Source organism: Bos grunniens, chromosome 15 (genome assembly GCF_055505025.1).
Source record: "Bos grunniens cultivar Pamir isolate PY7600 chromosome 15, Bosgru_T2T1.0, whole genome shotgun sequence".
Classification (NCBI taxonomy): Eukaryota; Metazoa; Chordata; class Mammalia; order Artiodactyla; family Bovidae; genus Bos; species Bos grunniens.
This window is the reverse complement of record NC_141179.1, coordinates 21,965,037-22,086,932: the sequence shown is the minus strand read 5'-3', so window position 1 is coordinate 22,086,932 and position 121,896 is coordinate 21,965,037. Positions and strand designations below refer to the sequence as shown.

At 41.4% G+C, this 121,896-nt stretch overlaps 2 protein-coding genes and 2 long non-coding RNA genes across 5 annotated transcripts; 2 read left to right on the top strand and 2 right to left on the bottom strand.

The window, feature by feature from the left end:
- The first annotated feature begins 730 nt into the window (after positions 1-730).
- On the top strand, positions 731-4,714 carry LOC147357413 (uncharacterized). Its single transcript, XR_015142475.1, has 3 exons — positions 731-850; positions 934-1,109; positions 4,390-4,714. It is a non-coding gene; the product is annotated as an uncharacterized LOC147357413 (long non-coding RNA).
- Positions 4,715-6,062: 1,348 nt separating this feature from the next.
- Positions 6,063-16,008, bottom strand: POU2AF3 (POU class 2 homeobox associating factor 3). Of its 2 annotated transcripts, none has more exons than XM_086338287.1 (5): positions 15,839-16,008; positions 13,941-14,035; positions 9,749-9,803; positions 8,119-8,348; positions 6,063-6,742 (listed from the first exon to the last, which is right to left on the bottom strand). In XM_086338287.1, the coding sequence occupies exons 1-5, from the start codon at positions 15,843-15,845 to the stop codon at positions 6,377-6,379; spliced, it is 753 nt and encodes a 250-aa protein (XP_086194413.1). In that variant the 5' UTR covers positions 15,846-16,008; the 3' UTR covers positions 6,063-6,376. The 2 variants fall into 2 exon arrangements, with proteins under 2 accessions (XP_086194413.1, XP_086194414.1); XM_086338288.1 differs by having other exon boundaries at positions 9,749-9,800; positions 15,839-15,912.
- Positions 16,009-19,486: 3,478 nt separating this feature from the next.
- LOC147357411 (uncharacterized) lies at positions 19,487-25,726 on the top strand. The gene is made up of 3 exons (XR_015141433.1): positions 19,487-20,657; positions 24,357-24,518; positions 25,589-25,726. It is a non-coding gene; the product is annotated as an uncharacterized LOC147357411 (long non-coding RNA).
- Positions 25,370-63,608, bottom strand: POU2AF2 (POU class 2 homeobox associating factor 2). The gene is made up of 5 exons (XM_086338286.1): positions 63,486-63,608; positions 53,254-53,363; positions 30,149-30,191; positions 27,210-27,508; positions 25,370-26,093 (listed from the first exon to the last, which is right to left on the bottom strand). The coding sequence occupies exons 1-5, from the start codon at positions 63,493-63,495 to the stop codon at positions 25,692-25,694; spliced, it is 864 nt and encodes a 287-aa protein (XP_086194412.1). The 5' UTR covers positions 63,496-63,608; the 3' UTR covers positions 25,370-25,691.
- Between the last annotated feature and the right edge of the window lie 58,288 nt (positions 63,609-121,896).

Below are 121,896 nucleotides of genomic sequence, written 5' to 3'. Positions count from 1 at the left end.
CAAAGTTAAATCTCTCACAGGGAGTCCACTTGAGGATTTGCCCCTGTTCTAATGCTAAATCCCCTGTCCTCTGATGAACAGTCTTTTCAGAGAACACACATTTTTTGCACAACCACAGTGAAATTGTTACCCTGTCCACCTTTAGGGAAGGTGTCATCCACGTACAAATTTATCTCTTTCAGTTATAGGGCAATCCTAGTAATTGAGTAACGCCCAGAAGAGCTCTTCTCAAAATCTGGCTTATTCAACCTCGAGTTACACAGCATGGGAGAGATGTGGGCTTCGCTAGGACAGATCTCTGTGGGCTTTGACAGGTCTAGTCCTGACAGGCTAAAGGCGAATGTTTTCTCTTTGCTCCTGATCACCCAGGTGTAAATAAACAGATGTCTCTCTCTCTCTCTCACATACACATATTTTCCAGGGACCAAGTGCACGATCTCTATCCATACTAAGCAAGAGAAACTGTTTTCTGAATGGACACAGATTCCTGCCCTCAATGAGTTTAGAACTTTATTACTGTGCGAACCTATCTCCTCTCAGATTTGTTCATCTTCCAGCTCCTACATCTTGCCCAGAGGCCTACCGGGAGTAAGAAATGGGTTACGTTCCCTGCCTTTTAAAGCACAGAGCCGCCTAGCCCTGAATACCCTGCACCCCTGTCTTGCTGCACTAAACTCTAGTCTTTAGGGCTTTGTGATACCACCCCCCTGACCAACTCTTGTTTCTCCAGCAGGGCATCTGTATTCTTCATCCATATGAAGAAGCGAGGAAGTGTGAAGGTTAATTTTCTTGAGCAGCCATGCCAACGTTGTGCAGGCATCACAGAGGGTTTGAGGATTTAGAAATCGTTGTAAGTCCATGTTTATTTTAATCTATAATAGTCAGAGTTTTCATTGGCTTTGATTCTAATTTATTTAACCTTCATCTTTCTAGAATGAATAATCACTTTAAAAACCATTTTCTACTGAAAAGAGGCACTGCATGGCCCCTCTCCTCAGCTCTGCCTGGCTCCATCATTCCAGTTATCTTTAATTGTACCTTGCTCTCTGATGTCTACTTGCAGTCTTAGGCCAGCTAACAAATGTCACTGCTCTGGGCCATTGATCGAGGTAATGGTTTCCAAATGTTTACTCCTTTAAACTTTATCTCATCTCTCTCAGGCTTTAAGGTTTGACCCTAATATAAATTTCCTAAGAATTTGAAAATCAGTTCATGCCCATCCTCCCAGTTTTAAATTTTAAAAATCACATCCTTATTTCTTGTGTGTTTTTAAATTTAATTAAAAATTTTTATTAGAGGATAATTGCTTTACAATGTTGTGGAGGTCTCTGATGTACATCAGTGCAAATCAATTATCATCATATTTATATGCCCTTCCCTCTTAAGCCTTCACCACGATTCCGCACCTCTAGATCATTACAGAGTGCCAAACTGGGCTCCCTGTGTTACATAGCGGTTTCCAACTAGCTATCTATTTTACACATCAGAGTGTATACATGTCAATGCTTCTGCCTCTCTGTGCCCACTAGTCCATTCTCTACGTCTCTCTTTTAAATTTTTGACTGAATTTTGAAGGCATGTAATCAGTCTTGCACATGATAAGCACTTAATCAATATTTTGCTTTATTAATGTTCCTAATGGTTCTGAATGGACTTTCCTGGTGGCTCAGACGGTAAAGCATCTGCCTACAATATGGGAGACTCGGGTTCAACCCCTGGGTTGGGAAGATCTCCTGCAGTAGGAAATGGCAACCCACTCCAGTATTCTTGCCTGGAAAATCTCATGGACGGAGGAACCTGGTAGGCTATAGTCCATGGGGTCGCAAAGGGTCGGACACAGCTGAGTGACTTCATTTTCACTTTCAAGGGTTCTGAATAACAAAATTATTCATTCATTTGAACTTATATTTGTAACCTTATTAAATGTCTCTGTGGTATGAGGAACTGGCTACAAATATTCGTGTCCAGATACACATGCAACTTTTAGGGCAAAGATCAAATTCCAAATAGATTATTCCTCCACGTCTAATGCATGGAATGCATGCTGAGACTATTAGAAGGTCTGACTGTGGCATCAGATAAACAGAATTTGAGGACTCTGTCTTGATTTATAGGTTGTGTGACCATGGGCAAGTTATTTCATCTCTCAAAACAGCAATTTTATCATTGAGAAAAATGAGACCATTATAGTGTCTATCTTGTGTGGTTGTTTGAAGATTAATCGAGATAGGGCCCACTGCATTGGCCCACAGAAAGAACTCAGTCCATATAAGCTATTATTAAAGCTTCTGAATTCTTCCAAGTTACAAGGGAACAATCCAGACACGGAACATCAGTGTTATTTCGTTTTATTTTTAATTGGAGGATAATTACTTTACAACATTGGTTTCTGCCATACATCTATATCAGTGTTTTAAGTGTAGACAGAGGACCACCTAAATCAGAATCAACCAACGACTTACTGAATGAAAAAAAAAGAATCAACTTAGATACATTTAAACAGGCAGATGCCTGGGCCCTACCACTGACTTACTGATCATGCTTTCTCACACCGAGGTGCTATTGTTCAGTCACTCAGTCCTGCCCAAACCTTTTCGACACCATGGACTGTAGCACGCCAAACTTCCCTGTCCTTCATTATCTCCTTGAGCTTGCTCAAATTTATTTCCATTGAGTCAGTGATGCCATCCAACCATCTCATTCTCTGTTGCCCTCTTCTCCTCTTGTCCTCAATCTTTCTCAGTATCAGGGCCTCTTCCAAAGAGTCTTCACATCAGGTGACCAAAGTATTGGAGCTTTAGCTTCAACATCAGTCTTTCCATTGAATATTCAGAGTTGATTTCCTTTAGGACTGACTGGTTTAATCTTGCTGTCTCAAGGGGCTTGCAACAGTTTTCTCTAGCACCACATTTTGAAAGCATCAATTCTTCGGTGCTCAGCCTTCTTTATTGTCCAACTCTCACAACTGTATGTGAGTGACTATTGGAAAAACCATAGCTTTGACCACGTGGACCTTTGTTGGCAAGATGATGTCTCTGTTTTTTAATACCCCGTCTAGGTGTGTCATAGCAAGGAGCAGGCGTCCTTTAATTTCGTGGCTGCAATCACATCCATAGTGATTTTGGAGCCCCCCAAAATAGAGTCTGTCACTGTTTCCACTTTTTCCCCATCAATTTGCCATGAAGTGATGGGGGTGGATGCCAGATCTTCGTTTTTTGAATGTTGAGTTTCAAGCCAGCTTTTTCACTCTCCTCTTTCACCTTCATCAAGAGGCTCTTTAGTTCCTCTTTGTTTTCTGCCATAAGGGTGGTGTCATCTGCATATCTGAGGTTATTGATATTTCTCCTGGCAATCTTGATTCCAGTTTGTGCTTCATCCAGCCTGAACTCTGCACAGAAGTTAAACAAGCAGGGTGACAGGTTAAACAAGCCTTGACGTACTCCTTTCCCAATTTTGAACCAATCTGTTGTTCCATGTCCGGTTCTAACTGTTGCTTCTTAACCTGCATACAGACTTTTCAGGAGACAGGTAATATGGTCTGGTACTTCCATTTCTGTAAGAATTTTCCACAGTTTGTTGTGATCCACACAGTCAAAAGCTTTAGCATAATCAATGAAGCAGAAGTAGATGTTTTTCTGGAATTCTCTTGATTTTTTTTTATGATCCAACAGATGTGGGCAATTTGATCTCTGGTTCTCTGCCTTTTCTAAATCCTGCTTGAACATCTAGAATTTCTCAGTTCAAATACTGCTGAAGCCTAGCTTTAAGGGTTTTGAACATAATTTTGATAACAATTGTGAAATGAGTGCAATTGTACAGTAATTTGAGCATTCATTGGTATTGTCTTTGGGATTGGAATGAAAACTGACCTTTTCCTGGGCACCTGTATTTTATCCAGCTTCTTAGGCATCTATTGATGAGAAGCGTTCTGGGCTGTCTCAGAGCTGCTGTGCAGCTCCCATGTCACTGTGTGAGCTGCAGTGGGTAAGAGGCTAGGTGGACTGTGTCCATTGACTTTGTAGCGTGTCAGGTGTTCTGTGGCCCCAAATTTTTGCAAAGATCTTAAGGACCATTTTATATGCTTTGTGCTCAGTCATGTCTGACTCTTTGCAAACCCATGGACTGTATATAGTCTGCCAGGCTCCTCTGCCCGTGGGATTTTCCAGGTAAGAATACTGGAGTGGGGTGCCATTTTCTATTCCAGGGGATCTTCCCAACCCAGGGGATTGAACCTGCATCTCTTGCATCTCCTGCATTGGCAGGCGGATATTTATCCACTAGCACCACCTGTGAAGTCCATTTTAAAGTTGGAGTTATTCATCATAATACACAGTAGAGATTTTAGCTCTTGTCTCACATTTTTAAAAAATGAATCTTTTTCCATGTCAGATTTAGGGGAAAAATTAAAGGACATGTGAAGAAAGAACCAGATACAAGGAAGCAGGAAGTGCTCTCAACGCTGCAAGGTCACCGATTCAGAAAGCAGAGGATAGAAGTGGGGAATGAAAAAAAGAATGGCATCCAGGAAAGAGATTTTGGTGCCAACCACTGGACATCTGTGTGTTCTTTGCTCTTTGTCTCTTTGGGGCAGCTGCTGGGGGTGGGTACAAGGTGTGCAGGGGCTTTGGGCTGTGTACACAGACATTTGTTGACAATAGACCAGTTTCAGTTTGGTTTGAAACTATTAAAATTTTATTTTTATTGGTGTCTCAGAAAGGCAGTGATTGTTCTGTTCCCCTGGCACATCTATCCCAGAGGCAGGTTGTAACTCGTCCTGTTTGCCCAAGCCTTAGTAGAGTCCCCAGGGAAGGGACAGTCAGATGGTGTCAATTTGAAAGCAAATGTGTCTCCTGATCAAAAGAAACCCACTGAGGTGGAGGCTTGTCACCTTCTTCCCCTCCATCTTCCAGCTCTTGTGCTTGGCACCTTTTTTCCTGTGGACAGTCCGACCCAGCTGGAAAGCTCTGACTATTTGTAGGCAGCTGGGAACACAGTTTTGTGTCAACAGGGAGGTTGGGGTTTAATGGAGAATGATTCCTCAGGCTCCTGAGCAGTCTTTCACAAATGGCAGCTCAAACGTTTCACCAGTGGAGAGTAGGGAGCACTTCTTGGTATTTTTCAGACCCAAGCGCAGCCACTTATTGGCTGCGTGACAGTGGGCAGGTGGCTTAACTTCTCTGAACCTCAGACTTCTCATTTTGCTATCAATGTTATTGTGAAGATTGAGATGATGTGTGAGAAGATCAATAGACAATTCTGGCACATAGGAAGGGCTCGGAAAATGGTAGCTGTGGCCAGTACCAGTGGTACCAGTATTGCTTCCATTGTGCTGAACCTCAGGACATGGAAAATGCCCCCAGACCTCACTGTGAAGATGAAGTCCTGTGCCTTCATGCCCTCAACAAACAGGATTCAACAGTATAGTTTAGGACAGATAGCTTTAGTAGCTCCTCTTCACCTTGAAAGGCAGTTGGCCTTGTTCAAACAGATTAATCAGAGGAAGTTCAATTGTAAATAACATGGTCAATCCTATAAATCAATCTGTAAATAAGTGATGCATATTTAAAGACCTAAAGCAGAAATTCAGAAATAGAAAGTAACAAAGAATTCTAACCTTTGTGGTACATCAACTGCATGGCAGCTCTCAAGAGAAAGATTAAGTATTTGCCCTGGAAGTTTACAAAACAGGATTTGGGGTATGAAAAGAATTATCTACAGTTTAACCCTGCTGTAGGTATGATGTGCTTTTGAGGCATCTTAACCTTCCATTGACCACTGATACACGTGAGGAACTAATGATTCATACACGTCTTTCTCTGATGTTACCCCAAGATGTATACACTCGTCTAGCAGTGGAGGCTGAATGTCCCGCTTCAGCCATCACAGCTGTGTCTACCCTCCATGCCCACGGGAGCCAAGGCACCTCACCACATTAAAATAATTTTCAATCTGTGAACAAGTGGGATTAAATACTAAAGAGTAATTCTTGATTTCCAGAATAACTTGATATTATTCATATCAGTTGGGGAATGACTAGTGGAAAATTTAAAAAACAAGCCAACTTTTAGTAATACAAAATTATTTATTAGTTAAAAAATTATCATTTGTTCGTTACACACAAAAAAGTAAAACAACCGAATGTTCCCTACAAAAATTTTAACCGTTAAGCATACAAAGTAGGAGTGGCAGTATGACTGAGCCTAAGGACTCTGTCTTGATGCCTCAATTAGTGTCAGAAAACCAAAAACGGTGACGTGTAAACTGCACCTGTGATATTTTGTTAGCAGGTTGTATATTTTGAGTTGTCATCTAGAGGTGGTCAAAAAAGAAAAAAAAAAAGATGTACACGTCATGTTCCAAATAGGCGTCATTTCTATTAACTGTAGCAAATGTCCCAATTTGTTTCCCTCTTATAGAAATCACTGCTTGCTGCTGCGGAGGGAGCGAAATTCACATAGTCTGTGCTGGGGTAGGAAAAGCAGTCTGAGGCTCTGAAGGCGTCCAAGCGTTCGGCCTCACAGGAGGCACAGCAGCAGATGGAGGCGGGGGAGAAGCTGTCATACTGGGCGTGCGCGGGCGGGTGAGAGTAGGTGTAATCTTCCGACGGGTGGCCGCAGTTCCTGGTGTCCAGCTGCGGGAGAGCGGTGTGGCTCTCCGCGGTGTATGAAGGCAGCTGAGCAGGACAGTAATTGTAGTCTAAGGAGCCAGAGAGAGTGGAGGAATCCGAAGGCGATTCTGGCGTCTAAAGAGATGAAAACCAAGGACCAAAAAGCGTGATAAATTAGACAGGATTAAAAGAACTGAATAGAGCGGATTTATTAACTCAGAGTAAAAGAACATTAGGGGTGAAAAAAAAAAAGCATAACAAAACCATCCGACCCAACCCAAATCTGCAGAAGTAATTTTATTTGCTGGCTGTGTGATTTCATGACACCACATTCTCTATTTACCTATTTCTTTCCCAACAATAAACTGCCCTGCTTCACTGGCTTTCTTTGTTATAAGCATACTTTACAGGATGCTTTGTTCTTGAAACCACAAAATCCCATTGTGCGTGGTCACCTGCACATCAAATATTGCTTGTGCCTTGATGTAAGGGGCAGGTGGCACCCTGGATGTTTCTCCACACCCTTGACTGTGGAGAAGAAGGTGAATACACAGGGAGAGCTGGGATCCTCACAGAGCCATTGTCTGGGAGGCTCCAAGACTCCAAACTCCTGTTATAGGCACTAAAGTCTTGTCCTCTGTGGAAAAAGGTACTTTCTGCTCCCTCTTAAGCAGGTCCACGATTGTTACTGAGAAAGCCTAACTTGGGAGCTGGAAGAGAAGTGGATATTTGGGGGGCCCTGTGTGTATATCCTGTAGAGTTAATTTCTTATCCCCTTAAAATTCACTTATTTACATGGACTTTTGACAAACCAAAAGCAAGAAAGAATTTACATTAAAAAAAACCTGTTTTTAAGGTTTTTAACAGTATCTAAAAGACATCTTCAACAACTGGTAACTACCAATGGAAGCCTCACTCCGTTTAAACTGATAACACATTTTCAATAATTTAAGGTCTGATATGAACAGACAATGTAAATGTTTTCAACTATTAGGGCTTCATTTTTTACCAACCATCTCAGACTAAAATGGGCTCTTATGCCTGTACCAGACCAATATGACCAGTTAGGAGAGCCAATTAAGTGTCAAAATAAAACAGAAATAGCTCCTTATCAGATGACAGTTTGCCTTGTTGACACAGCCTTAATTCCATTTTCTAGAACTCAAAAATCCAAGGGCCATTGTTTAAATCAGTAATTTCCAACAGAGAGAAGTCTGAATTTTACAGTTTAAAAACATTAAATGAATATTGCCAGGAAACCTTTTTATGGCCACACACCAATGTACTCTGGGCATAGCTGACTCAGGAAATCATGATTACACGTGTTTCCAGAGGTTTTTGCCCTTCAATATGTGGCTATTTCTACCTCTGTTGGGTTTTACATTAGTCTTTGCTGGCTTCCTGGATGATTTCCTTGTTGATAGCGTTTGTATGATTTCTCACGAGATGATACAAACTCTCTGCCCCATAGTAGGCAATAACAGGTTTTGTAAAGAACAGAGATAAATTACCAGGCTCTGGTTAAAGCAGAAAGGGGCAGCTTGGAAGCTGTCTGGGAAATAGTGTGGAGTACTTTGCATGGAACTGAGCGAAGGATCCGGGTGTGTCTCTGGCTGAAGGTAGGAATCAAATATCTGGTCCAGAAAGCCTGGGTTTTCTTCACAAGAAACACAACTGGAAAATTCTCGGGGTTGGAAATAATTGGGTGTGGAAGGAATTGGTTCAGGCTCAAAATACAGTCCTAGAAGAAAAAGGAACAGGAGAGGTTTTGGTTTAAAAACCGCACTTACATATTTGAATGGAGTTCTAGTCTATATTCTGAATATTTCCTACATCTAGAGGGAAAAGGGGAAAGTTTGAGAAAAGTAAATAGGCAGGCAATTTGGATTTTTAAAGTTGCCTTAGTTAATTCAAGCCCAGTGGAATGAATCTGATTAATAACTTGGAGATTTATTCAGAAGGTGAAAAGAAAAGAACGGTGATCCAATTTTTGTCCAACTGTCACAGCCAAGCTCAAACTTTCACTGTCCACTTTCTTGGACTATAAGCACCAACATCCAGCCCCTATCTGCAGTCCACATGAACCTCATCTCTCAAAAGTAAACTGTAGAGTTGCTTCAGGCTTTAAGAAAACTGATGCCATGGCAAATAATCCTCTTGATCTAGGGTTAATTGTTTTCTAAAAGTTTTCACACTGAGTGACGAACTGAACTGAACTTATATTTTGAGGAGTATTATAAATGGCAACACAAATCATAAAAGGGAGAAACCAGGAATACAGAATACAAACTAGTATTGTTTTATATTACAAAAGGCAAAAATGTTTCCTTAGTGAACACATTACGTTACACGTGATCAAGGAATTAATCTAAGTGCTTAAATACAAAACAAGAATAGCTCCAAAAACATGACTCCTTTTCCATTTTAGTATTAATAGGCCCCAATTCTGATTATTATCCTGAAATGCTCAAAGAAGATAGGCTTAGAGGAATGACGGAACACTGGAGGTTTTGAAGTCTCAAGGCTCCTTTAAGGTTAAGTTAAAGTGGCACATTCAGTGGGGAGTTCCCATAGCGCAGGTTTCCTTATAGATGACCTCCCTCAACTCTGAGCTGCGAGTGGCATGGGTAAGAGTGTTTATGCAATAGCGTTATTCGTAATGGGCTGAGAAAACACACTTGTTTGAACTGCTTTCTGGGAAGAGAGTAAAGGAGGGGAGGGAAGCCCCTGTCGGCTAGAAACTAAGTGAAACAAGAGCAAAGGCATTATTCTAGGACCTCGGGATGTCCGGTTTTCCACCTAATAGTACACTTAAAAGATAACAGGTTTCAGAAAGCAATTCTGATCTTTTAATCAAGATTAGTTACTTGGAAATGAGGACCTGGAACTAATGTGAGGAACAAGCTCTTGGGACAGAGTAGATAGCAGAGAATACAGTTCAGAAATGAGGACAAAATGTTGCACCTGTTTCCTTGCTGGGCTTATATTTGGAGTCACCATGCCTTTTTTTTCACCTTCTGATTGGTTGGATTCCAATTAAATGGTGGTGCCTATCTTAACCCCTGAATCAAGTACTAAAAGCCTTTCGAGATGGACTTTTGCAAGTGTTTTTGAGGGAATTGTAAGGCTGGCTGTACTGACCTGCAGAAGATGGTGGGACTGGGTCTGAAAGGTGGACACTGTTGCCTCCGGACTGCTGCCAAAGCAAGATGACCACAAAGCAAAGTGAAATAAGAGTTCTTTAAAGGGAAAGCTAAAACATTTTGACATGAACTATGTTGCCTTCTACTTTAAGGTAAGCCAGATCCTTTCTTCTAAAAAAACTTGCCGTTGTGAAATACAACCGATGTTATATCGTATTCATATTCAACTTTTATTTTTGCTTGGGGATTTTTTCCTAATGTCTCCCACTTAAATTTTTATTAATTTTGATAAAAATTAATTTAAATTATTTTTATATTACATAAATGAACAATTCAAGAAAACTCAGTAGAGAGTCTATTAAACTATTTAATTTAAAATTAATAAGGACTAACATTTATTTAATCCCAACTAGCTATAACTCAGTCAATCATTTTCCTCAAAATTTTCTTACACTATCTGTTGGCTTAATCTTGGATAGCTTAAAGTAGTCACATATTCTTCCTAGCTATGATATAACAGAAAATATTTTCTTAAAGTTGTAGTCAGTAACCTGTAGCTTATCTACATTGTAGTTAATGGTTGGGAAATATTTTACTTCTCTGGACTTTTTATGCTATCTTCTATAAAATTTGCTTTTTTTCACTACAATAGATACCTGAAGTTTACGGGTCTGTTCCTTTTAACTATTCAAAGTAAAGCAGCCTGTGTCTTCTGGTTAAATTAATAACTGTACTAATCGAGTAATTTAGGACTTTTTTATTTTAGGTTTCAGGTGGTGGCTTTAAAGTTTAAAGGGACCAGCCAGCCTTGCTCCGAGAGTCTGTGCCAGGAAGCAGAGCTCCGCATGCCTGTCTCCTGTCTCGCGGGGTACACTCACAGCTGTACACTGAGCCCCTGGGAGCCTGCACACTCAGTCGCTGCTGAAATAGGAGGTGGTGTTAATTTTGAAAACGATCCATGCTGTAATGTCATGAACCAGGAAGCTGGAATCCTTCACCAGCTCTTTATGCAAATATTTGGCTGGAGCTTGAGCTCAAGCACTTGGAAGGAGTGGGTTTTAAAAACTCGGCTTCATTGTAGAGCTCTCGTTAACCCCATTCCTCCCCCGGAATGGTCCCTTTGTAGACCTCCCCAGGTTATCTCCCTCAGGTATGTTTACAATATCCTACGTGATATTATCTCGCTAGTCATGGGTTCACTTTCTACTCTGCTCCAAGAAAACAAAGACAGTCTCCTTTCCCTAGATTTCAAACAGCGCAAAAATCCACAATCTATGATTTATAAAAACACATCATCTGTTTAAAAAAATTAATAGTAGAAAAGGGTAAATTATGTTTTTTGGTAAGTACTAATTCAAGTTTCTCTTTATCCTGTAGGTGAGAGAGTTATGTGTGTGTGTGTGTGTATGTGTGTGTGTGTATATGTGTGTAGGGCTGTTTGTAAACGGATTCTGCTGAAGTAAGTTTTTGAAATTGACAAATCTGACATGCATGTGTGTCTCCTGGCACTACTGGATACCTTAACATTTGTCTCAATCTATAACTTCCATCCAGGATTGCCTTCTTAAAATTTCAAATTGTGGATACTACTCTGTTTTTACAACAAATTATGATAAATTTCTTCCTGCTTTACATATTTGATAAAAAAATCAATTCTTTCCTTGGCTTTATGCTTCCCAAAGGTCTCCTTCAACCACTGAACAAATTGGAGATGATCTCTGTTAAACCAGAAGCAGGCATATATACACTATCCCCTTCTATGTGCCATCCATGTCTACTGACTATACCTCCTAGGCTTCCTAGAATCCCAGATCCTTCTGCTGGTTCCCAGTGAGGAATTTTACATCTGACTCTCATAGTTAAATCATCTCTGTGTTACTCCTCCATGCCTGTGAGGACCTGGGTGGATATCATCTTCCAGAAAGCAAAGTTGGGGCCAGCTTTGCCCTGCATGTTCCTGCAAGGCACTGGTTTAGAAGTACTGCTTGATTATTTTTCAGAGAGGAATTCAGAAAAATTTAGATAAGTCAAACTGCTCTAGGGAATAGATACTGGTCAGATACACAAATGAAATGTTTCAGCCTTGCTTTCATTCCAGCAGCTAGCTAACAGGGAAACAGTGGCCAAACCAACCCCGAAGTGGCCAAGAATAATACAGTAGCCATGTGCAAGTGGTGCTTCTCCAGGTTGCAGCTGGAGCAGAACTGTACAAGGTCCCAAAGCCCCCTAATGAAAGATTACATTTTGTTAGGAACATCCTGATGATTTTTTTTTTCTTTTTTGGCATCACTAGTATATCCTAGTTCCTTTGTTCCTGGTTTTATTAATTTTAAAATAATCTCTGAAATAAAGGAGTTGGTAGTTAAGGCTACAAGACTCCTGCTCAGTACAGCTGGATCTGCAGGAAGATGAATTTAGGGAGCCAACAGGTGGGAAAGTTTTTTTTTTTTTTCCAAAGAATAAGCAGGTCTTGGTCCCACTTTTTGCTCTACCATTAGCAACTGTAAGGCTTTGAACTTTAGCTGTAATAGAGGCATACAGATCCCTGATCCACTCACCTCTCCTGGTTATTATAAGAACTAAAAGAAATAGTGAGCGTGCAAAAGTGCTTTAAAAGAACCACTGGAAAGCCCTCTACAAATGGAAGAAAGTTTAAAACTTTAGCATGAGCTGAAGTTCTACATATGGAGGTACTGACTTCGCATGCATGCTCACTGGCTCAGAAGTGTCCGACTCTTTGCAACCCCACGGACTTCGCAACCCGCAGGCTCCTCTGTCCATGGGATTATCCAGGCAAGAATACTGGAGTGGGTTGCTATTTCCTCCTCCAGGGGATCTTCTTGATCCAGGGATTGAACCTACATCTCCCGTGTCTCTTACATTGGCAGGTGGATTTTTTTTTTTTTTTTACCACTGAGCTACCTGGGAAGCCCACTGACTTGACATCCAGCAAATATAAAATTTGTGCTGCCCATGCCATATCACAGCAACCTCTAAACTCTGAGCAAAGGGTGTGAGTGAACACTAGTGAATATCTGGCTTTTAACTTCTGATTCTAATTTTATTTTTGCTACTTTTCACAAATAATAATAATGACAGCTAACATGTATTGAGCACTTTCTAAGTGGAAAGTGTTCTTCTAAGTGTTTATGTGTAATAACCCATTTACTCCTCACAAAATCCCATTATCTCCAGCTTAAAGATGAGGAAACCGAGACATGAGAGACTGAGTAACTTGCTCAAGCCTTCACACAATGGAGGAACTGAGGTCTGAACCCAGTTCACTGGTTTCAGAACCTGTGTTCACCACCGCTACAGCATCTGCATCTTCCCTAAAAGGCCCATTTTATGAACTCAGGCATTGCACACAAACAGCACTGGACACAAACACTGTTGTGGGACAGATGCCAATAAGCTGAAGACAGGACCAGTCTTAACACTGGCAATATGGGCCTATCCTTCGTATCTGAATCTACACCCAAACCAACCCAAAGGCAACTGTGTGATCAAGGGCTCTAATTGCCCTCTCTTGGGGGAACCACCCTATTTATTTGGTTCTGCTGCTGAACATTCTTGCTAGTATCTTCTGCTTTAGGATGCACATAAAGTGGTAGGTACCCTTATGACTGCCCAGGTCTATCTCATAACCCGGAACTGCTTAAGGCTTCATCACATATAAGGAGGTGGTTCTATATCCCAAGCTGTCTCCTCTGAGGCTACACAGCCCCTTTCAGCTAGGTAATTTCAGTGCTTGGGATCAGAAAAATGAGGACAGAGAGTGTGGTGGCGGGGGGGTGGGGGGTGGGTAGGTTCCATGGAGAATCGCCGCATGAAGGGCTTCCTAAAAGGACATTTCTGGGAGAGATTTCCTTTGCCTATGTGAGGGCACATACACTATCTTCCTACAGAATAAGAACCTACTTACCTACTGGCTGCTTCTCTCCCTGCATTGGACCAACACGATTGACTATGATCAGTGAGGGCTGGACTCCCCCAGGTCCTGAGCCCTACAACATGTCTGTTCTCTGTGGTGAAGTGGGATGAAGGTGGGCACAGATGTTGTAAGATCAGCTAAAGAAGGCCAGGTCTGGGGATGGTGATGGGCCCAGGGAGGCCTCCTACACTTTCCCAGACACAGGGCAGAATGAAGCAGAACACCATTTGGGAACAAGTGAAGGGTTTATGCTTACGGTTCCCCCTGAGGCTGCCTGGTGTGCCCTTCTCTGCTGCAGCAGCTCCTTCACTGTGATCTTCACCCGGACACCTTGATACACCTTAGGTTTTTCTGGGGAAAGGCAACTGAGTCAGTGGTCAAGGGTAAGGTCTGCAGTGTCAGGCAAGGGTGTAGGGGTCTTTATAAACTATGGCATCTAACGCCAGATCTCTAGGACTGGGTAACACAAAGAGAATGCTAAAAGGCAGATGGGAAAGAAACTCAAATTCCTCAAACTTGAAAGGATGAAGAGATTACCATGGGCAGGTTTCAGGGCCCCAGTGGAAACAGAACCTATGGAAATCTGTGGGCCCACCCGCCCCAGGCTGGGCACAGGTTTTTCTGCTCAGGAACGTGGAGACCAGTCTAGGGAAGCTCTCCTCCTTGGCTCAGTTAGGGAAACCCAGGGTTCTGGTCTGAAAGAGAGACCGGGGGAGGGGCTGGATGCATCAGCACTGACCTAGCCCACCCGACTCCCACTCCAGTGGAAGTTCCGAGTCCCTTCCTTTCCCACGGGACCAGTCGTGGCTTCTGGGGAGCCTCTGACTTCAGTGTGCCCCTGGTCTGGAAGCCAGCCCTGGGGCAAGCAGCGAGCGGGTGGGGTTTGGCCGACCCTGGGCCCTTGGATCGGCGAGGAGCTCATTAGGCTGAGCCCAGTAAAGGCACCAGGCTTGAGAACTGCCCCCCTCCCTCCCGTCTTTTTCTCCTGCCTCCTCTCTCCTTGCCCCCTTTCTGCGCCTTCGCCTCTTTCCCGCCTCCCTCCTTAGGCCCCGCTCCTGCTCGCCCCTTTTCCCGTCTCTCCCCACCCCCTCCCTTTCTGAGGCTGGCATTTCCCTGCGGCGCCCAGACTCCAAGTCGAGTCCGCGCAGCGCGAGCCCTGGGGAAGCGTGCGGGGCGGCCCAGGACCGCGCGCTCTCGGCAGGGAAGCCGCCCTCTAGAAGGGGCCGCCCGGGGCTGCCCGGCTGCCGGGAGAGGCCGAGCGCCCGAGGGGTCGGCGGGGAGGGCGTCCTGCGCGCCGGGAGCTCGGGGCAGCCGCGGCCCCGAGTGGCGGGTGGGGGGACTCGGAGCCGCGGTGAGTTGGTCGGGCCGGGCGAGCGTTCGCGGGGAGGTGGGCGAGGGAGTCCGGGCGCGACCCCGGCCCTGACCTCGACCCCGGAGTGCGCGAGCGCGGGACAGGCGCGCGGGGAGGGGGCGGGCCGCGCAATCGGCGGGAGCGCCCGCGACCGTGTCGGGCCGCCAGCGCCTCGCCTGGTCACTGCTGAGACCGCCGCAGGACTGGTGGGAGCCCCCGGGACCCGGCCCCGGGGGCTAGACGTCTCCCCCCGGAAAAGGAGGTCCTGAGTTCGTCGCCCAGACCCAGGGGATCCGCATCTGGCCCGCGGGGCTGGGTGCCGCACCCTTGCCGCCATCCACCGTCTCCCGGAGACTTCCTCCCCGGGTCCGCGGCCCCAGGAGCAGCGAGTGCGGCCCGGGGTCCGCGCAGGAACCGCCACGGCCCGGCTCTGGGCGGCCGGCGCGCGTCCCGGGCTCATCGCGAGCCTCTAGCTCCCCCCGCCGCCGCTGCTGCGCGCGCAGAGTTCGCTCAGCCGACAAGTCCCAGGGTCACATCTGTGGCCAAGTGAGAGGGCCGGTGGTGGACCGCGGGACGCGGACCGCCACGGCGGCCAACTCGGTCTCTGGGCCTCTGCCCTGGGGACCAGGCGCCGAGTGGGAGCGGCCACAGCGTGGCCCGTGCCCTCTCCAGATCCCGGGCTCCTACTTGCATGCCCTGACTTTGTGCCTCTCTGTTCCATGCAGGAAAAGTCGTGGAAATACACCCGTATCAAAACGCCCCTCGCCCTCGTGACCCTACCCCAGAAGAAGCAGTCGAGTTACCCGACATCGTGGTCAGCAGAAGCTGAGGCGGTGGCTGGATGCTGCAGCTGCAGGGACTCAGCGTGGAGGAGGGCTCCTGTGCAGGGGGAGAAGCAGAGATGCAACATTTTTAAAGTTTCACAAAGCATCCAGCTGCACCCAGGTTCCTGGAGCAGGAGACAAACAGAATTAATGTTTTATACCTTCGGGTATAGGTTTGAGTTTTTTCCCCCTCATGCCAAGTATTTAAAACCTCTAGAAACCCATGATTTGACAATCAATGATTGCGCGATACTTTCAATTTGAATATTCAAAGGCTTAACAAAATGGACTATCTTCTGCAGAAATCCTGCACACAGGCACCCCAGGGAGAGTCCAGAGAAACAGGGAGTGAGACCCCTTTGGGTCCTGACCCTTGCTTTTACTGTATTTTGAGCATTTTGCCCACCTCCCCACAGAGAGAGCAGGAATCCTCAAAGATGCTCTGTGTTTCTGCCTCAAAGGGAGCTCTGGGATCCATGAGTGACCTAGGCTGCCCTTCATGTCCACCTGAGCCAGACTGACTGGGCTGACTGGTTTCCATCTCCTCAGTCTCTGTTTTAAGGGAAAATCTCAGGTTTTGGGGAGTGAACATGGCAGCCAGTAGGTATGGCCTGGCAAGGAGTCACTCTGTGCCCAGGTTGCAGGCTGGAGGCCTGCAGAGGCCTTCGCTCTGTGCCTCATCTCCTTCTGGCCCCGCCTGGCCACATGCCGGCTTCCCTCCCCTTTTCCCCCGCTCTCTGTCTGTGCCCCAGACACTGGGGTTTCAGTTCAGAATACCTGCACATTAAGACCCTTTGCTCCTCCCCACAGAGCTGGGGATGCCTCTGGGGCCTCACCCTCTGGAGAGTGTCTGAGTCTGGTGGTTTTTCACTATGAAGTTCCCTTTTTGTTTTTTTTCCTCTCCTTTTTCCCCTCTGGAACCACCCCTGCCTTTTGGCCACAGGAGCGTGTGTTGAGAAAGGATGATAAGCTTGGCTTCTGCTCACTTTAGCTGAAAGGATATGGATTTGGGTTCAGGCCTTCACACTTTGGGTGAGAGGTGGGAGGGCTTTGAGGTCAGCTGCCCCTTCGGTCCCAGCCTAATCCCCTTACAAATGACCTGAGATTGCGCTGGGTTATGTTCTCCAACCACCTGCTGTACCTTTTCTCTGTGATTTGGAAGCTTGAGAAGATATGAGTGGCCCAGAGAGCGAGTGGGTGCCAGGCCAGATCCTCTCCTAGCCCCCAAGGGGAGGCAGAGTGGAATTCACTTTCCGGGTAAGCCAAGACATTTCCATGTTGCCAGGACAGGCAACACTTATAGGCTCCTGTTCTTTATTCTCTGAAATGCATAAAGTGGATTTGAGCATAAAAATACCCAGATGCTCTGGGATGTGTTGGTTGCAGGGTGGAGCACACAGAGTGGAGAAAGGAGTTCTCTAAGAGTGACAAGACACCAAGAGTGTGATGGGTAAGTTGCCTGACAAGTGGAGCCATGTCTCCGGGAGGAGATCAGGGCTGGGGACCCTTGAGGTGGCCCCTGGCAGTACATTTGTCACGAGTCCACCCGGAATCTGTCAGCTCTGGAGCTTCTTTCTCCAAAGGCACTGAGCCTGTGTTTTCCTGATGGACCTCAGGACCAGCCTGGTGAGGAGGGGAAAGCCACCGGGAGTTTAGAGAGGAGAGCCCCTGTTTCCTTTCTCCATGCCCTGTTGTGCATGGGCATAGCCCTTCTCAGGAAACAGTGAGTCAAGCAGCGTAGAATTAGGGACAGTCTCTTGTCCATCTAGCTTCTTCCATGACTTCTTTTTTGCCCTCCTTTTTATTTTATACTTATTTTCTTTTGGCTTGCTTTAAATAAAATCTTCTCTTGCACCTTTGTGTTATTATTTTTTTTCTGGGTTTCTTTTTTTTCCATCTCTCTTTTTGTCATCACTTTCCTCCATTCCTTATCTGCACTGCTGTTTTTCTCCTGGGCTTTGTGTGTGTGTCTGTTTTCCCGTGTTCTGGGGCACTGTCTCAGTTTTTCAGGCTTAGTCGCCTTCCTAATTTCTCCTTTTATGTGGAGATGGGCGGGGATGGCAGGAGCCATAGAGTGCCCTTAGCGACATCATGGAAACTGATGGTGGTGACTGGTTGCCCTTTGGAGAAGGCAGGCAGGGCTGGGTGAGAGGTGAGTGGTGTGGAGGCCACAGGCTCTGTAGGGACAGCAGAGACTTCTCTGTCCCTTCCTCCAGAAGCCTCTGCGCAAACCAGAGCAGCAATTCTGGGGGCTTCTGCGTTGGCCCCTAGCTGAAGTGATGGATGTTCCAGTGCTGTGGCTGGCTAGCAGCTTTGGAAAACTGATTTCCTTAGGCTGGAGCCTTGATTTGAGAAACAAGGCCCCCCTCCCGCCTCAGTTTGTAGCCTAACATTAAGGAGTTTGGTTTCCACTGTTTCTATAATTGCAAAACCCTAGCACAGATACTTAAGAGCCAGATACCACGCCTGTAGAGGTGAGGGAGCGTTCTTTCTAACTTGCGTTCGTAAATTCTCCTTGTGGGGCCATGTGAGTCTTGTGGCCTGGAGCAGTGAGCTCGGTTCTGAGACCCCATAGCCTTCAATGTTCCTCATGGACTTTTTAGAGTTTGTTCTTCACTGAGTGTTTGTTGCATGTTATGCACTAAATGGTAGAACCTCCCCAGATCCAAGACGAGGAAACGGGGTCAGAGGGATGAGCAACACGGTCAAGATTACTGAGCAGGTACATGTAGGATTAGGAATCAAAGTTTCATAAATCCCTTACTCTTAACTATTATAGTTATCTCCCTGATCTTTTATAGCAGATGCTTTCAAACTTTTTAGACTTCAACCTACGACTAAGAAATTCATCTTACACGTTCACAAACTATAACCGTATTTATATGTTTATAGAATAAATTTTCGTGGAACAATGTACACCTATGCGTGTAAGATGTTCTGAAATTTTCTGTTTCATCTTTTCCATCTCATATTATTTAGGAAAAATCTATGTTGATTGGGAGTCGCTGAGATAATATAATGATCCGCTGATGAGTTGTGACTAACATTGGAAAATACTGGCTGTGAGACATGCAGACCCACTGGTCAGAGCTTTGAACAGCACATGCTGTTGCGTGTGGACAGTGTGTGTGCTGTCTGCTGTGCTGTTGGCATGTGTGGGGAGGCTGGGGCAGTGCAGATACTGACTGGAGAGTGGTCTGTAAACACTGGGGTCACCGGAACCCGAGAAGAGGCTGCCTGGAGGGGAGGAGGAGCTGCTAATTATGCTAATGACAGCTTGTGTGCCTCGGACTGGGAACTCTTCTTTCTTGCTGGGGGCATGTGCTGTGCTTAGTCATTCAGTCGTGTCCAACTGTGTGTGACCCCATGGACTGTAGCCCTCCAGGCTCCTCTGTCCATGGGGATTCTCTAGGCAAGAATACTGGAATAAGTTGCCATGCCCTCCTCCAGGGGATCTTCCCAACCCAGGGATCAAACTCAGGTGTCCCACACTGCAGGTGGATTCTTTACCATCTGAGCCACCAGGGAAGCCCAAGAATACTGGAGTGGGTAGACTATTGCTTCTCCAGGGGAACTTACCAACCCAGGAATTGAACTGGGGTCTCCTTCATTGCAGATGGATTCTTTACCCACTGAGCTACCCTCATGGTTACCTGCTAAGTGTCTGCCCTGAGGTCCTGATCATCCCTTTGGAGTTTTTAGTAAAAGACTGAAAAATAAAATGTTGTGGACTTTAACAGTTTCTCTTGCCTCAAAATGTAACACAGGGTCCTGATGTTTTGATGTTTAAAGGGATCTCTGAGGTACTGAGACAGACTTGGCGTGTTTTTCAAACATCCCTGCTGGTGGTCGTCTGGCCTAGCTCTTGGGGTCAGCTGTAGGCCTGTAAATGAGTCTTAAGGAAATGGGAGCTCACTGCATGTCAGGCAGCCTGTTCCACTGCTGTAAATATAATGATCACTGGCTGAGCAAAATCCAATGTGTTGTGTTAGTCGAGCACCATCTACATGCTTGGCCTGGTATCAAGCACCAGGAATACAAAGACAGATAGTCCTGCTTTCTGCCATCAACTGCTTGGTGAGTAATGTGGATTACCTGTTCTCCCACTTCCACACTGCTGCTCCTTCATTATGGGTCTGTCCAGTACATTCATTGGTTCATTCATTCATTCAACAAGTGTATAATGATGACCTGCTTTGACCAGGCCCAGAGCTAAGCCTGAAGAAGTTATCACACTTCTTCCACTCCTACTGCAAACCTTTTCTTTTTGAGGTTCACCATCCATAGTTTCTCTAAGTCTTCATGTATTGCAATATTTCAGATCTCTGAGCCACTGATCTTAGAAACTCTTAGTTGGTCCTTGACTGTCTTGAAGTCCTGTAGCACCAAAATAATGGGAATAGCATACATTTCTTTTTAAAGTTTTAAGCTGAATATTTTAACTGAAAAGTTTTGCAGGCTTTTGTATGCAAATGACACTGTAAAGCATTATATTTTCCCCCCAAAGTAGGAGATTTTATTAAATTACACACATTTGACACATGGATATGGAAAGACTTTCAGTATAAGAAAAAGAAGGAGTTTATTCCCTCTAAATTTGACTATGGCTGTAAATTCTCTTTATTAATGCAAAGTTCTTTTGTCATTCTTACTGAGGAACACTGTTACCAAACCTGTGGGTAATATCAAGTTCCAGAAATATGGAGGAAACAAGTACTTACTGGGACCAGTGTGAATGCTTGGTCTGTATGAAAATGACCAGGAAAACTATTATACGAAGGTTATTTAATGATCTGTGGTAAGTCAAACTCTTTCCATAAAAGAGATTCAAAGTTTTTACTTTAAGAGACTTCCATGGGGATGAGCATTGGATAGTTTATCATTTAGGAAGATACCATCAAATTCTTCTTGAAAAGCTCATCTTTTACTTAAAACATTTTTATTACGCAACATTTAAGACATACAAAAGCATTGAGATTACCACGATAAAAGCCTATGAATATATTATCAAGGTTAAGAAATATTATCAAGGCTAAGAAATAAGTAATCACTCATTTATGTTTAATTTTTTGGATTTTTCCACCTAAGATATTTGATTGAGAGAAGGCTATCGATTTTCCTAAGGTGAAGAGCTAATTCTTAGATATTATTTGTTTTATCCACATTTTTTCCTTTCAGAACTTGGACATTTTTTACCTCTTTTCCTTGTAATATACTGACAATTGCATATTGCAAACCCACATATCTTATTTATCAGAAATTATGAATAAAGGACACTTTAATATCAAAGATCAAATAAGTCTCATCATTTACAAATAAGTATAAAAGATTTTCTTATTTATTTAATCTGATCTTTAGGGATTCTAATTCTTAATCTATTTATCATATTTGTTTTAATCACACCAGATATAATACCAAACATTGAGTAACTTTTATTTCTAAGAATTCTCAGTAATATTTACAGTCTACATAGATCCTAAATGAATTCATAAAACATTATCTGTGCTACTTCAAAGGTTCAGTAATTTTCCTTGTTAAAGACATTTAAAAATACAAAATCAATCATCTTAAATATATTACCAGTAAAACTCAATATCCAGTACTGCCTGGATTTGCAAAGAGTATGACTAAGTTAAACATTAAACCTGGTGAGGATTTTCTTATACATCAGAACTGTCATCCACGGTGTTGGGATCTAAGTTGTTATTCATCTTTGTGGTATCATTTTTGCTCAATTTAACAAAGACTAACGGAACACCTACAGCCCGTTGGACGCTAAGTCAGCTTCTGAGGACACAGAATTGAAACAATTAGGAGTCTTTTCCTTGATGAGTCTAGTTAGAGAAGCCTCTTTAGCCAGAGGGTACAGTTTTGCACTTAACCCCTCAAGAGTCAGCATTTATCAAGTATGGTATATAAGAGGAACAGGGTAATATTGTTTTCAACAGAAGGGCTACCTGATAAAGAACTTAGTGACAGAATATAAAGCATGAGTATAGGGACTTCCTTGGCAGTCCAATGGTTAAGAATTCACTTTGCCATGCAAGGGACATGTGTTTGATCCCTGGCCAGGGAACTAAGATCCCACATGCTGCTGGGCAACTAAGCCAGGGTGCCACAACTGAGCCCGCACGCCTAGAGCCCAGGCTCCGCAACAAGAAAAGCCTTTGCAATGGGAAGCCCATGCGACACAGCTAGAGCAGCCCCACTTGCTGCACCTAGAGAAAGCCCACACGCAGCTAGGAAGACTCAGTGGAGCCAAAATAAAGTGAAGGAGTAAATAAAAAAATTTTTAAAAGAGGATAATTTTAGTAATTTTTTTTTGTGTAGAATGACTATAATGTAATGTGACTTAAACCCTGGACACCAATTGTTATTTCAGTTCTTTAAATATAACTAATGTTTTATTTTTATGAATGTATTATTTAGATTTACATAGTAAAAATGGATCACAGAGAAACTACTAATAGCTTTATACACACACACACACATATAAATATACATGCAAATATTTATTTTACTATTGGGGTTAGTAATTCTTTTCCCTTTGTGGAATTTTCTTACAGTACTCTAGTACTAAAATCTCCGCCTTTTCCACTATAGTGCCATCATATTGTATTAAATATTAACTGAGCTGTAGCAAGTCATAATGCTCATTTACAAGAAGTTATTAAATAAATGAGGTAAAGCTATTGTTTTCTTCTCTCATTCTTCGGGATTTGTATAGTATTATAAGAGAAATACAAACACTTTGAACTACATACTATAATATCTGTATTTAGTGATTTATAGGCAATCGCCTCTATTTTAGTTTTTAATGGGCAAAGTTTGCTTTCCATTTTTTGCGGACATTATCCTTCTAGGGAGATTTCTTAGCTTGAACTTGATATCACCATCTCTGCTTACTTTGTTTATTTTAAAATTGTTATTGGGGTATAATTTATTTACATCATTGTGTTAGTTTCAGGTGTACAGCAAAGTGAACCAGTTATACATATACATATATGTACTCTTTTTTAGATTATTTTCCCAATAGGTCATTACAGAGTATGGAGTAGAGTTTCCTCTGCTATACAGCAAGTTCCTATTAGTTATTTATTTTATATATAGTAGGGTGTATATGTCAATCCCTCTAATCTCTGCTTATTTCACATCTTAAGGGACCTAAAAGGGATGGTGTTTTGAACCTAAGCTCTTAAATTTTCTCTCACTTCCCCAGGAAAGCTGTGAGTCTGAGAAGAGCAGGTCTAATAAGGAGAGGAAAAGGAGAAGGTGTATTTTTTTTTTTTTGACATTGTGCATTATTACAGAAAGCACAGTTAGTCTCTGGAGTGCTCTAGGAAACAGAGAGTACTTGAATGGGAAATGGAATAGGGCAATAGAATTAACTTCCCTGACATAAGTTTATATCTTGGTTTCACTTTTTAACAAGTATTGTAAATTCCCAGAGCAATAAAACAGAATTAAATGAAAATATATGCAGTATAGCAATGCACTGTCAAGCTAAATAGGATTCTTAAAAATTATTTACTGTTTGGAATTATTACTGCCATTCCCCACTCCACTTGGCCTTTTAGACTGGGGAACTGAAAAGGACACTAACCAGCCTATGGGCTGGTGCGTGTCTCCTTTTTTATAAATTAAATTTCCCAAACACTATGAAAGGACTTGTGTGCTCTAAGAAGGATGTAGACACCACTGGTCACTGAGCTCTACTTATCTGAGAGCCAGGTTGTGAGAAGAAGAAGATGACAGGTGAGCAGAAAGCAGCAAACCAAAAGAAATAAGCATGCCTAATATTTAGTGTTATAATCAAATCAAAATTAAAGTTACAGGAACATATATTTATGATGTACACATACATGTATAATATCTGTGTTGCGTGATACTTGGTAACACACATAAGCAGTAGATGACTGTAATTATTATCAATTTTATACAGTCGATCTAGAAAAGTGACTTTAAGACCCTTCCTTGTGAAGGCTCCTGTACCTCCAGGGATGGCCAGATCTTCTCCTGATGAGGGGCTTGTCGTCCAGGTATGAGTGAGGCTGGATGACAGATGGCTCTGCCAAAGATACTGGTAATCAGGACTAAGTTCTCCAGTTTGATCAGACTGCAGAAGGGCAGCTCCCTCTCCCATTGTAGAAGCTACCCCCTTCCACAGTGGCTCAAAGTGAATACTGAGCGAAGTAAAGATTAGGCTGTGGGAAGGAGTGTGGGAGGAAAGAGTAGCCAGGGGACCTGGGAGAGTGCAGTCCAGCAGCTAATGACCACCAGTGCTCCTTCCATCAGTGCCTGGTCCTCTGAGGATGCTCTCCCAGGAGTGGGGTGAAGAGTGTGAATAAAAGAGGCTCCTATTCAAGCATTTCTGTGGGGACGCCGCAAATTAATTGTGTGTTTGCTCAACCAGAATATACTCTTGAATGCCCAGAGAAGGAGGAACATCAATTATTCACTTCTAAGTGTGCACTAATATCTGTTTTTGACTTTCTAGACTTCTAAACAGAGCATGGGACCCTGTCACAGAGGATGCAATGGAAACTGTTTTGAGTGGCTTTGGGCCCCTAGGAGATGGAGATGCAGGGAAAAAACATTGGAATAGGATAAACCAGAAGGGTTAGAAAAATGTGATGAAGGGAATAAAGAAAGGAAGATGGTAAGAAGACAAAAGGAAGATTCTGGGTGTAACCTGCGGAGCTTGAGACAGGCTTTGCCAAGTTAAAGTGTGTGCAGGGTGTTTATGATGGGCTTGGCCTGCAGACAGGCATGGTACATGGTGGGAATTACTGTGAGAGCTTAACTGGCAAAGGAATCCAAACCAATCAGACTTATATGAGACAGATTGAGGCTTCAAATGTCCGTTTCTTCATTTATACAAAGTAAGACCTATATATTTCTGACCAATGAGCCACCAGCAAGGTCTCTCTTTAAATAGGAGGTGTGTGTATACCTGACACTGTCCTTCTTCAGAGCCCCTTTGCTTCTGGTGTTCTTGCCGACAGTCCAGGCCTGCTGTCTGTGTTTTCCTTATAATGCATGCATTCTTATTTGATTATAGAATGTCCATTTTACTAATCCACTCTGAGAACTGTTGGTGTATTCCATCAGAGAAACAATATCTAGCTTAATTGCTCAAAGAGGGCATTGGTCAAAGACAGTTTTTGGCCTTTATTGTTTTTTGGATTAGCCTAATTTTTGGACATCTTGGGCTTTAGTGCAGAGTCAAAACCATGTAGTTATGAAGCCAATAGTGTCCTGGCTTCATCCTACTTTAATGACAATAAAGCATTTTTTTTAATGGCATCACATTTGTTACTTGCAAGTTATTATTTGTAAGTCCCTGTAAGGTGAGAAATGTATGTAATACTTCACACTTTATAAAGTCACATGCTATAAAGTGCATTTTGTTTTTTGTGCCCTAATTGATTTTATACCCTATACATTCTCTTTTATTGAGGAACACACATAGTACATAACTAAGAAAAATTAGACAGGAAAATTAGTATGTTTTATGAGCTGCATAAAGTTTTTAATGTAATTTAAGCAAAACTACCAGTCTTAAAATGATACTTCAAAGATAACAAAAGATTCAAAACATAATGGGTTATTAGGCCCCAAAACCTGTCAGGCTGTCTATCCCTGGCACACTGAATTCACATTGTGGTGTGTTTCAGTGGGGTTATGGTGGGTGGATCACAAATAAATGCCGTCGTCTTGTCTTTTCAGGACGACGACTTGTCCTGAAAACCCACTTCTGAAAGAACTGCCACACCACAAGAGTCTGTGAATACAGAGAACTGACTTAAAGCACAGAAGTCCTCCGGTGCCCTCAGTAGGCTCTGCGGCATTCGTATGTCCCCCACGCCAGGCTCCCGTCTTCTTTGGTCCATGGAGAAGTGTCCTGGAGGGCAGAGGTGTCTGCCCCCTCGTCCTGGGAGAAGGGCCCCACCTTGGGCGGTGGGTCATTGGACATCGTCATGAAAGAGGTGAAAGGGTAGGGGGCCGGGGTGGGGTACCCCTGTGTGTGGTACAAATCCTCCAGCGCATGCAGTGAGTAGGACTGAACCCCGGTGAGGGGGCCCCCCCAGCCGGCGCTCCTGTGCTGGGCCGCACCGCCCGACTCCAGCTGCGAGAGGGAGCCGGTGCTGGGTGCCAAGCTCTGCAGGGTGTCCGCCGGCACGGGGTCTGGCTGGCTGAGGCCTTCGGGCACCGTCTGCTCCCACGAGTCCCTCTGAGGAGGATGGAAAGGTCACTGGGGTTAGTCACTAGGTGATGGTCTGACGGGGACACATTTCCTTCCCGACACAGGGGCCCATGTCTTCCAAAGCAGGCTTGGGGTCCTCCCTGTGCTGTCCAGCGCCTCCTTACAGGCGGCTCTCTCCTCTGCTGTTGGACACTGAACGTTTTAGTGCCTTTCTCAGTCTAGAATTGGGTGTGTGTGTGTGCGTGTGTGTGTGCGTGCGTGTGTGTAAATAGAGTCCTTTCCCCAGAAAACTTTAAATGAGTAAATGTGAAAATGATAAAATGAACATTTAGGCAGCGTTTCATCTAATCCTGGAAGGAGAAGCCTCTAAATGACAGGGTGGGCTTCTAAGGGGGCTGGGACGGCTACCCTGCCCCCCAGGGAGCAAAGACCTGGAGCCTCATAGGTTGGGGGCTGGAAAGGTTTAGGTATGATTCAATGCTAGGCCACTTACTAGCTTCCTAACTCTGAGTGCCTCACTTTGTTCTTCTGTCAAATGGGGCTTTAATAACTATACCCTGAGTTGTTGCCAGTATTAAATGAACATGTACACGTAATTCCCAATCTCTTGAGGCCTGTTTGGTCTAAAACCCCATGTCCACAGATTTATTCCTTTGTGGTCGCGGGCTTTACAGTTTTGTATAAAAAGGTTATTCGTGCTCTTTCTTATGAACTCATCTCCGGAAGGACTGCGAGAGAAGCAGGTTCTAAAGGGTAGAAATACCGTCGGGGAAAGAGGAACGAAGGGGAAGGTCAGAGGCTTCCTGATGGATATGCCCCGGGGACGGCCTCGCTGGGTCTGCGAAGTAAGACAGTGCTGTTTCCTTAAGCGCTGGCGGAATGATGGGGGACCATCTGGCAAAATCTAGAGTGTTAACACAATGGCTGTACATCCCGTCCTATTTAGTCGTCCCGCCTCAACCCCTGGATACACAGAGCCTCCTCCCACGTGGCTGGCCCGAAGCCCCGAGGAAGGCTCTCTGAACGTGGATTCTGGCTTCTCCCTGGGCGAGTAGACCCTTGGCTGCTGGGCGCACGGGCTGTCCAGGGCCGCGGGAACCCGACCTCGGTGACCCCCCCTAAACTAAACCTCTGAGTACTCACCAGCGCGAAATGTGCGGGGTCGCTGGGGAAGGGCGGCGGCAGGAGCGGCGGCAGGCCCGAAGCGCTGAACAGCGTGCCGCTGTTGGGGGTCAGGGCCGTGGGGCGGTGGTCCCCGTAGGGCTCCGGGAAGTAGGGGTCCAGCAGGGCCCCGTGGCCCTGCCCTGCTGAGGACTCGCAGGCAAAGGGCTTGGCCGCGCTTGACGTGCAGGCGTCGTTGGCAAACTGCTTGGTGTTGTGAAAGTCCGGGTCGGAGAGGAAGGCTCTCCTGACACCATAGTAACCTGACATCACCGGTGAGCCTGTTGCCAAAGGGAAAACAGACGGACAAATGTCTCCTCGGAGGAAGTCAAGGCATGTCTATGGCAGCCCGGTCTTTCCACGTGTGACATGGTGTTTCTAACGCAGGCCTGACGCCAAGGCCAACATTTAAATAGATAGATGGCTTGAAAAGCATTCAGTAGGGTGGCATTATGGCTTTTAACTACTCTGGTCCCCCAAACTGGTATGTTTAAGGTCGAGCTGCCTTAGGTAATGAGCTCACTTTACATGGAGTTATTACTGCCCAGTGCCTCTCACATACACATTTTTTTTGTACACCTTCTGTACGTGAGGCACTGTACTAGGAAGGGGCTGGGCTAAAGAGGACAGGATAAGAATCCCCTGGCATTTGCTGTTATCTAATGAAGCATCTTTTTCACAGCTTCTAAGCCTTGCCCCCATAGATTAAGAGGCTGCTTCTGGGGCATGCTATGTGAGATTCAGTTTCTCTAGATAAGGTGACCTCACCCGGAATCAGCGGCAAGTTGTACTCTTCTTTTAATTTTTGTACACTGACGGTGACTTGCACCTAGCAGGCAACCGAAAATGGTTTGCCTTGCTTTGCTTCTGGGAAGCCAAGTTAGAGGACCACGATAAAGGTTTTCTTGGCTTTGAAGAGTCTGGTGTTATTTGCTGCCCTCTCGTGGCCAATTTGAGTCCCCACTCAGCTCCCCTGGGCCCTGCAAGCTTGAGAAGGGAAAATCTGGCACAGAAAGCCCCCTTGGTGGAAACCTGGAGAGGCTGAAACTAAGAATCTCATTTAAGGTAAGGCCAGCGAAATAGTCCCAGACGAGAAGAGATGTGTTTGCTAAACGTTTTCTGAACCTGCAGTTCAATTGTATCAGGGAACCCTGTATCATTTAGAACGTGTTCAGGAGCACAGACTCAAGGACTGTAAAACAGATTTTTTTTTTTTTCTCCTCCAGCTGGTGTTGGGTGTGATCCAGTTAGCTCAGACCTACTCTCTTAGTCACAAAAGAGTTGATCTGAGAGGAAGTTGCAGGTGCTTGTCTTTCTTACTTTCCACAACCGCAGTGCACTGCTTCTGAGCTTTGTCCCTGCCCACCCTGCCCACTCTCTGGGAGAGAAGACAGACTCATGAAGACCCTCCTCCCTGTTACCCTGACTCAGTCTTACACCACTGTCCAGACACAGCGCTTAGATCCCTGCTACCCAAGGCGGCACATTGCATTGTGCTCAACACTCTCTCATCTGAGCGTAGTCCTCTTTCCAGTTGACCCACCAGCCCTACGCGGGCAGAACTTACATCTTATACATTTTCTGTAAACCCAGTAGTATAATACTATGGGCAACAATTCATGTAAATTTATTCATTCATTCAAATCAAAATTCCTCGCAGAAACTTAACAGCACAATTCCACTCACTCCATTTCCATCTTAAATTCTATAGCCCCTGAATTCTAATCTGCTCATGAATTTGAAAGCTGCAGTTAGAGGTTTCGTCATAAGCATACTTCTCTAGAAAAAAATATCTGTGCCCGTGAAAATCAATATCAACAAATAAGGTTTTGTTTCATGCCATGAATCTGTATCTATCGTAGTGGTTAAGGCTACAAACAGCAAGGAGACTAAGTAAAAAAGGCTACCAGGCTCTCCTGTCTGCATTTCCAATTTCCAAATAAAAAACACAGAGAAAAAAATCCTTTGGTGTTTAAACATGTATTTTTTCTATTTAAAAAGAGGAAGAGCCATTCCAGATGATGAGAGAGGCTGCAGAAATTTTCTTCTGTAGAATGGAGCAGATACAGCCAAATTCCAATGACAGTAAATATGATTGGGAAACACGGTATAGAGACATTCAGACATGCGGGATCTTCTTCTGCTCTAATTTCTTTCCCTTATCCAGCTCGGAAGATGACCCAAATTACTGGGAAACCTATGCCGCTTCTGAGCTTGGAAGTGGAATTCTCCAGGCAAGAATACTGGAGTGGGTTGCCATTCCCTTCTCCAGGCGATCTTCCCAACCCAGGGTTTGAACCGGGGTCTCCTGCATTGCAGGCAGGTTCTTTACCATCTGAGTCACTGGGGAAGCTGTAAAAACTGTATAAAGGGCCTAATTGCTCTTGCTTTTGCCCAATAAGCTTATACTAGACAAAATGCATTCCAAATTCAGGAACGGCTGCATGAGGTCTGCCTTTACTGATTTTACAGTGATGTATAGAACAGTCTTATGGACTCTGTGGGAGAGGGAGAGGGTGGGAAGATTTGGGAGAATGGCTTTGAAACATGTAAAATATCGTGTATGAAACGAGATGCCAGTCCAGGTTCGATGCACGATACTGGATGCTTGGGGCTAGTGCACTGCGACGACCCAGAGGGATGGTATGGGGAGGGAGGAGGGAGGAGGGCTCAGGATGGGGAACACATGTATACCTGTGGTGGATTCATTTTGATATTTGGCAAAACTAATACAATTTGTAAAGTTTAAAAATAAAATAAAATTAAAAAAAAAGATAAGTAAAGAATACATTTTAAAAACAAGTATTTTAAAGCAGCAAAACGTTCAAAGTCTTGTAAGGCATCTTTGAAAGAATGGAAGCCTAAATGCCTGATTTACTTCAAAAGGGAAGGAATTGACCCCTGTGAACTGCAATACTTACCTGGCACTGGGCCAAATGGAGACTGAGCGGAACCAACACTGCCCTGAAAGATAGAGAGGCATGCGTGTTTTATTCTTTTAAAAAATTTTTAATTGGTGGATAATTGCTTCACAATATTTTGATGGTTTTTGCCATATGTGAGAATGAATTGGCCATAGGCATACACGTGTACCCTCCCTCCGAACCCTCCTCTCTCTTCCTTCCCCCTTTTTTTTCCCTCTACTGTTTGTGTTAATGAAAGTGAAAGCTGCTTAGTCATGTCCAACTCTTTGCAACCCCATGGACTATACAGTTTATGGAATTCTCCAGGCCAGGATACTGGAGTGGGTAGCCTTTCCCTTCTCCAGGGGATCTTCCCAACCCAGGGATCGAACCCACGGTCTCCCACATTGAAGGCGGATTCTTTACCAGCTGAGCCACAATATCCTTTTTCAAATATGTATCAGTGATTTATATAAATGGGTTATGGGCTTCCCAGGTGGCGCTAGTGGTAAACAACCCACCTGCCAATGTGAAGGACATGGGAGATGCAGGTTTGATCCCTGGGTTGGGAAGATCCCCTGGAGGAGGGCATGAAAACCCACTCTAGTATTCTTGCCTGGAGAATTCCATGGAGAGAGGAGCCTGGTGGGCTACAGTCCATGGGGTCTCAAAGAGTTGGACACGACTGAAGCAACTAGGCACGCATGCACCTATGCCAGAAGCTAGGAAGAGGCAAAGAAGGGGGTACCCCTAAAGCCTTCAGAGAACCTGGCTCTCCTGACAACTCGATTTTGGACTTCTAGCCTCCAGATCTGTAAGAAAATAAATAATTATTTTAAGCTGCTTGTTTGCGGTAATTTGTTACTGCAGCCTTAGGACATGCCCTAATACAGAGTGTGATTGATGATGAAACAGAATTCACCTCAGTGTGAGAAGTGGCACTGTAGTAGTAAGATGGGGTGAGGTGGACCTAAGCTGGTGTCCCCCCATTAAGGATGGGGTGGGGAACACATCCTGGAAGAGGAGATGCTCAAGCTGACCGCTGAAGGAAGGGTATCCAGGTGTGTCGAGTCTTAAAATGCAAATTCTGACTCCAAGAGGCCCAGGAACAAACTAAGTGGAAAATGTAGCTGTTGTAAAAGTGAAGAGGTATCAACATCCACGTTTTCGGATTTGAGTTCTTAGTTCTGTCCTGACCCTGATAATCCTACAGACTCTCAAGAGTTGGAGGGATTTTATAGAGTCTTATTCAACCAGCACTCAATGCTGAAATCCTCTCCACTGTTATTAACCCTGGGTGCATTCAGCTTCTAGTGATGGAGAACTCTGCACTCTCTGAGAAAGCCAATTTATTCTTTGGCAACCTCTGTTACAAATGTACTTATTTCTAATCTCCTTGGTCTATACTGAAAAAGTTAAACCCTTCTTCCATAAATAGCTCTTCAAATATCTGAGAGTAACCCATCATTTCCCAACTGTCTTAATCAGACTGGGCTGATATTACAAATACCATAGACTTGGTGGCTTAAACAAAAAACATTTCTCCCAGTTATGGAGGCTGGAAGTTTGAAATCAGGGTGCTAGCATGGTTGGGTCCTTTGAGGGGCTTTCATCCTGACTTGCAGATGGCTGTTTCCTTGCAGTGTCTTCATGCGGCACAAAGAGAGATCATCTTTTCCATATGTCTCTTCTTATGGGAGCACCAGTCCCATTCATATGACTTAACTCTCATGACTTCATTACCACCCCAAAGGCCCCAACTTAAAATACCATCATACTGGGACCAAGGCTTTAACATATGAATTACAAAAGAAGTAGGTGAGGTATACAAACTTTCCATCCATAGGACTAAATTGGAATTCTATCTTCTCTAGGGAAATATCCACCAATTGGCAGATTTTAGTTTTGGAGGCTCCAAAATCCCCGAGAATAGTGATTGCAGCTATGAAACTAAAAGATCCTTCCTCCTTGGAAGGAAAGCTATGAGAAACCTAGACAGCATATTAAAAAGCAGAGACACCACTTTGCCAATAAAGGTCTGGATAGCCAAAACTATGGTTTTTCCAGTAGTCATGTATGGATGTGAGAGTTGGACTATAAAGAAAGCTGAGCACCGAAGAATTTTGAACTCTGGTGCTGGAGAAGAATCTTGAGAGTCCCTTGGACTGCAAGGAGATCCAACCAACCAATACTAAAAAAGAAATCACCCCTGAATGTTTGTTGGAAGGACTGAAGCTGAAGCTCCAATTTTTTGGCCACCTGATGCGAAGAACTGACTCATTGGAAAAGACCCTGTTGCTGGGAAAGATTGAAGGCAGGAGAAGGGGACAACAGAGAATGAGATGGTTGGATGGCATCACTGACTCAATGGACATGAGTTTGAGCAAACTGTGGGAGATAGTGGAGGACAGGGAAGCCTGGCGTGCTGCAGTCCATGGGGTCTCAAAGAGTGGGACGTAACTGAGCATCAGACATGGCTTAGCGACTGAACAACAGCCACTCAGAGGTAGCATGGTATTTGAAAGAGAAGACTCTGGAATGAGTGTCTATATTTGAATCCCAGCTCTGCCTCTTGTTTGCTGTGTGATCTTAGGCACATGAAGATTAAATATGATCTTATATGTCATGCACTGAGAATAGTTCCTAGTTTTGAGTAAGGAAGGCGTAAGTATTAGCTATTATCACTCAGGTGCATTTTTACATTTCTTAAAGTCCATGGTTTATTCCTATAAACATGTCACCGTGTTTGATGTTAAAATTCTTTAAAAAATTATTTTACTGATGTATAGTTGATTTACAATGTTGTGTTAGTTTCTGCTATAGAGCAAAATGATTCAGTTATACACATTCTTTTTCATATTCTTTTCCATTATGGTTTATTACAGGATACTGAATATGATTCCCTGTGCTATACAGTAGGATTTTTTTTTTTATTTTTACAAAACATCCATTCTACTTATAGTGGTTTGCCTCTGTTAATCCTAAACTTCTTAGTAGGTAAACAGTGTGTGTGGGGTCCAAGGTCAGGATGCTGTGATGTCTTGTACGGGAAGCAAAGGAGGTAATGATTAATTAGAGAAGAGCTTGTGTTCAGGCACATTTTCCCATGTTGCCAGGGCCCATGGTATCTAGTGTTCCCCTCTGCTTTCCATCTCTTTCTTCAAAGGCCTGTGCCAGGGCCCATTCCCCCTGCCTCTTGCCTCAGCCTCCTTCCCTGGGGAAGCAGAGTGTGGCAGGATGGTGGCCATCCCTGGCGCTGCCTTGGGGGGTGTCCTGTTGCCCTCTTGCCTCCTTTTCTCTGCTTGCTCCTCTTTAACTGCTCTGGCCAAGGCTGGAGCCTGGAGTGAGGCTTCCTGTGAAAGGCAGGGTGCACGTCCAGCTGGACAGACAGAATTATGAGCATCTCTCCGTAATGCACCGGTTCATCAGCTGGCCCGGCCCTCCCTGGCCTCTGCCTGAAGCATGAGCAAAGGCTACTCTGGGCTCACACAGTCCCTGCAGCGTCTGCCACCACCAGGGCCACCAACAATCTTCTTCCATTCCTTTTCCTTCTGCCCACTTTTACTTATTACTGTGGAATTGCCAGCCCTGTACTCCCAATCCAGTTTTAATACCTGAGGAACTTTCATAATGACTAGGCTAGTTGATTTTATTTGTTATTTGATGAAAAGAAGCCTCTTGTGTTCATTTCCCCTGTATAATTTTGCCCTTTACCTGCTGTGGAAATTAAACACTCTATTTCCATGCTTTATGATTAGTCATAAAATTTTACCTTGTGTATTTAACAAAGCCTACAAAGAGTATCTTAAGCCTCCCACTGACAGACACGACCCTTAGGACGTTAACTCTTTTTGCTCCTCTCCTAATTTACATCAGGGCTTCCCTGGTGGCTCAGGCGGTAAAGCGTCTGCCGCAATGCGGGAGACCTGGGTTCGATCCCTGGGTTGGGAAGATCCCCTGGAGAAGGAAATGGCAACCCACTCCAGTACTCTTGCCTGGAAAATCCCATGGATGGAGGAGCCAGGTAGACTACAGAACACGGGGTCACAAAGAGTCGGACATGGCTGAGCGACCTCACTAATTTACATGAGTATGTATTTTCTTGAATTTTAGCTTAAACCTCCACAAATTAAACATCATGATTATTTTCATCATCATTTTGCCAAGTAAATATGTATTAGACTTACTACATGTTTATCATTTTCTTTTCTTATCTGTCCTCCAAACTTTTTTCTAGGTTCATTTTCCTCCTTCTGAAAGAACCCTTTAGAAAATTCCTTTCCTGTAGGCGGTGGTTTAGCTGCTAAGTTGTGTCTGACTCTTTGTGACCCTATGGACTGCAGCCCACCAGGCTCCTCTATCCATGAGATTTCCCAAGCAAGAATACTGGAGTGGGTTGCCATTTCCTTCCCCAGGGGATCTTCCCAACCCAAGGATCGAACCCACGTCTCTTGCATTGCAGGCGAATTCTTTACTGACTGAGTCACCTGGGAAGTCAATTTCTAGTCACCTGGGTGGCAATTTCTAGCTTTTATGTAAATAAAAATATAATTCCTTTTGCCTTTGTACTTAAAAGATACTATTTCTGGATTCATAATTGTAATTTTATAAGTATTCTTCTCTCAGCACTTTAAAGATTTCATTTCACTGTCTTGTGGCTTCCATGATTGCTGTTGAGAAGTTTGCTATTAAACTTACAGATATTCTATACAACAATCTTTCTTTCTTTTCTGACTACCCTTTAAAGTATACTCCTTTTGGCTTTAAGAGTTTTCAGCTTCACCTCCTTTTATCTTGAGATAGATTTTTAAAATGTATTCAGCTTGTATAGGATGTACTTCATGTGACTGGGAATGCATGTCTTTTGGAAAAGTTTCAACCATCTTTTTCTTAAATATTATCTTGGCTGTATTATCTGAATTCTCTCCTTCTGAGTCTTTGATATTTGTTAAATCTTTTACTTTTATCCCCAATAAATTCTCAACTTCTTGTTACTTTTCCTCTATCCATGATTCTATGTTCTATATTTTGGAACAGATTGGTATAGATTTCTTCAGCTCTACATCCAGTTCACTAATTCCTTCTTCAACTGTAGCTTATTTGCTGTTTAACTCATGCGTTGATTTTTTTTTTTTCAGTATCAATGATTAGATATTTTCTCAGTCCTATAAATTCTGTTTGATCTATTAAAAATATTGGTTGGTCTTTTGTTGAGTGTACACTATTTATTTTTATTATTATTGTTATTTTAAAAAATTTTGTATTTGGTTATGCTAATACCAAAATTCCCGAAAGTCCTGGGAATTTAACTTTATTGTTCATGCTAGGACTCTCATTCCTAGTTATTTGTTTCCTTATGCATTTGGTGATCTCTGATTGAAACATGTATCTGGGTTGATCTTAATCTGTGAAAATCTGAGTTCCTAACGTTGTGTTTCTCCTGAAGATTTATGCTTATATTTCTTGGGAAGAAGCTCCCTTCCAGGTTCCCGAGTCCCAGGTTGAGCTACCCCAAACTTAGCAAAACTAGCTCAAGGACCAGTCAGTCTTCACATAGAAAGCTAGTTTGGACCCCTGTCCTTAGGGGAATCTGCCTTTCTGGGGTGATCATCTTCTCATCATTCAGTGTCTTTACTTCTGCTCAAACATTTCCCCTCCCTTCCATGTCACCCCTCAAATCACCCCACCAAACTGCCTAGCTTTATTGATTTCCCTTACATCCTACCAGCTCAACAAATCAGCAAAAAAATTTTTATGCAGGATCCAGTTTTGTTGTGGGTATAATCTCCCTACCTCCAGACCATTGACTCTGCCTGAAACAAAATCACATCCCCAAGGATTAGAAATAGGAGTATATGCTGTCTTGTCTTTCAAACACCAGATTAAAACATTTTTTTTCTATGACTTCCAACATGTTCCAGCAGAGATATGAATTATAATAAAATTCATAGGCACATACTTGTAGAAATTTTATAAGCACACTATTAGGCACATGACCAAATATGTTATATTGCTATCTCATTAATTATCAAACCACCCCAGAAGGTAAGTAATATTATTTTTATCTTAATGATGAGGAAATTGAAATAGAGAACAACTCAGGTTTCTCTGCAGGTAGGGTTGTTGCTGGTGGTAATGGTGTGATTTCAGGGTCTGTTTCTTTTATTTTTTAAAAAAATTTTTATTGGAGTGTAGTTGATTTATAATGTTATGTTACTTTCAGGTATACAGCAAAGGGAATCAGTTATAGATATACATATATCCACTCTTTTTAAGATTCTTTTCTCATATAGGCCATTATGGAGTATTGAGTAGAATTCCTTGTGCTATACAGTATGTTCTTATTAGTTATCTATTTTATATTTGTAGTATGTATATGTCAATCCCAATCTCCCAATTTATCCCTCCCCCATCCCCTGTGAACCGTAAGTTTGTTTTCTACATCTGTGACTCTACTTCTGTTCAAAACTTATCTCATAACTACCACACCAGACTGCCTTCCCAGAGTTTTAATACCTTGAAAATAAAAGTGGGAAAACGTCATAGTTTAAAAATTTAGTAAAAAAGGAGACTTAGGATATTCAGCGTTACTGACTCAGTGGACCTGAGTTTGAGCAAGCTCTGGGAGCTGGTGATGGACACGGAAGCCTGGTGTGCTGCAGTCTGCTGCTGCTGCTGCTGCTGCTAAGTCGCTTCAGTCGTGTCCGACTCTATGAGACCCATAGATGGCAGCCCACCAGGCTCCCCCGTCCCTGGGATTCTCCAGGCAAGAACACTGGAGTGGGTTGCCATTTCCTTCTCCAATGCATGAAAGTGAAAAGTGAAAGTGAAGTCACTCTTCGAGACCCCATGGACTGCAGCCTACCAGGCTCCTCCATCCATGGGATTTGCCAGGCAAGAATACTGGAGTGGGGTGCCATTGCCTTCTCTGGTGCTGCAGTCTACGGGGTTGCAAAGAATCGGAAACAACTGAGTGACTGAACTGAACTGAACTGACGACATTCAGAGAAACCATATAATTAAATAAATGCTCACAAAGAAGATTCAGTGGGAGGTATATTTCCCTGTGTGTGTGTGTGTGTGTATATATATATATACTTCCATATCTATATGTATATATCTATACATTTTTAGCCTTCAGTAAGTATTCCATTTTGGGGGGAGGAGGTTCAAATTTGATAAAGCATAATTTATGTACAATACAATTTCCAACTTGTAAGCATATAATTTGATCAATTTTGACCATTTCAAAAAACTCCTACATGATCTCCCCCATTGTGATATAAAACATTTCCACATAATTAATTATTTATAGCTATAATCAGTGCTTATGGTGACCTGGGAAATATTTAGATTGGATAAGTCATATAAAAGGCAATGATAGCACACAACTTCTGTTCATCTCACAGAACATAGAAGAGTTCTAAAAGGCCTATTCTGGGACCAGGAGGGGTTTCACTGGACTGATTTCAGAGCTGGTATTCCAGATTCATATGTTGAGAAAGAACAACCTAAGACATGAGCCTTCAACATGCGCACTAAGTATCTTTGCTCATGTGAAGGGAAAACACATTTCTTTTTACCTTGTTCAAGACATTATATTCATTCAGTTGCATCTCACCATATGAATTCTTTAGAAATAATATTGAAATTAATATTGAAAAGCCCATAACTTTTGACCAAACAAGATGGTATATAATTTTTATTTTGCATACAGCAAACAACAGGATCTTGCAATGCCAGGTAGCCAAATTTAGAGGTTTACATTTGAATGAAATTTGCCAGTGTGCAACTTCCTGTAGCTAACACAGCAGCCTCACAGCTGCCCCGAAAGCCCCTCCATGAAAATGAGTTAATTTGAACTAATAGGTCACCATGATAGTAAAGTGATAAGATCAGGAGTTTCCCTTCACTACATTTATTGTCATTTTTATGACCCTATAATATTTTTAGGTGCCAGCCTGAAAACTGAAAGACCATGTGAAGTGTACTAAAGAAGAGGACTGCAAGGAGTGTAAGATTTTTCATGATATATTTAAAAAATTCCAACTATATAGTCTGAAAGTGTCCCTTTAAACTTGAAGATATTGCTGCTAATGCTTAAATAAAAATCATAGCCCCTTCTGAATGGCTGGGATTCCTTTTCAAGGAATTCACAGCATATTTAATTTCTCACGGTCATCATATCTATGATTGGGAGAGAGGTGGAGATGATGATATACTGAACATTTTAAAACCATGTTTTAATATCTGAATTGAGAACAACCATTAGTCAAACAATTTTCTTCCAACTTTGAAATGAATGTAAAGTCAGTGCCAGGTATAATGTTGTTATCCTTTAAATAGGTACCTGTGTTAGGATGGAATACCTTCTTCCTCCACAAGAAAATGGGCATAGAGAATTAGATGCTTAGCTAATGTGACAAGTATATAGTAGAACTGGGGCGTTCTGATTGGTGTGAACTCTTATGCAGTGACTCAGCTATAACAAACCTGTTCTAATAAGTCTTATTAATTTTGCAAAGTTTGAAAAAGGTTTTAATTTATGGACCAGTTATCTGAGTTACCTAGTAATTCAGTCATAAATATGGATAAGAGAAATGCTCCATAATGAATAGGAACTAGAGTTCTAAGCATCTACCATGTGCCAGATGCTTTATGTAATGCTATCTTATTATAAAGTAGATATTATCACCTCAAGTTTATAAAAGAGGAAACCAAGCATCAGAGAAGTTAAGTGATGTGTCCCAAATTGTCTATCTTATAAATTGCAGGACTAGGATTTAAACCCAAACTCTCTAAGATTTATTCCCCCTCAAGCTCTCAGTGACATAACCAGTAGGTTCTGTGCCCTAGCCCTTCCATCAAACCAAAGATATCTCCTGGCACCTCTGATGTGCTAGGCACAATGTTGAATGTCTCAGGTGCTAGAAAAAATGCAACCAAAGGGCTTTGATTAGGATCTACTTAGGGACATAAGCCATTTGCTATAGATTAAATATGGCCACAATTACTTTGCAGCTCTTCCCATCAATAAGTGGCATCTATACTTCTACCTCGGAGAAGGGAATGGCACCCCACTCCAGTAGTCTTGCCTGGAAAATCCCATGGACGGAGGAGCCTGGTGGGCTGCAGTCCATGGGGTCGCTAAGAGTCGGACACGACTGAGCGACTTCACTTTCACTTTTCACTTTTCATGCATTGGAGAAGGAAATGGCAACCCACTCCAGTGTTCTTGCCTGGAGAATCCCAGGGACGGCAGAGCCTGGTGGGCTGCTGTTTATGGGGTCACACAGAATCGGACACAACTGAAGCGACTTAGCAGCAGCAGCAGCAGCATACTTCTACCGTCTTGAATCTGGGATGGTTTTGTGACTTGATTTGGCTAGTAGAATGTGGACTAGCATTTTATGAATACCTGCTTCATGCCAGACTCTGTGCCATGCACTGTATATATATTAGTGTGTTTCATCACTTTTAGTAATTAACATTTGTGTACTTTATATACTCTACATAATGCTAAGTGATTCACATTGTTCCACTAAAGCCTTGCCATTAACCGATGAAATAGACTGCTGTAAGTAATTATCTTTAGATTACAGATCAGAAAATTTATAGGCAGTGTAAAGACTGTCAAGGTCACAGAACTAGTGAGTGACGAGGCCGGATTCTACTAGACCTGCTCGGGCTGTGCACGTAGAGAGGGGAGGTTGGGGTAAGGATGAGAGTAGCAGTGGCCATGAGCTGCTGTCCTGAGGAAGGTGACTGAACACATCACGCTGGAGGCGATATAGGAGTCCTGTTTTGAAGGATGACAGGAAATCAGTAAGCAGATAGGATAAGGGGTCTCGTCGTTGAGAGGCAAAGCAAAGGCTCAAATGTGTGGACAGCATGTCACAGATGTGGAAATATGCAGACAGGAAAGCTGGAGGAAGGAGCAAGGGCCAGGTTATAAAGAGCATTTTTTGAGCCAGGCTGAAGGAACCTGGACTTTGTCCACTAACAGGAAGTGGTTCTTTAGATGGCTATTAGCAGTGTAGATGTATTAAAAGTGGCATTCTAGGAAATTTAATCAGGGGCTGAAAATGATGGTCGGAAATGGTTGGTGTGGTGAGTGTATGGGCTGCTGGAGCTTCCCAGATCCACGATACAGGTCTGATGGGCTCTCGGTGGGGTGGGGTTGGGGAGGCTAGCAGGTGACATTTATATCCACCTCTATTTGGCTTTGTGTTGGAGCCTGGTGAAGGCTGATACCTGCCCTGTGGGTACTAAGGGCTGCTGGCCACCTGTCCTGGTTGTACCGATTCCCAGGGCTCCTTCTCTCTTTTCTTCTTTATCGCCAGCCTCCTCGTTGATACCCATGTGTAAAGAGGGGCCTGGCATGTCTCCCTCATAAGGCCCTATTTACAAAGGAAAAAAACCCTATGTCCTTAAATGATTTAAGAGGTCATTGTATAGGTTCAATCCTAAAGCCTGTAAGAATTTGTGAGGAAGCAATATTGAAACATATATCTTTAAAAACATTTGGCTTGCTTCTATAAAGCCTAGATTATAGAGTATTTATTTCACAAAGAAAGAGTTGATTTGGGGCACCTTAGCTCCAATATCACCATCTCAGGTGGAAGTAGGGACTATGTGATTGATATAAGATGGAGATATGATAGTATGAAGTGCTTTGACTGATGCCTTCAAACATAGAGAGGTAAAATGAAGACTAAAAGAGACCTGTTTAAATTTTCTCTTGGGAGAAGGGAATTCACCACGAGCACACCATGTATTTTTGTAATAGTGCATGTAAATAACATAGATTTTGATATTGATTACCTTGGTGCAACAACTTAATTTCTTTATAATAAAATGTCATAGAGAAATTCTGGAAGATTGCACATGACCCTGGGAAGTAGAACAAGTAGGAAGGGAAGGTCAGTAGACTTAAAAAAAATTTATGCTGTTTTATTAAGCTTGAAATTTTACCATGTGTTATTTTTGTAATTGAAACTAGTTAATATAAATTAAAAACCAGAATTTAGGTCTTCTTATATCTTTATTGTAGATTTCAAAATTAAAAAAAAAATCTGTGGTTCCAACTGTCTTACATTTCTGGTCTATGAACTATTTTATGCCCTTTGGAAAGTAACACTGTTATAGAATTCCAAACTTCTGACAGTTTCTTAAAATTTTACTGTTAAAACTTTCCTGCTTGGCACAAAATTATGTCCAGGCTGCCTCTGTGAGAAAGTTATTTCTGTTGCCTGAGTTACAAAATGAAACATATTTTTTTTTCACCCGTGGGTCTTGGCGCGCCTTTGGAATGCTATTCGTATTTATGTAGATCGATAGCTAAGTTAGAATGACAGGAGCTACTGGGATGCACATTAATAAATGGTATTGTACATTTTGGCCAGAACGAAATGTGCAGAACTTCAGCTCTGCCAGATGGACTTGCCATGGCTTGTTTCACTGAAAAACTTGATTACTTTTGCAAGCTGAGTAAAAGAATTCACCACCCGGAAATATTTTAAATTTCATGACATTAGAAACAACCACTACAGAACCAATAAGACAGCTGAAAAAAATAAGGTGCTTGCAAAATGTTTGCCTTTATTAATATTATTTTTTAAAAAGTTTCTGCAATTGTGAAAGAGCAGGTGGTTGGGTGGGGAACATGGACAGCCCTGGAAATCTGGTTCAGTTCTCCGAACAGGCAGGACTGTGGGCTAATTAAAGTCAGACAATGGGCCATTTTGTAATCTTTAGATAAAACATTCATTCAAATGAATGTCAGGGATATAATACGTACTTCTATATTCAAACATTGGCGTTTTGAGTTTACAGGGCAGGCATTGCCTGCTCCGAAAATGTTTCTTTCTTTCTTTTTAAGTTCTTTCTGGGCTCAGAAGGGGGTTAGTTGGCAATGTTAACAAACAATATGCAAAGCACTGTGCTATGAGAGTGAGCGAAAGGTGTGGGGGAGCATTCCCAGGGTAGACACTGATTCCCTTTATCGATAACCATACAAACATTACAAATGAATGGATCCTTTTGCGGGCAACTCAGAAAAAAGTAACAAGGGCAAGTGAGATGTACTCCTTAAGGAAAAAAACCATATTTTCCTCTAAGAATTTAATATTCAAACATGACAAGAACAGGTACTTCTAAAAAAATTTTTTTTTTAAGTAAGAAAAATAAAACATTAGCAAAGCAGGAAGATACACACTGGGCCATCTGATGACCAATTGCAGTGCCTAGGAAAGCATGAAATTCTTACTAAAGCCAGACTACATTATAGGATGGGTTTATAAGAGTTGAAGAGATGAAAACTAATTTTTATGGTAAATTTTTTGAAATCATAGAAGAGCATGAAGATTTCTTGTAATAGCACTGGTCCAGATAATTTGCACTTGTGTTTAGTCATTCAGTCATGTCTGACTCTTTGCAACCTCATGGACTGTAGCCCACCAGGCACCTCTGTCTGTGGGGATTCTGCAGGCAAGAATACTGGAGTGGGTTGCCACGCCCTCCTCCAGGGGATCTATCCAATCCAGGGACTGAACCCAGGTCTCCTGCATTGCAGGTGGATTCTTTACTGTCTGAGCCACCAGGGAAGTCCAGTTTGCACTTACATGTCTTCAAAGCTTGAGATGCCTCTGACCAGAACATGGAATCAACAGATTATGCCTATTCTCTGCTCTTGACTTGACAAGTCCAGAGAGGGCTGCAATGGCTGTGGTGTCTTCCTTGAATTTATGTGTGGCTTCCTTGAATTTATAAATTTAAATTTATATTTAAAGCATGGAGGAGGATAGGTGGGCATGGCAACCCAATATTCCTGTCTGGAGAACCCCATGGATAGAGGAGCCTTAAGGGCTGCAGTCCATAGGGTCGTACAGACTCGGACAGGACTGAAGAGACTTAGCCTACATGCACAAATCAGTTTGTGGGCTTATTCACACTCTGTCTCTTCCTTTCACTTAGAATTTTCATTGTTATTTAATACCACCATTAGAATATCAAAGAGAAATAGCACAATATATATAAATTGCCCAAGTTTTAGAAAAGTTGGGAAATTATATCTTGATTATATCTGTCTTCAGCATGGAATTCTAAGACCCACGCAGGAAATGAGATTCTTGGTAGTCTGTCTCTCTCCATCTTTTACCATATATTCATAAGAAGATAAGAGCAGAAGGAAATTACCCTCCCCTTTCCTTACTAGCTATTTTATTTGTTCAGTGTATGCATATGATTCTTGAGTGTGTACAACTGTGAGAGAGTGCTGGAACACCATGTAGGTTGGCAGAGCATCTAAGAGGTGGATGACCAGAGTGAACTGGTAAGCTCGGCATTTCCCTGAGCCTGGGGTCTCTTCCAGCCTGCAGAAAGGAGCTGAGATGGGTCTCCTCCTCCTTGGGTGGGAGAGTGGCATATTACATCTTGTCCCAGGAGCGAGTCATGTGCTACCAGCCTCTCAGGTCAGGTCAGCAACTTTCAGAAAAAAATCAGACTTCAGCTGAAGGCAGAGCAGAGAAGCAAGCTTCAGGCAAGAAGAGGAGGTCAGAGTGAAATGGGTTGGCTGAGGCAGACCTAGAGAGCTCAAGAAGAGCTGGAGAGAGGCTTCTGTGTGGTCTGTGTGGTGTTCTTGGACTCTGGCTCTGGAAATGCTTTCCTCTTTTACAGGGAGGGCCAGGTGCCATGCAGAGCCCAGGGGAACAAGAGTCCAGGAGAGGTGAGGGATGGCTGAGAGGAATGACACTCGGGTAGCAGGTTCTGGGATGCAGCTAGAGATAGGTTCTATAAGGAAATTAAGTCCAGTTTCTTCCAAGATGTCTGGGTGTCAAAGGAGAGGAAGGTCCTGGCTCTGGTTTGGACTGGGTATGGCATCATCTGAGCAGTATACAGAATCACTGCAGGGACAGGCCGGGAGACAGACTTGTGGCTGAGAAGGGGTGAAAGATACGATGGGCCACGGCCTGTGTGGAGTGTGGAGGGTGGGCGCAGGACTGAGCGAGGACCCGAAGCAAAGTGGTTATTTATTCCCAAAGCTCGTCCTTCCTTGGACCAGAAATGTAAACTTAAGGAGGCAATATGGTGGGTAAAATAAAGACTGTGAAGTCCAACAAACCTGGTTTCAAATCTATGCTCCACTGATTCCTACCCCATTCTTAGTTTCCTCATCTGAAAAATAGATATGAGCATCACCCTCTTAAAGCTATTGTGCTCCTTGTTGATAAGTGACATTTACTCTAAAATGAATAAATTAAAATATTTGTGACGTCTTTACTTTGGAGCCTAGAAGAAATGTTAGCTATTATTATTAAGAATTCTTATTTACCCCAAAGAAAAATTGAGAGGACAGAAGAGGACTCAGGCCCAGAAGTCACCTCAACTGTTCTATCCATGCCAGTCTTTGACTAGATATTTAAGCTAGTGTAGAACATTTGCACTCCATGTAATTGTTCTTGCGCCTCATGTGATTTTTCTATTGCCTATTTCCCTTGCAAACTCAATTTGCAACTCTAGCTGAACTAGAAGAAAGGAGATTTATCTTTCTCAAAATAAAGACGGGATTACAGCTTGGCTTTGGTAGACCCATCAGGTTGGGGGTAGGGTGGAACACATTCTGAGGTCGGGAAAATCTAGCAAAGCAGAAAGATAAACAGCTGTATACCCAGTGGGGAGAAGGGGGACACATCAGAAACACTATGAGTACTGGTCCCCTCCCCACCCGTACCATTCATATGATTATATGATCCTTTGTAATTGAGGAATTGTAGACTCTTGCCTGGAAAATCCCATGGATGGAGGAGCCTGGTAGGCTGCAGTTCATGGGGTTACAAAGAGCTGGACATGGCTAAGTGACTAAGCACATGTATAAGGGAGGAGTGAGTGGTGTAAGGCTGGTGTTGCTGAGTCAGAATAAAAGTAATGTTGCTGACTGTTGCTTCCATTGTTTTGTCGTTTCATTTGCTCACAGTGAATCAATTTTTCGAATCTACAAAAGGCATCCCATGGCCTTTCTAGTAGCCAGTTTATTTATACAGTATTAGGATTTGTAGGAATGATGACAGAAGTGTCTATTCACCCAGGTTGCTGTTCAGAGCTCACCACCACCTATGGATATCTTCCTTTTCACAGCACACTAACATGACAGATAACATTTATCAAATGCTACCATGCTCCAGATACTAGGAAAACCATAAAAGCTGCCATTTTCTGAGCACTTAGAACATACCATGCACCATGTACCAGCCAACCAGAGGCTATGGGCATAGAAGGGAGTGTCTGGGAGTCCTCTGCAGGCAAGACTAGAACTAAATTTTGAAAGGTCACACACCACTTCACTTCTCCACCGTTTGGACCAAGAGGGTCCACCCACTGCATATCACAGTGTCTCTCCTCTCCCTCCGGATGGTCACCCCTCCTCGCGTTCTTTTGAACTCTGCCGCTCCTCACTGCCTATCTAGTTTTCTTCTCTCCCAGCTCAGCTCAAGGCTCACGCTCCTCCAAGAAGTCTTTCACCTACCCTGACCATGGCTTGCTCGCCCTCTTTGCGACCTCTGTCCTGCTCTCCAATGGTCACTGTCATGTTTGGCACTTGGATACCAAAGCTGTCTTTTAATTTTTAATCATTTATTTCATGCGTAATTCCTTCTCTAAGCTGGACTGTACATTTCTTCAGTTCAGTGAATTTCTTATATCATTTGAATACTAATGTTCATTAGATGAAGTATTTGATGCTCTAGCATTGATTGAACACATACTAAGTGCAAAGCCCTTGACACATGTTAAATCTAACACAATAACTTTGGGAGGCAGATATTATCATCTTCCTTTGACACTAAGATTAAAGTACTTTTACAGTCATCATACAGTTGGCAAATGGCAGTGCTGGGATTTGCATTCAGGTCATCTGGATCCAGAGTCCAAACTCTTCATCATGCTATGCTGCCTGTGCCTCAGATGAGAAACCCCTGCGAATCTAAGCACTGAGGGTTCTCAGATGACAGAGTGATCTGAAACTTCAGCTCAAGGATGCTGGAATTGGAATATGAGCTGGTTCTCAGAGATTGAGATATATTTCAAACCATAGCGAGATAGGAACATTTGAAATACAAATAGTAAAGAAGTAAGGGGATGGGATAAACTGTTAAAAATTTGAGTATTAAAATTGAATACTGAAATAGGACCAACCAAATTCTGCTTTTATTGACAAGGACAGAGGCCCAGAGAGGAGAGAGGAATTCCTGGAGACCACTGATGGCCAGAAGGAGGGGATTCAAACAGACCGAGGAGGGAGCAATTTCTTTTTTAACACCAAAGAGAAGTCTCAGATGTGTTTTCCAAAGTTTCAGGGAAATCAAAGAAACTTTGAGATGCTATAACATGCAATTTTTAATTGCCTATTTTCATTTTTTAATACTTCATGAGAAACTCAAATGCAAATCACAGATACGAACATCATGTTTACATTTGGTGGTAACCGAAATGCGCATGTGACTGGTGCCACAAAACAGCAGCTGGGAATAGAACAAAACAAATCTCTAACTAGCAGTCCTGATGGAGAGACAGTTGTTACAGATGGAGCTGGACAATGTGCATCTGTTCTACAGTTAGAGGTCACCGACCTCTTAAGGAAGATCAAACACTTTCATATAATCTATGTCATAAACGTATTATATGACTTCCATTCACCTTCTGTTCTTCCAGTTTTTTCCATCAGTATCTACTATTGTCATGCTTCTTTTTGTGTTTACAATGTTTTACTTTCAAAAATAATCAGGAAAGGGTGATTAACCAAGATACCCAGCTGACAGTGCAGCCTTATCCTGTATGTTCTTGATGTAGAGATTTTAGCAGCTAATTTAAGTGTAAGGATTCAGGAACATATAGAAAAAGAAAATAACTGTAACTATTGATGCTTACTATTTGGAAAGCAGATACTTGAGTTTAATATAAAAAGGATCATGTCGAGTGGAAATAGATTTTGGTCTATGTATGTATATGATATATAATTCAAGGCTGGTCTAATCCAAATATCTTTCTCACTTGGGATATAGCTCCTCAACATTTTTCTCAGTTTGGGTCTTCTAAAAACCACCAGGAGTCATCATTTGTTTTTCCTCTGGTTTATGTAGAATATTAACTTAAAATCACTTTCATATCTATTTCCTTATTGTTCATCACTATAGCATTTTGATGAATGAGCAGAACAGGATAACTACTAGGATGTCCATAAACCAATAAAATAGAGTAAACATCAGACCCTGATTACGAAGCCCATTCATAAACCCCCATACTGCACCATATTCCCCCATTCCACTACTCAGGTTTAACTCCAAGCTGAGCTCCGTTTCCTACTTATCAAGTTTAGAATTTTTCCCCTCATGCAACTTTTGTATATTCAATAATTTTAAATGAATCCTAATCATAGTTTGAGGAAAAATTGATTAGACAGTTCAATAGCCTGCAAACTGTTCAGTGGAGTTCAAAATGAAATGAAAAATTGTGGCTATTAGATTTACTGCCTCTTCTTTTTTAAAAAATATTTGATTATTTTGGTTTTATTTATTTATTTTAGCCAGGTGTACTTTTAAAATTTGATTAATTTTTAATTGGAGGATAATTATTTGCAATGTTGCGTTGGTTTCTGCATATATCAACATGAATCAGCCATAGGTATACATAATATCCGCACGCTCATGAATCTCCCTCCCACCTCCCACCCCATCCTACCCCTCTGGGTTGTCACAGAGCACAGCTTTGAGCTTCCTGTGTCATACAACAAATCCCCACTGGCTCTCTAATTTAAATATGGTAATGTATATGTTTCCATGTTGCTCTCTCAATTCGTCTCACCCTCTCCTTCCCCCGCTGTGTCCACAGTTGGTTCTGTATGTCTGCGTCTCTATTCTGGCCCTGTACATAGGTTCATCAGGGCCATCTTTCTAGATTCCATATATATGCATTAATACACTATATTTGTTTTTCTCTTTCTGGCATTTCATTCTGTATAATCGTCTCTAGGTTCATCCACCTCATTATTATGGCTGAGTATTATTCCATTGTGTATATGTACCACAGTTTCTTTATCCATTCATCTATTGATTCTTCTTCTTCTTTTAAATTTTACTAACGATAACTGAGAGTTACTGAAATTTGTTGATATTGTTAAAAATTTTCAATGAACAGTTTTTATGAAATGTCATTGAAATAGTGTAATTGAAAACAGTGCAATATAAACTTGGTGCTAGGAGGTAGTGAGTGGCTCCTATTTTGAGTGTTCTAGTCGAAAATCTAGTAGTGTAGTAAGGAGTAATCCAGAAAAAATTTGGAAAAAAAAAAAAGGAAGCAATTACTTAAAAACAGATATACATGATAATAGTTATGAAACCACAGGATTATGGCTAAAATGAACAGAAGGGGTTTTAAGTTCAATCTTTGGTGAAAGTCTCTTTTGAGGCAAGAGATTTTTTTTCCTCTTTGATTCCTACTGCAAAAATGTGAAAATATTTCATGGTATCAAAAACAGATGTTCGTGAAGGAAACTGTGGTAAAGATGAGTCAACATAACCCATGTGAACTTATCCAAGGGCTGTCACAGAGAGCAGAAAAGCAATTTGGGCATCAAATAGATGCCTCCTAGAGAGTACTTATCTGAGGGACACAGTTTTCGTATCTGTGTACTAGTTTCCTAGAGTTCCTGGAACAGATTATCACTACCTGGGTGGCTTAAAAACACCAAAATTTATTCTTTCATACTCTGGGGGCCGGAAGTCCAAATCGAGGTCTTGCTGGGACTTGCTTCTTACAGGGCCTCGAGGGGAGCACCCACTCTGGGTCTTCCAGCTTTGGTGTCTGCCTGCCTTCCTTGCTACGTGATCACATGGCTCCAACTCTGCCTACTTGGTCACAAGCCACTTCTTCTCCTGTGTCTCTTCTCTTCTGAGTGTTCCTCGCAAATCTCCCTTCTGTAGAGTACATGGGGTTGCATTTAGGGATCACCTCTTTCCTAAGAGGATAAGTGCCTTCACTCAAGATCCTTTACTTAATCCCATATTTTGCCACTTAAGTGAGCATTCACAGGTTCCACAGGATTTGCTGTAGAATCTTTTGGGTCTGTCTTCTGGCCTGCATGTGTGCTAAGTCACTTCAGTTACATCTGATTCTTTGCAACCCTATGGGCTGTAGCTCACCAGGCTCCTCTGTCCATGGGATTCTGCATGCAAGAATACTGGAGTGGGTTGCTGTGCCCTCATCCAGGGGATCTTCCCAATTCAGGTATGAAACCCACATTTCTTAGATCGCCTGCACTGGCAAGTGGGTTCTTTACCACTACTGACACCTGCAAAGCCCTGTTTTTTGATCTTGGATGATATATACAGTAAAACAGTATGGTAGGGCCCCTGATCTCCTCAAGTTAACCTTTGGTTATTACCCACATTATCAGTAGCAAATTTTGAACACATGTAAGGATGACTTTCCTATCTGAACTTATCTAAGATATCAGACTCATTGTCACCTAGTGAACTGGGATGAAAAAGAGGTTGGAGTGTCAGTATTACTCAAGCCATTAGAGCCCCATAGGTGCTGTCAGTAATGTGATTCTCCATGTTTCCTGCTCATTGAGTTGTGTTTACCACAGGGACAGAAAAAGTTAAGAGTCGGTGATTAATTGTTATGCTATCTTTCTTGGAATATACAGATATTTTGGAAGAGTGATTGAGATGAAATGTGAGCAAGTAGATGGTAAAATTAATTCATGGAGATACCTAAAGTCCAAATAGTCACATATTAGAACTGTGTGCATTTAATTATCCACGTGTAAAATATTTTTGAAATGAAGATGAGAGTAAGTTACTAGCAGTGAGACACTGAGTAATATATGACAACAGGAAATTAGGGCTGAGTTCATAATGCCTGTGTACCTGATGCTTGAGAAGAATGACCAGAGTCAGAGCTGTTTTTGCCCCTTTCCAGTCCTTTCTATATGATATATTCTCTTACGCTTTGATTTCCTTTGCATGTGCTATGGTCTGAATGTTTGTGTCCTCCCCAAACTCACTTTGAAATCCTAAGGTCCCACGTGATTGTATTGTATTAGGAGGTGGGGCCTTTGGGAAGCGACTGCGTCATGAGGGTGGAGCTCTTATGAATAGGATTAGTGCCCTTATAAAAGGGCTCTAAAGTGCTCCCTGTGCTCTTCCACCAAGTGGGGACACAGTGAGAAGTCTGCAACCTGGAAAAGGGATAGGGCCTTCACCAGAGCCTGACCATGCTGCAACCAAAACTTGGACCTCCAGCCTCCAGAACTGTGAGAAATGTTTTCTGTTCATAAGCTTGGCTTCCCAGGTGGCTCAGTGGTAAAGAATTTACCTGCAATGAGGAGATTCAGGTTCAATCCTTGGGTTGGGACGGTCCCTTGGAGGAGGAAATGGCAACCCACTCCAGTAGTCTTGTCTGGAAAATCTCCTGGGCAGAGGAGCCTGGTGTGCTACAGTCCATGGGGTTCCAAAGAGTTGGACACAACTGAGTACATATGCACACAAGCTACCCCATCTCATCTATGGTATTTTGGGATGACAGTCCAAATGGATGAAAACTTCATGAATCAGAAATGATTCTACTCCAGTCCACATTGGTTTTTCCCTTTAAAAATGGTGTGGAATTGAGTATCAGAAGATTTGCCACTTGCTAACTGTAACCTGCAAATAATCCCTTCCCTTCTTTTGTCCTCAACGTTTTCAGCTATAAAATGGAAAACCATGTCAATATCAGTCTCGCAGTGCTAGTGTGTCCGTCAAATAAGATAACACACAGGAAGTGCACTTTAAACTGTGCTTATGTAAATAGTGTCCCAGTCTTCATATCACGTGGCAATGCTGCCTGATCTTTTGTCTTGAGCATTCAGTGTAGTGCTTGGTTATATGGTCTTATATTGTTTAAATATATACACATTTTTCCTTTCCACCAGGTTATTTGATGTTTAATGGCACAGACCATGTATCACGTGGTTCCTATACCCACTTCTGTATAACATTCACAGTGTCACCGGGCCAGTGACAATAGCTCGGAAAATTCTTATCTGGGTAGAGATAAGAAACTTGGCTGGGGGGAGGGGGTTTGATAGTTGCTCTTTGCTCTGTGGTGAAGTTCTTATACTGTGATGTGCAAAGAAATCACTCAAGGAGCTTGTTAAAAATGACCGTTCCCTGGCCCCAGCCCTGTAATAAATCTATGTTCATAGACATGGTACAAGGACAAGGAGTCTGAATTTTAAAATTACAATATAATATGACTTATTATTGTTTATATTATGTCTTTTAAAAAAGCTAACGCATCAAAAAAAAAATGAAGAAAACACAGTCACAGAACTTAAAAAAATCATGTTAGGGAATTTTTAAAAAAAAATATATTTACCTCCACCATTTGAATAGGAACCTTTTTGTCTTGTTATATAATTCTGTCTGGTACAGCACCTTATCGTTGTGTGTGTGTATCCGTGACGATGTCGAGGAGGGAGTCATGCCCTGACTCATGGGGTAGACACACTATCAGCTCCTTGTCTATGGCATCATGCTCATTTTACTCTTATCTTCCCAACTGACCGGACACCTGGAACTTTAGCAAGTTTCACAACCCTGGCGGTAGCAGTGGCCAAGCACTCCAAATTGCATCCATGCAGCTGTGGTTCACTCAGAGTAGACTCTGAATTCTCTCTGTCTCTCAAAAGACTTGATTCATAGGGACACTTTTAACTCACATCCCAGATGATCCTGAGGAAGTTCTAGAAGAAACATGGTACTAGGAGCAGACGAGAAGCCAATTATTCAGATTTCTGTTTATCAACTAAGCTCCATTTGTTGAACTAGAAGATAAGAGGAGGTTCCAAAGAAATGAAGACCTCAAAATAAAAGGGGTTCTTAGATGGCAGGAAATTGAATCTGGAGTCAGTTCACTTGAAACATGTCCCAGAAGTTTCACTCTGCAGCAGTGTTGAAGCTGGTGCTGATGTTCGGAGTAGAACACGCTGGAAGAACCAGTTTGCACTGCGTCTCAGCTCCTGTGCTTGGTGCTGTATGTGGACCCTCCTTTATTCTTGGTCATCTGTTCCCATGTCCTGACCCTAGCAATGCCCTGGGGGATGTCTGATATTCATGTTGTTATGTTTCACCCAATAAGGTGAGTGATTATACACCCAACTGCTATCTCCATTCAAGAATCATTGTTGGAGATTTGGGTGTAACTAACTTAAACATTGTAGGTATAGAGCAGAGCTATTTATGAAGACAAGGGTGACAGACAGAGATTTTAGACTTAAGACAATTCCTACCAGGATTTTAAAATCTGATTTTGCATGTTACAGAGAAGTTGTTTGTTCATAAGTTGCCTCTATCAGATTTAGAATAACATGGGGGTGAAGGTCTGCCTGCAGTGTGGGAGACCTGGGTTCAATCCCTGGGTCAGGAAGATCCCCTGGAGAAGGAAATGGCAACCCACTCCAGTCTTCTTGCCTGTAAAATCCCATGGACGGAGGAACCTGGCAGGCTACAGTCCATGAAGTTGCAGAGTTGGACACGAATGAGTGACTTCCCCTGCTGTGGGTGAAGGTCAGCATTATTTCTACCAAATGAACCTTTGCTAGTTCCTGACTGGAGTAAATGGAAATGTCAGGATACATCATCCTTTCATGTCCATGAGCTGAAGTGGGCAACCTATAGATTCATAGAGCTCTTGGATTCTTTGCTCATAGACTGACAGATGTGCCATAATGTTAATAATAGTCATTATATAGTGTGTGCCAGTTCAATGGAGACCCCATGGACTGTAGCCCACCAGGCTCCTCTGTCCATGGAATTCTCCAGACAAGAATACTGGAGTGGGTAGTCATTCCCTTTTCCAGGGAATCTTCCTGATCCAGGGATCGAACCCAGGTCACCTGCATTACAGGCAGATTCTTTACCTTGTGAATCACCAGGGAAACCCTGGCTAACACTTGCTATGGAGAATATCAGACTCAGGAGGTGAGAGACTGGTGTGAAGAAGATAAAAGGAAGGGGAGATAACTAACCGTAATAGAGGACTTAGTTCCCAAGGACTTTAGAACATATTTGACTGAGACTTACATTAAATCTTGAGTTACTTGTCTGCCTGGATCGTTTTTCTGCCAGTAGGTCTTTCACTGTGTGCTTCACTCTCACTCCTTGATACACTCGTTTGCTGTAGTCTCCTGGGACTTAAGCAAATGGAATAGTAAGAATCAAATGTAGATGGTATAATTAGGTTAACCTCCCTAGGGATGTATTCAAGGGCTAATTTTTGTGATGTTATTTTCTTATTAGAATGGTAGACTTGAATTTGAAGTGGTTTCAACAGAGGTCATTTATTTAGTCCTATTGCCTGGTCTCTGATAGAAACCGATCCAAGATTTGCTTAAGTGAAAGAAACACTTCTCCTTCCTTTATACAACAGCTCCTCAAAGTGTCCTCTTTTTTGTATTCTTAATTTGCCAAGATTTACTCCTGAAAGATTATAATTTATGCTCTAATTACAAGATCAGGGATTGGATGCAACTTGAAATAATGCTTAGCATATGATGCAGAAGTTGGATTTGCATAATTCAGATTATAGAGTGACATTCTTGCTGCATCATCTTCCTACCTGATGTGGGTGAACAGGTCAATTGAACTGTTTTAAGAAGATAATGTTCTAAAGAAGGAAGTTATTTTTAATCTCTTCACGGTGCTAATCCTTAATGTATTTTTATTTTTTTAAATTAATTTATTTATTTAGTTGCAACTAGTCTTAGTTGCAGCCTGTGAGATCTACTTCCCTGATCAGGGATCGAACCTTGGCTCACCTGCATAGGAAGTGTGGAGCTTTAGCCACTGGACAACCAGGGAAGTCCCCTACTTAATGTATTTTTAATTTCTGAAGTTAAATACAAGGCTACTTGTGTTATTTCATTTGATTCACTTCACAGATGAAGAAACTGAGGTCTGGGGCTAAATTATTTGAAAGGCTTCATAGCTGCTAGTAAACTGAGCTAGGATCCAGATTTAGGTCATATTGTAGCTCGAATTACCAAAAAATCTTCACTTTTCACCGCGATGAAACGACAGAGAGATAACAGACAATAGACAAAAATATCCCCCCGATGTTCTGAAATTGGCGCCACTGTTGCTGTAAGCAGTGACTTCATTGTCACTGAGGGTGGTCAGGCAGGGACAGAAGCACCTTTCGTCTGGAGTGTTATAGAAAGCATTTAAGCACTGAATTAGCAGTTGGACTACAGGAATTACAAGATGTTTTCTAACTCTGAACTCCTTGTTCTATAGTAGGTTGGTTGGTTTCAATTCATTTTAGTTGAGGTGTTGCTGGCTTACCAGCACTTTCAGCAGGCACAGAACTCCGCATTAGTCTGTACGGCATAGAACCAAAAAATCTTCTCTAGTCTAGGATTGACTTATGAGTCAAATCTTATTACAAAAAGAATAAAAAGAAGGAAAGAAAGAAGAAACCCAAATCAAAATGAGAGGTAGAGTGGACCGTTGGGTGAAAGAGGCTGCTGACCTGGCGATCAGTGCTTGCTGACTTCGTATGAGCCACTGACTTGGGAAAATTACAATTTCTCAGCCCTGTTTTTTTTTCATCTGTATAATGGGTATAATAATCTCTCTAAAACTGACTGCAAAATTTTATAAGATATGCATATGAAAATGTTACAAAAAGTACCAAAGTAAATACAAAATGTCTGTACACAATGAGGGAGACAAAAAAAAAAAAAAAAAAAACTAGGTTCCAAGACAATTTATCATTCAATTCAAATAAAGTTCACATGCAATCTGATTTTGGCAAAACAAAGTTATTTAACTGATCCTTTGGGTCTTATTTTGACAGGATTTTGTCTATGTATCTTTTAATTAAAGAGGCTTGGAGTATCTCTTTCAAATCAGCCTCAAATTGAAAGCTTAAGGATTTTATGTTTGTTCCAAAGGAATCTAAGTATTGCTCTTAGAATTGTGTCTGAGGCCTTATTTTGGGGGAAAACTCTAAGGGTACATTTATTCATCAATAATTTATTGAGTATTTTTTATGTGTCAGGCATTGTGTTAGAGCTGGGAATACAAAAGAACATGCTATCTTGTGGGAGGCAGGAAATACTCAATTATAAGGCAAATGTGCTAAGTACAAGTACAGAAATACGCACGAACAGAATACTCAGAAAAACAGAGCGTGTCAGTTCTTCATGAGTATGGGGACGGATTTAGGGAAGGCAAGGCGATAGTAGAGGTGGGTATGATGATAATGGGCAAGAACAATCCAGGTATGGAGGGCAGCAGGACAAAGGCCTGGAGGCAAGACCAGAAGGAGGGAGAAAATGAGGTTGGGGAAAGGAAATGAATGGGCCTCAGTCATAAAGTTTCTCGTGGGTAAAGGAGTTCGGGCTTCATCCTGTCGGCAGTGAGCCATTGGAGGCCTCTGAGTATGGGGGTAGTGTGGTTAGATTTGCATTTGAGATAGACTTTTCTAACAGCTGTATGAAGGGTGGATTCAGATTTAAGAATCACAGAGCCACAGGGAGAACAGTCAGCAGGACTCCAGGATAATTCAGCCAAGAGATTGTGGGGTCTGAGTAAGGGTTGATACGAGGGCAAGGAGAGGACAGCTTTGGAAATTATTATTTAGATGTAGGAGGGAAAGGGGAGGGAACATTCAAGGGTGATTCTCAGGCTTCCACCATGGGATTGGTCTGGGTATACAAGCTTCAGAGCCATCATAATGCCAGTAGTAATGAAACCAAGAAAGAGAATAAACTTTCTTGGAGTGTTTGCAAATTAGAACCATACCATTGTGCATGGGCTTCCCAGGTGGCCCTAGTGGTAAAGAACTCAGCTGCCAATGCAGGAGACAATCCCTAGGTAGGGAAGATCCCCTGGAGGAGGGCATGGCAATCCATGCCAATATTCTTGCCTGGAGAATCCCATGGACAGAGGAGCCTGGAGGGCTACAGGTCACAGTCAGACACGACTGAAGCAATTTAGCACATGTGCACCATTCATGACATGAATCAGCCAACCAGAGGGATGGGTGGGGAGGGAGGTGGAAGAGGTGTTCAGGAGGATCACTATTTTGGGAACTCCTACAATGATGATTCCCGACACACTGTTTGGGAAGCTGTAGACCAAATGATCAAAAATAGAAGCCTGGGGAATATCCACATTTGAAGAGTTGTCAGAGGAGATGAAGGGGATCCTAGTGAAAAAGAAATGGTCAGAGAAGAACCAGAAAAACAACAAGAAGAAGAGAATAAGACATCACAGAATTTGAGGGAAGGAATTTTGAGAAAGAAGGAAAAAGAATGAGATATAGAAGAATTGTCCAGGAAGATAAGAACTGCAAAACATCCATTGCTTTCACTCCAGTGGTTGGTGTTGACTTAGTAAGATCAATTTTGGGAGGGTGAGGCCACCAGAAGCCAGGTACTAATGTCAAAGGCAGAGGGGGAGATAGGGAGACTACTTCTTGAAGTTTGAAGTAGAAAGGGAAACAAGAGGTTGGATGATCAGTGGAGAGAACTACAGGGTCAAGGAGAGGTTTGCGTATGTTTTTTATCCATTTAGTGAGTTCCTGGATAGGAGATATTTGAGAATTTGAGCAGGAAGAGAGAGGGACTGAAAATTTAGGAAAGGGGAAAAATGATGGAAGGAGATCTTCAAGAGGAAGCAAGAAATTGGGGTCAAGGGCACAAACTGGCTTTCAATCTTTGAGCCTGGAATAAAGAAGGGCAGGGGAGGGGTGGTGGTTGGAGCATGTGGTCAGTAACTAAGACGCCTCTGGTGCCCATCTAGCAGCCTGGTATATGAGAGTGATTCAAGCACTAAAATTTAGAACAAAACAGGAGTCAAAGCAAGACAGAGAAGTCCAAGTGAGAGTACACACCAGTGATCCTCAGAGTGTGAACCTTGGGTCAGGAACAGTAGCATTAGCTAAGAATGTGTTAAAAATGCAGGTTCTCAGGTCCTGCTTCAGATATACTGAATCAGAAACTATAGGGGCGGGCCCAGCAATTGTGTTTTAACAAGCCCTTCGGGTGATTCTGATGTTCTCTGAAGTCTGAGAACCAAAGATATACAAATGAGTAGGGATTTTATGGAGAAGGCAATGGCACCCCACTCCAGTACTGTTGCCTGGAAAATCCCATGGACGGAGGAGCCTGGTGGGCTGCAGTCCATGGGGTCGCTAAGAGTCGGGCACGACTGAAAGACTTCACTTTCACTTTTCACTTTCCTGCATTGGGGAAGGAAATGGCAATCCACTCCAGTGTTCTTGCCTGGAGAATCCCAGGGATGGAGGAGCCTGGTGGGCTGCTGTCTGTGGGATCTCACAGAGTCGGACATGACTGAAGCGACTTAGCAGCAGCAGCAGGGGTTTTATAAGTTTTCTGTGGAGGCGGGGGCCAGCTCTAACCTAGGCATTCCTAGCTGAGCAAAAAGGGGGAATGTCTGGCTGATTGATGGAAGTGTGGACTTGGGTCTGAGAAGTTTGGGGTGAATGTTGAAGAGGTCGAGGCTGACCCTTTGTGTGTTTGCAGACTCTCTTGTTTTTACTTTTTTTGGGAAGGGCTTTTTAATTGATGGGTTCAATCTAAATTATTTATTTATGTTTTATATGTATGCCAAAAAGCCTAGAGGAAATATACCTACTCTAAATAAGTTTAACAAATAACCACATGGAGACTAATAGAGGGATAAAATTCACGAGATGACAAACAAACAGATCAAAACGTCTGAAGTTTTGCCATAAAAAAATCAGTCTTATGTGCTGGTTGGCACTGACTTTAGTGCAAAATATGGGGCTATATGCCACAGGGGATGCAAAATAAATTTAGAACTTATAACAGATGTCCTCAAAGACATCTTATTTTAGTGAGAGAAATAGACATTCACTTGTGAGGGATTAAGGGAGGGGGAAGAATGTGTTTTGGTTTGTTGATGAAAACTTTGTGGGAAGGGGTGGGACTTAAGCTCGATTCAGACTGATGTGGATAGGTTAGGAGGAGGCAGAAGGGTCTTGTATATTAGACTTGGCATGAGCAAAGCAGAGGCAGGCGGGAAAGAGAAAGGCATGTGGAAATAAAGGGAACAAACTAAGGTCACTGGAATTAGTGGATTTAAATGCCATCAATATGTAGATGAAGTTCAAATGGGTACCCTTAGCCCAGACCTATCCTGGACTTTAGACCTCGATGTCCATCTTTTCTCAGATGTATAGTAGACATTTCAAACTCCAGATACCCACCTCTGAACTTTGTTCTTCCCTCTATATTTGCTTATCTGAAACCTTCCTGTCTCGGTGGTGGTGGTGGTGCTGGGCTCAGTTGTGTCTGACTCTTTGCAGCCCCATGGACTGTAGCCTGTTAGGCTCCTCTGTCCATGGAATTTTCCAAGCAAGAATATTGGAGTGGGTTGCCATTTCCTACTCCAGGGATTCTTTGCAACCTCAGGATCAAACCTGCATCTCTTGCATATTCTGCATTGGCAGGTGGATTCTTCATCACTGTGCCACCTGGGAAGACCCCTTCCTATCTCAGTTGATTGGCAACTCCATTCTTCTGATTGCCCAGAAGCTATAGAATCACTCTTGGTTCCTCTCTTTTCTCTCACAGCCCACAATCCATCCTTTAGGAGTTTCTGATGGTGCCACCTATGAAACAGACCAGAATCTGCAGATTTTCCTCCAGCTCTACTGGTAATCTGTTTGTTAGTCACTCAGTTGTGTCTGACTCTTTGCAACCCCATGGAGCCCATGAGGCTCCTCTGTCCATGGAATTTTCCAGGCAAGAATACTGGTGTGGTTAGCCATTCCTTTCTCCAGGAGATCTTCTAATCCAGGGATTGAACCCAGGTCTCCTGCATTGCAGGCAGATTCTTTACCATCTGAGCCACAGGGAAGTGCCTCCCCCGGCTCCCTGCCACCACCTGCTGCTAATATCCAGGTACAAGTGACTGTCATCTCTCATAAAGATACGGCAGTAGCCTTCCAACCCATCTCTTTGCTTGTATTCTTCCTCCATCCCCAGTCTATCTCAACACAGCAGCCAAAGTGATTCTTTCTAAAACAAATTCCAGTTGCCTCAGTTCTCTTCTTAAAACCACACAATGGCTCTCCATTTTACTCAGAGTAAAAGCCAAGGTCCTCACGATAGCCCAACATAAACTTGTGCCCCCACACCTCTGATCTCAGCTCGTGATACTATATGTACTCCAGACAATTTCTGAAACACATCAACCACACCACTTCTGCCTTAGGACCTTTGCATTAGAGGCTGTCCCCTCTAGCTGGAATATTCTTCCCTCTGTTACCCACATGACTAAATGCCCTTGTTTCCCTCAAGATTTGGCTCAAATGTCATTTTCTCAAGGAGAACATATTTAATTTAAAGTTGCAATTACCCTCTTCCACTTTTTCTATGTGGCACTTGTCACTTTTTAAATATCCTATGTACTTTCCTTATTTATTAAGTTTATTGTTAATTGTCTTCCTTTTCCTTGCTAAAGTGTAAGTTCCGCAAGGATGGGAATCTTTGCTTGTTTTAACTCATTGGAACATTTTAAGTGCCATTGCCTAGAACAGTACTTGGCACTTAGTAAAGTGAAAGTTGCTCAGTTGTGTCAAACTCTTTGCAATCCCATGGACTATACAGTTCACGGAATTCTCCAGGCAGAGTAATGGAAAGGCAATTAGTAGCCCTCCAGTAAATATCTGTTGAAAGTATATATACATTTTTTTGGTTGAGAATAATGGAAATATTGAATATCTTGAAAATCAGGCTGTAAAATTCTATTCTTTAGGTTGTAGATGGTGAACATCACTAATCCTTTTGAATAGGGGAGTATTATGACTTTACCATATTTAGAAAGAATTGGAATTCTTGGGGGAAGATTAATCTAAGGGCACACCTCAGGATGGGTTATGATGCAGATGCAGAGAGGATGGGAAATGATAACACAGTGACAGGCTAGCCAGAAACTTTGGAAATGAACAGGAAAGGGCAGGTTTAAGGAATCTTAAACGTCTTTTTCAAAAGAACACGCACACACACACACACAAACACATGTACAGACACATATTACTATGATTAAGAAGAGAACCCAAGAAGCCAGGGAAGATTGGTTCTGACATGGAAAAAAGAGTTCCATTTTGAATATGCTGACTCTGAGGTTGTGGTGGCTTAATAAAGTGAAATTATCCTTTGAATAGATGAGAACTTTGACCAGGGTTAGAATTGTATATCTAAGAAACCTCTCTAAAACTATGCTAACTAGAACTATGGAAATAAAGTTCTTCAAGAAGACTTTTTAGCAAAAGGAGTAGAAATCCAAGCCCTGGGAAAAGGTGATAGTTCTGATGCCCAGGGAAAGGTAGGGGATGGGGATGGTCAAGGCAGATGCGGGTGGGGGACAGGGCAGATATGTAGGTATGTGATGCTGTGGCATGGTAGCAACAGGGGCATGATGGAAAGAGGAAGTGTAGAGAAAGAGGAATAATCAGTGGTGTCAAGTATCTGGCACCTGCTGCTGCTGCTGCTAAGTCACTTCAGTCGTGTCTGACTTTGTGCGACCCCATAGACGACAGCCCACCAGGCTCACCCGTCCCTGGGAGTCTCCAGGCAAGAACACTGGAGTGGGTTGCCATTTCCTTCTCCAATGCATGAAAGTGAAAAGTGAAAGTGAAGTTGCTCAGTCGTGTCCGACTCCTGGCGACCCCATCGACTGCAGCCTACTAGGCTTCCCCATCCATGGGATTTTCCAGGCAAGAGTACTTGGTAGGTGTTTAATAACTATTTGTGGAGTAAATAAAATGCCTTAGAGAATCTGAGGAAAATGGGGGCACAGAAAGAAGGCTGGAGATCTTTAGAATGTGGGGGCAGATCAGTTTCATCTGGAGCATGGGTGTTAAGAAAACAAGGACAATGGGGATAAACCAGGCTCTGAGGGGATACAAAAAAGGTTAATTAAAATACATCTTATTAAAACATGGAAACTTTAACAATTCTTTAAACTTATTACCTAGATTATTTTTCCTGTTTTGGGGAATTCTGAAAGTTCCTTAACCTACCCTATCCTTTTTAAAAGAGGAATGATATTTAGAGTTTAAAAATATTGCCAATATTCCTACTTCCAAATCATTTTCCCCTTGTATACTGTGTCTATTTAAAGAATGCACACCTGTATAAACCAGGAGATGCTGAAGAGTTTTTATTCAAATATTCTAGATACATTCAGATCAGTTGTTGAGAAAACAAAGACGTGTTTCCAGAGAGAAAGCACAAGCAAATTTGTTAATAAGAATCCATGCATCCTTTCGAATTTTGGGGAAAAATCTCTGCATTATTATTGTGACTATGTATACTTAGCAAATTGTCTCAGTCACGCCTTTTCCTAATTCCTGTTCACTTTGAAGAAGAACTTGGTCCATAGTAGATTTAATGATGTTATTGCTTTAATATTGTTTCTGAAAATTTAAGTTTTTTTTTCTGTCAAATCAAACTCATACATTCTGCAACTTGTTATTAAAAATGTAGGATATTCCTCAATTGTTTTTAGTTATGAAATATAAAATACATTTATGACATTTGAAGCACCTTATTTTACTACTTTTGATGACAGTCTCTGGAATACATTTTCTTGCTTTTAAATTCTTTAGAGTCTCTAAGCAGGTGTGTGTTACATAAGGTAAGGGAATAAAAAGAGAGTTTGAAACAAAATGAGGATGAAACAAAAAACCATTCCATAACTTTAGAAGACAATTCATATTTTGAGTTACAGCATTAGACAATGGTAAAGTTAAGATAATAGATGATGTCTCTCTGAATTGTAGTTCCTGATGGTATGAAACGCAGGTACACTCTCACTCAAGTAGAACAGAATAAACATCCTGAATGATGGATTACTGGTGAACAGCATCCACAGTGGTTCCATTTCTCTGCTTGTCAGGGAAGTGCCAAGAGTGAGGTCTTGGACAGGCCAGTGGCAATACAGTGAGTGGGCCCACAGTCTGGCTCAGGTGCCAGTTCTGGGGCTGTGGGTACCCCTCTCAGTCCCCACCAACCTCAGCCTGTCTTGCTCAGGACAAGAGCCCTCTCCCCAAGAGGAGGCAGATCCCCATGTAGGAATACAGTGCTACCTCCATGCCCACTCAAGGCTCAGTGTCTGTGGTTCTGCTCCTGGTCTGGGGAAATGATACTATACTAGTTTATTATGGGAAGCCTCCAGGAGAACACAAGGAAAAACAAGTTCAGCAACTAATCGGGAAATGTTCAGTATATTAATTTATATATACTGCTTATGAAATTTCACTCTGAAATAAAGATGAAAACTTTTAAGGAAGTGGAGCTAAATTAGTTAACATGTGAGGATTTTGTAGAAGTTTGGTTTACCCTTTACCGTAGGCACCCACGAGCCCCTCCCAGTAGTCACCCCCTGGCACTTTTTAAGCCTCAGAACTGGATCCAAAAACTTAAAACTTCCATTTATAACCAGTTCTGTACTGCAGGAGACAGATGCTCTTAAGGCTTTTAAAAAATATTTTGGGATCAGTCTTTGAGGAGCTGTAGAATTTAAAAAAATATTAGTTTTTCTTTCAAGTTACTTTACAAAGTGTTTAGAGAATATTTCTTCTATTATCATTTATTAACATTTACAATGCTAACTTTTAAATCTCAAGTTTGTGTCTGAAACACAAGCTTGACACTAATATTAGACTAATATTGTTATGTTGACACTAATATCTGTATCCTCAGAGTGAACAATCTGGGAAAGATCTATATACAGCTTGAATTCGTGTAATAACAGCTCTTCCTTACCATGTGTACGTGGAAAGCCCTTCATCCTTAATTTTAAAAGCAAGATGCATGAATAAAAGATATTTCAAGCTGTCCATAAATGTGGATTCTTCTCCTTCATTTTCCTTACAGTTGAAAACTTGCTAGAAGTTGTTTTATCTGATATACTATATGGCTATACTGGAAAAGAATGCTTTAATATCCAGGTTCTTATTTTATAAAAGTAATGTTCAGCATAATTGATCTTTCAGAAAACATACTCTCATGTACTTGATACAGCAAAATAAATCCGACAATTAGTAATTAAATGTGAACAGAATTGTGAAAATATTATCAAGAGTTTTAAGTTGTTGATCTCTGGTCTGTGTTTTGATAGCTTTTCATGCTCTAGCTAGAGTTAGGGATATTTCTTCTTGTCCTTTGCTTTCTGTTACAGCTTTGTGATGTCAAAAATAAACACTAGGATTCTCAAGTTTTAAAAAAAGTTTTAGATAATCGATATTGACTCACCACTTTCCATTCTGGATGGTTCTGGTAAATTTCTTTCTTAATGGCAACGTAGGATTTCAGGTGAATGGTGGATTTTCCTTGACAAGGGAGCCAGTCTCCTGGAAAGGTCAGCCTGATTCTGATGGGAAAGGCTTCTGTACATGGTAATGATGCTTCTGAAATGACTTGCTTTAGATTTGATTAAATGCAAATCCTTTGGTGTCTGTTTCTCTACAATTTGCATCCCCTGTGTAGATTATATATGAAGGTACTTTTTCCCTCCCCAAGTAGATTTTTATTCAGTAACAATGAGTTTCCATTAGGAACAAACTCTCTTAAACATTTATTATGGAAACAAGGAATCTATTATTTGTTTTATGAATAGCTGTGGGATTTTTTATCCTTTTTACATAGAGTTCGGTTTTGAAAAATACTGTACATGAAAAAAACCTATTTCCCAGTAGGGAATATAGTTATTATACTGTTAATTCTGTAATTATGAATACATGATGTTTATAAGCTAGGTATCTTTTAGATATAGATAGAATTCAGAAAGGAAGTTGTTTTTGTTTAGGAATAAAAAGAAAAATGAATGTCACTTTAATACAGTGGGATAGCCTTTTTATTATATATAAAGCATAAATATCTATATTAGAGGTTTCTAAAACCTGGCAGTAATACAGAATCACTAGTGGAGCTTTTTACAAATACTTTCGCCACATGTATACCTGTGGCGGATTCATGTTGATATATGGCAAAACCAATACAATATTGTAAAGTTTAAAAATAAAACAAAAACAAACAAACAAACAACAACAACAAAATACTTTTGCCCAACCACACAGCCAATTCTAATTCAGAATCATTTGAACTAGGGCTCAGAGAGCTATATTTTGAAACAAATTTTTTTGAGTTTAAAAAAGGTTTTTTTTTTTTTTTTTTTTAATGCACAGTCAGCATAAAATCTTCTAGATCAAAATTTAAAGAAACCAAATTTGAGGTCCTTTCTGATATTTTCATTATTTTTACCCACTGTTGTAGCTTAATTTTGGTCTCCCAGGCCTGGACAAAGATAGTTCCTGGTTGTTCTGGATTTGTATAACACTTGGTGTTTCAAGACTTCAGGCTTCCCTGGCAGCTCAGACAGTAAAGAATCTGCCTGCAATACAGGAGACCAGCATTTGATCCATGGGTCAGGAAGATCCCCTGGAAGAGGCCTTGGCAACCCACTCCAGTATTCTTGCCTGGAGAATCCCCGTGGACAGAGGAGCCTGGAGGGCTACGATCCATAGGATTGCAAAGAGTCAGACATGACTAAGCGACCAACACTTCATGCCTTCAAATAGGTGACAACAAGTGGTTCTCCAGCTCTGCATCACATGTGCATTTCAGACAGATGGAATCCAGACAACAGTGGTTGTGTTTTAGTCAAAGTGTGTTCGGGACATCTTCCGAGGTCCTGGAGACTGGTTCAGGAGATCAGCATAGTTGAAATTGATTTCATAATAAAAACAAAAAATTAGCTGCCCTTTATTCTCTCATTCTCTCATGACTGCCCAGAGGAGTTTTCTAGAAGCTACATGAACTGTGATACTATAGCATATTGAATGGAGAAGCAGATAGAGTCCAGCTGTTTTTCTGAAGCCAGGCAGTCAGGCCATTTGTAAAATTGTAAAACAGTGCTTACCCTTTTCAATAAATTTGTTTGCGGTTTGGAAATCATAGCTATTTTAATTAAAAGTTATTTATGTTGACATGTTATGGTTTATCACAACTATTTTAAATGAATAATAAATATTTTAAATACTATACATTGTATAGGAGACAGGGATCAAGACCATCCCCATGGAAAAGAAATGCAAAAAAGCAAAATGGCTGTCTGAGGAGGCCTTACAAATAGCTGTGAAAAGAAGAGAAGCAAAAAGCAAAGGAGAAAAGGAAAGATATAAGCATCTGAATGCAGAGTTCCAAAGAATAGCAAGGAGAGATAAGAAAGCCTTCCTCAGTGATCAATGCAAAGAAATAGAGGAAAACAACAGAATGGGAAAGACTAGAGATTGCTTCAAGAAAATTAGAGATACCAAGGGAAACTTTCATGCAAAGATGGGCTCAATAAAGGACAGAAATGGTATGGACCTAACAGAAGCAGAAGATATTAAGAAGAGGTGGCAAGAATACACAGAAGAACTGTACAGAAAAGATCTTCATGACCAAGATAATCACAATGGTGTGATCACTCACCTAGAGCCAGACATCCTGGACTGTGAAGACAAGTGGGCCTTAGAAAGCATCACTACGAACAAAGCTAGTGGTGGTGAGGGAATTCCAGTTGAGCTATTTCAAATCCTGAAAGATGATGCTGTGAAAGTGCTGCACTCAATATGCCAGCAAATTTGGAAAACTCAGCAGTGGCCACAGGACTGGAAAAGGTCAGTTTCATTCCAATGCCAAAGATAGGCAATGCCAAAGAATGCTCAAACTACCGGATAATTGCTCTCATCTCACACGCTAGTAAAGTAATACTCAAAATTCTCCAAGCCAAGCTTCAGCAATACGTGAACCATGAAATTCCAGATGTTCAAGCTAGTTTTAGAAAAGGCAGAGGAACCAGAGATCAAATTGCCAACATCTGCTGGATCATCAAAAAAGCAAGAGAGTTCCAGAAAAACATCTATTTCTGCTTTATTGACTATGCCAAAGCCTTTGACTGTGTGGGTCACAATAAACCGTGGAAAATTCTGAAAGAGATGGGAATACCAGACCACCTGACTTGCCTCTTGAGAAACCTATATGCAGGTCAGGAAGCAACAGTTAGAACTGGACATGGAACAAAAGACTGGTTCCAAATAGGAAAAGGAGTATGTTAAGGCTGTATATAGTCACCCAGCTTATTTAACTTCTATGCAGAGTACATCATGAGAAACACTGGGCTGGAAGAAACACAAGCTGGAATCAAGATTGTCGGAAGAAATATCAATAACCTCAGATATGCAGACGACACCACCCTTATGGCAGAAAGTGAAGAGGAACTCAAAAGCCTCTTGATGAAAGTGAAAGAGGAGGGTGAAAAAGTTGGCTTAAAGCTCAACATTCAGAAAACGAAGATCATGGCATCTGGTCCCATCACTTCATGGGAAATAGATGGGGAAACAGTGGAAACAATGTCAGACTTTATTTTTTTGGGCTCCAAAATCACTGCAGATGGTGATTGCAGCCATGAAATTAAAAGACGCTTACTCCTTGGAAGGAAAGTTATGACCAACCTAGATAGCATATTAAAAAGCAGAGACACTACTTTGCCAACAAAGGTCCGTCTAGTCAAGGCTATGGTTTTTCCAGTGGTCATGTATGGCTGTGAGAGTTGGACTGTGAAGAAAGCTGAGTGCCGAAAAATTGATGCTTTTGAACTGGAGAAGACTCTTGAGAGTCCCTTGGACTGCAAGGAGATCCAACCAGTCCATTCTAAAGGAAATCAGTCCTGGATGTTCTTTGGAAGGAATGATGCTAAAGCTGAAACTCCAGTACTTTGGCCACCTCATGCGAAGAGTTGACTCATTGGAAAAGACTGATGCTGGGAGGGATTGGGGGCAGGAGGAGAAGGGGACAACAGAGGATGAGATGGCTGGATGGCATCACCGACTCGATGGATGTAAGTCTGAGTGAGCTCTGGGAGTTGGTGATGGACAGGGAGGCCTGGCGTGCTGCAATTCATGGGGTTGCAAAGAGTTGGACACGACTGAGCGAGTGAACTGAACTGAACTGAGTTTTAATTTACAATGTAATATATATATGTGATTATAAGTCCTATAAAAAGCTGGTTGATGTCCTCAACAGTGTATAAAAAAGTAAGGGGTTCTGAGACTGAATAGCTTGAAAACTCTCCTCTGGAAGAACATCTGTAGTTCAAATGAGTTTCTGGAATGTTCTAACTCACAGTAGATTTAAGAACCTTGTGTCTGCGTTTCTCTTACTGATAGAAAACCCCTTTGTGGTCTCCACATTTCTATAAGAAAACCAAAATGACAAAATTTATTTCAATTTTCCAGTTTCCTGCACCTGTTTTCTTTACTCTTTTAAGCAAATGAGAGGACACAGAGAGAGGATAACCACATTGGTCCTAGAGCCTGTGATTTGGATCCTATTTTAAGCAGGAGTGCCCTGGTGGGCGTCCAAATTCATTCTTGCTTACTCTTTGAACCAATAGCTCTATATTAAAATAAAATATAAAAATTTAAGCCAAAGCTAATCCTTTAACGTGTATATTCTTCTCAATGCTATAGTTTTAAAAGAGCTGGAACATTATAAAACTTTCAAGTAGAATGGAACCTTTTACAAACATAGATACAGCACCCGCTGCTGAAAGAAAAGAGCTCAACCTCCTCAGCATGGCACTTCTATGGTCTGGCCCATTCTATCTTTCTTCCTGTCTACCATTTCTTCCCTCAGCACAACCTCCACCCTAGTGCACAGTGTGGGCCTTGACCTGCCTCAGAATTACCTGCAACACTCAATCAATGCAGTCCATCTTAGATTTACTGAATCTAGGATAAATCTGGCCATCCTGTCAGATAATCTGCATTGTACATTATAATTGTGGTTCTTAATAAATACTGAAGGTTAAGGCTTGCTCTAGCTAGAACTGACCACTCAGTGGTTTTCAAGATTCAGCAGAAATGCTACCTTCTCCAGGCAATTTGCCTGTATACTCATCAAGATGGATTCAGTGGCCCATTTCATGGTGCTTCTTGCTTGAGTCTCTAATGGCACTGATTTCATGCTGCTTTCTATTCTGGTCAATGGTTTTGGCGTAGCCACCCCCCATCCCCAGGCAGAATGCCTCTCCCTTCTGCTCTGTATTCTGCTCTTAACTGTGTTGATGGTGCTGTGCACCTAGAAGTCCCCAGCGAGTGCCTGCCATGCTGAACCCTGCTACAGAATGCATCAGAGATGACAGTTACTGGGTAGAAGTAGCAATAAGAAATAAAGCATAGCAGAGGGAATTCCATTATTTTTCATGGTAGAGAAACATTATCACAAGTACTGAGTTAGCCAGAAAGTTCATAAGATGTTGCAGAAAAACCTGGATGAAGTTTCTGGCCAACCCTATATAACCTTTCTCTTTCCACAAACTGAACACAACTGAACACAACACCAAAGAGTTTGTAACCATCTTCCTGTAGGCTGCTCCTGCATCTATAGCTCAAAGTCATGATGATTTTCTAGAATTTTAATGCAGAAATGTCTAGTACACTGCAGAAGTATTTCAGAGATTAGACATCATTGGGAGACCTGAGATGCACTGAAGTTGAGAAATTGATTTGCAATCGATACAAGCTTGAGCTTTAAAAGTACGCTGTAGTACACTTGCTGTATTTGCATAGAACTCCAGAATTGTTTACATAGAATTAGATACATTTAAAAAGAAATCCCCTGGAGAGAACAAGATGGCGGAGGAGTAGGTGAACGTGGAGTACTTCTCTCTCCACTGGCACATCAGGAATACACCTTCAGACACAGAAGTGCATGCAGAACAACAGCTGAGAGTGGACAGGAGTACCTCACCAGAGGAAAATAATATATAGAACCATGCAAAACTCAGTAGAATGAAGGAACTAGGGGGAAAAACAGGAGTGTTAGTAGGACTGGACCTGCCCTCCGGGAACTGAAGCAGGGATCCAATCCCCACATCAGGGCAATTGTCTGAGTCAGAGGAGAAACATTTAAGGCTGAGAGGGTAACAGCTGATCTGTGGCAGCCTAAACGGAATGAGAACCAGACAGTCCTCGCCACAGCCATACGTACCCTGGACAGGGATGCAGGTCCCCTGGAAGGCACAGTGGCTGGGAGCTAGAATTTAGGGATTGCGTAGCAATCCCAGGGTGAGGGCTGCTGTCGACTGCAGAGAGATGAATTGAGAGGATATGAGGGAGGAGGCTGTGGTGGGAATGACTGTGGAGGAAAGCCAGGCAGCCATGGAAGCAAGGTGATACTGTTGAGTCACATGTAGGGGGTGGAGCCATCACCATAGCCTCTCTCTCCCCACACACCAGCATCAGCAGCTGAACAATAGAGAAGCTGGCTCATCAAATGCCTGATGCACTGAACTACAGAACAGGACCCCAGCCAGGATGCTCCCTTAAGTGCTTGGTGCACTGAACTACAGAGTAGGACCCCAGGCAAGGGGGCCCTCTAAGTGCTTGAATGGGTGGAGCTACAGAGAAAGACTGGCCAAAGAGGCCTTCTGATTGCCATCTACAAGAGGCTTGAAAAAAGACTCTGAGAGGACCATAACTCCTGCGGCAGAAGCAGTCCATATCCCAGCACACTTGGTGCTGCCAGAGTCCCCACAAACCAAGCAGCTGCACCATCTTAACGCTCAACTCTCACTGGGGCAGAGCTGCCACAGGCTAAAAAAGTCTTGCATCTATGCTCTCAGGGTCACTTCAGTAGTGTCCAACTCTTTGGGACCCTGTAGACTGGCACACCAGGCTTCTCTGTCAGGGAAGGGGGGGGGGTCTCCAGGCAACAATACTGAAGCATATTGGCCAATAGTGGTTTCCATACCCTTCTAGAGCACTGTATTTCCTGCTACCCTAGCCACCAACTCCCCTGAGTACCTCGTGCTGCCAGAACCCCTGCAACCCAAGCAGCTGCACCACCTCCATACCTGGCCCTCACAGGGGCAAACCCAAGTCCTCCAGGGCAGCCTCAGGAGCAAACCCAGTGCATGACCCATATGCAGAGGTGGATATAAAACCACAATTGAAACCAGGGGCAGTGTGGCTAAGGAAGAAGATCTAAAACCTTCCCACCAGCTGTGCAAGCTGCAGATTAAATCCACACAACCAACTAACCAGACTCTGTGTCTATAGGTTATATAAAAGGTTATTTAGAGCTCCCACAAAAGAAAACACACTACTTTTGATAGCTGTAGACATTGGAGGCAAGAACACATAGGAATAGGACCAGATTAGAATCTGAGCTGCCCCCACAGCAGGTCCAGAGATCAGCACAGTGTTGGAGGGCATCCTAGGGAGGCAAGGTGTACTGTGACTCCCAGGGAGGGAAAGGACTCTGACAGCAGTGACTTAGAAAAACATTTATTATTCTTATGTTTTGACTTGTTCTGTAGATTCTTTTGGATTTTTTTCTTTTTCTTCCTTTCCTCCCACTCTGTTGTAGTTGTTCATTTTATTGGCGCTATGAAATCTAATTAAGCTTTTGAGCTTTTATTTTCCTCAGTCATATTTTTTATTGTTGTTATAAACCTCTGCCACTTTTGCAGTTATGTGGAGTCCCCCCCTTTTTTCTTTTTAAAAATTTTTTAAACCTATTATTATTTTTCTACATTTATTCCTTTGTTTTCTTTCCCTACTGTTCTTTTCCCCTTGCAGTTAATCTTTAATGTATATAAATCTTCTTTATCTACCTCTATTTAACTTTGCCTATCTATTCTTTCTTTCTTTTATTTCCTCTCAATATGTTTGTTAGTTTTATTTTCATTGCTTTATTCCCCAGTAGGCACCTTGCTTTAGTTTTGTTTTCCAGTTTTTGCTTTAGTTAGTTTTGTTCTGGTAGATATCATTTTTGGTTTCCTTTGTTAGCTGGGTCAATCTATTGTATTTTATTTTTGTTGGACTGTTTTGATTTTGCTTATGGGTATATGTGTATATTCAGTCACATTTTTCATTGTTGTTATAAACCTCTGCCTCTACATTGGGCTTTTGCGTTATGTAGAGTTTTCCTTTTCCCCCCTTTTTTCTTTCTTTTTCCATTTTTTTTCTTTTCTCTTTTTATAATTTTTAAAGACCTATTATTTTTTTCTACATTTATTCCTTTGTTTGCCTTCCCTTCTGTTTTTCCCTCTTGCAGTTAATCTTTAATGTATATAAATCTTCTTCATCTACTTCTATTTAACTTTGCATGTCTATTCTGTCTATTCTTTATTTCTTTCCTTTCCTCTCAACATATTTGTTAGTTTTGTTTTCATTGCTTTATTCCCCACTTGGCACCTTGCTCTAGTTTTGTTTTCCAGTTTGTGCTTTAGTCAGTTTTGTTCTTAATTGGTAAATATAATTTTTGATTTCCTTTGATTGCCTGGTCAATCTACTGTACTTTATTTTTGTTGGACAGTTTTGACTTTGCTCATAGATGTATATGTATATATTCCATTATTTTAATTATTATTTGTCTGATTTTGTAACATCCATTTGCCTGAGGTTCATCTTTGTTTCTTGTTTCTGGATATTTGTTTAAATCTCACAATACAATAACAAACCACTTCTGGAATCTTCGTTCTTGACCAGAGGTCAAGCCCTGAGCCTTTGGAGTGGGAGCACTGACTCCAAGACCCTAGACTACCAGAGAGCTAACCCTAGGGAGTATCAAGTAGTGAGAACTCACACAAAGGAAGCCATTTGAATATAAGACCCAGCATCACCCAACCACCAGTAGCACCCTGTGTAGAATGCCTCATTTAAACAACAAAAAGAACAACAACAACAACAAATCATCAACAAATAGGATTACCACCTCGCTCAGCCTTGCCCATCAGAGGAAAAACAAATAAACAAACAAAATCTCAGCACAAATCTCACCTTATATTAAGTTTACACAAACCACTGGATCAAACTTAGGAGGACAGAAACCAAAAGGAAGAAAGAATTCAATCTTGAAGCCTGGGAAAAGGAGACCTCAAACACAATAAGTTAAAAAAAAATAATGAAAATGCAGAGAAATACTACACAAATGAAGGAGCAAACTAGAAACATAGAAGTCCAAAATAAATGAAGAGGAAATAAGCAAACTACCTGAAAAAGAATTCAGAATAATGGTAGTAAAGATGATCAAAAACCTTGAAAACAAAATGGAGAAAATGCAAGAATCAATGAACCAAGACCTGGAAGAATTAAAGAATAAACATACAGAGACAAACAATACAATTACTGAAATTAAAAATACTCTAGAAGGAATCAATAGCAGAATATCTGAGGCAGAAGAACGAATCAGTGAGCTAGAAGATAAAATGGTGGAAATAACTTCTGAAGAGCAGAATACAGTAAAAAAGAATGAAAACAACTGAGGATAGTCTTGGAGACCTCTGGGACAAGATCAAATGCACCAATATTCAAATTATAGGAGTCCCAGAAGAAGAAGAGAAAAAGAAAGGCTATGAGAAAAATTTTGAAGAGCTGAACATTTCCCCAATATGGAAAAGGAAATTGTAAATCAAGCTCAAGAGGCACAAAGAGTCCCATTCAGGATAGACCCTTGAGAAACAAGTCTTCTGATAAACTCTTCAGAAAGAAGCCAAGATGCTAATCAAACTAACATAGAGTAAACACAAAGAAAGAATATTAAAAGCAGCAAGTGAGAAGCAACAAGTAACATACAAGGGAAACCCCATATGCTTAACAGCTGATCTTTCAGTAGAAATTCTGCAGACCAGAAGGGAGTGGCAGGATATATTTAAAGTACTGAAAGGGGAAAATCTACAACCAAAATTACTGTATCCAGCAAGGATCTCATTCAAAATTGATGGAGACATTAAAAGCTTTTCAGGCAAGCAAAAGTTAAGAGAGTCCAGTACCACCAAATCAGCTTTACAACAAATGTTAAAGGGATTTATATAGTCAAGAAATACAAGAGAAGAAAAAGATCTATAAAAACAAACCCCAAACAATTAATAAAATGGCAATAGGAACATATATATCAATAATTACTTTAAGTGTAAATGGATTAAATGCTCTAACCAAAAGACACAGACTGGCTGAATAGGTACAAAAACATGACCTATATATATATTGCCTACAAGAAGCCCACTTCAGACCTCAAGACAAATATAGACTGAAAGTGAGAGGATGGAAAAATATATTCCATGCAAATGGGAAGCAAGAGAGCTGGAGTAGCAATCCTCATATCAGACAAGATAGACCTTAAAATAAAGAAGATTACAAGAGATAAGAAAGGACACTACATAATGATCAAGGGATCAATCCAAGAGGAAGACTCAACAATTGTAAATATCTGTGCACCCAACATAGGTGTACCTCAATGCATAAGACAAACACTAATAGGCATAAAAGGAGAAATTGACAGTAACATAATAATAGTAGGAGACTTTAACATCCCACTCAGACCAATGGACAGATCATGGAAACAGAAAATTAGTAGGGAAACATGAGTCTTAAATGATACATTAGATAAGGTGGATTTCATTGATATTTTCAGGACATTCCATTCAAATGCAGAAGAATACACTTTCTTTTCAAGTGCACATGGAACATTCTCCAAGATAGACCACATCTTGGGTCACAAATCAAACCTCAGTAAATTTAAGAAAATGGAAATCATATCAAGCCTCTTCTCTAACAACAATGCTATGAGACTAGTTATCAACTACAAGAAAAAAACTACAAAACACACAAACACATGGAGATTAAACAACACGTTTCTAAACAACCAACAGGTTATTGAAGAAATCAAAAGGGAAATTAAAAAAATGTATAGAAACAAATGACAATGAAAATACGACAACTCAAAACCTATGGGATGCAGCAAAAACGGTTCTAAGAGGGAAGTTTATAGCAATACAATCCTACCTCAAGAAACAAAAAAACATAGAATAGACAACCTAACTTTACACCTAAAACAACTGGAAATAGGAGAACAAAAAACCCCCAAAATTGATAGAAGGAAAGAAATCTTAAAGATCTGAGCAAAAATAAATGAAAAATAAATGAAAGAAATAAGAGTAAAGATTAATCAAACTAAAAGCTGGTTCTTTGAGATGACAAACAAAACTGACAAGCCTTTAGCCAGACTCATCAAGAAAAAAAGGGAGAAGAATCAAATCAACAAAATTAGAAACGAAAAAGGAGAGGTTACAACAAACAATGCATAAATACAAAGGAGTGTAAGAGACTATTATGAACAAATATATGGCAATACAATGGATAACTTGGAAGAAATGGACAGATTCTTGGAAAAGTTCAATCTCTGAAGAGTGAACCAGGAAGACATAGAAATTATGAACAACCCAATCAAGCACTGAAATTAAAGCTGTAATCAAAAATCTCCCAATAAACAAAAGCCCAGGACTAGGTGGCTTCACAGGAGAATTCCATCAAACATTTAACAAAGAGTTAATGCCTATCCTTCTAAAACTCTTTCAAAAAATTTCAGAGGAAGGAACACTTCCAAACTCATTATATGAGGCCACCATCACTCTGATACCAAAAGCAGACAAAGACAACACAAAAAAAGAAAACCACAGGCCAATATCACTGATTAACATAGATGCAAAAATCCTCAACAAAATTTTAACAAACAGAATTCAGCAACACATCAAAAAGCTCATACAGCACGATAGAGTTGGGTTTATTCCAGGAATGCAAGGATTCTTCAATATATGCAAATCAATCAATGTGATACATCAGATTAATAAATTGAAAGATAAAAACCATATGATAATCTCAGTAGATGCAGAAAAACCTTTGACAAATTCAACACCCATTTAAGATTAAAACTCTTCAAAAAATGGGCATAGAAGGAGCCTACCTGAACATAGTAAAGGCCATATATGATAGGCCTAGAGCAAACATTATTCTCAATGATGAAAAACTGAAGGTATTACCCTTTTAATCAGGAACAAGACAAGGGTGTCCACTTTCACCACTATTATTCAATCTAGTCCTGGAAGAAGTAGCTACAACAATCAGAGAAGAAAAAGGAATAAAAGGAATCCAGATCAGAAAAGAAGTAAAGCTCTCACTGTTTGCAGATGACATGATACTGTATATAGAAAACTCTAAGGATAGTATAAAAAAATTACTAAAGCTAATCAGTGAATTTAGCAAAATCACAGGCTACAAAATCAATACACAGAAATCACTTGCATTTATATAACAATAATCAATACACAGAAATCACTTGCATATATAGTAACTTAAAAATAAGAAAGAGAAATTAAGGAATCAATCCCATTCACCATTGCAACATAAAGCATTAAATATTTGGAATAAACTTACCTAAAGAGACAAAAGAACTGTATACAGAAAATTGTAAGACACTAATGAAAGGAATCAAAGATGACATAAACAGATGGAGAGATATTCCATGTTCCTGGGTAGGAAGAATCAATATTGTGAAAATGACTATACTACCAAATGCAATCTACGGATTTAATGCGATCCCTATCAAATTACCAATGGCATTTTCCACAGAACTAGAACAAAAAATTTCACAATTCATATGGAAACACAGAAGACCCCAAATAGGCAAGCAGTCTTGAGAAAGAAGAATGGAGCTGGAGGAATCAACCTTCCTGACTTCAGACTATACTACAAAGCTACAGTCATCAAGACAGTATGGTAGTGGCACTAAAACAGAAATATAGACCAACGGAACAAGAAAGAAAGTCAGAAATAAAGCCATGCATTTATGGGTACCTTAATTTTTACAAAGGAGGAAAGAATATACAATGGGACAAAAACAGCCTCTTAAATAAACGGTACTGGGAAAACTGGACAGCTACATGTAAAAGAATGAAATTAGAACACTTCCTAACACCATACACAAAGATAAACTCAAAATGGATTAAAGACCTAAATGTAAGACCAGAAACTATAAAACTCTTAGAGAAAAATATAGGCAGAACACTCGATGACATAAATTAAAGCAAGATCCTCTATGACCCACCTTCTAGAGTAATGGAAATAAAAAGAGTAAACAAATGGGACCTGATTAAACTTAAAAGCTTCTGCACAGCAAAGGAAACAACCTTCATAATGGGAGAAAATAATAGCAAATGAAACAACTGACAAAGGATTAATTTCCAAAATATATAAGCAGCTCATACAACTCAATGCCAGAAAAACAAACAACCCAATCAAAAAAGTGGGAAAAAGACCTAAACAGACATTTCTCCAAAGAAGACATATAGATGGCTAACAAACACTTGAAAAGATGCTCAACATTGCTTATTATTAGAGAAATACAAAAAAAAAAAAAAAAAAAAAAAAAAAACAGCCACCATAAGATATCTCCTCACACCAGTCAGAATGGCCATCATCAAAAGTTTACAAACAATAAATGCTGGAGAGGGTGTAGAGAAAAGGGAATGTTCTCGCACTGTCGGTGGGAATGTGAATTGATACAGCTACTATGGAAGGTGGTATGGAGATTCGTTAAAAAAAACTAGGAATACAATCACCATATGACCCAGCAATCCCACCCCTAGGCATATACCCCAAGGAAACCAAAATTGAAAAAGACACATGTATCCTATTGTTCATTGCTGCACTTTTTTCAATAGCTAGAACATGGAAGTAACCTAGATGTCCATCGACAGATGAATGGATAAAGAAGTTGTGGTACATATACACAGTGGAATATTACTCAGCCATAAAAGGGAATGCATTTGAGTCAGTTCTCATGAGGTGGATGAACCTAGAACCTATTATACATAGTGAAGTGAGTCAGAAAGAGAAAGGTAAATATTGTATTCTAACGCATATATACAGAAGCTAGAAAAATGGTACTGAAGAATTTATTTACAGGGCAGCAATGGAGAAACAGACATAGAGAATAGACTTATGGACATTGGGAGAGGAGAGGGGAGGGTGAGATGTATGGAAAGAGTAACATGGAAACTTACATTACCATATGTAAAATACATAGCCAATAGGAATTTGCTGTACATCTCAGGAAACTCAAACAGGGGCTCTGTATCAATCTAGAGAGGTGGGATGTGGAGGGATATGGGAGGGAAGTTCAAAAGGGAGGGCATATATGTATACCTATGGCTGTGAGGTTTGACAAAAAATTCTGTACAGCAATTATCCTTCAATTAAAAAATTAATTAAAAAAAAAAGAAATCCCCAACTGTCAGTTTTCTTACTCTAAGGAAACAAGTCTTCTGCACATGTGAGTGGATGGTTGTTGCAGATGGATGTGGTTTTTGCCTGTGTTTGCTTCAGTTGCTGGTGGGTTCAGAAACACGGCACATGTCCTGTCATGCAGATTGTTGGGCTGAAGTAAGGTCTGCTTATGGTCTGGAGCAGCCCATTCAGAAGGAAGGGAAAAACAAGGGTAAGTTTAGGTAGAATAAACACAAACCAACATAACACAGGCACCATGAGTATTTGTCTCCTTTATCTTGTATGGGGAACACCCATCAGATACTCCCAACCACAACATTTCTAAATCAGCTTCCCCGTTCTTTCCAGGACTGGGCACCTGCTGCATGGGTTGGGTATCTCCTGACAACTTGGCAGGGGCTTCAATGACTAACATGCTGTAAGGTGGTCAGGGTGGAGGTGAGGGTGCAGAAGGCAAGTGGGAGGGACCCCAGAGCAGGCCTGCCAAGGTGGGAAGCATGGCACACTCTGCTCCAAGCCGTTCTTATTTCCATGTCTGTTTATGAGTGAGGGCTGCAAGGAGAAGTTAAGGCCACCTGGTGGTTTGAGCCCCACTGCACAGTACACAGGGGGCCAGGGACACGCTAACTCTAGGTGAAGGAGGAAAGGAAGAGGATTCTATGGGGAGGCAGAGGTGAAATGTGCTACGTGAGCTGCCTATTAAATGGAGAAAAGAATGAGCATGATGACATAGTAAATATATACTTGGCATCTGTCCTTGATTCTTGACACAGAGCTTCTAAAATCTTTGTGATTTCCTCAGTGTTCAGGGTGCCAGGAGAATTTTTTTTTTCTTGTATTTATAAGCCCAGCAAATTTTCTTTCTAATATTTGGTCTTTGACCCTGGTTCCTGGCACAGAACTTCTAAATCTGTTAGAATTTTCTGGATGCTGATTGTCTTTTGCTCTAAGGAAGTGACATTTGATGGGCTCTTGGATAACTTCAGAATGGGTGCTGGTCATCAGAAAGACCGATCCATGAGTGAAAACTTTCAGCCTTACTCCTAATCTTCTAGGGAGGGGAGAGGATCCAGGGTTTTGAACATATTGAAGGGTTGTGAACATATTGAAGTGTTAGGAGGGTGCTGCCCCAAAGAAGGTGTGGGAACTTCCTTCTCCTTGCTCTGTGCATCTCTTCCATTTGGGTGTGTCTGAGCTGAATCCTTTACAACTGTTTCCCTGGGTTCTAGGAGACATTCTAGCAAATTATTAAATCCAAGAAGGGCTCATAGTAACTCTTGATTTATTACCTGTTGGTCAGATGTACAGGTGAGTACCTGGGACTTGTGATGGGCCTCTGAAGTGAGGGCAGTCTAATGAGACTGAGCCCTTAACCTACAGAGTCTGCATGAACTCCAGGAAGTTAGTGTAAAAACTGAATGAAACTCTATGACATCCAGTTGGTGTCTGCCAAAAACTGGAAAATTGCTTGGTGTCTGAAAACCCACATATCTGGCATCAGAAGTGTTGTGAGTAGGGAAAGCTGTTGTTTTTCGTTGCTGTTTAGTCACCAAGTTGTGTCTAATTCTTTGCCACTCCATGGACTGCAGCATGCCAGGCTTCCCTGTCCTTTCCTATCCCCCAGAATTTGCTCAAACTCATGTCCGTTGTGATCCACACAGTCAAAGGCTTTGGCATCAGTAAAACAGAAGTAGGTATTTTTCTGGAACTCTTTTGCTTTTTTTATGATTCAACGGATGTTGGAACTTTGATTTCTGGTTCCTCTGCCTTTTCTAAATCCAGTTTGAACATCCGGAAGTTCATGATTCACATACTGTTGGAGCCTTGCTTGGAGAATTTTGAGCATTACTTTGCTAGTGTGTGAGATGAGTGCAGTTGTGTGGTAGTTTCTCGGCCTTTTGGCTAAGATCAAGTGTAATGTAGATAATCTTGGACATCCATGATTTCATCTGCATGCAAGTACATCTATAGAGTAGATTCTCAAAGTGAAATGGCTGGGTCACAGGTAATGTGTATTTATTTATTTATTTAAATTTTTACTTCTATTAAATTTTTTCCAGTTTTATTAAAATAGAATTTGCATATTATGTTCTATTTTTTTAAATTTATTTATTTTAATTGGAGGCTAATTACAGTATTGTATTGGTTTTGCCATACATTGACATGGATCTGCCACGGGTGTACATGTGTTCCCCATCTTGAACCCCCCTCCCACATCCCTCCCCATATCATCCCTCTGGATCATCCCAGTGCACCACTCCCGAGCATCCTGTATCATGCATCGAACCTGGACTGACGATTTATTTCACATATGATAATATACATGTTTCAATGCCATTCTCCCATATCATCCCACCCTCACCCTCTCCTACAGAGTCCAAAAGACTGTTCTATACATCTGTGTCTCTTTTGCTGTCTCGCATACAGTGTTATCATTACCATGTTCCTAAATTCCGTATATATGCATTAGTATACTGTATTGGTGTTTTTCTTTCTGGCTTACTTCACTCTGTGTAATAGGCTCCAGTTTCATCCATCTCATTAGAACTGATTCAAATGTATTCTTTTTAATGGCTGAGTAATACTCCATTGTGTATATGTACCACAGCTTTCTTATCCATTCATCTGCTGATGGACATCTAGGTTGCTTCCATGTCCTGGCTATTATAAACAGTGCTGTGATGAACATTGGGGTACATGTGTCTCTTTCAATTCTGGTCTCCTTGGTGTGTATGCCCAGCAGTGGGATTGCTGGGTCATAAGGCAGTTCTATTTCCAATTTTTGAAGGAATCTCCACACTGTTCTCCATAGTGGCTGTACTAGTTTGCATTCCCACCAACAGTGTAAGAGGGTTCCCTTTTCTCCACACCCTCTCCAGCATTTATTGCTTGTAGACTTTTGGATTGCAGCCATTCTGACTGGTGTGAAATGGTACCTCATTGTGGCTCTGATTTGCATTTCTCTGATAATGAGTGATGTTGAGCATCTTTTCATGTGTTTGTTAGACATTGGAGAAATGTCTATTTAGATCTTTGGCCCATTTTTTGATTGGGTCATTTATTTTTCTGGAGTTGAGCTGTAGGAGTTGCTTGTATATTTTTGAGATTAATTCTTTGTCAGTTGCTTCATTTGCTATTATTTTCTCCCATTCTGAAGGCTGTCTTGTCACCTTGCTTATAGTTTCCTTTGTTGTGCAGAAGCTTTTAATTTTAATTAGGTCTCATTTGTTTATTTTTGCTTTTATTTTCAATATTCTGGGAGGTGGGTCATGGAGGAGCCTGCTGTGATTTATGTCGGAGAGTGTTTTGCCTATGTTCTCCTCTAGGAGTTTTATAGTTTCTGGTCTTACATTTAGATCCGTAATCCATTTTGAGTGTATTTTTGTGTATGGTGTTAGAAAGTGTTCTGGTTTCATTCTTTTATAAGTGGTTGACCAGTTTTCCCAGCACCACTTGTTAAAGAGATTGTCTTTTCTCTATTGTACATTCTTGCCTCCTTTGTTGAAGAAAAGGTGTCCATAAGTGCATGGATTTATCTCTGGGCTTTCTATTTTGTTCCATTGATCAATATTTCTATCTTTGTGCCAGTACCATACTGTTTTGATGACTGTGGCTTTGTAGTAGAGCCTGAAGTCAGGCAGGTTGATTCCTCCAGTTCCATTGTTCTTTCTCAAGATTGCTTTGGCTATTCGAGGTTTTTGGTATTTCCATACAAATTGTGAAATTATTTTTTCTAGCTCTGTGAAGAATACTGTTGGTAGCTTGATAGGGATTGCATTGAATCTATAGTTTGCTTTGGGTAGTATACTTATTTGCACTATATTGATTCTTCCGATCCATGAACACGGTATAGTTCTCCATCTATTAGTGTCCTCTTTGATTTCTTTCACCAGTGTTTTATAGTTTTCTATATACAGGTCTTTTGTTTCTTTAGGTAGATATATTCCTAAGTATTTTATTCTTTTTGTTGCAATGGTGAACGGAATTTTTCCCTTAATTTCTCTTTCTATTTTCTCATTATTAGTGTATAGGAATGCAAGGGATTTCTGTGCGTTGATTTTATATCCTGAAACTTTACTATATTAATTGATTAGCTCTAGTAATTTTCTGGTGGAGTCTTTAGGGTTTTCTATGTAGAGGATCATGTCATCAGCAAACAGTGGGAGTTTTACTTCTTCTTTTCCAATTTGGATTCCTTTTATTTCTTTTTCTGCTTTGATTGCTGTGAACTTCCAAAACTATGTTGAATAGTAGTGGCGAGAGTGGGCACTCTTGTCTTGTTCCTGACTTTAGGGGAAATGCTTTCAATTTTTCACCATTGAAGATAATGCTTGCTGTGGGTTTGTCATATATAGCTTTAATTATGCTGAGGTATATTCCTTCTTTTCCTGCTTTCTGGAGGGTTTTTTTTCTATCATAAATGGATGTTGAATTTTGTCAAAGGCTTTCTCTGCATCGATTGAGGTAATCATATGGCTTTTATTTTTCAATTTGTTAATGTGGTGTATTACATTGATTGACTTGCAGATATTGAATAATCCTTGCATCCCTGGGATAAAAGCCCATGATGTATGATCTTATTAACGTGTTGTTGGATTCTGCTTGCTAGAATTTTGTTAAGGATTTTTCTTCTATGTTCATCAGTGATATTAGCCTGTAGTTTTATTTATTTATTTTTTTTGTGTGGCATCTTTGTCAGGTTTTGGTATTAGGGTAATGGTGGCCTCATAGAATGAGTTTGGAAGTTTATCTTCCTCTGCAATTTTCTGGGAGAGTTTGAGTAGGATAGGTGTTAGCTCTTCTCTAAATTTTTGGTAGAACTCAGCTGTGAAGCCATCTGGACCTGGGCTTTTGTTTGTGGGAAGATTTCTGATTACAGTTTCAATTTCCGTGCTTGTGATGGGTCTGTTAAGATTTTCTATTTCTTCCTGGTTCAGTTTTGGGTAGTTGTACTTTTCTAAGAATTTGTGCATTTCTTCCAAGTTGTCCATTTTATTGGCATATAATTGCTGATAGTAGTCTCTTACGATCCTTTGTATTTCTGTGTTTTCTGTTGTGATTTCTCCATTTTCACTTCTAATTTTATTGATTTTATTTTTCTCCCTTTGTTTCTTGATGAGTCTGGCTAGTGGTTTGTCAATTTTACCTTCTCAAAGAACCAGCTTTTGGCTTTGTTGATTTTTGCTATGGTCTCTTTTGTTTCTTTTGCATTTATTTCTTCCCTAATTTTTAAGATTTATTTCCTTCTACTAACCCTGGGCTTCTTCATTTCTTCCTTTTTCAGTTGCTTTAGGTGTAGAGTTAGGTTATTTATTTGACTTTTTTCTTGTTTCTTGAGGTATGCCTGTATTGCTATGAACCTTCCCTTTAGCACTACTTTTACAGTTTCCCACAGGTTTTAGGTTGTTGTGTTTTCATGTTCATTCATTTCTATGCAAATTTTGATTTCTTTTTTGATTTCTTCTGTGATTTGTTGGTTATTCAGCAGCGTGTTGTTCAGCCTCCATATGTTGGAATTTTTAATAGTCTTTTTTTTTTTTTTCCTGTAATTGAGATCTAAACTTACTGCATTGTGGTCAGAAAAGATTCTTGGAATGATTTCAATTTTTTTTGAATTTACTAAGGCTAGATTTATGGCCCAGGATGTGATCTATCCTGGAGAACGTTCTATGTGTGCTTGAGAAAAAGGTGAGATTCATTGTTTTGGGGTGAAATGTCCTATAGATATCAATTAGGTCTAAGTGGTCTATTGTATCATTTAAAGTTTGTGTTTCCTTGTTAATTTTCTGATTAGTTGATCTATCCGTAGGTGTGAGTGGGGTATTAAAGTCTCCCACTATTATTGTGTTATTGTTAACTTCCCTTTTTATACTTGTTAGCATTTGTCTTACATATTCCAGTGCTCCTATATTGGGCACATATATATTTATAATTGTTATATCTTCTTGTACTGATCCTTTGATCATTATGTAGTGCCCTTCTTTGTCTCTTTTCAAAGCCTTTGTTTTAAAGTCTATTTTATTTGATATGAGTATTGCTACTCCTGCTTTCTTTTGGTCTCTATTTGCGTGGAGTATCTTTTTCCAGCCTTTCACTTTCAGTCTGTATGTGTCCCTTGTTTCAAGGTGGGTCTCTTGTAGACAACATAAATAGGGGTCTTGTTTTTGTATCCATTCAGCCAGTCTTTGTCTTTTGGTTGGGGTGTTCAACCCATTTACATTTAAAGTAATTATTGATAAGTATGATCCTGTTGCCATTTACTTTATTGTTTTGGGTTCGAGTTTATACACCCTTTCTGTGTTTCCTGTCTCGAGAAGATCCTTTAGCATTTGTTGGAGAGCTGGTTTGGTGGTGCTGAATTCTCTCAGCTTTTGCTTGTCTGTAAAGACTTTGATTTCTCTTTCATATTTGAATGAGATCCTTGCTGGGTACAGTAATCTGGGCTGTAGGCTATTTTCTTTCATCCCTTTAAGTATGTCCTGCCATTCTCTCCTGGCTTGAAGAGTTTCTATTGAAAGATTAGGTGTTATCCTGATGGGAATCCCCTTGTGTGTTATTTGTTGTTTTCCCTTGCTGCTTTTAATATTTGTTCTTTGTGTTTTATCTTTGTTAATTTGATTAATATGTGTCTTGGGGTATTTTGCCTTGGGTTTATCCTATTTGGGACTCTCTGGGTTTCTTGGACTTGGGTGATTATTTCCTTCCCCATTTTAGGGAAGTTTTCAACTATATCTCCTCAAGTATTTTCTCATGGTCTTTCTTTTTGTCTTCTTCTTTTGGAACTCCTATGATTCGAATGTTGGGGGGTTTAACATTGTCCCAGAGGTCTCTGAGATTGTCCTCATTTCTTTTAATTCATTTTTCTTGTTTCCTCTCTGATTCATTTATTTCTACCATTCTATCTTCTACCTCACTAATCCTATCGTCTGCCTCTGTTATTCAACTATTTGTTCCCTCCAGAGTGTTTTTGATCTCATTTATTGCATTATTTATTATATATTGACTCTTTTTTATTTATTCTCAGTTCAGTTCAGTTCACTCACTCAGTCGTGTCTGACTCTTTGTGACCCCATGAATTGCAGCACACCAGGCCTCCCTGTCCATCACCAACTCCTGGAGTTCACTCAAACTCACGTCCATCGAGTCAGTGATGCCATCCAGCCGTCTCATCCTCTGTTTTCCCCTTCTCCTCCTGCCCCCAATCCCTCCCAGCATCAGAGTCTTCTCCAATGAGTCAACTCTTTGCATAAGGTGGCCAAAGTACTGGAGTTTCAGCTTTAGCATCATTCCTTCCAAAGAACACAGGACCGATCTCCTTTAGAATGGACTGGTTGGATCTCCTTGCAGTCTAAGGGACTCTCAAGAGTCTTCTCCAACACCACATTTCAAAAGCATCAATTCTTCGGCGCTCAGCTTTCTTCACAGTCCAGCTCTCACAGCCATACATGACCACCATAGCCTTGACTAGACAGACCTTTAATGGCAAAGTGATGTCTCTGCTTTTGAATATGCTATCTAGGTTGGTCATAACTTTCCTTCCAAGGAGTAAGCGTCTTTTAATTTCATGGCTGCACTCACCATCTGCAGTGATTTTGGAGCCCCCCAAAATAAAGTCTGACACTGTTTCCACTGTTTCCCATCTATTTCCCATGAAGTGATGGGACCAGATGCCATGATCTTCGTTTTCTGAATGTTGAGCTTTAAACCAACTTTTTCACCCTCCTCTTTCACTTTCATCAAGAGGGTTTTGAGTTCCTCTTCACTTTCTGCCATAAGGGTGGTGTCGTCTGCATATCTGAGGTTATTAATATTTCTCCCAGCAATCTTGATTCCAGCCTGTGCTTCTTCCAGCCCAGCGTTTCTCATGATGTACTCTGCATATAAATTAAATAAGCAGGGTGACTATATACAGCCTTGATGTACTCCTTTTCCTATTTGGAACCAGTCTGTTGTTCCGTGTCCAGTTCTACCTGTTGCTTCCTGACCTGCATATAGGTTTCTCAAGAGGCAGGTCAGGTGGTCTGGTATTCCCATCTCTTTCAGAATTTTTCACAGTTTATTGTGATCCACACAGTCAAAGGCTTTGGCATAGTCAATAAAGCAGAAATAGATGTTTTTCTGAAACTCTCTTGCTTTTTTGATGATCCAGTGGATGTTGGCAATTTGATCTCTGGTTCCTCTGCCTTTTCTAAAACCAGCTTGAACATCTGGAAGTTCGCGGTTCATGTACTGCTAAAGCCTGGCCTGCAGAATTTTGAGTATTACTTTACTAGTGTGTGAGATGAGTGCAATTGTGTGGTAGTTTGAGCATTCTTTGGCATTGCCTTTCTTTGGGATTGGAATGAAAACTGACCTTTTCCAGTCCTGTGGCCACTGCTGAGTTTTCCAAATTTGCTGGCATATTGAGTGCAATACTTTCACAGCATCATCTTTCAGGATTTGAAATAGCTCAACTGGAATTCCATCACCTCCACTAGCTGTGTTCGTAGTGATGCTTTCTAAGGCCCACTTGTCTTCACATTCCAGGATGTCTGGCTTTAGGTAAGTGATCACATAGGTCCTTGTTAAACCTCTTGCATCTCTTCATCCTTGTCTCCAGGCTATTTATCTGTAAGTCCATTTTCCTTTCAAGATTTTGGATCATTTTCACTATCATTATTCAGAATTCATTATCAGGTAGATTCCCTAGCTCTTCCTCTTTTATTTGGGTTGTTGGGCATTTATTCTGTTCCTTTACCTGCTGGGTATGTCTCTGCCTGTTCATCTTGCTTATATTGCTGTGTTTGGGGTGGCCTTTCTATATTCTGGCATCTTGTGGAGTTCTCTTTATTGTGGAGTTTCTTCACTGTGGGTGGGGTTCAATGGGTGGCTTGTAAAGGTTTCCTTGTTAGGGAAGCTTGTGTCGGTGTTCTGGTGGGCGGAGCTGGATTTCTTCTCTCTGAAGTGCAGTGAAGTGTCCAGTAATGAGTTATGAGATGTCAGTGGGTTTGGAGTGACTTTGGGCAGCCTGTATATTGAAGCTCAGGGCTATGTTCCTGTATTGCTGGAGAATTTGTGTGGTATGTCTTGCTCTGGAACTTGTTGGTCCTTGGGTTGTGCTTAGTTTCAATGTAGGTATGGGGCATTTGATGAGTTCCTATCAATTAATGTTCCCTGGAGTTAGGAGTTCTCTGGTGTTCTCAGGATTTGGACTTAAGCCTCCTGCCTCTGGTTTTCAGTCTTGTTCTTACAGTAGCCTCAAGACTTCTCTATCTGTCACTTAGAAGGAGGTTCCCTCTGTTTTAGCTTCTTCTGTTTGCTGGTCTCTTCAGTGTCTAATTTCCGCCCTGGCACAAGGGGGTGGTGGTGGACACATTTTTGGGCTCACTTGTTCAGTCGTGCTGTGGGGAGGGAGGGATGCTGCAAACAAATAACACTGTTGTGTGCTCACAGTGTCTCAGCCACACTGGGTTTGCCCCTGCTCATGGCGTGTGTGCTTTCCCTGTCTACACTGCTTAGGCTCTAGGTTGCTCTGCCAGGAACTGTCTGAGACCAGCCTTGGGTTGTATGCACTTCCCTGGTCTAAGCCACTCAGTTTCAGGTACTCGGGTAGTCCTCAGAGGCACAGACTCGGTTGGGCCTGCGTTTTGTGCCCTTCCCAGGTCTGAGCAGCTCAGGTGACCAGGTGTTTGGTGAGCGTGGTCACTGAGACTTATCACCTCCCCCATCCCTGCCATTTCTGGGTGCACAACTGGCACACCTTCTCAGGTGGATGTCAACCATCCAGAATCCCAAGAAGTCTTGGTTAGCAATGAAGCCTGCTTGCAGTTTGGTAGAGGATGCCTCTCTGGGGCTGTGATTGCCCCCTTCTGGCTCTGGCTGCCCTTGCCTGCCTGTCTCCAGCAGGGGATGGGCCAGTCTGCAGCCGGCTAGCTCTGCTCAGTCCTTTGTTCTGTGAGCAGGCCTGGCGATGTCTTAGGTTAGGGCTTTTCGCCTTTTCGTGGGGTAGCTATCCCACAGTCTGCTTTGCTATCTCATGTAATTTCCCTCAGATTGCCTTCGGGACATTCAGGCCCAGTCCTTACTCTAAGCAATGCAGCCCGCGCCTCCCTGCCCAGCCCCGGCTTGCTAGCGGCGGGTGTAGGCATCTGCCCTGCTTCTCTGCTGGGGGAGTTACCGTTGGGCACGTAATCTGTGGGCTTTAATTATTTATTTATTTTTCCTCCCAGTTATGTTTCCCTCTGTGGTTCCAAGGCTCGCCACAGACTCAGCAGTGAGAGTGTTTGCTGGTGTTTGGAAACTTCTCTCTTTTTTAAGACTCCCTTCCCCAGATGGATCTCCATCTCTACCTCTTTTGTCTCTCTTTTTATCTTTTATATTTTTTCCTACCTTCTTTTGAAGACAATGGACTGCTTTTCTGGGTGCCTGATGTCCTCTGCCGGCATTCAGAAGTTGTTTTGTGGAATTTACTCAGTGTTCAAATGTTCTTCTGATGAATTTGTGGGGGAGAAAGTGGTCTCCCCGTCCTATCCCTCTGCCATCTTAGGACCGCCTCCCTTGCATATTACGTTTTATAACTAAGGTATACACTATAATGATTTGATGTGTGTATATATTAGAAGGTTATATGCATTTTAAATCTCGAGACACATTGTCAAATTACATAGTTCTTGTACCAATTTTCCTTCTGCCAGTGTTTATGGGAGTGCTTGTTTCCCACATTCTAATTGTAGTGTGTGTAGTAGAGAAATAATCCTTGGAACCCATGACTATGTTAAGTAACAAAGAAGAATAAAAGTTGTTAATTAGCAGACCTCAAGATAGGGAAATTTTTCTGGATTATCTAGGTGGGTCTAATGTAATCACAAAGGACCTTAAAAGTAGAAGAGAGGGGCAGAAGAGTCTGCCAGAGAAGAAAGTCAGAAAGAGATACAATGTTGCTGGCTTTGCAGATCCTGACTTGAGACCACCAGCCAAAGACTGTTGGCAGCTCTGGAAGCTGGAAAGAGCAAGAACATGGATTCTTTCCTGGAGCCTCCAGAAAGAAAAGCAGCCTGCTGACATCTTCATTTTAGCCCAGTAAGACCCATGCTGGACCTATGAAACTAACCCATGAAACCATAAGATATTAATTTGTGTCGCTCAAGTCAAGTTTGTGTAATTTGCCACAATAGCAACAGAAAATATACATTGTGCTGTCAAATTTATAGATCTTTGCTAATCAAAAGTGATAAATATTATCTCAGCACAGTTTTAATGTATATTTCCCTGATTATGAATAAAATCGAGCTGCTTTTTATGTATTTATTTTATTTTCTGTGACTGGTGTACTTTTATGTTGATTGTTTTCATTTTATCAAAATCTAGGAGTATTTTATGAGTTGAGATCAGTTTTTTTCTGTGACATGAGTTGTAAATGATTTTCCCCAAATTATCATTGTCTTTGACTTTGTTATGGCTTTAATTTTTGTAGTTTTTTTTCCCTATAGGATTTTAATTTTTATTTAGCAGGATGTATCAATCTTCTCTAAATCTTCTAGTTTTCAAATGAAAAAGGCCTTTTTAAATAACAGGTCTATAAATGAATTTTTCCATATTTTCCTTTAGTATTTTAATTAATTATTTTTAATCACTTTAATCTTGGATCCATCTGGAATTCAGATGGCAAAGCTATTATTTGGAAAGCTTGTTTTTCCTATGCTGATTTGGGATGGCTCTTATTATAATCTAAATTCCTGTATGTATTTTAATGTATTTCTTGACTTCCTATTCTGTTCCATTAGTCTATATACCAAAGCAGCACTTTTTAAATTATTGAGACTTATGTTTTAATGTCTAATAGGGGTATTTGCTCCTCTTTTCACAGAGCTTCCTTAACTTTTCTAATTTTGTTTTTCTCCATGTGAACTTTATAATTAGCCTAAGTTAAAAAAAGAAAAAAAGAAAAGAGAGAGAGAGAGAGAGAGAAAAGGAGAAAACTCTTCTGGTATATTTACCAATTGGGTTCATATTAGTTACACTTACAAATTAATGTTTTTTCATTTGTTCAATAAAAATATTTTATTTGATGTTTTTCTTTATTGTTTAATTTTTGTTTATGTTTAAACAGTTCTCATGAAGTTTATTCCAGATACTTTATCTACTTTCTTGATCTTGAAAATGGACTCTTTTCTTCTATTATACTCTGGATCATTATCATCTGCATATATGAAAGTTGTTGATTTCTACATATGCATTCAGCACCTCTCTATGTTACCAAATGTCTTATCGTGGTTTTACAGTTAGTTGTATTGTTTTTTTTTCAAATAAACAATCATATCATCTGGGGTATTTTATTAAATTATATATTCATAGAAAATTATACTTTTAGTCTGGATTTTCAAGTTTATTTGTATAGAGTTGAGTGGAGTAGACTGTTATGATTATTTTAATTTCTTATTTATGTGTGATGGTTTCTCATAAAAAGTTATTTCTTTTTATGAGAATTGAAACATGTAAAATATTATGTAAGAAACGAGTTGCCAGTCCAGGTTCGATGCACGATACTGGATGCTTGGGGCTAGTGCACTGGGACGACCCAGAGGGATGGTATGGGGAGGGAGGAGGGAGGAGGGTTCAGGATGGGGAACACATGTATACCTGTGGCGGATTCATTTTGATATTTGGCAAAACTAATACAATTATGTAAAGTTTTAAAATAAAATAAAATTAGAAAAAAAAATAAAAAAAGGAAAAAAAAAAGTTATTTCTTTCTATGTATGCTGGTGCTTTACCTTTTTCTTAACTAAGTTAGCTGCTAGTTTATTCATTTTTAAGGCACACTTTTTGTATTCATTTATTAGTTCTGCTTTCCAGCTCATTAATTTCTTCTTTATCAATTCTTCTTTAATTTTAATTTCATCAGAATATAATTGATTTACAATGTTGTGTGAGTTTCAGGTGTACAGCAAAGTGATTCAGTTACACATATGCATGTACAGTATTCATTCTTTTCTAGATTCTTTTCTCATATCGGTTAGCCCAGAATATTGAGTAGAGTTCCCTGTGCTATACATGTACAGTAGGTCCTTGTTGATTATCTGTCTTACATACAGTAGTGCATGTATGTTCATTCCAAACTCCTGATTTATCCTCCCCCCCAATATTTTATTAATTCTTGACATCTACTTTCCTTTGGTTTATTATGTTTTTTCGTTCCTAACATCCTGTGTTCTTTTCCTAACTTTCCTAACTCACTGTATAACACATTTGTTTTTTAGTTTTCTCAGTTTATTGAGATACTATCCTTAAAGTTATACGTAAACATTAATTATCAGGTTGAATGACCTTCCTCCATTTGGGTCATCTTGGAGTTCTCTTTGTCTTGGACATATTTGCCCTTTGTTGAGAATCTTTTCCTTTTTCTCCCAGGACACTGAGCACTTGCTTTTCGGGTAAGTTTTCTTTTTTTTCCCCCTGAAGTTTCTTCCTTATATGTGTGGGTTTTCTAAAGTCCTGCCTATGTCCTTGTTTCAGCCAAGGTTGGCTAATCTGCATTCTCTTAACCTCTAGGTCTCTTTCTCTACCAACTGCTTTACATCCATATCATTTACTAGAAATAACTATTGCCTCAGTTTCAGGCTTACATTTTGAGCTCTTTTTGGAAATGTTTCTCTAGGTTTTCTAAGAATGTAAGCTTAATATTTGAAGCTAAACTCTACCCCACCATCTGCATCCAGTCTCTTTTGTGCTGTGACTTCCATATCTCAGAAGCATCACCATTGCTTGAGGAGCTAAACCTTGACAACTCTGAGTTTTGTGTTATTACTCCTTTTCACTTCCATCATTCAACCAGTTGTCAAATCCTGTGAGTCCTGTCTCCATTGTGATTTTCCTTTTGGGTTTCTCTCAGTATCTGTAACTTGATTCCAGCCTGTGCTTTTTTCTCCTTGACTATGGTAGTAATTTTCTATTAATTTATCTATTTCCAGCTTTCCCCTTCAGTCCAGCTATCAGGATCAGCTTCAGAGTTCTGACCATTCATTGTCCAACTTGAAATATCAGAAATTATCCATGACCTGCAAGTGAAGGATTGGTTCCTCATCTGGTCCTCTGCAATGAGGCTCTGATCTCCCCCTAGAATCTTGTTCAGCAATACCCTATGTACTCGTATGCTCATTGTTTCCTAGATTTCCTGATTTTATTGTCTTCAACTTTGGCTCATAGTGCTTTTTTTTCTGCTGGTAACAATTTATTATCTTATTTTTCTACTGAAATTGTGTTTATTCTTCAAATTCCGTCTCATAAACAGCTTACTCTGTGAAGACTTTCCTGCTGCCTCTGGTCTAAAGCCATTCCTCCCCCATTTCATCCCTACAGACTCTATTGTGCTGGATTTTCTTCTCTGAACACATCTACTCATTTACTTGCTTTATCTTTCCCTTAGATCTTGAGTTCCAATAAGACTGAGACTGTCTCTCCTGAGGAATGTAACCTGGAACCTATTTTGAAACAGTCTTTACTTAATTTGTTAATATACCGCTTCTATTTTATGATTTGTATTTTTGGTTGAGAGGCATGTGGGATCTTAAGGGATTAAACCTGCACCCTCCTGCATTGTAAGGTGACGTCTCAACCACTGGACCCCCAGGGAAGAATCCCCATCACCTTTTAAATAGTAAGTGCTCAAGTATATATTGAACATAGGAAAATTATCTAAAGCATGGTGAGGAAATAAAGCAGAAGAGCCCCTGAAGGACTATGATCAGCCAACAGCTTGTGACTTTTCTTAACTATAGCATGAAAGAGAAAGAAACTTCATTTTTAAGCCACTGTAATTCAAGGTCTCTTTGTTACGATAGATTAGTCTTTCAAAGCAGGTACATATAAAGGGCTCAGACAGTGAAGAATCTGCCTGCAGGGCAGGAGACTCTGGTTCGATCCCAGGGCCAGGAAGATCCCCTGGAGAAAGGAATGGCAAACCACTCCAGTATTCTTGCCTGAGTCTGCAGTCTATGGGATCACAAAGAGTTGGACATGACGGAACAACTAACAGTTCCCCACCCCGCCAAGGGGAACATAAGTAGTTGATGCCATTAACTTCTACAGAGGAATGCTCATTCATTCATTCATTTCAGGGGGTTATAATCAACTCTGTCTGACAAATACCTAGGGACCTAACGTGACCCTTCCAGACTGACTGAGCCTTTGCAGTAGGGGAAGAGAGCAGTCTGGCAGCCTGGGAATGACCTGACATGAAGTGAGTCTCATGTCATAATGACTATATGAACAGGAGGTGGAAGAAGTCACACTTCATCCAAGGATAGAAGCAACATCGAAAAGTAAAAATATAGGTGAGCAAAAATAGACAAGAGAGAAAGAGTCGGGGGAGCCAGAAACTTCAGGTACTTGATTGTAGAGACTCATAGGAAGTGATGGGGTGGGATGCGTTGCCAGTCCAGACCTGCCTGAAGGGCAAGAATTCTTGAGGCTCAAATAAGAGAGGTACCATCTTCTGCCTTAGTCAGGATACTGGGGGCTTACAGGGGTTGGAGTGCCTGCAGAGTATGTACAACAAAGCCTGGGGACAGAAAGGAACACCTGGAGGCTCATTCTTAGAAAATGTACCAGCATCCCGGTTCCAACAGGTTCAAGGGTCTATCACACCTGGCATTACGCTAACCTAAACTGACTTGGGACCAAGTTTGTGTAGATTGAAAAAATGATCTGATGTTGGTTTACACTACATTTGACTGCTGCCTGAATCAACTTTTGTCTGTCCAGACCTATTCTGATTCTTTGAATGCTTGTGTCAAATGAAAAAGAAAACAAAAAACAAAAACAAAAAAACGCACAATGAGAGCTTAGAGTTAAGTTTTACTCGAGAACTTACTGAGGACTATAGCCCAGGAGATAGTCTTTCATATAGCTCTGAGGAGCTGCTCTGAACAGGTAGTGTGGGAGTCAGTATATGTATGGTTTTGTGAAGGGGTATGTGAAATCAAGCAAATATCTTGAATCTTGGTAGAATGTTGCTGCTCGTCACAAAGAGCAGATGTCCCTGTTAATTATTTTAATGCTTTTCTAGGTATGAGAATATGTAGGAAATTGGGTTCATAATATTTTCTCCTGAAAATACATAATAATCTGAAGGCTTGTTATGCCAGGGAACAGAGTGCCTGATTGCTGATCTCCACCCTGAACTCCTCTCAGGCTGTATCAAAGGTCAGTGATCACAGTGGCTAGTGACTTCATTCTTGAAAACCAGATGGCAAGTTTATAGTTGGAGTTTCTCCAACTCCCGAGGTTTCTAGAAGTGGGTGGGGGAGCCCAGCCTGTTGCCTGGTTTTCTGAGTTGGGCCCTGCCACAGACCCTTCTTAACAACCACCCTGACTTGACTGTACCTGACACTAGGGCATGACCATTGCTCAGAATTCTAGAAGCTATTATTACCTTACCTTCCCCTCTTAGCTGTCCCTACTTCCTATGACTCTCCACTGTCATATACCCCAGCTAGCTAAGTTCTGCTGGGGGTATTGACCTGACCCATCAACTTCTCTCCTATGGAGGTGGCTGACACTTGTCTCAGGTGGACTGCCTTGCTCTTGCTTGGTCTGGTCCCCTTTGGCTTGTCCTTAACATGTCCCTTAGCAAGGAACAAGGGATAGAGATCCACGAACAGTTGCTGAAACTGCAAGGAAGATGGGGGTACAGCCTACATCAGTGCAGTCTGTAGCCCTTCCCTCTATTATTCTGAGGTTTCTGGACAAGTTCAGGGGAAACATTTTGAGAAGAATCACTTCTTTCCTATTTTCTTTCCTTCCCTGCTCCTTCATTACCAGTACCTTCTCTCTTGAGTTTTCCCCATATGTTGAATAAGACCTACAGATAGATATCTAAGTGTTAGTAGTTCAGTAGTGTCTACTCTTTGGGACCTCATGGGCTGTAGTCTGCCAGACTCCTCTGTCCATGGAATTCTCCAGGCAGGGATACTGAAGTGGGTTACCATTCCTTTCTCCAGAGGATCTTCCCGACCCAGAACCTGGGCCATGGACAGAGGAGCCTGGTGGGCTAGAGCCCATGGGGTTGCGTAGAGTCAGACCCGACTGATTAAGACTTTCATTTTCACAGATACCTAAGATGGTTCCTAAACCTGGGGAGACATTTCAGGAGGCAGAGTTTTTCAGTCTGTTGTAGAGTAAGTGACTGAGGGCTGCGGTTATGTCTCCAGGATTCTAGCCCTTGTTTTGTTCCTGATACGCTGGGTAAATCCTTGAGTGGGCTGACATGGAAAAAAAAAAGATATATTTTAATGATGTGTGGCTGCAAGCTACAGAGGATACAGAAAGGCTTTGAGCATGGGTAGTTTTTGCTTTCAGTTCCCTTTTCCTGCCTTCAACGAATCTTTGCTTCTGCTTCTCCAAGGACATCTTCTGCGCGTATTTTCAGTTTAAGCCACTAGGTGGGGCTTTGACCCTATCAGTCACTCACCAAAACCGCTCCCTCTGACAACTGGGTTAAGAGCATAGATTTCTCAGGAACTGCAGACAGGGAAGGAATGTATTCTTTTCTTCCTGAAAACCTTGCAAGTCAACCCAGATGCTTTCTCCTTGGCTGCATGAGGAAAGGGAGGCCATTTCCCCAACTTCACTGCTCCTTCCTCTGACTCCTCCCCCTGCCCTTTGCTGATAGTGATGTAGGTTATGGCACCGGGAGGAGAAGGACCTTTAGGTGATGCTGGGGTGTGAAGGCCTTTCTTGTTCACCAGAGGAAGCAAAGCCAAGTGGTTAAGTGCACAGGCACTAGATCTGTTGTGTCATATCCGAACCTGGCTCTACTCATAAACTACATAAATGTGAGCAAGTCACATAAATCTCTCCGTGCCTCAGTTTCCTTATCTATAAAATGGGAATAAGGAGGGGACTTCCCTGGCAGTCCAGAAGTTAAGACTTCACTTTTCATTGCATGGTGTGTATGAGTTTGATCCATGGTTGGGGAGCTAAGATACCACATGCCTTGTGGCCAATAAAACAAAACAAAACAAAAGCAATATTGTAACAAAGTCAACAAATACTTTAAAAATGGCGCACATCAAACATTTTTTTTTTAAATGGGGATGAGAAAAGTGACCTGATTTGGGATGGTTACATTGTGGTAATGTAGCTATGATTTATTGGCACTGTCCAGGCTAGATGCTAGATCAAACCAAGTGAACTTTAGACCTTGGTGGGACCAAACTGCCATCTCACTGGTGTTGGTGAGAAGATACTGGTTCATGTCTTTTCTAGTCTTTTTTTTTTTTTTCAAGAAGAAACTTTGATATGTCCCCTTATCCTAGCACTAGAAGAATACTACCTCTGACCAAAAGTTGGTAGAAGACCATTAGCCCCTCCTGGTCTTGAACTTCTTCCAGCTGACTATCCCTCTGGAGGAAAAGCCTCCAGATCACACATCAGTGTTCCAACTCAAGTCTAGCTGCCTCCCCACCATTGGTTTGCTCTTGGCACTTTCTCCCTTTGTAACCATTGGCATCTAACTTTGCATTTTGTTTTTACATCTCTGAGTCCTCAGCTAGACATAAAACGTTTGAAATCAGTTTGGTTCAAAAATATTAATTCCAGTAGCTCTTATGGCCAGATACTGTGTTAGGATGCTTTGTACCTGTTGAGGTATTATTATTATGGTCAGTCCCAGCAGCTGAGCAGTAAGAACCAGCTCCCTTCTCATGGCAAACAGTAGGAATGTAAAGTCATGAGTTCCTTGAGTGACTACTGAGGATGCAGAGCTGTGAAGGGAGAGAATAGAGTCCTCCAGATACACCAGCCCTCTATTCTCAATATCAAGTTACAAAATTCAATTCACATCTCTTCAGGGTTCTCAGACAATCACAGAGGGATAACCTGTATTCTATTGATTATAACGTTTTTTTGCTGCTGCTGCTGCTAAGTTGCTTCAGTCATGTCTGACTCTGTGCGACCCCATAGAAGGAAGCCCACCAGGCTCCCCTGTCACCTCTTAGGTTTTTCCTAATTATCTACACTCCATATTCTTCAGACTTCTTCTCCAAGTAGTGACTTGTTGACTGATTTTAGGATTAAGTGAGGGCTAAATGGCAATCCACTCCAGCACGCTTGCCTGGAAAATCCCATGGATGGAGGAGCCTGATAGGCTACAGTCCATGGGGTCGCACAGAGTCGGACACGACTCAGCAACTTCACTTTTAGAGGATGAGAGGAAGCTGAATCCATTATGGGCTCGGGAATTTCAGGCACAATCCTGTATAGGTATCAGAGAAGGCATGGGAGGTTTCTGAAGACTTGAATATCTACTCCCTGTTCCCAAACAGCTGACTGGTTCTCTCAGCTTTGTAAATTGTCCTTTTCTTGATTGGCTCAAGATGAATGCTTTGAATACGAGGGGATTTCTGTGCCTACACGCACACACACACACACACACACACACACACAAGGACAGTTTCACTCATTCCTGACAGATTTGTGCTTTGAATTCTGTGATGAAAATATTGTGTCTATTTTCTTTAAAGCTTGTAAATTTTTCTGTGGAAGGCTGCTAAACTATGTGAAGGGATATTTCTCCTAATACCCCAGAATGAGTACTAGATCCCACAGCTGAAAACATCAGACAAGAACTACCTACCATTATGGAGCGTTAATCGCTCAGTCATATCTGACTCTTTGTGACTCCAAGGAAAGTAGCTCATCAGACTTCTCTGTCCATGAAATTCTCCAGGCAAGAATACTGGAGTGGGTAGCCATTCCCCTCTCCAGGAGATCTTCCCAATCTAGGATCAAACATGGGTCTCCTGCATCGCAGGCAGATTCTTTACCCTCTAAGCCATCATGGAACCCCTACTGTGGAGACAACTATTGATTCATAGAGGACCCTGAAAGCATCTACTCCAGGTTTATTAGGACTTAATGAGTAGTTTCTTCTACCACCAGGCACTTCCCCAGTGGCTCAGATGGTAAAGAATCTGCCTGCAATGCAGGAGACCTGGGTTTGATCCTTGGGTTGGGAAGATCCCCTGCAGAAGGGAATGGCAACCTGTTCCAGTATTCTGGCCTAGAGAATTCCATGGATGGAAGAATCTGGTGGGCCTCAGTCCATGAGGTCGCACAGATTCAGACACACATGAGAGACTAAAATGTCACACTACTAGCCACTCCTCCCCTTGTCCCCCTCCACTCCAAGTCTATGCATGAAAATTGGGGGAGAGAGGAGGGAGTTAGGAAAAATGCCAATGAGGTGTGGTATTTGTGTTAAGGAGTTAATGCTTCCTTGGGAGAGGAGTGAGTTATATGCCACTGCCCTTCCCCAAACCCAGTGATAGGGAGGGTCCCAAAATATTATCTGTAGCAATTGGGGAAGGGGAAATGGGCAGCTTGACCTCCAGTTGGATGACCTGCTTATCTGTCTTGAAAGATCCCATTTCATCTCATGTGAGCATGGGAAGGAGGGCTGGGAGATGGTGGGGCTGAGAGAGTTGTGGCCAGCATGAGGATACCCTTATCTCTTGTAAGTCTGAAGGATGCAGTGGAAGGCATCTGGGCTTGCATCACTTACAAGAGCTTCCCACTGAGGGGGGCCTGGGTGATGGGCTGCCATGGTGCTTATGGCTCATTCCTTTGAAAGTGGAAGCTTGGAGAGTGAAGGAGGTAGAACCAGTTAGATCTCCTGAGTTACGAAATGTGCTGGGCATGGGCCAAGGAGCCACAGCAAGAGCTCCCACAGTGAAGTGAAAGTTGCTCTTTTGTGTCCAACTCTTTGCGACCCCATGAACTATACAGTCCATGGAATTCTCCAAGCCAGAATACTGGAGTGGGTAGCCTATCCCTTCTCCAGCGGATCTTCCTGACCCAGAAATCAAACCAGGGTCTCCTGCATTGCAGGTGGATTCTTTACCAACTGAACTATCAGGAGATCCAAGAGCTCCTACAGGGCTCTTTGAAAGCAAATATTTGAAAAGCAACGATATGGTGTGCTGCAGTTCATGGGGTCCTAAACAGTCAGATGTGACTTAGCAACTAAATCACAGCAACATGGGGGTGTTTCTATAGCTATTAGTGTTATCTTGAAAAGCAAAGCAACCAATGGGAAGAGGAACCACAGGGAATGGTTAAATAGGCATCATCTCTCTCTACCTCCTTTCCTGTGAACGTAGTGGAGGGACTAGACCGCAAATGTAGGTAAAACGAAGGCAGCTTGCAGCTTTCTGAGCTCCCTTCCTCTCTGGACTCCACAAAGGTCTGGGTCAAAACTGTGCTAATGGGAGGAGAAGATGTGATATGCAAATCAAGTCTGAGCTTCAGTTGGACTAAGTGTTAATAATAGAAAATAACCAGAAAAGTTCTGAAATATGCCTAGGATGTCACCAAGGAATGCAAAAGTCGGATTTGATTAAGCTTGTGAAGGCAATATTCAGAGACTAGTTAAACTACATCATGTTGTGGGTGTTGTGTTCATACAACACTTAGTTGAGTCAGAACAATATACTCGTTATAAGCACACCTTTTGAAAATGATTTGTCCCAAAAGGGACACAGATATCGCTAAAAGAAGTATTTATAGTATAAATTAGAGATGCTTGTATAGGAATGAATTCATAAAAATTTTCTGGTATAAAACACAAGTATTTCCTAACACCAACATCTTAACCAAACACAAGTAATAAAAAGCCACTTGGTGTTAAGTTTTAACAGATTTCCATGCAGTGTGAGGTGAGTGTTGGGAATTAACATTAAGGATTATTGGCCTAAACTTACCTTGTTAGCCCACTTAGAGTAAACTCAAAATCCACCAAAGATTCTAAAAAGCATGTTGATTTGCATTTCTCTAATGATTAGAGATGCTGAGCTTCTTTTTATGTGACTGTTGGCCATCTGTATGTCTTCTTTGGAAAAATGTCTATTCGGTCTTCTGCCCATTTTTTAATTGGGCTGTTTTTGTTTCTTGATATTGAGTTGTGTGAGACGTTTATGTATTTTAGACATTAACCCATTGTTGGTGATATCGTTTACAAATATTTTCTTCTATCCAGCAGAATATCTTTCCATTTTGTCAATGGTTTCCTTTACTATGCAAAAGCTTTAAAGTTTACTTAGGTCCCATTTGTTTATTTTTTCTTTTGTTTCTTTTGCCTTAGGCAATAGAAATGAAAAATATCGCTATGATTTGTGTCAAAGAGTGTTCTGCATCTGTTGTCTTGGAATTTTATTGTTTCAGATCTTACATTTAGATTTTAATCTATTTTGAGCTTATTTTGTATATGGTATAAGGAAATGTTTTAAAGTCATTATTTTACAGGTAGCTGTCCAGTTTTCCCAGCACTGCTTATTAAAGAGACTATCTTTTCTCCATTGTCATAAACATTTCTCTGAGCAGGCTTATGTACTAGAACATCTTTGGAGCTTTTATAGAATCTATACCTGTATTAACTGATTCTGTTCAAATACTCAGCAACTAGGAGCTGCAGTTCATTCTTTTAGAAGTAACGGGTCCCTACAGAGCTTTAGCAACCACTCTCTACTCCTCAACTCCATCACTAAGTCAATAAAAATGCTCCTACCTAGTGTGGGTCACCACTTTTGCCTGGACACCAGGCATGGCTTCTCTTGGTCTATGCTTATTTTCCTTGTCTGTTCATTGGCCATCAATTGTAACAGTTGCCTAAGATTCCCTTCACATTATCCCTATGACTTAAACGTAGCCTTACTTATTAAATTCTCTTCTTTGGTCATGACATTTGCTCTGTCTGTTAGGCTCTGCACTCTCTCTTGGTTAAACATTTTCAAACTGCGTCACTTCTTGTTTTTAAACTATTTTGCTTTGAAAACGTACAACATGGGAGATGAATAAGGAGAGCAGTTTTGTGAAGAAGAAAGGATGATGATTGAAAAGCATTTATGACAGGGCCATAATCAGTTCAGTTCAGTCACTCAGTCGTGTCTGACTCTTTGCAACCCCATTAATCGCAGCACGCCAGGCCTCCCTGTCCATCACCAACTCCTGGAGTTCACTCAGACTCATATCCATTGAGTCAGTGATGCCATCCAGCCATCTCATCCTCTGTCGTCCCCTTCTCCTCCTGCCCCCAATCCCAGCATCAGAATCTTTTCCAATGAGTCAACTCTTCGCGTGAGGTGGCCAAAGTACTGGAGTTTCAGCTTTAGCATCATTCCTTCCAAAGAAATCCCAGGGCTGATCTTTAGAATGGACTGGTTGGATCTCCTTGCAGTCCAAGGGACTCTCAAGAGTCTTCTCCAACACCACAGTTCAAAAGCATCAATTCTTTGGCACTCAGCCTTCTTCACAGTCCAACTCTCACATCCATACATGACCACAGGAAAAACCATAGCCTTACTTAGGATCAAATCTGTATGTTTTCTGACATAGTAGTACTAGTGTTAGTTGCTCAGTCATGTCTGACTCTTTGTGACCCCACAAACTGTAACCCGCCAGGTTTCTCTGTCCATGGGATTCTCCAGGCAAGAACACTGGAGTGGATTGCCATGCCCTTCTCCAGAGGATCTTCCCTACCCAGGGATTGAACCCGGGTCTCCTGCATTGCGGGCAGATTCTTTACCATATTTCTCTCCCTCCCAGTATATCTCGCTCTCTCACTGGTGCCCAAGGGCTTCCCCTTCCCAGCCCACATAGAAGCAGAGACAAAGACAGTAAAGGAGCTGCTGGCCTAACACAGGAGGAGAAAACTCTAATACATGCTTATGTTTGTCAGTTTTTCCATCCCCAAAGAAGAAGTAAGGCTGGAGCTCATAGAAAGAGGAGAGGAGGAGAAGGGACAACAGACAGGAGTGTTTGAAGTGGGCAGGAGAAGACACCCAAGCTTGGTGAGGATTTGGGAAGGAGTGAGTGGTTGGTCTTCAGCACCACCACCGTTGAATGGTTGGTGAGTGATTGGTCTTCATCCCTTGTGTGACCATTGTCCCATGCTCGTAGATCCATACATGCCTCTGAACAGAGGGTGAGGAATGTGGGACACCTTGTGTGAGAAGTGGTTATAAAATGGAAACTTTATCCCTGCTCAATGAGGAACAGTTCAGAGCCAGTCAGAATTTCCTTTGACCCAAAGGAGCCATGCACATACTCCCGGTGTTCATACTTCACAGTGAACTGAGCTGGCTTGCTGGCTTGTGGGTAAGATTGCTGCATTTACTTGAATTTTAAGTTCTGTGTCTGATAGTTCTAGACAGTCTAATTTCTCAATGGAAAGTGTTGTTAATTTTACAGATTCAAATAAATTACCAGGTACACAATATTTTCTCTGGGTAATGTGTTGTGATAGCAATTTGGATGTTCAGTTTGATCTGAATGCAACATTGCTTTTCAGGATTGGCTGTTTAATCTGGATCCTTCTGTGCACAGTGATAGTGGTAATAACCAGTGCCAGTTTTTCAAGTGGTCAACTAGTGATATAAATGGAAACCCAGAAGTCCAAGTCTGGTTCCAAGTTATGTTCCAAATTATGTCCTAACCTCAGAGTCATGCTTGACTATCTTTGTAAAATTAGGTATACACAGATACACACCATCAACAGATCAGCAACCAGCATTTACTGAGTCAATTTGGGGGTTAAAAATTATGTTTCTTATATGTGTGTGTGAGTGTGTGTATGAGTATGTGTGTGTATGCTTTGCAAAGAAGTAGAAGCTATGATTATAGCATTTGAGGAGTTTATAATCTAGTGAAGTAACATATAAAGTTAGTAGGTTTATATTTAGAAGTTTTATGACTGAATATTTCTTGGTTCCAGAATATGTGCTTATATACATAAATATTTCTTGGTCCCTGAATATGTGTTTGCACATATTTATAACAAGGCATCGAAGCTGAAGTTTCAGCTGAGGCATTGAGATACAAAAGAAGTTGTTTACCAAAATTATATGAGACAAAAAAATGTGATTGTAATCATGTACTGAATAGCTTTCTCAGACAGGTTTCTTTCACTTAGCAATATTCATTTATGATTTATCCACGTCTTTTGTGTCTTGATAGTTCAATTCTTTTTATCATTGAATACTGTTTCATTATATGAATGTTCCAAAATATGTTTATATGTTCATCTATTGGAGGACATCTTGGTTACTTCCAGTTTTTGGCAATTACAAATAAAATTGCTATAAACATTTGTGTGCAGTTTTGTGTAAACGTAAATTTTCAAGTCAGTTGGGTAAATACCCAAGAGTGTATGATAAACCCATATTTAACTTTCTAAGAAACTATGAAACTGTCTTTCTAATGTGGCTGCATAAGTTTGCATTCCATTTATCAATGAACGAGAGTTACTTTTTCTTCATCCTTGCTAGAAATTAGTGTTTTGAATTTTAGCCATTTTATTAGGTGTATGGTGAAATCTCTTTTTAAAAGATTTTTGATTTCCTAATGGTAAACTATACTGAGCATATTTTCATATGTTTATTTGTTATCCATATGTCTTCATTGGTAAGATATCTGTTCAGATATTTTGTCCATTTTTTATTTCAGTTGTTTGTTTTCTTATTGATGAATATTAAGAGGTTTTTTTTTTTTGAAATAAGTCTTTTTATTACATAAGTGTTTTACAAAGACTTTTGCCCAGTATGGCTTGTTTTTTTCATTCTCTTAGCAATGTTTTTCACAGAGCAGAAGTTTTCTAATCTTAGTAAATTCTACTTGCCATCAATTTTTTTTTTCCTTCATGGATTTTGCTTTTTGTGTTGTATTTAAAAGTTCATTTTTGAACCCAATGTCACCTAGGTTTTATACTATATTTTCTTCTAGAAATTAAGTGCTTTGCATTTTACATTTAGATCTGTTCTTGAGGAGTTAATTTTTGTAAAAGGTGTAAGTTCTGTGTCTCGGTTGACTTTTCTTTTTTTGCTTATGGACATCCAGGTGTTCCAGTGCCATTTGTTGAGAAGACTATTTTTTTTCCCCCAATGGGTTTCCACTCCTACTTCAAGAATCAGTTGAATGTCTTTGCTTGGGTCTATTTTTGGGCTCCTTGTTCTGGTCAATTCCAATGCATGTTTCTCTTCTTTTACTCCATCATGCTGTTTTAATTACTGTCATTTTTCAGAGTGCTTTTTAAAGCAAAATACATAAAATCATACCTGCCCTTAGTAAGACCTTACACTCATAAGTAAGATTGACTGGAGAGTGAAGGATTGATTAATGTCCTGAACCAGTGCTTAATTTTTGAAATGAGATTGTATTTTGTTACTTAAAGTAACCATGGCAATAGCCACTACCTTAAAATTTGGGGCTTCCCTGGCGGCTCAGATGGTAAAGTATCCTCCCTCAATGCAGGAGACCTGGGTTCGATCCTGGCTTGGGAAGATCCCCTGGAGAAGGAAATGGCAACCCACTCCAGTATTCTTGCCTGGAGAATCCCATGGACAGAGGACCCTGATAGGCTACAGGCCATGGTGTCGCAAAGAGTCGGACACGACTGAGCGACTTCACTTTCACTTAAAATTAAGAGAAAAGTCAGGAAACTGGCTGAATTCTTATCTAGTGCAGGGGCAAAGCTTCTTTCACTGAATAGCTTCACAGGCATTGAGGAGATGGATTGCAAGTTGTTTTAATGAAATCCCGCTCAATAGACTTATTCAATATATCTGTCCAATATACAAGTATGTTACAACTCATATAGCATTTAAATAGCTATTTCATGGACTTGGGATAACATGAATCAAATCATTTGCCTTTAACATTTTAGCTGTATCTAGCAAGCAAATACTTGATATGTATCATAAAATATGACAGCTAAATTATAAGTATTAATTCCATTTTCTGATACCACATTTCTGTTGTATTTTCTTTCCTTAATATAATAATATATTGATATAACCAAGATAAAAATGTGCGTTTGGATAATGTTTATGATCTGCTTTATTAAAAAATATAAACTTTGGGTTGCCTTAATAACTTATTCAGTACTCCAAACTGTGGGTCTAGCACCATATCAATTATGCATTATGTTATGTAGCAATTATTATTTAAGGTATTTTCCATCTCTTATCTAATTTTATGTCTCAGACAAAATTTTTTTTCTTTTAAAAATTAATTTATTTATTTTAATTGAAGGCTAATTGCTTTACAATATTGTATTGGTTTTGCCATACACTGACATGAATCTGCCATGGGTGTACATGTGTTCCCCATCCTGAACCCCCACCCTCTTCCCTCCCCATCCCATCCCTCAGGATCATCCCAGTGCACCAGCCCTGAGCACCCTGTCTCATGATTCGAACCTGGACTGGCAATCTATTTCACATATGATAATATACATGTTTCAACGCTAGTCTCTCAAATCATCCCACCCTCGCCTTTTCCCACAGAGTCCAAAAGTCTGTTCTTTATATCTGTGTCTTTTTTGCTGTCTTGTATATAGGGTCACTGTTACCATCTTTCTAAATTCCATATATATGCATTAATATACTGTATTGGTATTTTTCTTTCTGACTCACTTCACTCTGTATGTGTGAAAATTCCAGTTTCATCCACCTCATTAGAACTGATTCAAATGCATTCTTTTTAATAGCAGAGTAATACTCCATTGTGTACATGTACCACAGTTTTCTTATCCATTCATCTGCTGATGGACATCTAGGTTGCTTCCATGTCCTGGTTATTGTAAACAGTGCTGTGATGAACATTGGGGTACACGTGCTGAGACAAAATTATAATGCACTTTTGCTACACTTAAAGCATGTGGTATTCTTGTGAGTTGCTTATTTAAACACCACTGTTGTCTATAACTGCTCTTGTCCAGTGGTAATGATTTCAAGCTGCTAAGAATTGACAAATATATTAAAGTAGCTCAGAAAGTACGAACCACTTTCCTAGTAATCTGTCTAATTATTTTCCATTTTTTCCATGTTTACATTTTGAAAAAGAAAGATGTTGCTGGAGTTCACCTCCTTCAAGAAGTAAACCTTTTTAGGTAAGACTGACTAGTTAGACTAAATTAAGGGCAGGTTATCTTTTTATATAAACTTTTTAAGCTTTCTGGACCATTTATTTTCTGTCTCAGCCACTTTGCCACTGCAGCATGACAGCCATCATAGATAACATGAATTCTGACAAAACTGTTTATAAAAGTACCATCATTTGGCCTGTAGGCTATAGTTAGTTTATTGACCACTGACATAGAATAGGGGTCCCCATGGGCTGGTAGATACCTCCTGCTGATCAGCAGCGGCATTAGATATTAAGTATACAACAAATGGGGCTTCCCTGGTGGCTCAGTGGTAAAAAACAAACAAGCAAACAAACAAAAACTTGCCAATGCAGGATACACAGATTTGATTTCTGGTCCAGGAAGATTTCCTGGAGAAGGAAATGGCAATCCACTCCAGTGTTCTTGCCCAAGAAATACCATGGACTGAGGAGCCTGGCTGGCTACAGTCCATGGCATAGCAAAAAGTCAGATATGACTTAGCAACAGAACAACAATGATACAATACATGAAATGCACTTAAATCATCCTGAAACCATCCCTCCCATCCATCCTGTGAAAAACTTCCACAAAACTAGTCCCTGGTGCCAAAAGGATTGGGGACCACTGGTATAGAGAATAGAATGTTCACTTCAAACTTTGATTGGAAGTAAAGTGAAATTAAATAAATGCTAGCAGGAAATATAAACAAATTCTGGCACAGAGTAGTAATTACAGTGGAAGTTCTGCTGTCTATTTGTAAGGAGTCCTTTAAGAAAATGCAGAGCTCAACAAATAATTTCACAATTTGTATGGATATACAAAAAACCTCGAATAGCCAAAGCAATCTTGAGAAAGAAGAATGGAACTGGAGGAATCAATCTGCCTGACTTCAGGCTCTACTACAAAGCCACAGTCATCAAGACAGTATGGAACTGGCACCAAGACAGAAATATAGATCAATGGAACAAAATAGAAAGCCCAGAGATAAATCCACTCACCTATGGACACCTTATCTTTGACAAAGGAGGCAAGAACATACAATGGAGAAAAGACAATCTCTTTAACAAGTGATGCTGGGAAAAGTGGTCAACCACTTGTAAAAGAATGAAACTAGAACACTTTCTAACACCATACACAAAAATAAACTCAAAATGGATTAAAGATCTAAATGTAAGACCAGAAACTATAAAACTCTTAGAGGAGAACATAGGCAAAACACTCTCCGACATCAATCACAGCAGGATCCTCTATGACCCACCTCCCAGAATATTGGAAATAAAAGCAAAAATAAACAAATGAGACCTAATTAAAATCTTCTGCACAACAAAGGAAACTCTAAGCAAGGTGACAAGACAGCCTTCAGAATGGGAGAAAATAATAGCAAATGAAGCAACTGACAAAGAATTAATCTCAAAAATATACAAGCAAATCTTGCAGCTCAATTCCAGAAAAATAAACGACCAATCTAAAAATGGGCCAAAGAACTAAACAGACATTTCTCCAATGTCTAACAAACACATAGAAAAGATGCTCAACATCACTTATTATCAGAGAAATGCAAATCAAAACCACAATGAGGTACAATTTCACACGAGTCAGAATGGCTGCAATCCAAAAGTCTACAAGGAATAAATGCTGGAAAGGGTGTGGAGAAAAGGGAACCCTCTTACACTGTTGGTGGGAATGCAAACTAGTACAGCCACTATGGAGAACAGTGTGGAGATTCCTTCAAAAACTGGAAATAGAACTGCCATATGACCCAGAAATCCCACCTCTGGGCATACACAGCGAGGAAACGAGACTTGAAAGAGACACGTGTACCCCAATGTTCATCGCAGCACTGTTTATAATAGCCAGGACATAGAAGCAACCTAGATGTCCATCAGCAGATGAATGGGTAAGAAAGCTGTGGTACATATACACTGCTGCTGCTGCTGCTGCTAAGTCGCTTCAGTCGTTGTGCGACCCCGTAGACGGCAGCCCACTAGGCTTCCCCGTCCCTGGGAGTCTCCAGGCAAGAACACTGGAGTGGGTTGCCATTTCCTTCTCCAATGCATGAAAGTGAAAAGTGAAAGTGGAGTTGCTCAGTTGTGTCCAATTCTTAGCGACCCCATGGACTGCAGCCTACCAGGCTCCTCCGTCCATGGGATTTTCCAGGCAAGAGTACTGGAGTGGGGTGCCATTGCCTTCTCCATACATATACACAATGGAGTATTACTCAGCCATTAAAAAGAATACATTTGAATCAGTTCTAATGAGGTGGATGAAACTGGAGCCTATTATACAGAGTGAAGTAAGCCAGAAAGAAAAATACCAATACAGTATACTAATGCATATATATGGAATTTAGAAAGATGGCAATGATAACCTTGTATGTGAGACAGCAAAAGAGACACAGATGTATAGAACAATCTTTTGGACTCTGTGGGAGAGGGAGAGGATGGGATGATTTGGGGGAATGTCATAGAAACATGTATAATATCATATAAGAAACGAATTGCCAGTCCAGGTTTGATACAGGATGCTTGGGGCTGGTGCACTGGGATGACCCGGAGGTATAGTATGGGGAGGGAGGTGGGAGGAGGGTTCAGGATGGAGAACACGTGTATGCCCGTGGTGGATTCATGTTGATGTGTGGCAGAACCAATACAATATTGTAAAGTAATTAACCTCCAATTAAAAGAAATAAATTTAAATTAAAAAAAAAAAAAGAAAATGCCCCAAGAACAGGAAATTTGTCTAAAAATGTTCAATCCTGAGAAAGAATTAGTATCGTATGCCAATTTGTCTGTTCAAAGGAGGAATTTAAAAAAGGACAAGTTCTAGAATGGTGCAATCGACCCACTGGAATGGCCTCACGTCTGTGTTGCCACAGTAGTCCCATGCTGATGGAGGGAGCCCCTGGGGCCTGAGTTATCTGGGGCATTGCAGAGGAGAAGGAAATAGACACACAAGAAGAGCTAAAAAAATGGTTCCTGTGCCCAACTCTACACACTTAACCTCATAGGAAAGACTCTAGCCTGCCAGTAACAGCATATTTATTCTTTTCAAAAATTTATAAATTTTTGTTTTTGTTTTAGTCACTAATTCGTGTCTGACTCTTGCGATCCGATGGATTGTAGCCCGCCCGGCACCTCTGTCCATGGGATGTCTCAGCAAGAATAATGGAGTGGGTTGAATAAGAAAACTGCTGCTGGAGGCTGGCAACCTGAGAGTAAGGAGAGTATAGGCTAAAAACAGACACAACAATTTTAAATCCCCAGCCTTGTAGTCACATACTGCTGGGATAAACAGTCCTTATGTACAGATTATTGCTACTGATCTTTGTGAAGAAAATTATGAAGTATGGACCCAATCAACCAGAAGCATGGTGAAAATAAAGGGGCCCTGACAACTGTGTGTTTATGAGTAGATGTTGCTCAAGTTCAGTGAGATAGACAGAAGAATAGCTTAAACAAACAGGGAAAAGAGTAATTTTCTGGAGACACATTCACCAATTGTTTAGCTGTCCAAAGTACACAAGGAACTACTACTATTAATACATATATTTCCTGGAGACAAAGGTCCTTTGGAATTAAGACAGAATGAAATTATGAGCCTACTTACTCTTGACCCCAAGTCAGTGTGAGAATCTTAATCAACTCTGTCTATTGTCTTAAAAAAAGAAAGAAAAACATCCAAATGTTCTTTCCAAAAGTGATTCCAATACAAGTGGTTAAAATTATTAATAAAAAAAGTATTGGCACTTAAAGGCATAAAAGTATTTGAAACACATCATTTCATAGTGATGTTGAATAAATAAAGCATTACTTTCCTTAAGTAAGGCCAGGTGTAGAAACAAATGACAGTTTTTTTTTTTTTTTTTTGCTGAACATTTTGGAGTTTTGTACTCACAAAAGATTGTTTCCATATAGTACAAACTGTTGTGGGGATTTGACTGTTATTTGGTAATTATGATCAATATTAAATACTTAAGAATAATTTATTCCTCACAAGTTAATTTCATGCAAATTTTAAGTTTAGATGTGTGATACCAAAACGATTAACTGAATAACTGCCAAACATCTTTCTTTTTTCCTATGTAGATATCATTTATATTGCTTGGAGATAGTTTGAAATTCTTAAGTTAGCTAAGGTTTCCCATCTTGTTGCCAAGAAGAAATGACTGAACACTTTTTTCATTAAAAAAAAAAATGTATCTGTTATTCTGGTTTCACTCTTTTGCCTTATTACATGTTTTTAATCTCTCCTTTTTAATGTAATAAATAAAATATAGTAATACATAGAAATGAAGACCCATTTTTACCCATCCCCAGTCCCACTATCCTCTTTCTTACCCCAGAGATAACCTTTATCCAAATTCATGTTTTTATTTTTTGTATATGTACTTTAATTGCTATGTACTATTTCAGTGTGTGAATAAACCACAACTATTTCTCCACTTATCTGTTGATAGTCATTTGAATTGTTATACTGGTATGAACAATAAGGAAATCAACTTTACAGTTGTTTCCTTGTGCATGTGTCTAGAAGTAGTATTTCTAATTTGACTTCTATTACAAAATCTCTCTCTTCTGTGACTGTACCAATGTACATTACCAATTGTGTGTAAGAATTATCATGAATCCACATCTACAGCAAACTCAATATTATCTGGCTTGTAATTTTAAAATTTGCCCATCTTATAGTATAGTGTCAATACTAATGGGTTTTTGTTTTCATTTGCATTTGCCTGATTACTAGTCTCATTGAACATCTTGCATGTATTTTTGCTTCCTTCATGTGTTTGTTAAAGATAATATAAGATGAAAGAGAATGACAATGAGTTGGGGTGCCAAAAGTTTCCATGGCTGAGAGTGGAATTCTTCAAAAACTGAGAGACATGATTACAAGTTGAGATGTCAACAGGGAGGAAAGGGGAAGGAGTCAAGGACGTCTCAGGATCAAGGGCATGTGAATGATGGTTTGGAAGTGGCACTGGGAACCCAAAGATCCCCAGTGGAAGAACATGGGGCTGCCTCCAGAAGGCTGAAAGGGCGTGGTCCAGGAGAGAGCCAGGTTTAAATTTAGGAGATGAAAAGAAGTAGCCAATACAAGGGGAGGAGTTGTTCACTGGGAGGCCCAAGGACCCATGTGAAATATTTGTAAAGAAAGGAATCGGTCAGAATTAGGCATAGAGGGAGCAGTGTGGAGATGGGGATCATGGGTATGAGGCATGATGGGGCTGGCCTTGACATGCCTTCAAAGGAGGGTGGAAACCTGTGTAGTGGGATGGTCTTCCCTCAGTGGTAGGACAGCTCCTAGGACAGGGGTTTGGCTTGTTGCTCTTACTCGTTGTGGATCCCAAGAACCTAATGTGGTGTCTTCATCTGAGTCCACAGTTTCCTGTTCTTTAAGAGACCTAGCTAAATGCAACCAGAGCCAGAAGCACTTGGTAATTTCTGTTTCTAGAGCAGGGTTCTCAAAAGGAATTCAGAATTTAGAAATAAAATTTACTAAGCAGCTACCCTAAAAAGTACTTAAAAATATTTCTGCTTTAGCTATATAAATACAAGTTATTTTCTTTTCAGTTTAGCCTTTATAAAAACATCACAGGAAAATATTTTTATTATTTAAAACACGGCTTTCCACTGGGATTGCATTCAATGCAAACACCAGTCCTGAATGAACTGTGGATTATGTGGCTTCATATACTACATATTATGTGTTTACTTTATACACAATGAACCACCATTAAAGGGATATATTTGGGGAACATTTGTTACTAGAAGTACTTTTGATGCTTAAAAAATAAAATTTTACACATTTTACTAAAATTTGGTGCTTGTGAAAAAATATTTTCTTTTGTCATGTTGCATCAAATTTGTAAGAGCAAAGCAATTGCATCATTAAAAAAGTACCAAATCATAAACCATCTAAATCAAAGTTCAGTTCAGTCTCTCAGTCATGTCTGACTCTTTGCGACCCCATGGACTGCAGCATGCCAGGCTTCCCTGTCCATCACCAATTCCCGGAGTTTACCCAAACTCATGTCCATAGAGTCAGTGATGCCATCCAACCATCTCATCCCTCTGTCGTCCCCTTCTCCTCCTGCCTTCAGTCTTTCCCAGCATCAGGATCTTTTCCAGTGAGTCAGTTCTTAACGTCAGTTCTTCGCATCTGAATCAATGTAGTAATCATAATTTCTTGAAAACTTGTGAAGACTTTTCAAATTTGCCAAGAGTCAGCAGTGAGGCTAGACAGAGCAATTAAGGCTGAAACCTCCTTGGTGAGTGTCCTATGTCACGTCAGAAGGTGGGGAGCCATATCCTGCTCCTGGAGTTTGCATGTCACCAGGGGGTCTCTTGTCTTTGCCTTTTGCCCAGATTGAGACAACACATTTCTTGTAACTTTCATTTAAATATTTAAATGTGAACTTAAATATCTATTTAAATAATCAAATTTTTGGTTTAATAAAAACCTATTGTTAGAAACAAGAGAAGCAACATTCAAGAACAGTAGGTCTTACTCCAGTTTATCTTCCATTCTGCCCTTTAATTTTCCTACATTTCCAACCTGAAACTGGTTTTTCAGTTCACAATGTTTCGATGAAATGGAATTATCCATTGAAGTAAGAATGCATCTAGCTCATCCCTTCAGGTCAAGTCAGTCAGTCTGTACTTAAGCTTGGACAGTGAGCCAGAGACAAGTTTGCAAGCTTCTCAAAGGCTCCAACTTGCTAGCATTCTTTCATTCAGCAAACATCCAGTGAGTGCCTAGTATGTGCCAGCACTGTAGAAACTCTGGGGAGACAGAGGGAATAAAATACTCATGAAGGCCTGTCACCAAGCTTATATTTGGCATGGAGCATTGTCGAGCAGAGAACCTGCCTCCTCTGGGAAGAGGAAGCAGGTCATCTCTAGTGCCTTCAGGTCTCCTCTCTAGCTACAAGTTTGACACAAAGGAGGAAGAAACACTTTCACTTCATTTCCCCAAGAGTCCTTGTCTTTTAAAGAATCCCTAAAGAGTCAAATAAAGCCTGGTTGAGTTGCAGATGTCATGGGGAATTTGGCTGATGTAGCATACAGACTTGGAGAAGGCAATGGCACCCCACTCCAGTACTCTTGCCTGGAAAATCCCATGGATGGAGGAGCCTGGTAGGCTGTAGTCCATGGGGTTGCTAAGAGTCGGACACGACTGAGCGACTTCACTTTCACTTTTCACTTTCATGCATTGGAGAAGGAAATGGGAACCCACTCCAGTGTTCTTGCCTGGAGAATCCCAGGGACAGGGAAGCCTGGTGGGCTGCGGTCTATGGGGTCACACAGAGTCGGACACGACTGAAGTGACTTAGCAGTAGTAGCAGTAGCATACAGACTTAATTGTCAGAGATAACCTCCTTCTTCTCAAGAACATGCTCCACCTTTGAAAGCTTCCCCACAGCCATTTCTCTCAGTAACCCTAGACCCTCAATGTCCTGTCTCCAATCTCTAGTCCCTCTGTCCTGTCTCATCCAGGCACATCACTCCTTAACTATACTGCAGTGTTTCTCCCATCTGTGTGCAGAGATTTAAAAAAGGAGATCTTAATACAGTTTCTGCCTTCTAATAACTTAGTTTTACAGAATATTTAAGGCATTTGAGATGTGATCATAAACAGTGTGTCTGAAAAAAAAATGTTTTCAGTAACACCATCATAAAAGTAGAAATATATCAACATAACAGATATTATTTTTTTCCTTCAAAGTGACTACATTTGGTTAGATCCATAAATTCTGATATGTTTTAAAAAATTAATTATATTGTAATTGGGAATGCAATGGGCTGTAAAAATCAGATTACTAAATTGCTGTATTTTAACATATAGAACAAAGGACGATGTGAAGAAAGATGATCAGGTGGTATAAAGAATGTCATGGATTGTGGTAACGGTAACATAAGTGTGGCTTCTAGTCATGGGGAAAGACCCCCGCAGATGTTTGGAGTCCTATGTTTGGCCTTGAAGGAAGGAGGAGTTCTGGATTGGGAGGAAGGTAGGACAGAGTGGTAGGGATGTGTTACAATGCTGAGTGGTATGTCCAATGGCTGGTTCTGTACCACTCCATTCTGGCGAGAGGAAGAGTGATCCCTTCACACAGTCATTCCTAACCAAGGTGGATAGGGACTGGATCTACTTTCGGGTGTGGATTGGTTGAACCAACCAATCTATGAACCAACCAAGAGGATTGGTTCTTGTAGAACTGAAGCCCTCCAGGTTTTCTACCTGGAGGTTGGGAGGTTGCCAGTTTCTGTAATCCAGGAAGTAGGTTTTTAATATCTGTGTGGAGTTAGACAGTGAGTCTTTGGTCTAAACTAGAATGGAGAGTGAGTTGGACCCAAGGCTCCTGCATAGAGATGAGATACTCAAAGGTTCATACCAACAATAAAAGTATAAATTAAGAAAACAATTAATTGATACAGGGAGGCAACCAAGAAACCTGTCTGTCATGGATGGAGAAAAGTTCCTAAGAAGTGTTAAGGACAAGCTTGTGCTTTATGTTTGCTTGGGGTTTGAATTTATGCTATCTGCTAAGAAATTAACATAAAATTTGTTCTGAACCAATAATACCCTGGCAAGAGGGAGTGCAAAAGGACCCTGGAGGGGCAAATCCTTAGTTTATCATCAGTAGGTGCCTCCTAAAGATGAACTCACAATCCATATTTGTCTAGCAGCATGTTCAATTCAATATTTCTTGTGGTCTTGGAATTTTGACTGGAGCCCCAAAGGCTGAGAACAACACAGGCTAGATCACTTACAAAGAACAAGTGAAACTTGTTGACTTTCTTTTGACCTGCCTTCAGAATAGGTAAGGATAGGCCTAAATATTGTTTAAGAGGAATTTCAGAGTGAGAATTTCTTCAGAGAGAGAGCGAGCGCTGTAGTTGAACTAGGTGTTCCCTCCTACTCTCCCAGTCAAATTCGGGTGGGGTGAGGTGTCAAATATATACAAATAGGTCATGCTTAGATTAATGATGAATATGATGAGTGTGTCATGGACAAAGAATAATAGTTGACCCAGTTCTGTGAACCTGGGGTCCAAAGGCTTGGTGGGAAGTAGTGGTACAATGGCATTGGTGCTTTCAGGTGATAATAGAATGATGAATGTTCCTTTGCTCTCCTAAAACGCCCAGGGTGCTCCTCAGAGATTCCCCTCTTCTGAGAATCTACATCTGCATATTTCCAGTGTGGGCAATTCTTCACTAGGGGCCACTCTGGAACACCCCAAATCCTTGGCTTCTTGGTTCTGCATTCAAAATATTCCTGCTGTAATTATCCCATCCCTCTAGGTGAACCCTTTCCTCAATCTCCCATCCAACAGGTACATATCTGGCTCACAGGAAATACTCATTTTTACCCCCCCTCAATGGAAATGTGGCTTCTTTTCATGGTGGTCTTCTAGCCTCATTTCCTCAGGTCATCTGGCCAGCCTCTTGCTGTTATACATTTCCAAGCATAAATGAAGGAAAAAAGAACAGTTTCTACATCTCCTAAATCCCACAGATACAAAAAATACTGAGTGATTATCTTGTCAAAAATTATCTTTTTAATCTAATAAGAACCCATGAAATAACTACCCCAAACAAAGCCAAGATTTTGGTAATAGTCTGAACCTAATGGTGTGCTTCTCCCATCTCATTCCCCTGCCTCCCTCAACTCTAAGTAGTCATCATTTTGAATCCTGTGTTCAAAATTCCTTGGTCTCATTTTTCCATAAAATTATTTTTTGAGGTATAATAAACATACTTAAAATTGTACAAATCTTAATACTACCACTCAATAAAATAATTAAAAACATTAATGTGTTCACTTGCTCAGTTGTGTTTGACTCTTCATGACCCCATGGACTGTAGCCTGCCAGGCTCCTCTGTCCATGGAATTTTCCAGGAAAGAATACTGGAGTGTGTTGCAAAAACATTAATATGATAGACAAAATTCTGGCAAAACTTATTAAGAAAAAAATAGGAGGTAAGACAAACAGACAATAATAAGAATAAAAGGGAACAACACTAGAGATCCACTGAATATATAAAAAAACAAACATCTGTGAACAATTTTATGCCAATAAATTTTAAATATAAAATAGAAATTTGTCTGGAAAAATATAATTTAATAAAACTGACAAGAAAAAAGAGAAAACACGACTGGATAAATTATTACTAAAGGAATTGAATCAGCAGTTAAAACTATAACACCTACCTTTCCCAAACAGACAAACAACAAACTAAAATCCATGAGACTCAGATAACTGATTGAAAAATTGAAACATACACATTTCCTGTGATTCTGTGTTTTGATTTTGGAAATCATCTTGCTTTGTGGATGAAGTTGATCCACAGCCATATGAACTTAGACATGGTATTTAAAAAATTTTCAATCCTTCAAAAAAAATCACAGGATTTAAAGAGATGTACATGAATTTTTGGCATCTTAAGAATTTCATAAATAAGTAATTGAGCCACAGTTTTAGTAAAAATCAGTACTTCGAAGGAACATTTTCCTTGGTTTAAAAACATCAAGTGTTTTAGACAAATGTGTCCTTTTACAGCTAACTTTGCTAATCAATTCATACCACTGGCTTCAGAAGCAAAATATTTACAAACTGTATAGGAATTACTGGAAATCCATCTTTTAGGTTAATTGTGTCATAGTAGCCCTTTACTGGGCAGTTACAATGTTTTGAGAGACATAATTCAGCCCAACTGTAGCTAGATCTACACTTTAATGAGCCCTGCCATGATAGTACTCTACTGGGTCTTCTTCAGAATTTTTGTTGTTGTTCAGTCGCTAAATTGTGTCTATTTCTTTGCAACCCCACGGACTGAAGCATGCCAGCCTCATCTGTCCTCCACTATCTCCTGGAGTTTGCTCAAATTCATGTCCATTGAGTTGCTGATGCCGTCTACCATCTTATCCTCTGCCATCCCCTTCTCCTTTTGCCTTCAATCTTTCCCAGCATCAGAGTCTTCTCCAATGAGTCACCTCTTCACATCAAATGGCTAAAGTATTGGAGCTTCAACTTCAGGATCAGTCCTTCTGATGCAGAAACCAGTACTCAAGAAACCTAGCACCACACTTGGAGAGTCGGAGAACTCAGGTTTACTATGCCAGGGGGCCTAGAGGAGTTAACACTCCAAGCTCTGGGCCCCAAACAAAGGGATTACAGAGTATTTATAGGCAGACCATAGTGGGCAACACTAGCTGTTAACAGGCTGGTTTAAACTAAGGGGTTTCGTGCATGTGGGAGCAGTGGTCAAGATGGGGAAGGGGATGCCTGACCTGGACAGGCATGACTAAGCAGGTTTTCAGGGGCTGGGTGACTGCAAAGAGCTGGACAAGGGCGAGTGAGATAAATTCTATTTCCTAGTATTGCAAGTCCCGACTTTCTGAGCGGGGGACGTGACCTACATTATCCAGACTCTGCCAGGGGCAAGGTGAGTTACAGAGGCAGACGGAGGTAATATTTTAACTTTTCCTCTTCATTTCCCCCTCTTGACACTTCTATCACTTGTAGAAAGCATCATCTCATGTTTTGGTAGGACATTCAGAGCTCCCCATTATTTAGGGGGCTATATTGAGCTATTACCATTTGTAACTTTATGGTTTCAATCTGAGAGGTTATGAACTAGGTAATTGCATTGAGAGTACAAGGGACAAACAAGAGCACCACAAAGAAAATAAAGAGAAGACCTGTTAAAGGGAGAAGCCACAATGCCCAGCTCTGGATACTGTTCCAGTCACCCCAGGAATTTGCTAGTTCCTCTCTCCTTTTTATGATCTGTTCCCTTAGCTGTTGGGCCATATCCCTGACAATTTCTGACTGGTTTACATAAAAGTAGCATTCTCTCTTCAAGAAGAGGCAGAGTCCTCCCTTTTCAGTTGTCAGTAGGTCTCGGTTCAGTTCAGTCGCTCAGTCATGTCCAACTCGTTGTGACCCCATGAATCGCAGCACACCAGGCCTCTCTGTCCATCACCAACTCCCGGAGTTCACTCAAACTCATGTCCATTGAGTCAGTCATGCCATCCAGCCATTTCATCCTCTGTCATCCCCTTCTCCTCCTGCCCCCAATCCCTCCCAGCATCAGAGTCTTTTTCAAGGAGTCAACTCTTCGCATGAGGTGGCCAAAATACTGGAGTTTCAGCTTGAGCATCATTCCTTCCAAAGAAGACCCAGGACTGATCTCCATTAGAATGGACTGCTGCTGCTGCTGCTAAGTCACTTCAGTTGTGTCCAACTCTGTGCGACCACATAGAGGGCAGCCCACTAGGCTCCTCTGTCCCTGGGATTCTCCAGGCAAGAATACTGGAGTGGGTTGCCATTTCCTTCTCCAATGCATGAAAAGTGAAAGTAAAGTTGGGGTAGAGTCCAGGGATGACAATGAAAATCCATTGATATTTTGATAGCCGGATCCTCAAGCTTCCACTGTGCATTGACCAGCCAGCTGCCGCAGTGTGGCTGGAGCAAGGCGGTAGAATCCTCAAACTTCTGCGGTGCGTTGACTAGTCAGCTCCCAGAGTGACTACAGCAGGGCTTAGCGTCCTTCATGGGTGAGGGTCGTTGTTTTTGGAGGGGGTTTTAAGGGTCCCTAACTGTTTTCCAGTACTTTGGCCACCTCATGCGAAGAGTTGACTCATTGGAAAAGACTCTGATGCTGGGAGGGATTGGGGGCAGGAGGAGAAGGGGACGACAGAGGATGAGATGGCTGGATGGCATCACTGACTTGATGGATGTGAGTTTGAGTGAACTCCAGGAGTTGGTGATGGACAGGGAGGCCTGGTGAGCTGCAATTCATGGGGTCACAAAGAGTCAGACACAACTGAGCGACTGAACTGAACTGAACTGAACTGTTTTCCAGGTGTCCTCATCACAGGAAGCCACTGCCTTCTTGACTCTGGTGTGGCAGATCCAAGGGATGATGCCTGTAACTTTAACAGCAGTAGGGGTTGCCAGGAAAACCGTGTTAGGATCTGTCCAAACAGGCTGAAGAGCTTCCTTTTTCCAATCCTTAATCCAAACCTCATCTCCTGGCTGATAGGGATGAACCCAGTTGCCCAAAAGAATGGGTGTCCTTTCTAAGCTTTCTCAGGTGATATGGTGGAAGACTTTTCCCAGGGCCTGGAGGTGTTGGGACATCTCCAGGTCAGTTATTGCTTGGAGGTTTCCTTTGAGTTTTCCTATCACTGGGGGTGTATAAGATCTCAAAGGGAGAATAGCCTGAGGATCTTGGGGTGCACCGGGCTCAGAGTAAGACTAGGGGTAACATGTCAACCCAAGATAACTGGGTCTCCTGACAGAGTTTGGCTAATGTAGTCTTGAGGGTCCAATTCATGCATTCAACTTTCCCTGAACTCTCTGGCCTGAAAGCAGTGTGAAGCTTCCATTTGATTCCCAGTGTCCTGGATAAAGTTTGGATTATCTCAGACACAAAAGCTGGCTCATTGTCAGACCCTCTGGAGAGAGGCAGCCCATATCTTGGGATTATGTCTCTTAGTAAGGCCTTGGCCACTTCTCGTGCCTGTTCAGTGCATGGCGGGGGTAGGCTTCAGCCTATCGCTAGTAGGTGCAGACTACCACAAGTAAATACTTATAACCCCTACAGGGCTTGACTTCAGTAAAGTCTCCTTCTAGATCTTCAAAGGGCAGTGTCCCAACTGTTTGCACCCCTGGGTTGGGTCTTGGTCCTTGGCTGGTGTTGTTTTGTGCACAAGTTACACATCTAGCCCTGATCTGGGCACACAGGGTTGGGAGTTTAGGAATGAAATAGTAGCAGCTCAATAAACTCTCCAGCACAGTTTTTCCTAAGTGAGTTGTCTCATGATGTTGTTTTACCAGCTGGATTGCTATAATGTTGGGGACAAAGAGTCTTTGGTCTGGGAGCTTCCGTCAGCCCTCTTTTTCTTTTATTCTTCCCTCATGTAGAGCCCGTGATCTTTCTTGGTGTATCTCTGGGATGGAGGCAATTCTGGTGCCAAGAGGACCTTAAAGATTGACTCAGGGCCCACTGTGGGGCTCGGTTGTGTTGCTGCCTCCTTGGCTGCCTGGTCAGCCAACAGATTTCCTTTGCTGATTGAATCAGTTCCTTGCTAGTGGCCTTTACAATGGATGACTGCCACTTGGGAAGGCTTCCAGACTGCTTCTAACAGCTGAAGGATTTCTTTTTTGTTTTTAATCTCCTTTTCCCATGCTGTCAATAGTCCCCTTTCTTTATAAATGGCTCCATGTACATGTAGAGTAGCAAAGGTATACCTTGAATTAGTATAGATGTTGACTCATTTCCCTTTGGGGTGCCTGAGCACATGGGTGAGTGCCCACAGCTCAACCCATTGTGCTGACCACCCTTGTGGCAAGGCCTCAGCCTTTACTGTCTCGTCAGTTGTTGCTATGGCATAGCCTGCTTTATGCTGTCCAGCTTGGATCAAACTGCTTCCGTCAGTGAAGAGTTCCAGTTCTGGATTCTGGAGGGGAATATCCGTCAGGTCTGGCCAAACCTGGGGGTCCCTCCTCTGCCCAGACATCAGGGAATTCTTTTAGCAAGCTGGGGGGATTTATTTGTTCCCTCCCTGAGGAATAGAGACACCATTCATCTTCCCTGGGCACAGTCACAGCCATCATCAGAGCCAATTGGCTCCACAAGGGGAGGCTCGCAGGCTTTCCGAGGGCAAAGGTGATTTGTGCCCCCAGTTTTGTCAGTAAGTCTCTACCCAGCTGGGAAATGGGGCATTCTGGTAAGTACAGAAATTCATGAGTCACCAGATGGCTCCCTAGCTGACACGAACGAGCCTTGCAAAATGAGCAGGCTGCCATGTCCTCTGTGGCCCCAACAATAGTTGCTGTTTGGCCTGTGAGGGGAGCACAGGTGTGGTTACCATGGACTGTTCAGCTCCAGTATCCACTGTAAAAGTCATTGACTGGCTACTTTCATCGTGACCGTGGGCTCCTGGGGACCCAGGATCAGGGAGCCTGGTCTTCCCTAGTTTGATTCTGCTCTGACCAGGCTGATAAGGTTTTGGACAGCCGGCTCAGGCTGCTACCTTTCTCTGTTGGGTTGGCTGAACTTCTTCGACCCTTCAGATGTCCCTCTGAGATGGGGGCACTCATTCCTCCAGTGACCGGTCTCTTTGCAATGGGCGCATTGGTCATAGCTTAGTGATGATCTCTTCTTAGTTTCCCCTTTCCATGAGGGAACGGTCTGTTTCACTGGATCTGAGCTCCTTAATGCTGCTGCTAGCAGGGCTGCTTTCTGTTTCATTTTTTAATCTGCTTCTTGTTGGGCTTCACGGTCTCGGTTCACAAAGACTTTATTTGCTACCTCCAAGAGCTGTGTGGCATTCATCACAGTGAAACCTTCTAGCTTTTGGAGCTTTTGTTGGGTGTCTGCACAGGATTGAGCCACAAAGGCAGCATTAATCATCCTTTGATTTTCTGCTCTCTCAGGGTTGAGCAGGGTGTATGTCCAGAATGCTTCACACAGTCTTTCATAAAAATCAGTGTGTGTGTGTGGGGGTCTCATCCGCTTTTTGGATTATTGTTGTAATTTTGGACATATTGGTGGGCTTTTTGGCTCCCACTCAAAGTCCATGTAGAAGGGCATCACAGTATCAACTCAGAATTTCTTGTCCTTGTCTGGTATTGAAGTCCCAATTAGGTCTCGTCTCTGGCATCACTTCTCGTACCCATCCTTTGGTATCTAAGACCTCTGCGGGAGCTTGTCCTCAGAGCCATTTTTGGGATTCTGTTGAGATGCATCGCCTTCCCTCAGTGGTGAAGACAGACATAAGGAGCTGGTGACAGTTGTCCCATGTAGGCTGATGAGTGTAGAAAATGGACTCTAGGAGGTCAATCATAACCTATGGCTTATTAGAGTAAGCTGGGTTATGGTGTTTCCCGTTTAGGAGATCTGTAGTGCTGAAGGGCTGGTAATAGAGGATGGAGTGATCAGGCTGGACTGAGCCATCCTCATTCACTTGTTGAGGACCTTGAGTTTCTTGCAGTGCTATCTGATGGGTCGCAGCCAGCTGGTTAGATTGTTTAACAGCGGAGCCGCCTCCCTACTGGCTCAGGGCTGGAGTCTTGCTCATGAGGTGGTGTGGGGGACACGGAGGGAGGTGGGCTGTCTGGCAATGGGTCTGGCGCTGGCTGTGCCTGGGTTCATGGAGTCAGGAGAACATATGGTGGGGGCATGGGTGGGTCTTCCACAGGATCTCCCTGGAATATAGTTGTTTTTTTTTTTTTTTTTTCCTTCTTTCTTTTTTCTGAGTGGTTGGGCCACAGATACCCTACTCTGTCCCTGTCCATTCATGCAAAATCTTGCCCATGGTGTCAGGGTCTGTGTTATTAGAAGCCAGGAGTCTATGTATGGACATGGATCTGGATGTCCTGGAGTCCCAGTGACGACCTGATGTACTGCTTGGACAGTGGGCAGGTCGAGCGTGCCCTCTGGCGGCCATCCAATGTCAAAGGATGGCCAATCGAGCGCGCGCACAAATTACAAAGCTTCCTGAGGGTCATCTTGACTCTGTAATCTCCTACAAAACCCTTCTTAAAGTTCTTTATCATGCAATCTAAAACTGTTGGCTTAGAGGAACTTCTCCCCATGTTGACAAATGTAATCTACCT

Excerpts from the sequence above, each read along its gene's own strand:
- POU2AF3 (XM_086338287.1), bottom strand. Across the intron at positions 8,349-9,748 it reads AGTCCCACCATCTTCTGCAG|GACTGTATTTTGAGCCTGAA; the intron begins GTCAGTACAGCC and ends TTTTTCTTCTAG. Across the intron at positions 6,743-8,118 it reads TCTGCTTTAACCAGAGCCTG|ACGCCAGAATCGCCTTCGGA; the intron begins GTAATTTATCTC and ends TCATCTCTTTAG.
- POU2AF2 (XM_086338286.1), bottom strand. Across the intron at positions 30,192-53,253 it reads CAAGTAACTCAAGATTTAAT|GGCAGTGTTGGTTCCGCTCA; the intron begins GTAAGTCTCAGT and ends TCTATCTTTCAG. Across the intron at positions 27,509-30,148 it reads TCCATTTGGCCCAGTGCCAG|GCTCACCGGTGATGTCAGGT; the intron begins GTAAGTATTGCA and ends CTTTGGCAACAG.